The sequence below is a fragment of the Lissotriton vulgaris genome, chromosome 4_1 (assembly GCF_964263255.1).
Source record: "Lissotriton vulgaris chromosome 4_1, aLisVul1.2, whole genome shotgun sequence".
Taxonomy (NCBI): Eukaryota; Metazoa; Chordata; class Amphibia; order Caudata; family Salamandridae; genus Lissotriton; species Lissotriton vulgaris.
In genome coordinates, this window is record NC_141691.1 from 34470286 (window position 1) to 34614464 (window position 144179).

Consider the following 144179-nt stretch of genomic DNA (forward strand, 5'->3'; position numbering starts at 1 on the left):
AACACCGTTTTTTTAGCTCACTGCACCATCCCAGTTTCAGAACCTGGCTGTATGCAAATTAGTCTGTTCCTGTCCCAGTGCATGATGGGAACAGGGCAAACCAAACTACAAAAGCCAATTCTTACACTGGGAAGGAAACAAGCTCCCGGAGACCGGTTTCTGGCATTACAGCCGTCTTCGGCCCGGTTTGCTTGAATCCTGATGGTGCAATGAGCAAGGGTCTCACATCTGAGAATACCCTTCCACGCTTAGGGTGGACAAAAATATTTACAACAAGGGGTGGTGAGGGACAGAGTTTCTGAATTAAGCAGAAAGCTCTCACCCAGTCAAGAGATCAGGGCTAGATCCAACACCGTTTTTTAGCTCACTGCACCATCCCAGTTTCAGAACCTGGCTGTATGCAAATTAGTCTGTTCCTGTCCCAGTGCATGATGGGAACAGGGCAAACCAAACTACAAAAGCCAATTCTTACACTGGGAAGGAAACAAGCTCCCGGGGACCGGTTTCTGGCATTACAGCCGTCTTCGGCCCGGTTTGCTTGAATCCTGATGGTGCAATGAGCAAGGGTCTCACATCTGAGAATACCCTTCCACGCTTAGGGTGGACAAAAATATTTACAACAAGGGGTGGTGAGGGACAGAGTCTCTGAATTAAGCAGAAAGCTCTCACCCAGTCAAGAGATCAGGGCTAGATCCAACACCGTTTTTTACATGCGAGCAAAGTCTGAGCCAAAGAGGACAATAGCAGGCACAGGAACTTAGCGAATAATGTTCACAAGCGCTATCACTAATTATAAAGCTAAGCAGTCAGAGCTACAATACCCAAGCAGCAATATATGGAAAGGCAAGCAGTCAGACCCAGGTGCTGCGAAGTCCATGCAGAGAGCGTGGGGGAGCGACCTCTTCACACGGATGATCCTTCCAGCTCCAAATTCAAATAAAAAGTGAACAGGAGAATAATAAAGCACTGTGAGCAGCTTGCTGGACAGAAACAAGAAGTTGGAGACTCTGCGGCACTTCCTTCCTCTTAAAAAAAAAAGAAAACGGACTCCTTGCACAAAAAAGTACAGCCAAATATCAATCAGAGGAGTTTTTTAATCCAAATCATCCTTTTCAGAAGGTTTTGATGCTGCTCGAGATAGATTCTTCTCCAGATCACAAATTCTGCATGTTCAGGATCGCAATCTTCACAAAACTTCTGTATCTGATGGCGCGCCCAATGACATGTTTGCGATCGAACACACTTGCGGGTCCGAGCAGCCAGCTACCAAATCTTGTGGCACTCGCAAACCGATGGGAAGTATCATTGGCAAATGCAGGCATCCCAGTGAGTTTCTCCCACGTGCACAAAAACGCATTTTGAGCATGCAAACACAAACAAAACTCAACTCCATTGCAAAGCACTGAGCTTTCAAAAACTCCACATTCTACCTGAAACACAGAGTTCCTAAAAATCTGCAAACTACACATGAGCTCAGTTGTTGCTAACTCACCCGGCACTACATCTCCACCTTTGTTTGTTAAATAAAAAATTGTAGACAGGCAGTAGACGTGTCAATGACCTGCATTGGAGACATATGACCAATACCAGTCAGGGGGTCCTACATTAGCATCAATGTTTGATGAGCATTCAGCCACTTGTCACAAATGTGAGGAATCTCATGTAATGAAAGTCCAGGGCATCGAGCAGTCACCATCGGTCTTTCACTGGTCCCAACAATGAAGGTCTCAGCATTAAGTTTTAATTTCCTGATGAGCACTTACTTTCCTCTTCTTAAAATAATGTATTTGCATGTCAGTGCTTTCCTGAATAGGCCCTATTTTCCTTTTATGATCCAAGTCTTTTGCAGAAAAAGATGTGCTCTTCTGATCCTTCATATTAGGATGACTGAGAAGGTCTTTGTATTCTTGACTGTCGAAAGGTGTCCTGTTGTCAGATTTTAAGATCGCAGGATCACCCCAGGTCTTGAAGATAGCATTTAATCGCTCAATGACACCTTCTTCAGTGTTAGATTAGAGATCTTCTATCGATGGAAAGTGGGAGTATTCATCAACAATCACCATCAGGTGATATCTATTGACAAGAGGACCGAAGATGTCAATAGAAATTCTTTCCCTTATATACTTTGGCAATTCTGACAAGGTGTGAAGAGTGGTTTTTGATGAAAGACAGTTGTATAGATGGCCGGCCGGCCTTTAATTCTCTTTCATCTCTCTCAAGGAGATGTGGAAACCAGTTTTTATCTCGAAGAGGTAGTTGTGTGGCAGCAATACCACAATGTCCTTCATGGGCCACTTCAATTATCTTTTGACGCAGACTCTCAGAAGTAATAATTCTCAAACCTCTTAGGAAAAGGCCTTCCTGACATTTTTAAATTGTATTCACTGTCTCTGGTAAGAGTTCAAGGGTGATGTTTAATAATGTATTTTAGTTTAAAATGTAATTATCTTGAATTGTGGCAGTGACAATTTGTTCCAACAAAATGGCAGCTGGTTACAGTCTCCCAAGATGTTTGCACATGTACGGCTTTTGTCCATGGCAAACAAGGCTACTGTTGCATACTTCCCAGAACCATTAAAAATGTCATCAGAATCAACATCAGAAGATATAATTTTGCTAACCCCGACAAAAGAGATCCATTGTATAGTGATAGTCATGTACTAACTGGCTTCGTAACTGGTCCACATATCTGTTGTCAGGTGGATAGGGTGAACAGCACTCTGCTACAAAGACTATCCAACCAATTCAAGCACATTGTGATGGAACTCTGGAACAAATAGGTTCAGCTAAAAACCTTCAATTTTGGGCACACCTTCCACTAAAGAAAACGAGGGGAGGTCCAGATTCAGGGTGCAGAAACATGCTGTTGAGTGCTTGCGGTGTACTGCCCATCCTGCCTAAACATGGAAGAAATAGTAGCCAGGATTTTTTATTTTCGGGAGCCTCTAACATAGGTGGCATCTGGAGAGATTCAATGCTCATCTCAGTGCACTCACTGTATGCTGTTGCTGTGGTCTCCACAGCAACAGCATACGAGCTGGCTATTGACGGCTTTCTCGATGACTTTGGCCGTGAAGGGGAGGAGTGAGATGGGGCAGTAGTTCTTAAGTTCAGAGGGGTCCGCTGTGGGTTTCTTCAGAAGGGCGCTGAGTTTGGCGTGTTTCCAGCTTTCTGGGAAGGTCGGGGAGTTGAAGGAGCAGTTGATGACATCGAGAAGATGGGGTGCGATGATGGAGTCTGCTTTGTTGAAAATGTGGTGGGGACATGGGTCGGTTGGCGATCCGGAGTGGATGGAGTTCATCAGGCGGATGGTGTCTTCAGTCGAGATTGGGTTCCAGGTGCAAAGGTTGTGAGAGTGCTGTTTTGGTTCGGAGGTGGGTGGAGTAGGTTGTTCTTCGGACAGGTTTTCAAAGCTGTTATGTTTTGTGGAAGAAAGAGGATAGAGAGTCGCAGAGGTCTTGTGAAGGAGTGATGTCATTGGTGCCGGTGGTGGGGTTGGTAAATTCACTGACGATGTTGAATAATTCTTTGCTGTTGTGAGTGTTGTTGTCGAGTCGATCCTTGAATGCTGATTTCTTGGTGGATTGGATCAATTGGTGGTGTTTGCGGGTGGTGTCCTTGAAGGTGGTCAGGTTGTTAGTGGTTGGGTTTTTTCTCCAGGTTTTCTCGAGGGTACGACATAACTTCTTGGATTTCTTAAGGTCATCGTTGAACCAAGTGGCCTTTTTGCTACCTTGTTTGATCTGGTGGTTTTTCAAGGGCGCTAATTTGTCAGCGCTGTGGGTAATCCATTGTGTGAGTTTGGTGGCAGCTTGGTTTGGGTCCGATGATATGGCGAGGGGGTTTGGTTAAGCGATGTGAAGAGTTGGTCGGTGGTGATTTTGTTCCAGTTTCTTCGAGGAATTGGTTGTGGTGGGATGTGGGTCGTGTTTTCTTTGTAGCTGAAGTGAACGCAGCTGTGGTCCGTCCAATGGAGAGCTGTGGTGTGATCGAAGGAGATGTGTTTGCTGGAGGTGAAGATAAGGGCGAGCTTGTGTCCAGCTAAGTGGGTGGGGGTGTCAACAAGTTGTTTGAGTCCGAGATTGGCCAGGTTGTCCAGAAGGGTGGTGGTGTTGTTGTCATTATTCTTTTCCAGGTGGAAGTTGAGGACACCCAGTAGAATGTAGTTCTCGGAGGTGAGGGCATGTGGGCTGATGAAGTCAGTGATGTCTTCATTAAATTGTGTGCGGGTTCCTGGTGGTCTGTAGATGAGGTTGCCTCTAGGTCCTGGGGTCGGTGTGGATCTAGAAGTGAAGGTGTTCGGCCGTCGCGAGGTTATCTTCAGAACTGGTCGTGATTCGGATGGTGTTCTTATGAGCGATGGCGATGCCTCCTCCTGTTTGGTTGGTGCGGTCTTTTCGGTTGATCTTGTAAGCGTCCGGGATGGCTATGGCGATGTCGGGCACTGATGATGCTTTCATCCATGTTTCTCTAAGGAAGGCGACGTACGGTGATGTGGTGTCGTGTAGGTCCCAGAGTTCAGTGGCGTGTTTGTGGACCGAGCAGGTGTTCAGCAGGATGCACTTCAGGTGGTTAGGGTCGGAGCTGTGTTTGGAGGAGGAGGATTTGGTGTTGCTCCTGATGCAGGCGAACTTGCATGAGTGGCATGTGAATGGTCCATGGGTGTGTCCTGGGGTAGTTATGCAGCATTGTTGGTTGCGTCCGGGATTAAGGGCAAGGAGAGTAGCGACGTCGTACGTAAAGCGAGTGGGGTGAGTATTGCGAGGACCAGGGGGTCTAGCGCTCTCTGCGGTCCAGACGCGGACGGGCGTAGACTGGCTTACCTTTGGCGCACCTTCGGCGCGCATGGGGTGCGACTGCTGCACGTGGCCGCTGCGCGGATAAGCATCTGTCATATATGGATAGTGGAGGGGGCGGAGGCGAGGGAGGAGCTGCTGGGAGGCGGTAGCAGGGTGGGGAGGCTGGCTACGAGGCACAACAAACAAAATGGCAGCGAAAACAAACCTGAAGCAGGACGAGATTGGGGCACACAGATGAATGGCGCTATGGGCGGAGGTACCAGCACAATCAGTCAATAGTACTTATTTTTTATCTCTAGCAATGCGAGCGCCTGAATTTACATGCAAGCAAAGTCTGAGCCAAAGCAGACATTAGTAGGCACAGGAACTTAGCGAATAATGTTTACAAGCGCTATCACTAATTATAAAGCTAAGCAGTCAGAGCTACGATACCCAAGCAGCAATATATGGAAAGGCAAGCAGTCAGACCCAAGCGCTGCGAAGTCCAGGCAGAGAGCGTGGGGGAGCGACCTCTTCACACGGAGTCAGAGAGGTCACAGCGCTGCAACCAATGAACGAGCCTGATCAGTCCATGGGAGGGAGGAGCAGCTGGGAGGCGGTAGCGGGGTGGGGAGGCTGGCTACGAGGCACAACAAACAAAATGGCAGCGAAAACAAACCTGAAGCAGGACGAGATTGGGGCACACAGATAAATGGCGCTATGGGCGGAGGTACCAGCACAATCAGTCAATAGTATTTATTTTTTAACTCTAGCAATGCGAGCGCCTGAATTTACATGCGTATTTACAACAAGGGGTGGTGAGGGACAGAGTCTCTGAATTAAGCAGAAAGCTCTCACCCAGTCAAGAGATCAGGGCTAGATCCAACACCGTTTTTTAGCTCACTGCACCATCCCAGTTTCAGAACCTGGCTGTATGCAAATTAGTCTGTTCCTGTCCCAGTGCATGATGGGAACAGGGCAAACCAAACTACAAAAGCCAATTCTTACACTGGGAAGGAAACAAGCTCCCGGGGACCGGTTTCTGGCATTACAGCCGTCTTCGGCCCGGTTTGCTTGAATCCTGATGGTGCAATGAGCAAGGGTCTCACATCTGAGAATACCCTTCCACGCTTAGGGTGGACAAAAATATTTACAACAAGGGGTGGTGAGGGACAGAGTCTCTGAATTAAGCAGAAAGCTCTCACCCAGTCAAGAGATCAGGGCTAGATCCAACACCGTTTTTTAGCTCACTGCACCATCCCAGTTTCAGAACCTGGCTGTATGCAAATTAGTCTGTTCCTGTCCCAGTGCATGATGGGAACAGGGCAAACCAAACTACAAAAGCCAATTCTTACACTGGGAAGGAAACAAGCTCCCGGGGACCGGTTTCTGGCATTACAGCCGTCTTCGGCCCGGTTTGCTTGAATCCTGATGGTGCAATGAGCAAGGGTCTCACATCTGAGAATACCCTTCCACGCTTAGGGTGGACAAAAATATTTACAACAAGGGGTGGTGAGGGACAGAGTTTCTGAATTAAGCAGAAAGCTCTCACCCAGTCAAGAGATCAGGGCTAGATCCAACACCGTTTTTTAGCTCACTGCACCATCCCAGTTTCAGAACCTGGCTGTATGCAAATTAGTCTGTTCCTGTCCCAGTGCATGATGGGAACAGGGCAAACCAAACTACAAAAGCCAATTCTTACACTGGGAAGGAAACAAGCTCCCGGGGACCGGTTTCTGGCATTACAGCCGTCTTCGGCCCGGTTTGCTTGAATCCTGATGGTGCAATGAGCAAGGGTCTCACATCTGAGAATACCCTTCCACGCTTAGGGTGGACAAAAATATTTACAACAAGGGGTGGTGAGGGACAGAGTCTCTGAATTAAGCAGAAAGCTCTCACCCAGTCAAGAGATCAGGGCTAGATCCAACACCGTTTTTTAGCTCACTGCACCATCCCAGTTTCAGAACCTGGCTGTATGCAAATTAGTCTGTTCCTGTCCCAGTGCATGATGGGAACAGGGCAAACCAAACTACAAAAGCCAATTCTTACACTGGGAAGGAAACAAGCTCCCGGGGACCGGTTTCTGGCATTACAGCCGTCTTCGGCCCGGTTTGCTTGAATCCTGATGGTGCAATGAGCAAGGGTCTCACATCTGAGAATACCCTTCCACGCTTAGGGTGGACAAAAATATTTACAACAAGGGGTGGTGAGGGACAGAGTCTCTGAATTAAGCAGAAAGCTCTCACCCAGTCAAGAGATCAGGGCTAGATCCAACACCGTTTTTTACATGCGAGCAAAGTCTGAGCCAAAGAGGACAATAGCAGGCACAGGAACTTAGCGAATAATGTTCACAAGCGCTATCACTAATTATAAAGCTAAGCAGTCAGAGCTACAATACCCAAGCAGCAATATATGGAAAGGCAAGCAGTCAGACCCAGGTGCTGCGAAGTCCATGCAGAGAGCGTGGGGGAGCGACCTCTTCACACGGATGATCCTTCCAGCTCCAAATTCAAATAAAAAGTGAACAGGAGAATAATAAAGCACTGTGAGCAGCTTGCTGGACAGAAACAAGAAGTTGGAGACTCTGCGGCACTTCCTTCCTCTTAAAAAAAAAAGAAAACGGACTCCTTGCACAAAAAAGTACAGCCAAATATCAATCAGAGGAGTTTTTTAATCCAAATCATCCTTTTCAGAAGGTTTTGATGCTGCTCGAGATAGATTCTTCTCCAGATCACAAATTCTGCATGTTCAGGATCGCAATCTTCACAAAACTTCTGTATCTGATGGCGCGCCCAATGACATGTTTGCGATCGAACACACTTGCGGGTCCGAGCAGCCAGCTACCAAATCTTGTGGCACTCGCAAACCGATGGGAAGTATCATTGGCAAATGCAGGCATCCCAGTGAGTTTCTCCCACGTGCACAAAAACGCATTTTGAGCATGCAAACACAAACAAAACTCAACTCCATTGCAAAGCACTGAGCTTTCAAAAACTCCACATTCTACCTGAAACACAGAGTTCCTAAAAATCTGCAAACTACACATGAGCTCAGTTGTTGCTAACTCACCCGGCACTACATCTCCACCTTTGTTTGTTAAATAAAAAATTGTAGACAGGCAGTAGACGTGTCAATGACCTGCATTGGAGACATATGACCAATACCAGTCAGGGGGTCCTACATTAGCATCAATGTTTGATGAGCATTCAGCCACTTGTCACAAATGTGAGGAATCTCATGTAATGAAAGTCCAGGGCATCGAGCAGTCACCATCGGTCTTTCACTGGTCCCAACAATGAAGGTCTCAGCATTAAGTTTTAATTTCCTGATGAGCACTTACTTTCCTCTTCTTAAAATAATGTATTTGCATGTCAGTGCTTTCCTGAATAGGCCCTATTTTCCTTTTATGATCCAAGTCTTTTGCAGAAAAAGATGTGCTCTTCTGATCCTTCATATTAGGATGACTGAGAAGGTCTTTGTATTCTTGACTGTCGAAAGGTGTCCTGTTGTCAGATTTTAAGATCGCAGGATCACCCCAGGTCTTGAAGATAGCATTTAATCGCTCAATGACACCTTCTTCAGTGTTAGATTAGAGATCTTCTATCGATGGAAAGTGGGAGTATTCATCAACAATCACCATCAGGTGATATCTATTGACAAGAGGACCGAAGATGTCAATAGAAATTCTTTCCCTTATATACTTTGGCAATTCTGACAAGGTGTGAAGAGTGGTTTTTGATGAAAGACAGTTGTATAGATGGCCGGCCGGCCTTTAATTCTCTTTCATCTCTCTCAAGGAGATGTGGAAACCAGTTTTTATCTCGAAGAGGTAGTTGTGTGGCAGCAATACCACAATGTCCTTCATGGGCCACTTCAATTATCTTTTGACGCAGACTCTCAGAAGTAATAATTCTCAAACCTCTTAGGAAAAGGCCTTCCTGACATTTTTAAATTGTATTCACTGTCTCTGGTAAGAGTTCAAGGGTGATGTTTAATAATGTATTTTAGTTTAAAATGTAATTATCTTGAATTGTGGCAGTGACAATTTGTTCCAACAAAATGGCAGCTGGTTACAGTCTCCCAAGATGTTTGCACATGTACGGCTTTTGTCCATGGCAAACAAGGCTACTGTTGCATACTTCCCAGAATCATTAAAAATGTCATCAGCATCAACATCAGAAGATATAATTTTGCTAACCCCGACAAAAGAGATCCATTGTATAGTGATAGTCATGTACTAACTGGCTTCGTAACTGGTCCACATATCTGTTGTCAGGTGGATAGGGTGAACAGCACTCTGCTACAAAGACTATCCAACCAATTCAAGCACATTGTGATGGAACTCTGGAACAAATAGGTTCAGCTAAAAACCTTCAATTTTGGGCACACCTTCCACTAAAGAAAACGAGGGGAGGTCCAGATTCAGGGTGCAGAAACATGCTGTTGAGTGCTTGCGGTGTACTGCCCATCCTGCCTAAACATGGAAGAAATAGTAGCCAGGATTTTTTATTTTCGGGAGCCTCTAACATAGGTGGCATCTGGAGAGATTCAATGCTCATCTCAGTGCACTCACTGTATGCTGTTGCTGTGGTCTCCTTTTCTGACTGTGAGTTTTTTACATTGTGACATTACTGATGTGGAAAATACTTGTGTGCTGTTGGGGACAGGGCTTCTTTGTGTAAAGATGTCACCTTCTTCCTCCTCATCACCTTCACCTTCCACGGTGATCGAAACAAATGCCCTGCTCTCATCGCCGTCACCAACTCCACCTTCAGCAATTTTTCCAAGGAATACCTCCTAGAGGATTGTTTAATGTTTATTTATATGGGTCATTTGGCCTCCAGTCCAACATTGTGCAGCGGACTTAACTCACTGATCTCTTACATGATGTATGGAGCATATGGCAATGTTATCCTCCTAATTGCTAACCATTAAGAATTCTCAATATGGGGGGGACAGCTTTCTCATTGGGCCACAGCTGCCACTGTAAATTCCCAATACAATGGACGTAGGTGGGCATGTTGACGATTACCTCTCTGCAGTGTGCAATTCTACTGAGGCAGTTGTGGATTCTGGATGCATGAGCGTTGAAACTATGGAGCTGATGGTATCCGTGCCACATCCCTTGGAGTAATTTGAGGACGGGTAATGTTGGTCTCTATTGGCGCTAGTACAACCTTCATGGTGATGACCTGCCCATCATCCTCATCTTCTTCCTGTATAACACTAAGGATCCAGGAACTTTCCTTTTCCCTTGCCTTTAGAGGTAAGTCTCGGACTGAGATAGGTTCCAATCCATGTCTAGATCATTAGAAGGGGGCTTAGAGAAAACGGTTGAGTACCCTTCTTTTTCTTGCTGGAGATCTGGTAGCCAATGGATCTTCTGAAAGAGGGAGTTCTACCTTCTCAGCAGGAAGCTCAATCTTATGTTCTATTCCTACTTCATGAAGATTTACAATTCCTGGCTCTGGCTGTTGTTCTTCACTAAGCTAAGTTTGCGGCAAGGGTTGGGTACTACTTTGCAAAAGAGACAAATCCAAATAAACAATACTGCTCATTGGCGTTGCCTTGTTTGAAGTAGATGACTCTATACCAGACATGGACTTGGGCCTAGGTTGGGGTGGGGCCATTTATGCAGGAGTGCGAATCCCAATTTGAACCCCAAAGACCGGTGTGGCAGGCACACAAAGTTGCCCAAAAAAGGTGTGGGCTGACTCGCAAGTGGTGGGAAGCTGTTTCTTCTCACTGGCCACTCTCTTTGCTCCACCCTTCTTTGGGGTCATCTTAGAGCTGTCAGTTGGCAATGGCACACAACCTGAAGAGATCGGAGGACAAACGTCAAATGTTGTTCTGTGGTCACGCATTACGAGTACAGGCCTTCTTTTTGACAGTACTGTTGGTGATGTATCTTCTCATGTGCACCTAAAAGTATAAAAGAAAGAAAAACTTTATTGAAACGTGACATAGTTAGATTGAATTAATAAAGATATAGCAATATAATTTACAGTGGTTTCCTAAGTTATACATAAAAAATTAAAACAATACAGTGTATCCATTCCAAGGTCAAAACAGATCAACATTACATCATATTTCATTTACAACCAGGAAGGATAACAATTTGCAGATACAACTGTTTGATTTATGTAAATCATCTAGGGAGACACATGTGGCACTTAGGGAGGGGGGGGTGAAAATGGAAAAATCCTTGGAAAATGAATGTTTTTTTTCTTCTTTTTAATTAATTGGTAAAAGAGAATAAAAATCAAGAAAATTATTTGCTAGTGTGCTAGGGGATTATGAGAAATCCATTCGGACTTAGGAGCCAAGGAGGTGCAGGTGAACAATACGAAAAAGAATACAATATAAAACACTGTCCCTCATTAAAATATACAATGAGGAACTAGGCCTCAAGCATATTATTAAACTGATATCAGGAACAAATAAACAATTGAACAAAGAGGCTTAGGCTTAGGCCTCTCCTATCAATCTCCATAGAAACTAGCTTTGAAAACTGGAATACAGGCTAGCTACACAAAATGGTTACCAGCCACATAGTCAACAAACAAAGAACGGATGCAGGCCTATGGCAAAAAGCACACTGGCTGGCTACTCAAAATGGGCACCGGTCACATGGTAATACAACAATGTCAAACAAGGAAGCATGACCCCAGCAAAGAACACTTGCAGGCCTATGGCAAAAGCACACAGGGTGGCTACACAAAATAGTCACCAGCCGCATGGTCAAACAAGCAAACAAGTAAGATTGTCCACCACAAAGAATGTATGCAGGCCTATGGCAAAAAGCACACGTGCAGGCTACACAAATTGTCCACCAGCCACATGGTCAAATAACAACTGCAGGCAGGGAGTCAAGGCTGTAACAAAGAATGCATGAAGGCCTATGGCAAAAGCATGCTGGCTGGCTACATAAAATGGCCACAGACCACATGGACAAGTAGCAAGCAAGAAGCAAACAAATCAACACATGCATGCCTATGCCAAAGGTCCACTGGCTGGCTACATAAAATGGCCACTAACCACATGATCATACAAAAACAGCAAGTAAGGAGCCATGGTCACATCAATGAACACATGTCGGCCAATGCCAGAAGCACACTATCTGGTTACACAAAACAGGCACCGACCACAGGGTCAAGCAGCAAGCAAGGATCAAACAAAGGTAGAAAGCAACCCCTGCAGGCATAGGGCAAAATCACACTGGCTGGCTTCATAAAATGCATGTGTGTGTTCAAGTACCCGTGTACCTGATTGTCTGTGTGCCCAGCTATATATGTCAAATTTTACTCTAAACCTTTACACTTTTATAACATAAATCACAAACAAGTATTTGTTTTCACTTTGTTTTCTTACTTTTTACATTTGTTTCAAATTACGTTGTAAATGCATGAAAAATCAGAAATGACAATAGGTTCAATTGAGTCAGAGATAAGATTTTGAAAGAAGATTTGGGATAGAAAGATATTGTCTAATCGAGATAAAGAGTTATGAGGTGGGGAAAAAAATTAAAAGTCAATAGCATCTGGGTTAGATAACCTCCATGCATCAACAAAAGGAGATTGAGAGATGGAATTGAGAAATTGTATATGGGATTTGTGAGGAATGAAGTGAACCTGGGATTGGCAGTCAATAAAGGGATCAACAATCTGATTACAATTGCCTCCTAAAATGAAAATGTAATCTCGAAATTGAGTATATGTTTGTATAACATTATGCCAAAATGAATGGTCCAGCTGGGTTGGACCATAAACATTAAATACTGTGAAAAAAACATTATTAATGAGCAATTTAGCTAACAAACATCTCCCCTCTGTGTCAGTTTCTTGGGATAAAATTATAATATTCAATGTTCTATGACACAAAATAAGTACTCCTTTTCTTTTGGTGGGAGGGGGAGAGACGACAACAGAACTAACCCAACCCTTTTCAATGTTAAAGCTTCTGCTTCTATGAGATGAGTTTCTTGTAAGAAAATGAAACCTGGGTATAAGAAGCAAGATAAGATCACCTTCTCTGTCTTTTGATTGGGTAATACAACCTTTCACATTGCGAGAAATAACTGAGGATTAACGAGAGTATATGAAGAACAACATACAACAATTGGGTAATGAAAAGAGTAAATAGGAAATGGATAAAAAAGAGAACGATAAATACTGCAATGGTGTCTTTGGAAGGAATGACAAACTGAAAGATACCAAGAATACATGTGGAGCAAAAAGAAACACTATGAAGAAGGAAGAGGCATATATAGGGATATATAGAGAAGAGACAAGTAGAATAAGAAAGAATTGAGTAGCGTCAAGAAAAGAAGAGGAAAAACATAATTGAAAGGGAAGAAGGATAAGGGGAGGATGAGAAAGAAAAATAAGAGACAGTACTTGTCAGAAGCCTGATGACTGTAATACATACCTTCACAGGGGAACGTAAGGTAAATTGAGGATTTGCAATAGATACCAGGACACCGTTTTTAAGATTCATGGGAGCAGGAACATGTGACAGGTATTCATTGAATTATACAGAACATGTAATAACAATAATTTGAAGTAAGAAGTTGACTAGTAAAAGAAACATGCTTCAATATAAGTAAAAAAGATCAAACATAACGGAAGAACTATTAAAGTCAAGTATGGGAGGAAGGGCCAGAAGTCGCCATAGAGAATGTAAAATGGGAATGAATGAATTTACTGAGATCTGCAGGGTCCTCAAATGAAGAATTCATGTTCAAGCAGGGGACCTTAAACAAGCAAGGGTGGAATAAGCCATAGTGAGCACCAAGAGAATGAAGAACAGGGCGAAGGTCCAGGAATTACTTTCTTTAATTAGCAGTGGGAGATAAAACATCCTGAGAAGCGCGCGCGATGTAGGCCACTAGTCCCACGCGCATGCGTAATGTAACTGAAAGCCGACAGATAGCGGCTTCATAATAGTCAACATATCGCGTTCGCTCATGAAGGTTTACACAAGCATGCCACGCTGCTGGAATTACTACTAAGGGAGCTGGACTTCCTTAGTAGTAATCTCCTTAGTAGCGGGCCTTCTCGATATTTTCCAGCAACGTGGCATGCTTGTGTAAACCTTCACGAGCGAACGTGATATGTTGACTATTATGAAGCCGCTATCTGTCGGCTTTCAGTTACATTACGCATGCGCGTGGGACTAGTGGCCTACATCGCGTGCGCTTGCCCCTCCTATGACTCATGTTTCTATCAGCGGCAGATATTTAAAGGCTGAAAGGCTACACAACCAGTTCCTCCCCTTCCGCTCGGCTGAATATCGGGGACACCAACGGATAGGTGAGCCTTTTGTCAGCTTCTTCTGCTTTTCGCCCTAAGGTCTTCTCTAGGGGGCATGTCAAGTAACAACCTAGAGTGTTCTTGTCAAGTTTTTGATGGGGTAGAAATATTAGTAGTCTAGAGTGCTCATGTCATGTATCTAGGAACCCGATGATTCATGTTCATTGCATCCAAGGTACTATTTGAATATTGTATGAGATATGTTCTCTAAGTGTCTTAGGTGGACTTAGCTGTAGGAGAGTCTGTAATTGCGGCGGATGGGTCTCTAGCACAAGTGGGTTGGGTTATATGTGTAGAGCAATTTGTTTGGGCACACTAGATCTATGTGTTGACTGTGTCCCTTTTCTACACTATAGAGTGGGGCCTCATACTCCCGAGCTGTTGCCGGGTGAGGTGAGGTCTTCACCCACAAAAAGCTGGGTGAGTATCACTGTGAGGAAATGCCTCTGTGTGATCAAGCTAATATGCTTCTTTTGAAATGCAGAATGTAAATTGTTCATGCAGGTGTTTTTCTGTGTGGTCTCTGTGTAATCATGCAGCTGTATGTGTGCAACCCTCAGTACCTGATAATAATCTCTTGTTTTTTGATAGGAAGAAGACTTATGTGTCTCCCTCCAGTGGACATACAACCCTTTAAGTTCCTGGTAGATATGTATATTTTTGATATTTTTCACTTCACATATTTTGTTGTTGCAGTAGCTATTCCATGATTAAGGGTCCTTAAGAAAGCTGGGGAATTTCCCCATGAGGCTGAAACATGTCGACCGTCCTGCAAAGCGCCGAAGGATAGTCTTACTACTTGGCGTGTTTTTAACTCCTGACACTCACACTTCTATTCGAACTTTCTGTTGAATCTGTGTAGTTAATTTTATTCATCACAACCACTTGAGCACTGCACTCTATTTACATCACTCCACGATGAGTCATATCGCTAGAGTATTGACATTCCTTCCCGCACCGGCACTATATGGCTGGATGTGGTGATGAATGACCAGTAAACCCCCACATGACGTAAACTCCGACATAAAGGTTGGGCTGATGGGTCTGGCTCTAGCATATGTTTCTCAATCGTTTTTTGCACACATCCATCCAATTGTCTTGCAGTGATTAGCATAGTCACACACCATTCCCAGACCTGGTCTGCTCTTTTATGTGTTCTGATATTTGGCCTTAGGGGAGTGAGCAGACAGGTCGTAAAACATTCCCCTGGACCCTCCACACACGTGTTTGTTTTTGACTATAATTTTCATACCGCCTGCTATAAAGAGGCAATTTTGTTTTACCTCCATAAACCTTATCAGGCTCGCTGGTGTTATAAAATGAAGGCTAATATTTGGTTTGGGCTCTTTGGAAATCCAGTGGTAAAATAACAATATTTTGATGACTTCTGGTATAAAACATATCAGGAAGGAGACCATATCAATCCCTTCCAATTTCTCAGGGATGTCCCAGAATCCCAGGCCATTCCTCCATTTTCTATCCTCAACCAGCCTCCTCTACATGAACTGATGATCTTGTTCACAATCAATTGAAGGCCCCAGTTTTTCTTCCACTTTCTGAAGGTGGTCTGCCATTTTATGCATGTGTTTGGTAAAAGAGGCAATTCCAGAGCAGACCAACATGATTTCTCTAGTGGTTTTAGTGGTATTTTTATGATGTAGAAACAGACAGCTGCAGTGTGGTGAGTACTTTAGAAATGAGGTCCATCATCCTTTCCTGGCATCTCTTGTTACTTAGTTTTTTTAGAATGATTTTCCGTTCACAGCTTCAGTGAACAACAATTTTCTATTTGTCTCTGACCCAGCATTTTTCCTGACAGCAAGTCGAAAGAAATGGCTGGGCCCGTCCAGGTACCGATTTGAAGAGTAGTAAGCAGTTGACTCCTTCTGGTGTCTGTGTCTACCACTCATTCCATTCAGTGCCATCTACAGGTCAGTGTGTTTTCATGCCAAGAGGTTTGCAGGATCCAGGCCAGGCCCAGCCACTTGTGTATGGGAGTGTCATACCTCCATCAAGCCCCCGATGGAGGCCACTTATAGAATGGTCAGGCATTACAGCCATTAGGTCAGGCTAAGAAGCACAAGAGGAGACCAGTCTCTTTTATGCATATTTGTGCAGGGATGCAGAAAAGGTGCACCTATGACAACAGTGTATCCTGATCGGAGGGGAATCAATCAGAAATATGTGAAAGTAACTTTGGTGGTCCATACTCTGCAATCTCTGGTATGATGGCTCTATCTAGGTCAGGTCAAAGGTTTTTGTAGAGCGCAGCTTATCACTGCAAGGTCTGAAGGCTTTTGGCAGAGAAGAACAAGTGGAGCAGTACCGAGGGGATGATTCAGACGGTGGCAGACCTTATTTCGGGTTTTAAGACTAGCCTGGAAGAGCTTGTGTGCAGAGATGGATAAGAGGTGGGAGGGCAGTTTGTTCCAGAGCTGAGGGGCGAGATAGGAAAAAGAGTGTTGGCCATTTCGGGAGATACGAACGTGAGGCTGGATCAGGAGTGGTTTGTGGCTAGGTCTGAGTGATCTTACTAGTGCATACCAATTGAGCTTCTTTCGGAGGTAGTTTTTTTTTGTTGAAAAATGTGTTTTATTAGCAATTAGGTAAGAACAGTTACATCAGTTCCAAGGACAGTATTCAGCATAAGTCTCATGGTTCTTACGTTGTTAGTACCAGATTTATATAAGATGGCATGCGTCAGATTCAGGATCTTAAAGTCCGTTCTTTGGCAGATGGGAAGCCAATGAAGTTTTTTCAACGTGGGACAGGAAGGGGTTCTGGGTGGGGGGTCAAGGGTCAGTCTGGCCGCTGCATTCTGCAGGGACTGCAGTTTGGAAATCAGATTTTCATTGAGTCTGAAAAACAGGGCATTCCCGTAATCAAGCCGGCTGATGACCAAGCCCTGCAATAGAGGCTTCCTGGTTTCAATGAGAAGCCATTTCAAAATCTTTCGAAGATTATGCATAATCCCGTAGCAGGTTCCGATAACCTGGCTGACATGGTTCTTCATGGACAGGGAGTGATCAATTATTATTCCTAGGTTGCGGATGGCAGGTTTAATGGGAGGACAGGAGCCCAGTTCTGGCGGCCACCACTTGTGTGACCAGAATTCCTCGGCTTTGCCAAACAGAATAATGTCAGTTTTACTACTGTTCAGTTGAACTTTTTTGCTGCTCATCCAGTTGCTTATATCGATCATACCGTTTTTAAAGTGGCGGTGAGTATCAAAGTAGTCTGGGCCACAAGTGAAAAGCAACTGGGTGTTGTCACCATACGATACAGTTTGAAAGCCGTGTGATTTGATAATATTGGCCAACGGGATCAGATATAGGTTGAATACCATGGGGCTTAGGATGGATCCCTAGGGTACCCCCACGGTAACAGGGTGGCTGCTGGATGTCAGAGAGTCAGCTTAAACTGTTGTAAAGCGGTCCGTTATATAGTTACCCAGCCAATCCATGGCTTTTCCTCTGATACCCATCTCCCACAATCGATGTTTCAAAATCTTGTGGGAGATGGTATAAAAAGCTTCCGATAGGTCCAGTAGGACCAGAATTTCTGACTCCCCTTTGTCCAACTTAAGGCTGATATTATCCACAATCTCTAGGACTGCGGTCTCTGTACCGTGGGCGGCACGGAATCCCGATTGGGACAGATTTTAGATCCTGTGTGCCTCCACGAAAGAAGTGAGCTGTTTATTCCCTAAATATTCCAAAACTTTCCCAAAGTAAGGTAACGGGGAGATGGGCCGGTAGTTAACCAGTTGGGTAGGATCATTAGAAGGTTTCTTTAAAAATTGGCCTGACTAGTGCATGTTTCCACGTTTCCGGTACCCTAGCTTGATCTAATGAGGAGTTAAAAATATACAGGAGTGGATCTGCCCGTTGTGGTATGATTTTGGCGCAGAAAAGAGAATATCAGCAATAGAAATGCTGAACCGGAACCTCTGCAGCGCTAGTCTTGGCGGTTCGACAGTAATGCTTACAGGCTGCTTTGGGACATTGTAATCACCCACACCTTTGAACTCACTGCGCCTTTGTATCTCTCTCTATCTTCCCCTTTCCCCTTCCACTCGGGGCCGAGATTTTAACAGTGTGACCTAGCCTGTTGCTGGTGACAGTTTCGGGGATTTGAGGACTATTCAAACAATACCTCGGAGCTCAGAGGGAATACGGAAAGGGTCGCCCTCCACTCAAAATCTACAATACAAATAAAGACCCAATCCAATGGCGTACAAATATATCAGTGACTCAAAAGGAAGGGGGTCCAAATGTCCTGCTCCCCACTACTCTCTTATACATATTATAAGGAGGTAATGCACTGTCCTCCACCCACGTTAAAAGACCTGTTCTCCCGGACAACACCACAGAGCACCAAGAGATAGTGAACCAAAAACGAAGTTGGTCACACAAGTCCACACCAAATATTGGACTATACTCTTAATAGAGGAAAAAATGTGCGAGAAGCAAATGACCCCTCACGGAAACACCACCATCGGGGTAACTGGTATGCAATTTCCAGACGGCTGAGGAAAGGCGTCTTCCTGGGTTCGTCACGACAAAAAACTTTTTATTAAGGAACAAGGGACATACTTACATTTGAAGTACCCGGTGACCTTGTTGACACCGGAGCGGCGGGTATGACTAACTTGGCTGTCTCCTGTGCGTTACAGAACTAGTGTCCAAAAAGTGAAGTGGCAGCATTTGAGTGCAGCCCTGATGAAACTGCTTAACGCAATATAGCAGTGAAACATGTCAGCACTGGCAATAGGTAATGGTACGCATGATTAGCTACCAGCCTTTTTAATATAAACAGCACACTATTACTGCTCTATGAATACAATTGGTTAAGGGACTGGTGTGCTGTGTGTTTTTAGGCACTCATTTATATTTGTGTGTGTTTGTCACCAGCAGATTTTTCTGTGCTTCACCATTTGTCACATTGTATGTTGTTTGTTTTGGACACTTCTTTTCTTTCGTCTTATTTCCTTTGAGAAGCAAGTGACTACCGATGATGAGACAGGGGCCTGTCTGGAAAATGCATACCAGTTACCCCGATGGTGGTGTTTCCGTGAGGGGTCATTTGCTTCTCGCACATTTTTTCCTCTACTAAGAGTATAGTCCAATATTTGGTGTGGACTTGTGTGACCAACTTCGTTTTTGGTTTACTATCTGTTGGTGCTCTGTGGTGTTGTCCGGGAGAACAGGTCTTTTAATGTGGGCGGAGTACAGTGCATTACCTCCTTATAATATGTATAAGAGAGTAGTGGGGAGCAGGACATTTGGACCCCCTTCCTTTTGAGTCACTGATATATTTGTACGCCATTGAATTGGGTCTTTATTTGTATTGTAGGATTTGAGGACTAGCTTCCGAGGATATTGCAAACCAGAATCTGACAGATTGAGGTGCCGCCCTCTTCTTTGTTTAGAAGTATGATGGCTCAGCTACAGATCTCCTGTGACTCATCTGGACCATATCCTGGTTTCATCCATTGCACCGCTTTGGTGGATGAACGGGTACTTGCAGGAACTGGGGTTTTGATGTTCAGTGCCTGGTTCCTGATAAGAAAGCCTCGCTCACCAGTGTGCCACATCTCATGGTGTTCAATGTGTTTCTTGAAGGTCCTTACTACCTCCGGAGGGTGTTGTCTTTTGCTTAGGGGTTCCATCCTTCACGTTTGGCCTATCGGACAGGCTGGTTCATGCAGCCTGCTTCAGAGCTCTACATAAATGCTGTCATCTTCCAGGACATATAGATGTACCTCCTCCCCCCTAAATGCTGTTTCCTAATAGGTTCTTCATAAGCTTTGAGGCTTGAATGTGCTACTTAATATAATCATGTTTGTTCTTCCTTGTGTCTGTTTCTGTCCAGCAGTAGTGACCTCTTTGAAGATGTTTTAAATATTTTGCTGATGACTTCAGCAAATGTTTTCTTACGGTCAAATCTTTTTTTTCAGATTGTGCACCATCTCCTTTCTTTTTGTCAGCCTCATAGCTAAATCTGGTTCCTGGTAAACAGGACCCATACAGCAGAGACAGAACTCTAGAAGAATCAGGGAACCAGTCCCAGAGAAGATTCTACTCTCTGACACTCCCCTCCTCTTTTCTCTCACGTTTTAACATAGGAGCTATAAAACAACACATGAAAACTAGCTCAATATTTGCCAATTTAATCTTTAAAGGTGGCCTGCTATAAATTCATAACTTCATGATCTGCAGTAAACTTAGCAGCTGATTAAAAGATAGGTGGAGAGCAATGTGGTCTTAACGTGTGGGCACACTGGACAGCTGCCCAAGGGCTCCACGAGCATATTACCATACTAATCTTATTGCTGGAGGTATCAATACATATACATGTTTTTTGTTGATAATGTACATCTTGATTCCTGTGAGTGGTTGTGTGGGCAGGGCCCAGTGCCCTGCTTTGCTCAGGGGCCTATAATGCCGTTAAGACAGTCCTGGTGGAGAGGGTACCCAACAAGTATGTGGGTACCATTTCTGCCAAACAGTTGCTCCATCTGCCTCATTTTACTCTTCTGACATGGTCTGTAAGATTCCTATGTTATTTTGTATGCTTTTCAAGTATCATAAGCCATAACAGTCTTGTAACATGGCAGATGGGACGTTTGTCACATAAGTGATGAAGTAGCCCATCAAACAAGCTTCAAACCAAACATTTCATCAAGTGCTTCATGAGACTCAGTCCGTTGGTGCTCATACAAAGTGTTAGTGATGCTCAGTTCTCTGATAAATGTGATTATATGGCAATTTGCTAATAAAAATACTGGAGCCTATTCACAAACTGCATTTTGTATTATTACGATAGAGCAACAAGTGTTGTACGGAATGCTATCACAAACCTACTTACTGAGTGTCTGCCTCTCCTATATTTTTCTGTGTGAAGATCCCCACCCGAAGTGGGTAAGTCTTATTACTGTAGAGGAAGGGAATAGTGAGACATTCGGAGGGGTTAAGGAAGTTTTAGGAAGGTTTGAAAAGGGGGATGTGTACCCTACTAAAAATCAGTAAGACCATTGCTATTCACAAACTGAACTTCTAGATTCACACTCTAGGAACTGACTTTACTTACTCTCTGGACGTGATACACGCTCCCAGGTCTATATCAAGGCCTTTCTCGCTTCCTGGAGCTGTGTTTGACCTCTATACTGGGATGCACTATGTGCAGTAGCTTAGTTTCGATATGCAGCAATTTTTCCTCTTAGTGAAACCCTATCTTAGAGAAGTACCGCTCTCCTAGATTAGTTTATTATTCTCTTCTTGATTGGGATGCAACACAGACAATGCTCCCAAGACTGTTTCTCTTTGACAAGACATTTAGCCTTGAAAAAGTCCAAAGGACAAAACACATGTCTGTTGCTTCTGTCTTTCAAGACATTGGAAATAAATTATGTTAAATATTATTTTAAAATATTTGTATATATTTATTTTCAATGAAGAACTAAAGAAACATGAGGGTGACTCTGCTACTGAAAGGCTGTTTAACCTTTCCTCTGTACACCTGTCACCCATCGGCCAATGCCAGGGAGGCTTGAAGAGGGTCCTCTGGTGCTTGTAATAAATAGATTTATTTTCTACACTTTCAGCTCAGGCTGCTGTTTTTTTGAGTATTGACAATCAATCCGCAGAGCGCACTGATGTCACTACTATAGAAGCGAATGTCAAATGAGCTGATCGGCTTGTTTTTACTTTCACTTCATCACTGCTCAGGGGCATATATCAGTACCCAAGCACTGGTTGAGTTAGGGAAGGTATTCTTTGAAAAAGGAGATTCTACCCTTTCCAATTGTATCTCTATCTAATGAATCACTGCTTGGCGATTTGCAAAGAAGAACGATACCCAAGCAGTAATCCACCCACCAGACACAAGAGGTTTTGGCAGGTAGAGCAGCTTGTGCTCCTTCCAAACCCCCAAATAGTTTGCCTTCTGTACCTCATGGGAGGCGAATTGGGGTCATTACCCATAATCCTCCATCCTAGGGGTGGTAGACAGCCCACTAGGCCACAGACATAAAATAGTCACTAGACAGGTCCATAGCCCCACCCCAAAAAAGATCTGACCATCCTTCTGCCCACTGGAGGATTGTAGAAAGTCCACTAGTCACCAGGGATGAATAGCACGCACAAAAAACAAAGGGTTGGGGGCTGTCAGCCATGCCCATGCCCCTACCCCAAAAAAGGCAGTCAAGTTGTTCTGCTCCTCAGAGGTAGCAGATATGGGGATTTGCCTGAATCTTCCCCTGAGATGGGCTGAAACCCCACTACACCACTGTTTAAAGAAATAAACTGAGGAGTGGAGGCTGCCTACTATGGGCGTGGCAATGACCCAACTGCAAAATGGAGTAATAGTCCTAAAGGTAGAATGGTAAAGATGCTGAACCCCCAGTTTATTGACAAGTATCACAGCAGAGTGGGGTTTTTGCTTAAGGAAGGTATCACAGATCTAAGGTTTTATGTACCCTTACCCAGTGGAGATGTATTGCATGATTGTTGATCATGCATTTAGGGGCCTATTTATGAAAATGTCATGTGGCCACCTGCTGTGCCATACTGTGTGACAGAGAAAGGGAAACAATGCACAGTATTTAAGGCAATACAGCACACTCCTTCCTCTTCCCCTGCTTGGTCAACATTTTGGCAGCCTAGAACCAATGCAGACACCTTTGCACCATGCAGTGCAGTAGAAGCAAAGCGTGTGGCTGTCAGGGGTTCTGATATCAGGGGAACATGGCAAAATTAAGATGCAGGGTTCATCTGGTTGTGTTTTTTATGAGCAGACCGGCTGTAATGGCCCGATTTTTGCTAGTAATCAGGACATGTAAGCTCATTCCTCTTTTGACCTAAAAGATGCAATATCACACGCCACAATACTTACCCAAAAAAGAATATTAATAACACTACATCTACTGTCTATACCTTGCCGAGAGGGCTCATACACTCTAACAATCTTCCTAGCGGCAGGCGCTGTGTGTGAGGCAATTTACTGCTCTTCTCTGCTACAGAATACTCGCCTAGGAAGAACCACATACAGCAAACACAAAACCTCTCACAAAAAGGCTGGGGGGGGGAATTAGAATTTACACTCCGTGGTTAGGAGTAGAACAACTTCCCAATACACAATTATCTGCATAAATATTTGGCTAGGAAGAATCCACACCTCCCGTCCCAGGGAAAACAGACAAATAATTATATGTTATGGGATATTTAAATTTGTAATACAAAGTAGGCCAAATTGTACTATATGCAAGTATCCCTCCTCAAAACTAACACCTAGACAATTGCTAAACGCAATCAGTAAAGCATATACTGAACTTAATATGTATATAAATGTATGGAACCTGAAAACAGAAGAAGATAGGCAATATCAGTAGGAATATTAGAATTAGTGGAACACCTCACCAACTGTCTATACATCACGCTTCCACTTCGCCAGAGTGGGAGCCCATTTCTCCGGCCGAACCAGGAGACAGTGCATTACCAGTTTGTCCCACTGTCACAGTTGCACATCTGCCCTGTGGAAGACCTACAAAGATCGGGTCCCCGATACCTCCTTTATTACCAGTGGAAACGTAGGACGAAGCTCCTGTGAGCCTCGCCCCAATTGTTCTCATGAGAGCCAGCACCAGCCTGGTCCAAGGCCACAGCTTCTGCTGGCCAGGCATCTGTTATAACTTCAAAGAAGAGTAAGTACAGTCCTCTCTAGTTTAAGAAGGGTGAACAACAAGTGGAAAGAAAAACATGGCGTCTCACCTACTGAAGCTCAGAAAACGGTGACAGCTCAGAAAATGGAGTCGCTTAAGCATAGGCCACAATTCCCGCAAAAGAGCAAAATTAGTATGCACAATGGCATAAGATCATGCCAAAGCCAATAGGCAAGCACTGCCATTAAGCAAGATAAAGTCAGAAACAGAAAGGGACATAATCAAACCCTACTTTATAGCTTATTCTAACTAGGCAGACCTACACATCACAATGTAATGTGGTAATATAAATTGCAAACCAAGATGACATGATAGCATGTCAAAGGCAATAATCAGCACTGCCATAAAACAAGGTAAAGTCAAAAACAGGCCTATACATCACTATATTATGCTAAAATCTGCTAAATAAGACTGAGATGGTGATGGGCGACGATCATTACCAAGCTGTTTATAATAAAAATAGCACATTCATTACACCGGCTCGCTGTATTTTCTTTTCCACCAACACCAGAAATTTTACCAGTCTGCAGTTTGGCTGCGAGTCCACAGGCGTAAAGCAGGCCAGCAGTGCCTGTCTTCTGGTCAAAATCCCTATGTAGTTAAAATGAGCTTTGAGCAGCTCAGTGCTTTCCCCCATCAGCTCTCTGAAAAGGCATACCACATACGGCAGGTCCTCAGGTCCTTTGCCTCATAAGCAGCAGGAGTATGAGGTTGACTCCCTCTGTCAAGGTGGAAGATGCAGAGCAGTCAAGAGCATCCCCAGAAGGTGTTTCAGAAATGTTTCTTTCATGATTCTGCGGTAGCCTAAGCCAAGATACTTTTTGGCGACGAGTTTGCTGTAGCTATTTATTGTCATCCAGGCATGGCTTCTGCCTGTGGTCGGGTTCCGGGTGTCTGTACAGTAGATGAGGGTTCCTCTGAGGGTGGTGTTGGGGTCTGTGTGAATGTGCAGGTGTTTGACGGTGCTGAGGGTGTCATCGTTGTTGGTCGTGACTCTGAGAGTGTTCCTGTGGACGATGGCAATTCCTCCTCCTGCTCCCTTGGTGCGGTCAAAGTGGGTGATCTTGTAGCCTTCCGGGGTGGCTATGGCTATGTCTAGTGCAGAGGCAGGGTTCAGCCAGGTCTCCATCAGGAAGGCGATGTATGGGGAGGTTAAGTCAAGTAGGTCCCAGAGTTCAATGGCGTGTTTGCGGGTGGAGCAGGTATTGAGAAGGCTACATCTGAGGTGGTTGAGTTATTTCCTGGTCGGCAGCATGGTGGGACGGATGCTTGTGATGCTGTAGTTCAGGCAGGTGAAAGCTCCGTGGGTGCGCTTCGGGGTTGCCAGGAAGCAGGTGTGTGATCGTCTGGTGTTGAATGCGTGGAGGGTTCTGGCATCATAGCATTGTGGGGCTTTGTGGTGTTTGTGTGGTCTAGGGTTCCTAGCGCTGGGCACGGTCCAGGCACGGACGGGCGCAGATGGCTTGCCAGAGGCACGCCTTCGGTGCTCCAGTGGCACGCCTGCTGCATGGCCTCCAAATGAGGGTGAGGGGATGTGGTTGGGAAGAGCAGCTGGGAGGCAGGAGCAGGTGGCAAATGGGATTGCAGGGGTGGTCCGCAGGGATGCAGTGGCAGGAAAAATTGACGGGTCGCAGGAGAACTGGGCACTGGAAGGAAAAGCAAGTTTAGGCAAGGAAACAATTACAGGCACAGAGAAATAAAAACAAGTCTGGGCCAGAAAGCCACTCCAGGCACAGAGAAATAAAAACAAGCCTGGGCAAGAAAGCAAGTACAGACACAGAGGAATAAAAACAAGTCTGGGCAAGAAAACAAGTACAGGCATAGGGGAATAAAAACAAGTCTGGGCAAGAAAACAAGTTAGGTGCAGGCGAAAAATTCAAGATTGGAAAAAAAAGCAATGCAGGCAGAGCCATGGAGCAGTGTGGGGAGCGACCTGCCTGTGAGCAGGGTCAGAGGTTAGATAGCCTTTCGAAGAAGCTTGCGGCTACCCCAGAAATCCTATTTTGAGCAAGAAAGGGTCTAGTGCTGCTGCCCAATATTCTGCATTCTGTTTAAAGAGTCCCAGTGGAAGACCATTGGGGCTCAGGCCCCTTTTCTCCAACCTTTAGGAATTTGACACTTGATTAAGTTTGAATGGGAAAGCTTTATGTGAAGTCAGTTGATTGAGATGATAAAGATACATGGGTGCACTGCTTGAATGGTCTTTATTTGTGATGCCTTCTGACACTGTGCTAACGGATTGGTTCTTGGTAACTCTCATGCCTTCATGATTGAAATGAGCCCTCAGATAGTCTGACCAGGTCTCCTCTGAGATGTAGGATGCCATTCCCCCATGCAATGAGCACATTATCGTGTTAACTGTCCTCAGACGTGTAAACTGTTTTTAGATGTGATGTAGAAAAAATAGCTTTGCCCAGTCCTCATCTTATTGTGTCCTGTTGATCTCCTACTTAAGTTTTTTGACAAACTTGTTTGGTGGCAGAATAGAAGTCGGAGAGCAGTGTCTGCAGGTTTATGTCTCAATTATCTCAGCATTCTGTTTAGAGCCCTTTTAAGTTGCTTTGGTTGTTTCTGTTGTGTTGATGTGAAACCTCCTACTTCGTTACCAGATTGGTGAAGCTTTATTTTAGATATCATGACATAAAGAGTTGCCAGATTAGCAGTGAAACCTTCCCATTTGTCAACAATGCATCTTACTATATTTGTCTGTGCTTGTAGCAGATCCGTTGCTGACTGCAGCACCTCATCTGCTAGTGCAGTTCTGACTCGTTTGAAATTAATCATAAAGCTGGATTTGGGTACCTCCGCTGAGCGGGTTAATAAAATTGCAGTTGCATAACCCCTTCGTCGTGGGGCTAATTCCCCTGCGGTGCTGGGGGGAGGGGCCGTGCACGGCACCGCGGTGCTCGTGACGAGCTCGGCTCGTCACACAGCATAGTGCTGCTGTGCTCATGATGAGCTAAGCTCATCATGACCACTTCCATTTCAATGAAATGCCCAGCACAGCAGGGGATTTATCCCCGTGTGTGCATTCCGCTACGGTCACAATGAGCTCAGCTCGTTAGGGGGGCACAGCTCCACTGTGCCTCATGACGAGCTGAGCTCATCATGAGCATGCAAGAGGTTAAAGGAGTATCTCCTGTGGCTGATGGTCTCTGTCTCACCTGTCCCCAAACGGAAATGCAGAAACACAACAGAACATTGGAAAGGAGACCAGTGTGTAATGTAGAGTTGAGAAGGTAGAAACTGTGTAAAAGGAGGCCACCGGCAGAGTGTCCTCAGGGAATCTTCCATTGACGCCTGAAGTTGATATGCTCTACATTATCTGGTAGGGAAATTGTAGTTCTACTCATTTTTCTGTGAGGGTTGCTGTTTGTGTTGGTATGCTCCAGTATGAGGACTGTCCCTTTACAACATCATCCGCTGAAGATCCTAGGAGAATATTGTTCAGGTCCCCTGAAAGAATAGGGTTGGAGGTTTCTAGCATGCTCATCAGAAGCTGGTCCACTAAGTGTTCCGAGTCGTGTTTCTTTCAATTTGGGTTGATATAGGCATTATTACCTCCTCCTTTATATCTTCAAAGAAGAGCAGTGTATTGACTGTGATGGTGGTTGTTGATGCAAAGTCCACTTCTTCTGCTGCAATTGTGAAAGTGGTCAACACATAGGTGGCTAGTCAGCCTGATAAGAGGCTGTTTTCAGACCCCTTTACTGCTGGAATTGAGAAGCACATGAATATCTGCACGTGCTTCAGGCATAACTTTAGCTCTGGGGATTTGATGGGGGACATTCTGCTGGGGCAGATTATTTGGTGAGCTCTGGGATATCCGATGGCTGAGGGTCCTGTTCAGTGGAAATGTCCTCTCGGTGAGTTTGTTATGGTCTGAAATGGGGATACAAAGCTGATTGGTTTCTGACTGATGTTTTGTTACTTCCTCTCCTCCTTCGAGTCTGTCTCTGCCTGTCATTTAGTTTGTAAACTGGGGCTTCCTCAGGCAGCAAAGGTGCTTAAGCAGGGATTCCTTGTTGGACCGCAGTGAAAAGAGGGGCACCCTCCCCAAGTGGACTGTTGGAATTTGGTGTCTGATTATTAGTGAGAGAGAATGGCTTTGTTTTTTGATTGGTTCTAACTGGCTGTTCCAGTTCAAGTGCACCCCCTCAGGGGATGGGCTTTTTATTAAGATCATTAAATGCACTTTTGAGCATGCAGAGGGGAGTCGACAGTTTATCAACAATTGGGCCACAGCTGCAGCTTAGTTTTACTTTAGACTATGCACGTTTTATAAGTGAGTTGAGAACCCCTACTTATCATCGATACCTGCAACCTAGAGAGCCAAGGTGTGGAGAAAAGTCAGCTGTATATCTATCTTGTTGGATCAAAATGGAAGGACCTCCACAGACCGTTGCATAGTGTTCAGCGGGGATATCCAGGTACTCTCCACCTGTGGCATACCCCCCTGCCGGGTTTGACCCTGCTTCTAGGGTCCAGGTCAGACCCTGCACAATAGCCATGAACGCTTGTGGTAGGAGAGGGTACAAGGGGTGAGTGCAGCAAATAGGAAGACAGCATTTCTGACCATTCTCGGTTCCCTGATATTAGAGGACCCTTGCTCTTCCCCTTGGTGATCTTGATCCTCTTGGCAATCGTGATGCTCCTGGTGCTCCAAAGAGAAAGAGGTGGAGTGTGGCTGGTTAATGACCTTGAGCGTTTTTAGGACAGTTGAACAGATGTCTGGATTTCTCATGTCAGCATTGGGTGTGCTCTCATCCTGAGTTAGGATGAGGGGCTCTTCAAGTCGAGTTGTCTGACAGCTTGCCGGATTAGTTTCATTTACTGTGTAGGAAGCCTCTCCTTTGTTTTCTGAAACATGTTCAAGCTATTGGCCCAATGTGCTTGGCCATGTGAGTTCATGCTGGGACTGGGACTTGGCTCGCACTGCAGTGCTGACCCCCGTTGTGTTTTGTTTTCACTTTATTACTCTTTGTGTCATGTGTAAATAATTTACACATTGGCTCTAAATGAAGCCTGACTGTTTTTTGGGGCAGTCTATCCATGTTTAATGAGGATTCCTTTAATGCCTTTTTGTGACTCAAACTGTGAGGGATTGTGGATAATGCATGCCCAGGTCTCACAGCCCAGTCAACCAACAATGCAATTTCTAACATTGGTGTTCAGCGGTATGGATCAGGACAATACCCTACATGGATTTGTGTAACACAAAAACACAGGTAAATGTTAGATACCAACTCAAGCCTTTTTGCAATTTCCTTAGTCTTTATTGCGTGTTTTTCTTTTTTTAAATTTAAGTAACCCTACCCTCCTCTACTAACTTAGAGTTGGAGCTGATTAATGTTGAAAACCTCATTAGGCCTGAACTAAAAGGTCTCTGCAAGACGGGTGATGTTTGTGACTAGGAAAGCTTTTAAGGTAGCCCTATAAATAGCTCTCTTGGCCTGTGAGATTGGCAAGAGGCTGCAGGCAGAAATCGTGGTTGATGATCCTGCGTGGGGCCTGGATGTGAGTGAAAATGAGGACAAAGAACCAGAGGGAAAACCTGAACTGTAGAAAGTACCCCACTGCCCTCCAGAAAAGAATGAGGATGCCCATGATGGGGCATGTTGAAGTATGCTCCTCAGGGGCCTTTCACCAGAGGAGTTGGAGGACATGAGAGAGTACAGGAAACTCTAGCTAAATTAAAACTGGAGGCTGAAAACACAAAGGCTGAGTGGGCATTAAACCGAGAACAAGCCATGGTTAAGAAGGAAAAGGCTGAGGCTGGAAAAGGTTTAGCTGAGTAAAAAAACACTACTGTTGGAGCATGAAAACAGCATTTACAACCTGAAGGTAAGGCAAGGAAACCTCCAGGATGCAACTGTGATGGTGGTGGCACACCAACACTACTTGCTGGAAAGGTGAGAGTCCTAAAGAGCTGGTGCCTAAATGTGTGGTGGGATTTCATATATACAAGTGGATTGCTGCCTGTGAAGTTGCACTCAGGGTACACAACGTCCTGGTGGAATAAGGAGGGGGCCTTTGGTAACACATGCCCAGTGTGGGGAGGGATATACTTCTCACATTAGAGGCAGAAGATCAGACCAGGTAAGCATCTATAAAGTCAATATTAGTTGCTAATTTTTGCTGATTCCTTAGAATTACTGTCAGAGGTTCAGGTACAGCCACAAGCTCCCATATCAGTCCTGGGTGGATTGCCTAGATTATGCCAGCAAGGCACTTGAGGCAGCACATGCTCAATTTTCTTTAGAGATGTTATGCAAATGCCTAGTAGATAGCAGGCTTACTGAACCCAGGAAGCTTGCTGAGGAGGCAGAGGTCTGAGTCAGCACCAGAGTGGCTATGAAGGCATCTGGAGGAGATTCCTTAAGGAGTAGTCAGGTTTCCAACAGAAGAAAGAGATTGAGAACTACAAATAAGAATCTCAAAGCCCCTAAAACAGTTTACTAGGGAAAGGGCCACAATCCCAATCTGGCCACCAGAAGAAAGCCTTCCTAGATCAGAAAACTGGAAGGTCTGTCCCTTTCTGCTATAAGTGCTAATGATATGGTCAGGTGCAGCCCAAACGGTGAATGCACGGAGCCATTTCAAATTAAAACAGGAATTCATCAGGGGTTCACCCTTGACCCCTTTTTATTCATAATTTATATCAATCAACTGGAGGAGGTTTTAACCAACATTGAGGCAGACACCTTAGGGTGGGAAAAGGCTAATGCCAGCCCTATTTTATAAGATGATGCAGTTGTAATGGCCCATACTTCTATGAGCCTGCAAGGTCTTTTAGATTCTTTTAGTAAGTGTATGAACAATCTGGACCTGTCTACTTATTAAAAAAAATATGAATTTTATAGTAGCCAGCCAAAAAAGAACCTTCTAATGTTTGTGCACGGTCAAGCATTACACGGGATGCACAATTATACTTAACTAGGCCTAATCTTTAATTCTGGTCTTAGCTGATCCTTATTATTAATGAAAAATGGAACGCTTTGTAAAGAGCCATTTCTTGTGTACATAATTTCACCTAGCAAATGGGGCAAAATCCCCCTCAAACCTTTGCTAAAGGTCTATAGGGCCAAATGTATTCCAAAGGCCACTTTTGGGTGTGAAATCTGGGGCAACACTAACACTGACTTTATACAGTCAATTGAAAACAGAACACCCCAGCTGAGATCCTCCATGAGGAATTTGGTGTGGCCTTTATCTCAGATTTGATCCCCATTTGTCTGTTGCACCTTTGGTGCTCTGTCTGGCACAAAGAATCTCTTTATCTGAACTGACTTCTCCTCCAGGATTCTTTGACTTTGGGCAGGTCTGCTCGGATCCCATGAATCTCATATAATAACAGATATTTTTTTGAACTAGGCCACCCAGATCCGTTACTTCACCCTCAGAGTATTGTAAAAAATGGCCTTACCTTCGTTAAGCAGGCCTTCTGCAGAAAGTAGCGGCCGAAAGGGAACATTCTGCCTTAGCTAAATGAACGGGATGGAGCTCTTTCTTTCCCTGTTTCCCTTTCCCATTGTTGTGTCTTAATATTCCTGAGAATGAAAAACTTCTATCAGCTGCTATTTCCCAAGGGGATCTGGGTCTCTCTATCCACCCTACCTACTTCCACCTGTGACCAAACCTCTATCTTCACTTTTCTGCATACAGTTTTGCTGTATTCTAAGTTTTCTACCTTGCAGCACACATTTTTAGGACCCATTTAAGTAGCGCAGGGATTCTGGCAAATTTGACCAACATATTCATATCTGCAACTTTTAGCCTCTCCAATCTGTGTTTTTTATCTCCCATTCCTTATCTAGGGCAGTACCCAAATCCTGCTCGTTCTGTATTCTTTAGATTTATATTATATACAGGCTTTTAGTGTTTGGGTGTATTTATTACATCATAGTACCTTCTCTTGTATATTATTTAAGCGTCATGTTTTTATCATAAGATTGTTTAATAATTTGATTTATAATGCACACTTGTATGTTTCCCTTGAAATTTGAATACAATCAATTTGAATACAAGTTGATTGATTGATACTCTCAATGCCACCAAACAGTTCACAGGGGAAAAGGTCATAACCCGGACACCAGAAGAAAGTGTCTATAGATCAGAAAGCTGTAACTTGTATCCCTCAGTGTTATAAGAGCTACTGATTCAGGAATTTCAAGGGAGATACTAAGTGCTCCAAGATATCACTGCCCTAGTGGTGGGGAGGGACAGAAAATGGCCAGTGTAGCACTTGAGGAGGAGATGACCTCTTTTAGCATCGGGGAGAATAGTGACGTTACCCTAGTGTCTTAGGGAGTTACAGAGATGGTCCCAAATCCCACATACCTTCTAATATTTCAAAGTATAGGCAGTAAGACACTATCAATGGGCAGAAGTGGGAGGATCTCAGGGGCTAATGCAACTACTGTCACATGTCATCTGGTGTCCTCAAAGCAGGTGATACCCAATACATATCACCCGGTTATGGTAGCAGACAACTGGGAGAGCCACTACCCATTTGCTCTGGTTATCTTCATGTGGAGGCATCTCAGGTCTTCTGAAAGTTGCAGTGAGCCCTGCTATTCATGTGGATGGTCTGGAAGAAAGTAGAGCTCAGCTCACATCTGGACATGTTAGATTTGCCAGAGTATATCTGTGTGGCCACCAAGACCATGGCTGTTCAGGAGGAGACACTAGACCTAACACAGAACGGAGGCACGGCGTGAACAAAGGTAGCAGACATTTCTTGCCCGACTCTTGTGGGGCTCAAATAGGAGTTTTTTGAGCTATTTGGAGAGAATGTACTCTTAGCAGAAAACGCTATTAGCTTTACCACTGTAAATGAATGCAAGGGAATACACTTTCACCTGTTTTAACTTTTAAGGGGACAAAATTATGCCCACTTAATTAAGATGAAGGGATCCCACAGAAATCAGAAATAGAAGAATTTTTCTGTCTTGAAAGGTCCTGATGAAAGCTGACCCTCTATTGGCACAGAGAGGCTGAAACACAAAGACCACAGTATAGTCCTCTTGATACATCCAACTTCTCATTTTAATCTTACCCGTGTCTAAACTTTATTAAAAGTTTTCTTGAATAATCACCAAGAGGCAATTTTAGAGTACTTAATTTATTGATGATCTCAACGAAAAAAATGTTTAAGCATAAGACATTACTTCCTGGATGAAGGAAAGAATACCTAATGATGACACTATTGAATATAAATATGTCAGTAGCAAAGCATATACCACCAACCAAAAGTAGTTGTTGAGGGTCCTAAAGAAGTCCTCTTGAATATATCTAATAATCACACTTTGATTTCTTAATTGATCTGAAGCCTGGAAGAATGGTCCAGATATCTGACAGGAAAGGGAATGGCAAGGGCATGGGAAACCAGCCCCTGAATGTCCCAAAGGACAGGTGGATCGGGTGCCAGAGGAAGCCACATGGAGTCCTATGGGAGGACATTGCCTTCCTTGATGACCTAACTGAATTTGCTGGATTGGAAGTAGCAGTGGGACCCACCAGGGAGGAGTTCTGCAAGGCACAGAAGGAATGCCCCAACCTTGAGGGCCCAAATCACCAAGCTGACACCCAGGTGTCTGGTGACACCTCTGGAGATCACCTCATCTATTGGGAGAATTACCTCCACTATAGTGAGCCTAAGGCTCCTGAGCATGGGACAACTTGTATATTAGTAGATCCCCATTGTTACAGGGTCTTCCTACTGATAATGGCTTATGACAGGACGTCTGGGGCAGGACAAGATCTTTGCCAGGCTTGTCACCCACTTTTACAGGCCTCCGATGAGGACAGCTGCAGATGCATCTTGTAGGACGTTCCTTACCTGGCAGGCAAGTGAAAGACTTGGAAAAAGCTAAACGTTTTAAAGAACCCAAGACAGCCTACCGCAACATGGTTACCCTAGACTTGGTGGACAATGCCACTTGGCACCCTGTGGACATTCCTCTGACATCTGTCACTGCACCTGGTCATTTATGGGGATTTTCATCAGAGTGACTTTCCCCAAGGAATTGGTGTCATATAGGGACACCAACTTCATGTTTGCATCCATGAAGTCTATATGGAAGGAGTGTAATAAGTTCTCCAGGTCTCACCATTTACAAATACATAGGTTTGTTACAAGTTTCAACAAGACCCTTAAAGGTATGATTATGGGCCTACCTAAGTCCATGAAGCTGAGGTGGGTTGTCCTCTTACCGTGCCTGCTTTTTTCTTACAGAGGGGTGCCACAGGAGAGTGAGCCTTGGCCCATGTGAACTTCTTTATGGCCATATTGTAATGGGACCTCCCAGTCTCAGAGTGTTTTTTGACAAAGTTATTTTATTTGTCAACCATTAATTAACTGTATTATGTATGTAAATATGTTGCATTGATTGCAAACGTTATTGTGTGAAAATACTTGAGATTGTGCAGATACACAGCTAACTTATATATTCAATCTATGTTGTTTTGCAACATATGTATTTTTCTTAAAATGTTCAATCAAATTGTTTTATAAATTAGTGTAAAACCACTGAGTTCCTAGTACATAATTTGCAAGAGTGCACCATGTACGAATGCCCCATTATTAGACAAACACAACCATAAAAATTTCTTTGAGTTGTATTTATCCAAATTACTAAAATTGCCATCGATCCCCCATTGAAGCATATGGAAACGAGTGGCCCGATTCACACAAGTAATCTGAGATAAAATCCTAACTTTACCACTTTCGGTTTTCACAAAAGGCATTTAGGAGTAGTAAAGTGAAAAAGTAACACTTCTGATGGGCATTAATGCTAACTGCAGAGTGATAATATATATTCTTGACAAGCAATGGGCCACCTCCATACTAATGGATTACTTCTGGCAAAACGGCAAGTACGCCTACCCTCAACTTGCTCCTCGGTGGAAGGAATTGTGTTCCCCGCTCAGCATAAATACATACCCTGACCCTGGTCACTCCTGGAGAGTACCAATGATACTTCTACTAGCGTCTGTTAAGGAAAAAGACAACCTTGTTGCACTCAGCTCGTGAAAGGAGAACTATGGACTATTTTGGCTGGGCATATTTCAAAGACATTCTAGAAGAATTTAGACTGTTCACTGAAGCACACCTGGGGGCAGGGATGTTTATACCCTTCTTCCACATCCAATGCCTACTGGTTATAAATAACCCTGTAGGAGATGCTCAAATTGATGATCAGCACTGAGCTCGCCTCAATTGTATCAAAGAAGAAATGCAAGCAATCCACCTCATAGGAATGTAGCACCAATCAGACCTGTTACACTTTGTGATCACACACTCCCCATGCCGGACATCTGGACACATTATCAATTGTCAGCATGAGTCCACAAGAGGTCCCACCTGGGGTAACCACTAGACAATTCATTTATGACTCCAAAGACAGCAACCACCATTCCTTACCATATATGGTACGCCAGGAAAACTTTTTGACCATCATGTTTTATATAAAAGAAGGATACCTATTGACTGTAAAATGAGGCAGTCCTCAGACCTTGTGCCTGTAACTGTTCTCATGGCCGTAATGTTTAATTAAACAAACTGTTCCTATTTTTCTGAACACCATGTTTTAAAGGATTTCTTACTCAAGTAACACCAGTATTTGTATGAAGTCCATTGCTTAAACATTATTGAAATTGATTTTTGGGAAATACCATGAAGAAGTCAAACTCTAATTTGAGATCTTTTTACCTTTTAACAGAGTTTTATTGCTTTTGTCTTTTCTGGCATTGCAAACAGGGCTAGTATGTTCAGGTTCTTTTTGTGATAATATTGAAATTATTTTGTTAGAGTCTCGAATCATTACAGATTATGCATGGTGTTTGCTCTCCGATACCAGAGGACTGGAAATAACAATTGTCCCCTTGTAGGTTATTTATGGGTTGGCATCTGGTATGACAATAAACATCTGGACCTGAACTGGGATTGTGAGAGTTTCATAATAGAAGGTTGGAGGCTAGAATAAACCCATTCAGAAAAGAGATACATCTGACAACTCTGTTTCTGTTTCATCCCAAAATGTGTATTTTTGGCGTGCTGGCTAGACATCATTTTGCTGCTCTCTTATATCTATATCATTGAGAAATATTTGACAGCATTTGAAAATGTATAGAGATCACTGCAGTACCTTCTGTTTCTTCTGTTTTAAAAACAGAGGTTTGTGCTCTTTTCTGTGTGGGATGCATTGGTGCCTCATCTAAGAGAAGTGATTTCTGATGCAGCCATTATTAAATGTTGACCTCTATGAAAAGTTGAAAATAGGTTGTCATATCTTTTTTGTCTAACCCTTTTGTAACTTCACATATTCTGAAATTCCTCTACCATCTTCTGTTTCCGTGGTTTTATTTGTATCTTCAGATCGGGTGAGTCATTTTCCTCTGGTCTGAGACTATAATAAATGATTAAAAGTGCTGCATCTAAGTGGAATGTGATTCAAACTCTGGGATGCAATACCCTCTACTTTAGAGAGTCAGACTATTCTTTCAGAACAAGTCCTTATAAACGGTCACCTTGAAGCTCTCAAGTACTTTTCATCATGAAAACAATCATGTTGTTTAATCATTTCTCCAGAGAATTTAACAGACATTGTTGTGTGTATATCTGTGTGTTTGTGTGTGTGAACCTTGAGAGGAGTGCAATGCATCCTTCCAATGCATCCTTCCAATGCATCCTTCCAATGCATCCTTCCAATGCATCCTTCCAAATAAAATGAGTCTGCTAAATGAGGTATTGATTCACTGTGTCACCTACTGTACTGGAAAGCACCACAAATCTGTGCTTTCAAGTGTAACAACAGAATACATCCTTACACTTACTGAGATCTGTTTATTACAAGGTTAACTTGTGATTCCCTCAGCCTATCCTCCAATGGAACATGACACGCACCATTCATGAGGACATTGGAGGGCACAAGTGCAGGGCTAGAGCATTACAGAACAATACACACACGATTTAAATTCTTTGAGAAATTGGACAATCATTTTATTTTAAGAATGCATCATCATTTTTCGGCTGCAAAATGGAATAAAATCCCAGGTACATTCATTGCCCAACCCACCCCTTTATTCACTGAGCTACAATCCATGTGACCTTGTAGAAAAGGATATTGACTGAAACAGAACCTGGCACAGTGTAATCAGTAAACACAATGTCCAGCTGTCAGGCAGAGAGAGGAGATGCAGAAAGCAGAGCACCACAGGTGTCAGCAGCAATCAAATTAACAAAGGAAGATACAGACGAAATGTGAGTCAGGACAGAGACAGCCTATTCTTTTCCTCTGTGAAGCTGACATGTCTATCAATTATGATTTACAAGTAGATCGAACAGGTGTTTCTTTTCGAGCATGAACAAAGATAAAGCTATCGTAATCTGCTGTGTCATGCACTCGATGAACTGTCCTAGGAAGCACCTGCAACTTCTCAATGACAAAGGCAGCATCCCTTATTGCTTCCCTGACAAAAGTCTCATCGATACATAAATGGTGAAACTTAAGGCTACCAACCATGAAAAATGTCTGGTTGACACAACTTATAAATATTAAATGCCCTCCATGTTTTAACAGTGATGAGGCATTTTTAAAGACACTGCATGTGAGAAGTTGGCCTGGTATATAATGCTCACTAGTTCTAGTGATCACTTTGTACCATGCCAAGCAACCCTTATGATGATGGTTGTAATTCAACCTTGTAGACCAGTTATCCTAGTGGTAACGTGGACAAAGCAGTCTTAGGCTAAACTCTGAAAGGCATGTGAAGCCAGCTGTTATACCATACACAACCCCCTTGAATACCAAATGAAAGGGACACCACACAGATATATATTGAAAATATATATTGATTTATTAACTATAAAATCCCCTGGACTCTTTATGAGCACAGAAGCACAAGCGTTAAATCACAAGACAGTTTAAAATACACAAAAGTTGCACAATATGGATGAGCCCTAGGGGCCACCTAAACCATATACTAAATAAGTGGTATAAGAGATACCAGGAGGAAAGTGAAGAGGCCTAGGGCCTTGGGAATCGCTGGAGCTATTCGAGACTGGAGTTAGCTAAGTCGGGAAAGGCCCACGGGACTCGGGTGCAGTGTTCAAAGTGCACGCACTTCTCAATACAAAGTCTATGGTGCGTAAAAAGCACAAAGTTAGAAAGTTAGGAACCTTCCGAGTGACCTACGGAGCTGAAACTTAAAACACAGGCCCTTGGGATGTGTACCAGTGCAGGAGCACCGGCGGAGCTGAGTTACCTCACCCACAGGAAGCGGGTGCACAGGGTCGAAGATGTGTCGGGTTTCGTCACGCTGGTCGATGGTGCTTGGAGCTGAAGATGCTGCAGGCGGCTCGATGAGAAGAGTTCCGGTGGATCCAAGGGTGGATCTGAAGAGTTGAAGACCTGAAAGCAGAGGGGACAGTGTTCAAAGTCACTAGCCAGTGACTACCGTGGAACCAGATTGGAACCAGGCGATGTCGGGTGCAAACAGGCGTTGTCGGGTAGCTTCTTTCTGCAGCCACGTGGATACCCGGGGTCGAGGACGTCCAGGAGTTGGTCACGAGCTGTCCCACGTAGGCTTCTCGCTGTTGGCGGTGTCGGCGACCTGATCGGAGCAAACAGGCCTTGGCAAATGCAAGCCACGCAGAAGTCGAAAGATGCTGTTCACTCGGACCAGCAAGGTCAGAGCGGGTGCTCCTTTTCACAGGAGCTTGGGTAGGTCTGGAGCAACCAGACCTGCTGTTTAAATCTTCGGGTTCGTCGCCAAGATGGCCGCTGGCCGCGTGGCTAGTGGCCGGGATGGCGCGTCGAGTGGCACAGTGCAAAAGGGCCCCACGCAGATCGTGGAGATGCTGGGGGGCTGATCTTCGGTGCAAGGGCTGCTCGGTGGTGGGGGTTCTCAGTCCCCAAAGCACAACGTCGAGGATGCCTCAGAAGCTGCGCAGTCAGCTTTACGAGTGTCTTCCAAGAGGTCCGGTCCCACGTCACTCGGTGCCTCCACGGGTCCCTTCTTTGCAGGGACTGTGGATCGGGCTCTGAGAGGTCTGGGAATCTGGTTCTTGTCGGGCTCTGGGCTCGGGCTCCGGCGGGAGGCGGCGGCAAAGCAGACGTCGAGTTGCTGGTTGGTACCTGTGTTCACAGGGTGGTCACTCCTTGGCCACAAGGGAGATTCTTCTTCAGTCTTCTGTGCAGCAGAATGTCGAAGTCCAGTCTTCTTCTTAGTTTAAGTTGATTTCGGGATGATCTGCTGTGCAATGGCACTGCTCCCCCTCTTATTCCAATCTAGGGGGTGGATCACCTACTAGGTCCCTCCTCTGGGAGGAACCAGGAAGGGGGGCGGTTACACCCCCTTTCCTTTGTCCAGCTCCGCGCCAGGACTGGGGCTGGAAGGCCCCAGAACCGGTTTGGGCTGGCCTATGCACGGGGACACCTTGTGTGCCCCGGGCATGTCTGATTCTATTCAGCCCTGTCCTACCCAATACACAAAATCCTGTCTGGGGTGGTGCTCGCACCTCCCAAGGCAGGAAACCCTTTGTCCAGGCCACCATCTGCCGAGTTTCGGTCAGCAGCAGGAGGCCAGACTTGTGTCTGTGGTGGCAGCATCCATTTTGTGATGCTGAGGCTCTGTTTAACTTTAACCGGGGTTAAGGCTACACACATGTCGTGTCCCTCTAGAAGGGTGGAATGCTATCCCCGTCGCCAGAACTGGCGAGGGGATAGTATTCCAATTCGTATGACACCTTACTCGACATGTTTTGATAAAGCCAAACCAAAGATAGCATTTAACCGCGAGGATTATAATGCACTTAAGAGTATATGGTATGGCAATATCCCGGAACAGCTTAGGGAGTGGTTCCCGACAGCTGCAGACAGGCTCAGCTCATGCTAGAGCACCATCTCACATATTTCCAAGCACTCTGCCTCCAGGATTGATGAGGCCTTCCATAGGAGTGGCTGATAGGATCATATGTGTCCAGTTTAGGGTTAGGCACAGGCATACTGTACCTAAGTAAGAGGTGATTACACCAACTTACCCCAGCTGAGTGATCAGCCAGTTGTGTCAAATATGGAGGCCAGGCCAGGGGTGGCACAATACATGCTGCAGCCCCTGGTAGGCCTTGGCTACACCTATGCCCTGGGTACCTATGGTACACTGTTACAGGGGCCTATAAGGTGAACCAATTCCAATTGTGTTATGCACCTAAGGTACATGGAGTCCATTTTAAGGAGAGAGCAATCAGCCTGGGGCCCTGAATAGCAGGATCCCAGGCCAGCTAAGTCAAAAACCAGCTAAACACCAGGCAAAAAGTTTGGGGGTAACCATAGTCAGATATCCACCTTCCTACATAACCCCCCCCCAAACGAAAGGAGATAAGGCTATCCTTGACCAGGTAAGCCTATATTGCCTAAGTGGCCATATAAGGAAGTACCAGCTCTGGCTTGGTAACCCCCTGTCTCATGGTCCACTAAGCAATCCCTCACCCTAAGGGTATCTGAGGGTCTCCACCATAGGGAATCTCTACCTGTGGTGTGTCTTTGCAAAGTCAAAGGCTGGTGTTGAGATGGAGTACTGAAGTGAGTTTCCTCTGTAGGGCTCAGCTTCCTCCAATCACTCTCCACCATGTGTGCCTTTCTTTCACTGACTGAGTTGCACTGTGCTCTCAGGGTCAACCTCTGGCTACCTAAAGCTGGAGGCTGGGTCCCTCTGTTTGGCTTACTGGAGGGACAGGTCAGGTTTGGGCCCTTAGGGTCCCAGGTTTGGCTGTGCCCAACAATATCCATCTGGGGGAGGTCCCTAACTACTTTTAAGGGGGATCCCTCAGGAGTTTTTAAAGCTTGCACCTCACTAGGGCTACTAGTTTCGGTGCCCCTAATCTGCTGATGGGGGTGCTTTATTTGACAGGGGGCCCTTTGGGTCTCACTGTCCTTCTTGTCCTCTGCAGCCCTGGGCTGAGTAAGGCAAGGTAGAGAGGGGCAGGTTACCTGCTCCAGACTGGGTCCCACCTGAGAAGGGTCCACTGCCATCAGAGGCTCTGTTAGGCCAGGCCTAACAACCTCTGGGACAGTTCCTTCATCAGGGGTAAGATCAGTTCCCTGAGGAGGCTGATCCTTTCCTAAAGTCTGGTGGGAGGGAGATTTCTCTTCCTCCTCAATGCTCTCTGTTTGGGTGGAGTGATCCATCATTTCAGGCTTCACTACCCATGTATCAGTTTGAGTTTGGGCTGTGGCCATCACAGCCCCACCAACCTTTTCAGGAGGAGACTCAGTTTGGGTATGGGCTGTTACTAGTACAGCCCTGCTACTCTTTTCAGGAGGGAAGTTATCTAAAGATGGGGCTGAGGTTTGCTCAGCCCTCCCAACCTTTTCAGGAAGGACATCTTGAATTGGGGCTGTAGCCATTACAGCCCCACTAACCTTTCCATGGAGATTTACCATTCTAGAATGGGTTTGCTGTTCAACCTCAGCCCAGGCTGAGATTTCCAAATCATTACCCAGTAGGCAATCTACAGGCAAGTTTGCTGACACTGCCACTCTCTTTGGGCCAGTGACACCTCCCCAGCTAAGATTGACTACTGCCATGGGATGATTGGATTCTATGCCATCAATGTTTGTCACCTGATATTTGGCATCAGGTAAAAGTTGCCTTGAGGGGACTAGACATTCAGCCACCATGGTGATGCTAGCCCCTGTGTCTCTGAAGGCCTCAACTTTCAAGCCATTGATGAGGGGTTCCTGTCTATACTTGCTCAAAGTGTTTGGGCAAGCAGTGAAATTGGCAAACCCCATGCCAGTCTCATAGACAAGAGTATCTGAGTTAGGGGACCTGGATAGGCCTGAGTCCACCTGTCCTCCAAAAGTAAACCCACCCAAATTCTTGGGGGTGCTCCCACCACCTGGGGGACCACTGCTAACAGTGACAGGAGGTGTTGGAGCCTTACCTGGAGGTATATTCTCCTTATTGCCATTCTTGGGACAACAGCTATCTGTTTTGTAATGCCCCACCTGTTTACAGGTATGACAATAAGGCTTTTTCTGGGATGCAGAAGTGTCTTGGGACCCACCCCCATTCTTGGAGTTTTGGGGCCCTGGGGAAGTCTTTTCCTTACTTTTATCCCCACCCTTCTCTTGAGGCTTGGTAGTCTCTTTCTTTTGGTCACCACCCTGGTTCTTAGGCCTGATCCTGGTTCTGACCCATTTGTCTGCCCTCCTACCCAATTCTTGTGGGGAGGTCAGATCAGAGTCAACCAGATGCTGATGTAGAAGCTGATTTTGACAATTACTTAAGATTTGCTCTCTCATAATTAAATTATACAATCCTGTATAGTCAGTAACCTTACTTCCCAGCAACCAGCCCTCCAGAGCCTTAGTGGCACATTCAACAAATTCAGACCAGTCCTGAGTCTGTGTCTTCTGGGTATCTCTGAACATTAACCTGTACTGTTCAGTGGTTAAGCCTAACCCATCAATCAGAGCACTCTTCAGGACCATGTAGTTTCTAGAATCCTCATCACTAACTGTGAGGAGTCTGTCTCTGCCTCTACCTTCAAAGGAGAGCCACAGGATTGCTGCCCACTGCTCCTGAGGGATCTGCTGTACCATGCAGGCTCTCTCGAGTGCAGTCATCCATTTGTGGATGTCATCCCCAGCTTTGTAGGGGGGCACAATCTTACTCAGGTTTCTTGTATCAAAGGACCTGTCTTTATCCTTCTGGATAGTGCTGCCACCAGTGGATCCTAATCCACTCTCTCTAGGCTGTCTTGCTCTAGCAAGTTTCTCCTTAGCCAGGGCAACCTCTAACTCTTGCCTCTGGATCCTAAGCTCAGCCTCTCTCATTTTGGCCTCATGTTCCCTTCTCTGAGGGCTAGTCATCTCCTTTCTGGAGTGACCATGAGAGCCTCTAGAGACATGGGAGGTATTGGATTCACCTGAGTGATGCCTCCTCCTCCTATGGCCCTGGTTAAGTCCACCTGGGGGTCTGAATGGGTTGTTACCTGATTCATTCCCAAGTTGACTTAAGTTAGCCTGGTTCAGCCTACTGACCAGCACCTGACTATCTCTGTCATCATCTGACTCACTGCTTTCCACCTCCTCCTCCTCTTCTTCTTCCTCTTCCTCTACATCTACTTGAGGAGCTCCAGTGGTGGAGGCTTCCTCATCTACTAGGATGATAGGGGTAGGGGTGTCTACAGTGTCATCCTCTGAAGGATGGCCTCCTTCAGCATTCCCTGTGGGGTTTGCTTTAGAGGTCTTTAGAGCTTCAGACTGATCCAAAAGCTCTCTTAGGTGGTCTGCAGTAGGGGAAGGCCCTGTCTTCAGACCCCTTAAGACACAAAGCTGTCTTAATTCCTTAAAGGGAAAAATAGCAAACTGGGATGGTGCCCTTGGAGGGTCACTCTCAACAGGAGTAAGTCCACTGGACCCCTCTGTTCCAGACATTGCTCTAGTGTGGGTGGATGTGTTGCAATCTACCTACACTGGTGTTTACCTACTAAACCTATCTAGTAGTTGTAGCTAGGGTGTGCTACTCCCTTTGCTCTACAACAACTAAGTTCAGTAGAACTTAAGTATACTAGTCTTGTTTTATATGTACCTAGCAGGTACCTGTATGATCTTTCAAATGATAATCTCAAAGATTGTAATGGTAAAACAACAGCAAGCTCAGATCCCAATCCGCTGCTCACCAATGTGAGAAGTTGGCCTGGTATATAATGCTCACTAGTTCTAGTGATCACTTTGTACCATGCCAAGCAACCCTTATGATGATGGTTGTAATTCAACCTTGTAGACCAGTTATCCTAGTGGTAACGTGGACAAAGCAGTCTTAGGCTAAACTCTGAAAGGCATGTGAAGCCAGCTGTTATACCATACACAACCCCCTTGAATACCAAATGAAAGGGACACCACACAGATATATATTGAAAATATATATTGATTTATTAACTATAAAATCCCCTGGACTCTTTATGAGCACAGAAGCACAAGCGTTAAATCACAAGACAGTTTAAAATACACAAAAGTTGCACAATATGGATGAGCCCTAGGGGCCACCTAAACCATATACTAAATAAGTGGTATAAGAGATACCAGGAGGAAAGTGAAGAGGCCTAGGGCCTTGGGAATCGCTGGAGCTATTCGAGACTGGAGTTAGCTAAGTCGGGAAAGGCCCACGGGACTCGGGTGCAGTGTTCAAAGTGCACGCACTTCTCAATACAAAGTCTATGGTGCGTAAAAAGCACAAAGTTAGAAAGTTAGGAACCTTCCGAGTGACCTACGGAGCTGAAACTTAAAACACAGGCCCTTGGGATGTGTACCAGTGCAGGAGCACCGGCGGAGCTGAGTTACCTCACCCACAGGAAGCGGGTGCACAGGGTCGAAGATGTGTCGGGTTTCGTCACGCTGGTCGATGGTGCTTGGAGCTGAAGATGCTGCAGGCGGCTCGATGAGAAGAGTTCCGGTGGATCCAAGGGTGGATCTGAAGAGTTGAAGACCTGAAAGCAGAGGGGACAGTGTTCAAAGTCACTAGCCAGTGACTACCGTGGAACCAGATTGGAACCAGGCGATGTCGGGTGCAAACAGGCGTTGTCGGGTAGCTTCTTTCTGCAGCCACGTGGATACCCGGGGTCGAGGACGTCCAGGAGTTGGTCACGAGCTGTCCCACGTAGGCTTCTCGCTGTTGGCGGTGTCGGCGACCTGATCGGAGCAAACAGGCCTTGGCAAATGCAAGCCACGCAGAAGTCGAAAGATGCTGTTCACTCGGACCAGCAAGGTCAGAGCGGGTGCTCCTTTTCACAGGAGCTTGGGTAGGTCTGGAGCAACCAGACCTGCTGTTTAAATCTTCGGGTTCGTCGCCAAGATGGCCGCTGGCCGCGTGGCTAGTGGCCGGGATGGCGCGTCGAGTGGCACAGTGCAAAAGGGCCCCACGCAGATCGTGGAGATGCTGGGGGGCTGATCTTCGGTGCAAGGGCTGCTCGGTGGTGGGGGTTCTCAGTCCCCAAAGCACAACGTCGAGGATGCCTCAGAAGCTGCGCAGTCAGCTTTACGAGTGTCTTCCAAGAGGTCCGGTCCCACGTCACTCGGTGCCTCCACGGGTCCCTTCTTTGCAGGGACTGTGGATCGGGCTCTGAGAGGTCTGGGAATCTGGTTCTTGTCGGGCTCTGGGCTCGGGCTCCGGCGGGAGGCGGCGGCAAAGCAGACGTCGAGTTGCTGGTTGGTACCTGTGTTCACAGGGTGGTCACTCCTTGGCCACAAGGGAGATTCTTCTTCAGTCTTCTGTGCAGCAGAATGTCGAAGTCCAGTCTTCTTCTTAGTTTAAGTTGATTTCGGGATGATCTGCTGTGCAATGGCACTGCTCCCCCTCTTATTCCAATCTAGGGGGTGGATCACCTACTAGGTCCCTCCTCTGGGAGGAACCAGGAAGGGGGGCGGTTACACCCCCTTTCCTTTGTCCAGCTCCGCGCCAGGACTGGGGCTGGAAGGCCCCAGAACCGGTTTGGGCTGGCCTATGCACGGGGACACCTTGTGTGCCCCGGGCATGTCTGATTCTATTCAGCCCTGTCCTACCCAATACACAAAATCCTGTCTGGGGTGGTGCTCGCACCTCCCAAGGCAGGAAACCCTTTGTCCAGGCCACCATCTGCCGAGTTTCGGTCAGCAGCAGGAGGCCAGACTTGTGTCTGTGGTGGCAGCATCCATTTTGTGATGCTGAGGCTCTGTTTAACTTTAACCGGGGTTAAGGCTACACACATGTCGTGTCCCTCTAGAAGGGTGGAATGCTATCCCCGTCGCCAGAACTGGCGAGGGGATAGTATTCCAATTCGTATGACACCTTACTCGACATGTTTTGATAAAGCCAAACCAAAGATAGCATTTAACCGCGAGGATTATAATGCACTTAAGAGTATATGGTATGGCAATATCCCGGAACAGCTTAGGGAGTGGTTCCCGACAGCTGCAGACAGGCTCAGCTCATGCTAGAGCACCATCTCACATATTTCCAAGCACTCTGCCTCCAGGATTGATGAGGCCTTCCATAGGAGTGGCTGATAGGATCATATGTGTCCAGTTTAGGGTTAGGCACAGGCATACTGTACCTAAGTAAGAGGTGATTACACCAACTTACCCCAGCTGAGTGATCAGCCAGTTGTGTCAAATATGGAGGCCAGGCCAGGGGTGGCACAATACATGCTGCAGCCCCTGGTAGGCCTTGGCTACACCTATGCCCTGGGTACCTATGGTACACTGTTACAGGGGCCTATAAGGTGAACCAATTCCAATTGTGTTATGCACCTAAGGTACATGGAGTCCATTTTAAGGAGAGAGCAATCAGCCTGGGGCCCTGAATAGCAGGATCCCAGGCCAGCTAAGTCAAAAACCAGCTAAACACCAGGCAAAAAGTTTGGGGGTAACCATAGTCAGATATCCACCTTCCTACACTGCAGAACTCCTCTTTATCTGTCGCATGGATCTCCAGACAGTGAGGTAACAGCAGGCAGTCAGCCTGGGGCAGGACAGTGGGAGACAGCGGGTTATTTTTGCAGGCATCATATTTGAGAACAAGTTTGATTTTACTTCTGAACGTGTTTTGCTTCTCCAGCCATTCTTGCCTAAAATGAAAGAAATAAACACAATTAATATTGTTTTGCATTATTGGCTAAAACATGTTCTTTCATTCAGTGGAGAGTTTGTATGTTTACCTTAGTGATTCAGGAAGTGTATACGTAAGTGTACTATTTATAGGGTACCAATCTACTCACTTGAAGAGAGCAATTACTGTTCTTTTTTAACTCCACTGAAGTGTGTTGTACTGAGCACTAAAGCAAATGTTTATTTATGAAAGCATTAAAAAAAGCACACTTTAAAGTACTTTATAACTCAAGAGACTGTATGAGGTTTCATCCCTGTAAAACACTTGGTCTTCACCAGGATAGAGTTTGTCAAGTAAAGTATGTCATTGCAAACATCATGATGACAAGTATGGTATCCATAGTGTGTGCTCCGCATAGGCAAGCAGAATGACACCCTGCTGGAATGTGTATTATTAGGAGGTGTAGGTAGGTACAAAACACTAGTAATAAGGCCACAGTCACAATATAAGGCCCAGTCAAGGGCTCAATGGATTATTCCCTTACTCAAATCTTGGTAGCTGTCTGCGAGCATGCAGGCTTAACTTTGCATACTGGTGGGTAAAGTATTTAAAAACATCCATTGTAAGTAACCAAAGATATAGATTTTTACAGAATGAACACTTTCTTGTGCCTAAAAAGCCATCTGGTCGCACTTGACTGGGACAAAGTCAGAATTTCAGGTGACTGCGATGGGGCTCCGTTCAGATACACTTAGCGGTAGTGCCAGGTCAAATTTTTGCCTTCTGACTTACTCACGTTTTGGGATCTTTTTCTCTGAACAACAAGAAAGCCTCCTCCTCTGGCCAGCTTTGGGTTATAAAATGATAGTTTTGCTTAGTGTGATGCCTAGGTCAAATCCTGGAAGTCACCTCAATGTCGAAAATCTCATGCATTGTTCACAGTTTCACGTCACTGGCTCGACTTCCATCAAAGGGTCGGGTACCATGTGAAGCTTTTTACCAGAAATCCTTCAACTTCTTCAAACGTTTGGATATTCTTCCAGAATGTCCTTTTGGGGTTCCAAAGTATACACAACCCCAATACAAGGTTCCAGAAGATCCGAATTGCTCCTTCAGAAGTTGGGACTTAGTCTCCCACAATGCACCTTCCACATGTTTTAAGTCCAGCTGAAGGTGGTCAGCTAGTTTCTTCCTCCTCATGGAGTTGCTGCAGGTGGAGCTCTTTTAACCTGTTGCTTTCAGTGACTCCACTCCTTCAACTTTCAAAGCAAGGCAAAGTCCTTTTTGGGTTGAAGACCAAGGAGTGCAGCAGATCATCTACTTGTAGCTTCAAGGCAGGGATTTGAAATGCTGGGCAGCTCTCCCAAATGTTTTCAGTGTTTTGAGTGACAAGCAGGGGCTACCCCTGACCAATGGGGTACAGACTACCACCCTTAGGCATGACAGCTTCCTCCAAAGTGTGGCATATTCTTGTCCCAAAACTTGGTAACTCTCTCCTGGAGGTTATTATCTGGCTAAGCCAACCCCCTGGAGTGACTAACTTTCACTAACACTCTCCAACCAGCCCCTCTGCTAATTAAATGACCAGGGCTTCAGCCTGGCTGGGTGGTGCAGGATGTAAGGGTGAGCAGGGCCCCCATTGTGCCTTTTACTTAACAGCTGCAGATCTCCTCCCATCAGTTGTCCTTTTTCTTTATGCAGGCCACCTCACACCTCAACAGAACAGCTTGGCTCGACCTATCAAAGACTGGCTATTCAGGAGAGGCTGCTGCAAGGTTGTGTTTTAGCACATAAGCAAAACTAGTTCTATAACTTATTTTATGTGATAGTTACAATAAATCGAACCTTGACAAGTTGTTGGATTTATTCTAACTACAGTTTTAACACTTTGTGCTATATTTTTGGGTCACTCCTACCAATAGTGTACTTTGGTAAAGTATTCCCATGTTAGCATATGTGCTACAATGGGGAAGAATTAAATTGGACGTTTTTCCTTTATTTGGGCAATAACAACATTGTTTATAATGTCCCTGCTTATAATTACAGGGCACCCTACCCCTGGGGCACCTAGGGGAGGCTTTGGGGTTATTTATATATTACAATAAGGTAGAGTAAGACTTTGGAAGTACCTTTTATTTCAAAGTCAATTTGCATATAAAGTACTTTTGAAATCAGGCTGCAAAGCAAGGTTGCCTTCAAAATGACATCAGGCAACACAGCAATGCAGATTTAAGTGCATTCAAAGTGCTGGGCCTGTAATCCTACAGTCCCTACCATATACCATGGATTAAATATAGGTTGCCACACCATAATTATACTTTATTAGTATGTACTGTAATCAGAGTACAGGCCCTGAGTCTGGTTAGAAGAGCCAAAGTCACCATCAGAGTAATAAAAATGGTATCTAGTAGTAAAAAGTGGGGGGGGGGGAGTGGGGGCACACTAGAAAAATCAAGACGATGTATTCTCATATTGAAATGAGTTTGAGAATCTGTATCCAAATGTACAAACTTTCAGAATGATGTGTGTGTTTTTCTGATAAATCTGTTGCTTTCTGCATGTTACTGTGAACAGTATATAACTTCATTCTTGCACATCTACACCATGTATTTAAGATTGTATTTGTTCATTTATTATTATGTATATCTTTCATTCTATATAATTAACAGAGCAAATATTCATCACCATATCAGACAAAAAGGGGCCATGTGTTGTCTACAAAACATTGTCTTAATGTGATTAAGTAAAACAGTACAGTACAATATCCTGATAGCGATTGTGTAGTCAGAGTAATACACATTGGCATTAAACATCATTTATGAATAGGATTTCCTCTTTTCAGTTTCCATTTTTGGTAAATTCTGGTGGGGTTTTTTCAATACCTTAAAAAACAGTGGTTATCAGTGGTTTCACATTTAACAGCATTAAAAACGTCAGAGATATTGTTTTATCGGTGTTTATGGAACGTTTCGCTTTTATTATTGCTTGCTTTCTGCACTGATAGTGCATGGTATATAGACAGTGTATGTACAGTGTATATGAGGTCCAAAAAACATTTTTGCAAATCAAACTTATTGCAGTACACCATACAGTACTTTTTCAGTGAGTCTTTGGTCATGTGTGTTCGCTATTTCCTTTCCATGTACATTTTTTTCTGTGAAAAGTCCCTCTCAACATTGGCACTTGAGTCGGGCAACACCTAAACAGCCAGTATACAATTTGCTAACTCTGGCCACTGTCATAGATTTCTGTGCCAATGCTGGTGGACATGAAAATTGTGGTTCTTTAGGCAGGGTCTGCAACATTTGCGTTAAACTGGCTGCTTATGCTCTCAGAGTTATTGAAGCGGTCAAAAATGAAACAGCACTTTTGAAACTACGGATAATATTCACTTTACAAAAGGGATCTAGAACTTGTATAGAGTGGTGATAGCAATCTTTTCACATATACTTGTCACTATACCCTGCATGGAATGTTTAAAGCCTGGGGTGTTAGCAATTCACCTCTATCAATACTGACTCACGAGAAACTGCGGGCTGATGTATAAAGGGTGTTTACCCATTCTCTGTAGGAAAATGTGAAGGCACATATTGGGAAAGATTTTTATGAAACCAGCCATTTTACCCATCAGTGAAAAATATATCCTTATTCTATAAAGTTTATAAAATAATTAAACAAGACCTAAAACATGCTTCTAAACCCTGCAACTTTAGACCAAAGATCACAAAACTGAAAAATATAAATGAAGGAGAAACTATATTTTAGTGACATCCCAAAACAACAAAACTCATGCATAATATTGTTATCCCAGTCTTTCTTGCTGCTAGCTTGTATAACAAAGTTACATAGTGACTCTTTCACTCTCCTTTTCCTTTCTTTGAACAACATGTAGTTTTTGGTTGAGGAGGTGTTTTTTCAGTGTTTATATATGTACACTGGTAAGAGCTATTTCCCTTTCAGTGGGGTTTTATAATTTATTATAGGTTTAAATCTAAAACTTACAGCTGATTTATAGATAGACACTATCATCTACCTGGCATTAGATCAGAGAGGTGAGGGACTTTCTTGGGGGAATCCTCAGTGCCAGGGAGAAATCAAGACAGGGAGAGGTTGGGGTAAAGAATGCTGAGGACGTTATCGTACCTTTTATCTCAAATGTAGTGTGAGGAATGTCCTCTAGAGGAACTTGCGGTAACATCTAGGAAGGGGACCAAATGTTCCTGAACACTATTAGAAAGTCTTGTATTTTATAAATGAGCTGCTCATCGGAAGCCACATTGTACGTCTCAGTCTACTATTCATCATGGGTAGGTATCAGCTGTGTGTTCCAATGGCAAAGTATGGAAAATGTGGCCATGGCCATTGCCATTGTCAGTAGTGTGCTCTTATGTCCATGACATTGGATAGGTCACTGGTTTTGTGGAGCAAGACTGTTTGTTTTAATAAGGTGGGGGAGTGATCAAGGACTGAAATACATGTCAATTACATTCTGAACAATAGGCAATTAATGTCCAGGCACTTATAGTCAAGTCAAACAAGCTTTATTCGACTATTGTCATAAAAGCAACATACAAATAAATATAAAACATATAACAGGATTAAAATTTCTAGGTACTTTACATTTAAAATATATATCCATTTCATCATTGTACATTGATTTAGAATTTAAATTTAAATTTGGCACCATGGGTACATATTATTCATTTGACAATCTATTTCTAATGGTCCAGGCCCAGCCTAGAAATTTTGCCACAGCTATGTAGACTGGCATATCAGTGCAGGAGCGGATGATTATAATTGCCCCCGACTCTCTATCGGTGCCCATCAACCTGCACATTGGGCGAAGCCATATTTTCCGGGGACCTGCATACACTGGGCATTCAAAAAGCAGATGGCCTATGGATTCTATGGGCGCTGAACAAGACGGACATTCTGCCTTAGCTGTCTTATACCAACTGCTAGTAAATGCCCCAACCGGTAGGCTCCCAATTCTCAGTTGAAAATACAATTTTCGATCCAGGGGTTTTAGGATCACATCCCAAAAGGCTTCCAATTTGGGTAAGTTTTAAATATCCCAAAACAGTCCTGTCAAAGACCCTTGATCAATAGACCTAAAAGACCTGGAAGCCACAAACTGCCAGTACAAATTCTTAAGTGCCTTTTTGGGAGGAAACCTACTATTTGTAGGGTCATCCGACAAATACCGTAAACCCAAATCAAACAATAGGCTTAACCACTTTATTTTATGATAGGTGTCACTGTTGATTATATAAAGTAATCCCCTTGAGTAGGTTTCCAATTCCGGGGTGGACCAAATCCTCCTCCAATACAAGATTGGGCGTAAGGAGGCTGTAAGTGCTAATGGGAACATCCCTAAATCATAAAAGAGAGGGTTCAGGGGGGTACTCTTAGGCAATTTTATTAGATTCCTTAAAAAGGAATTTTCTGAGATTGACATTCCCTTAAGATTTTCAGTTCCCCACATTTCAACCCCGTATAAAGTGGAACTAACCACTTTGCCATTATAAACTTGCAATACTGGGGATATTGGTTTGGTAAGGGATTTAGTATATTCTACACTCAGTGCACCCGATAGCTGTCTATGTTTAAGGGTAGCCAGCTCAATTTGCTGATTCCAGCACAAATTGTGCTGGATACAAACTCCCAGATAGGTGAAGGATTGGACCCTTTCCAAAAGACGCTTATTCATAAGCACAGTTCTCTTGAAAGATTTAGACGCATTAAAAGTCATAAATTTTGAGTTTTGGACATTTACCACTAACCCACGTGCTGTACAAAAATCCTCAAAAAGACCTAGACCTTTTTGAATCCCACTTGGAGTTTTTGCAATTAAAAGACAATCGTCAGCAAACATTAGAATGGGCACTTTGGCTCCAGCAATGGTTGGTGCATCAATGTTGGAGTCAATTAACATTTTTGCCACATCATTAATGTATAAAGAAAATAAGGTTGGGGCCAGGACACAGCCCTGTCGTACTCCAGTTTCCACTGGGAACTGTGGGGTAACATTCCCGGGACTCCCCCACCTAATCTGTGCATAGTTCTGTTCGTGCAATCTTTTTACCAGGGATAAAAGAGTCCCTGGCATACCCATGTTATTAAGGACATTCCATAATGTTGAGCGAGGAACCAGGTCAAATGCCGCTCTTAAATCTATAAAAGCGGCATATAGGCTCCCATGACCAATTGTCACTACCTTCCAGTAGAGCATTGCAAAATGCAGCACCTGGTCGACAGTGCTAATTGAGTTTCTAAACCCTGCCTGCAAGTGTGATAAGATCTTGTTGTCACGTTCCCAATCAAGGATTTTGTTTAAAACCAGCCTGCCAAATATTTTTTGAGATGTATCAATCAGGCTGATTGGACGGTAATTTCCTGGCTGGGACCTATCCCCTTTTTTATAAACGGGTATGATCTCTGCTCCATTCCAAGAACTTGGTATTGGAGCTCCCCTAGCGATCATGTTTGACAGGAGAAATAAGTAGTTGCCCCAGGAGTTATTATCTTGCAAAAATAGGTCTGCAGGTATGCCATCAATGCCGGGCACTCTACCCGGAACCACTAAATCTAGAGCACACTGTACATCTTTCAGGGTGAAGAAGTCTTCCGTTAAGGTTTCCAGAGGTACTTCCACTACTGATTGGGAGTCTTTACCTTTGGCATACTGCGGCTGGAAATGTTCTAACCATTTTTCTTGGGGGACCAGTTCTGCGGCTTGTCTGGATTAACATCCACACCCCACTTGTAGACATTCCAGAATCTACGCGTGTCTTTAGAAGATCCTGCCTCCTTAAGGTCATTCATCCTTTTTTCATCCCAATCACGCTTGCCACTTGAGATAGTGTTTTTATAAATTAGTCTGGCTGCTCTAATTTTCTCAGTTATCTCTGATTTGATTGCTTCTCCCAGATTTTGGCGGGCCTTCCCGCATTCACTGGAGTACCACCGTGATGCCTCTGGAACTCAGGAGGCATTCCGCCGGCAGGGCTTAACAAAAAGGCTCTTTAATTCCCCAAAGAGAACCTCATGAATCCTGGTCCCTTCCCCCAATTTTAAAGAATTATTGACTGGTTTAGATAACATCAATAAATCCCGTTTTGCCTGTTCAAGCTTGCTGGTTATAAAATCCATATTCTCTTTAAGAAGTGAAACTTTGGACCAGCGGACGTGGCGCATGTCGTTAGATATTACAATATCATGGGAGGGAGTAGCAGCCATCATAGCCCCTAGATGATCAGGAGATTCCCAGTATGTAAGACTCATAGACAGGGGATTGTGGTCACTCTCTACCCTGTCTATAATTACCATATCTTTAAGATATTTCCATAGACCCAAGTTAATCAGAATGTAGTCTATTCTGCTCTTGCGATTACCACTTATGAATGTAAATGCACCAAACTTATCGCCTGTGGTCCTACCATTAGTTGATCTTAGACCTTTGTTTAAGCAGATAGAATTCATTTGGACCACTATGTCTGTCCATTTATTTACCGGGTCAAGATCCAATTTGGGAATCCCCCATTCCCTATCCTCCTCCTCCGACACATTCCAACTTCCTTTCAAAAGAGGTTCAAAATTTACATTAAAATCCCCCCCAACAATTACATTTGAGGGCACATATCGACTTTCCAACAGGTCTTCCAATAATAATAAAACCTCAGATTTTTTACCCCCCGTGCTTCTCGCATATATGTTACAAACATAGACTAATTTGTCATTTGGGAACTTCAGACTTAATATCTGCAGATCCCTGTGGTTAGTCGGTATGGTTTTTATTGTTACGCCCAGATCTTGCCTTATCCAAATCGTAAGCCTTCCAACTGGTCTCCCTCTCCCTTCCTTCACTGCAGGGATACTATAGTTCAAATAGTCTGACATATACAGTTCTTCTAATGCCCAGGTTTCCTGGAATAAGCATATTTCATGTTCTTTAATAAATAATGCCCACTCCGGTAACTCCAACTTAGACCTTAGGCCAGCTATGTTCCAAGAAAGAACAGACCCCGATCAACCACTATTGAACGCGGGACTAGGTTGTGCCAAAAGCTCCAAGTTATTGCCTGGGAAGATAACATCAACTGAGGAACAAGCTAATGAAATGTGTTCCTCTGGTGAGTTTACCACAATACCAATGGGTTCCTGTCCACATATTTCTACATCATTGGGAGATATTAATAGAGATTGCAATTGCAGTCAATCATTGCAATCCAGTCTTGAGCTTTCCCCAAGTACAGTACCCCCCTGTTTCTCCCTCACGGACTTCCAGGATTGGGGAGGAGTAGCTCTCATCTGAATCCTGGAATAATCCGGGGAGCAGGACCTAAATTCTAAGTTTAACAGTTCTCCGGCTAACCTTAGGTTTTTTAGGATAAGTTCAATGCAATCATAGGCATCGCCCTTGAGGGTAAGCCTACTTGCTCGGAGAATGTCTTCCCTGATCACCGACCTACAACCCCTTACGTGTCTAATCCAATGAATGGCTTTATTAGTTAGAGTGTCAGGTGATTCACGTTCTCTACCAGCAGGGAGCTTAGGTATATTGATCAGATATACTGGGGGTGACTTAGAAGTATTTCGGTCATGTTTAATGAGCCCAGAATTTTGTTGAATAGGGGCTATTTTCTGGCGGCTAGGTACAAAGTTGCTGCTAACTTGTTTTGGCCTTGGGGTTGCTTGGCTCCTGATGGACCTGGTGTGTTAACTGTTGGTATTATGGCAGTGGGGTGTGATAGCTGTTTTTCACCAGACACTTGGTTCCCTGCTTTGCTCGTCTCACTATTTTTGCAGTGTCTAAGTACAACTGCGTCTGTTTTAGGCTTTTCACCTGGCTTTGGGGGAATGATTCCTGTCTGGACTGATACACCACCTCGACTTATTCTGGGAGCTTTAGAAACTATAGGGGCTTCATTATGGGCCACATTTAAATTGCTAACAACAGCGGTTATATTATCAATTTTGACTTGCATCCCCTTTATTAGATCACATAAATGAGTTACAAGTTTAAACAGAGGGTTATCAGGTCGATCATCTACCTCCGGATCACCCTGTTGAATAGTTACTACCTGGATAGGACCAGAATTTATCATATCCGGCTCCTTATCTAGATGCAAATTTTCAATTTGGGCCAAGATAGCGAATTTATTAGTACAAGGTATATTTGGAACATTTTCAATGTTCCCAATCACACTCACTGTACTATCATCTGGTTGTTCCTGTTGTGGTGATTTATCCCCTGATTGTGACTTGGACATAAACATTTCAGGTATTACTACTGGTCCCCTTGTAGCAACCTTTCCATCCTTTTCAATCCCTATGCCAGTAACGACATGGTCCTCAACCCCTACATTAGAGGAATTTGTTAGCAAGTCTGTGGAATCTTCAAGTAGGTCATCAATTCTGTCCATTACACAGTTCCCTGCTGCATGAAGTTGGCGCTTTCTGGCAGGCTTGCACTTTTGTCTCTTTGGTTGTTTTCCTCCCTTAGTTACCCCGCAGCGTCAGTAAGTTCCTCAGGGTTTTTCCTTTTCCCCATTGTACAAGAGACAGTAAATCAATGGTAATTAACAGTACCTTCACTGGTAGGGGAAAGGGGGGTGGCCCAGCCCAGCCTCTTCCGGCCCCTGACAGCCACAGACGGTCCCGCCCATGTCCTAGGCTTCTCCCGGCGCGTCCCGCGATGCGGGAGGCGTTCCGCGTTCTTAAAGCGCCTCCGGCGCATCGGGAGCATCAGGGATGTGCGCCCATCACCCTGGGCAGCTGGGTAATGTAGTTCAGGTTGTCCATTGGACGGAACTACAGCTGTTACCCTCACAGCGAGTGGTGGATGGCCGTTCCCCTCACGGCGGTAAGATGAAAAACAGGGTGCCATTTCCCTCACGGCGTGGAATGAGCTCCGTCAATGCCAGGCACTCATAAAAAATGGGAACTATGTCATATGTTGGCTTTTTGCATCTCTAGCCATTCAAGTTGTGTAAAATGGCCGTGTTTTTGGCATCCAGAGAAGTCCTGGACCATTGTCTCTGATGCCCCAGTCCAAATCCTCCACCACTACCAGCCTTTGTCTGAATAGGTCATTTTGAAGTAATCTCTGCCATGTCATAGTGGAAGAGAGATAGTAGAGGTCAAGACGGCCTTGTATGAATCCCAAATTACTTGAGGTGAGGCTGAATTAAGATTAAAATCAAAATGTTTCTTTGTTTCCACCTTCAATGTATCTATTACTTTATTTTCTAGTAATAATACTCGATTACTAGGCAATCTCCGGGGGGGGGAGGAGCAACTCGATTAATGGTCCATCTCAGGGGGGAAGAGATCACTTCCATTGCCTGTTCTAAGATAACTGCTGAGTGGTCAGACATATGTTCCGGGACATGACTAACTGAAATGATATTCCTACTTGTGACAACAAAAGAGAAGTCAATTCTGGAGCGATGTCCACACTTTTTGTTATAAAAAGTGAACTTTCCACCAGATGTTTAAATGTATGGGCCTTCCCTCTCCAAATGCCATAAGCCTAATGTCAGACATTAATTGGCTCCGGGCACCTCTCTTTTTCTGATCATTTGCTCCTACTCTGGTTGAGGTAGAGTCTTGACTTGGGTCAAGAACCAAATTGAAAATGCCCCCTAATATAATGCGATTGTTTGTTTTAGATAGATGAAAGAGTAAAGTGTACAAAGTGGCAGGACTGTCTAGGTTTAGCCCATAATAACTTGCAAGAGTTATTCAGATGCCATTTATCTTAACTCTAGCAATTGACCACCGTCCAAGAGGGTCTACTGTGCATTCTCCTAGCATAGCATGGGCAGATTTTGTTTTAAAATGGCAACCCCTTTTACTGTACAGGATTGTGTTGTGAAAATACAGTGTTCAATCCACTTTTGATGTTTTAGAACCCCTTACCACTCCTCTTTAAGTAAGTGTGAAAAGTTCAGAGGGGAAAATGGCTGCTTTCGGTTAGTGGTGGTCGGAGGCTCTTTCTCTGCTAAGGCGCTCTAAAGCAGCGAAAACAATGGATAGGTTTTCTTTTGATGAAAAGGAGTCTAAAAAAAGATAATTTTACTGACCCACGTGAAGTTTCTCAATGTTGGTTTGACTTTTTGTGGATCAGTGATGAGGGAAGGTGGAATTCAGCAGCTGCCGGACGGCCAGTAGAATGTCTGCGGTTGGAGCATTCCGTGGCAGTTTCAGGTAGTTTCAGGCAGACTCAGGAGGGTGTGGAGCGGGACTGTTTTGGCGGTATTGCTGGAGGCATTCCAGTTTTCTGGTGTGGTGCCAAGGGTTCCTGGCTCAGCTGAGGCACTCTGAGACAGTTTCAGTATGGAGGGTGTGGAGCTGGTCTGTTTTTAGCGGCACACGTAAGTATTCCCAGAGCGGTTTTGGCTTCCGAGGAGCAATGACGGGGGAAGGCTGTGGATGTTGGATGGCTGCGCTCAGCGGTTTGAAGGCATTCTGAAGCATTCTGAGTTTGTTTTGGGTGGTTTCAGGCAACCTTAGGAGGGTGTGAAGCGGCCCTGTTTTTAGTTTCAGTTTTGGCGGCTTGTGGGTGGCATTCCAGTTGACTGGTGTGGTGTTGTGGGTCCCTGGCTCAGGGCCTGTACCGCGATCAGGAGTACATTGGTGGCGGTGGGGGGGAGGCAGCACCACAGGGATGCCACAGAGCATATCTAGTGCTGAAGACGCGCGGCTGCCAGAATTGGATTTCGGAGCGACGGGAGTCGGACGCCAGCCTCCACCTTTTTGCACTGGAAGCCCAAGATAGAGGTATTATTCCTAATGATTCAAAAACATAAGTACAGAGAGACAACTGACTAAGGGCAAGGGAAGAGATTTGCCTGATCTGAAGGGAGCAGTATCTGATGTATGGCCTTTACAGATGACCCCGATAGAGAGGAAGGGGCGAGATTGGGAGCCTAAACTGAAGGCTGAATGAGGGGGGTCCGTGGAGGAGAAACAAAAGGAGGGTACAGGCCTCAAAAGACTAAATAGATACACCCTCAGAAGTAGGGATCTTTGGGGGCAAAATCAATTCCCCTACGAGACAGATAGTAGAGACTTGGTGCCTGTAACACAAGCTAAGCCCTCTAAAACTTCTCAAAGCACAGACTCGACTCTGAACACAAAGCCTCCTCCAGGAAAGACCCCTCTCTGCAAAAGGCGAAAGAAACAACCCAAAGCTAACACAGGTAGTTAACGCATTAAACCCTCACTAAGGTTATATTTTAAATTACAGGGTACACTGGATATTTCCAACACACTAATGGAGCCTATGGGTCTAGAGGATAGATTTGAACTTCTAGCCCAACTGGCTGATGACGAAGGTGCTAGTGCTAGTATCTCCTAATTCCCTCGGTCTAAAAAAGGCAATATGATGATTCAGCCTAACAGTATAGAGAGTCAGGTCAATGGCAGTGGTATTGAGCTAATAAACCTCCCTCGAAGTGATAATCCAGTAGCAGAGGAGCCGGAACCAAAAAGGGGTCTAAAAACAACATGCTCTACTGGAGCTCACTCCGCCACAGAGGGGTTACTAACGATTCTACTCACAGAACTAACAGACAAATTTGCTGTCTCTGGTTTGTGAGACTCTAGAACCTAAATTGAATTATATATCTGAAAGAGTAGGGGTCGTGGAGCTAGCCGTGGAGGAACTTACACAGCAAGTAGACAATAATGCTCAGGAAAACCTAACATTAAAAAGGGGCGATGAAATCTTGCTAGAAATCCTGGAAATTTTGGAAAACAATGCAAGGAGGAATAATATCAGGCTCCTGAATATACCGGAAGATGCGGAGGGCGGAGATGTTAGAACCTTCATAATTAATCTCCTTGCAGAATTACACTCTGATATTCCAAAGAGTACATTGGGACCCATTCTCAAATAGACCTGGAAAAAAATCCAAAAAGGATTCTAGTGAATTTTAAAACATATATACTTAAGGAAAAAATCCTGGCAGGTGGGTTAAAAGTATGGATGTATAAGAAAGCAGGCTGGTCGTTCCGCATTAGGTCAGATATTTCCCAACTTACTCACGACAAACAATGGGGAAATCGATGCAGGAACTAAGAAATGTCGGTGCTACAGCAAATTTACGCTTCCCGGCCTCACTCAAAGTGATGTGGAATAATAAAATGTTTAATTTCAAGGATCTGGAAGATGCAGATGCCTTAATAAAGCAGAAAAAGAGCTCATCCACATGAAAAATATTGTATCTAAGCCTGACCAGAGAGATCCTAAAAATCAGAGGTATCCACATTTACCTCTAGTAGTAGTAAGTGAGTGTTCCCCAAGGGAGGGGGGGTCACACATAAAATGGAAAACTTAAAATGTTTTTTACACAGGGCGAGGGAGCAAGTGGGAAAAAAGCAAAATAATGTCCTCATTTATTAATTTAAGGCAAAGGGTAGTACATAGGTTCTGGTGTCCTCTCTCAAAAGATAAATGATGGTAGAGAATTCAATGTGCCCTCGGTCAGTTTTTATAAACAAAGGAAGTAAATAAAATGAGAATCATGTCATGGAATGTTAATGTGTTAAGGGTTCCATCTAGAAGAAAAGAATATTAGAGTATTTAAGATTGTCCAAGTGTAATGTGCGTTTCGTTCAAGAATCACACTTACTTAAAAAGGATTTCACTTTTGTCCCAACTGATTTTAGAACTCAATATCACTGGGCAGTCTGTGATGAAGCAGTGAAGTGTGTATTTTTCTCAGGAGAAATGGGATATTATCTGCTTAGAGCAGCAGTTTGACTTGTAATTTGAGGCGCCTGACAGATTAATGTAAATAGAGGCTCCCTTGTCAGCAAGAAAAGTAACGGTGCAAAGGACACCACTTGTGTGTGCCTCTGTGCACAAAGAGGGGGTCAGAGAGAAATTCCACAGTTATCCTGTATGGAGAGAATGGTGTACAGCCATTGTCCCTTCTTAATGACTTCTGACACTAAGCACATTTTTAACAAAGCACTGAACATGCATCAACACAAATAAATGCCATTTCAGAGTTGAGAGATATGGCTACAGCATTCTCCTGCATGTCTTTTGACAACCAGAAAAGATGACATAGGGCTCATAGACGGTTGTGTGAGGATCATTTGGGAGCTAATGAGGTATTAGGCTTCTGATTACTTTGTTAGGGTGAATGTCCAAGACACTTGCATGGATTTTTGTATCAGTATTTTAAAAGGAGATTGGATGATAGCTGCTGCAGAACAGTTGGACCCTGCTTGGCTTTTGGTAGACTTCTATAGTAGCCCTGTTGGAGACAGACAAAAGCGTGCCCAAGTATGTTGCCTCCTGGAAGGTCTCATATGGTTGTACCACTGCCTCCCCTTTAATCCATCTGTAAAACTCTCCCAGAAAAACATATTCTGCAGGGGCATTATTGTTTGGTAGACTGGAGGTGGCCTTGTAAAGTTCCCCTTAAGTGAGGTCACCTTCCTGTAAATGTCTCCCACCTACATCTCTTTGGCCTGTGTCTCCCCCTGTTCCAGAACTGTACAGTGTGCAATATTATGAACCAAAAGTGTTCACGTTGCTTTGTGGGTCTCTGTGTAGTTATCCCATTGCATGCATAATTTCCAGATCTGATGTCAATGCTTCCCCTTTTTTGCAACTGACTGGCCAGTAGTTCCTAATGGAGGGCTTTGAGATTGTAAAGCATATTGTCTGCCTTGGTAGTATATAAATCACTGAGGGTCATTTTGGCTAATCCATGGTGCATCTTTTGGATAACTTGGGGGGTCTCATGTACTATCTTGTATGCATTTTTAAAACCCCTCCCCCACCCAGCTGATACAACTTTGAAAAGCAAGGAAATTATACAATAAAAACATTCTAAAATCAAAAAAAGACTTTTTCAAATCAGAACTGGAGAATGCTAACAATATACCAAAAAAAACTCTTTGAAATTCTAAATCAAGAATCAAACAAATTGGCCAAATCTTCTCTCCTAACAGCATCCTCACAGTGAAGTAGTGACGAATTTTCCACATTCTTCACAGCAAAAACGAATTCGGTACAACTTGAACTCAATAAGGCAGCAACCAACTTAGCCATACCAAAGGTAAGTCAAGCCACTAACCTGGTACCACATAAGCGATCTCCACACAAAACTAACTCTCACTGGTCCAATTTAAAATGTTATGATATCAATGATATCACCAAAATCCTAGCAACTACTAAACTCAACAACCACTTCAATAACCATATTCCAGCAAAATGCCTGCCCCACATCTATCATATCATATCCCCTCTCTGGACCAATATCATTAATGCCTCGCTATCACTAGGTCTCATCCCGGACTGCCAAAAATCTGGTCAAGTTACTCCTATCCTAAAAAAACTGACAGCAAGCAATTCTGACCCCAACAACTACAGACCAATAACCAACATTCCCATGCTAGCAAAGGTCTTGGAAAAATGTGTTCAGCAAAAACTGGATTTACACATCACAAACTTCAATTTATTAAACATCCACCAATCGGGCTTCAGACCTGGCCATAGCACTGAAACAGCCATCCTACATATAGTTGATGATGCTCTCTTAGCTCTTGCCAGAAATGAAACATGCTTGCTAGTCTTGCTCGACCTATCATCTGCCTTTGATACGGTCAACCATGACAAACTTCTAAGAAGACTAGAAGACAGGATAAGCTTCTCTGGCACAGTCCTATGGTTCAAATACTTTCTGGAAAATAGAACACAATCATTCATGACCGACAAGTCTCCTTCTCCCCTAACCTTCTAGGTGTACCACAAGGTTCTATCTTGTCACCCACTCTTTTCAACTTATATGTCGAACCTCTCATGATCTACTACAGCAGGCGAGCATCTCCTACCACATGTACGCGGACGACACCCAACTTTACATTAAAATCACCTCCATAGAAGAGATAAAGTTAATGAATCTAGCCCTTGAAAAAAACTTACAATGGCTAACGACCAACTTCCTCAAGCTAAATTCACAAAAAACTGAATTTCTTTTAATCTCCCCCCAATAAATCACATGAAATAAAGAAATGGACCAAAATGATCAATGCTCTGAATTGCACACCAACGTTTGTGGACTCCACAATATATCTTGGGATCACATTGGATAAGAACCTTAACATGCACGCTCATATTAACTTGATGGCCAAAAATGCCCGCTTTCACATCAACTATCTCAGAAAAATGAAGCCATTTATCGAGATCCCTGAGCTCAAGACAGCAGTGCAGGCCTTAGTCATCTCAAGGCTAGAGTACGGTTTCTCCTCCCTCTCAGGTCTTCCCAAAATCTCTCGGCACCCCTAAAAGCCTGTCTTAACGCTGCAGCAGGACTCATTACAGGAGCAAAGAAATTTAACCAGATTTCACCACACCTGAAGGCACTCAACTGGCCACTCTATGAAGCTCGTATTCACCTAAAGATTGCTTGCATCACTCACAAGGTGCTACACCACAACGCCCCGCAGTTCCTAGCCCAAAAACGTACACTGTCTGGGAGAAACAGACATTCTAGGAGCACAGACAATCTTCTCCTGAATCCCGCAAAGTTCAACAAGAATAAAACTTCCGACAGAGCATTTCCGGGAGCGGCGCCAAGAATTTGGAACTCTCTTCCACCATCCATCAGAAAAATCGCCTTGACTCCCCTCTTCAAAAAGGAGGCACAATCATTCCTGATGAGCAAATTCCTAGGGTAATATCAGCAGAAACACCAGGCCAGCTTCAAATTCTAATTCACTTATCCTCCTCTGATATATCGAAGATATGACTTGCCTAAGCTTGAATTGACTCTCTATTGCGGAACTATTCCCTACCCTACCTTTATCCACTGAACTTTATTATGTTTTGGATATCATGTCTTTTTGCATTTGTTTTGTTTGTGTTGCTGTTACCAATTGTGCTTTTCTTCCCTTACGCACTATGTAAAGCGCTCTGTTAACCTATATTGGGTCTGGTTCGCGCTCTAAATATAATAAATAAATAAATAAATAAAACATATAAAACATTTGCGGGGTCTGTATATTGGCTATTGCACCTTCCCTCATCCAATTCTTTATGACACTGGTTTGTACTGAAGCTCATGACATTTTAACAGATCATACAGTTTGCTGTTTTTATTTTAAGTATGTAAGCTTCTTTGTTTTTAACTACTGTTTCTCAAGGGGAAATTTGTTCTTTGAAATATTTAGTTGCAAGGGTTTTCTTGTTGGTGGGCTGCCTTTCCAGTCCAGTGTTGTGCAGACGGGTGGGTTGTAAGTGAAAGAGACTTCTCGAATTGTACTGTCTGTGATGTTAAGTAACAGTAAAGTCATGAATGGGTATTGCCTACAGGAAGGAATATTCTTTGTCTGAAGATTGTAGAAAGCACCATGTATCTAATATGCCCAAGTCATCAAGTATGTTGGGCATTAGTGCCCTGGCAATGTTATTGCGGTCATATAGTGGAGCCCTACAAATTCCAGTCTCCCCTGATGATTATATGTGAGACACCCAATTCTGTGATGATTTTTTTAATGCAGAAAAGAAATGCAGACCTGTTACCATTAGAGACATTTGTTTGGTTCTCTTTCTTAAGTGTTAGGAGTTGTCCCACCCCCTCATTGGCATGTACCTCCACATACTCCCCCCATACTTCTCTGGGACCTTGTATACCCTCAAGAGCTGCCTCATATGTCAAGAACAATGCATTGATATGGAGCCCCCTCCTAACACTTTGGATACAATCTAAATATGTAAATATATATCTCCCCCTTCATCCGTCCAGGCTTTTAGGAACTTGCATGGTAGGGATTTATGTACGATTAATGCTACCTCACATATGTTGGAATAATGAGACTGCAGGGCGAGCTGAGTGGGATTTAGGCTGGAGTTTCAAGCTGTATAAATGATTTTTACCTCCCAGTCACTCCCAGGCTTCTCTGTTTCCTTGTTTAACAAATGTGTCACTAGTATAAGAGCTATGTCTGGCTTTTACAAACAAGGTATGTGAAAATATTTTTTTCTGTTTGATGTGGCTTATGGAGCCATTAATGTTTAGGGTGGTGATAGTGAGTGGTTCGACTATCATTTTGAGAACAAAGGACAATGACATAGTGTAGGTTATACTCAAGTCTTCACTGGACTATGTAGTGATAATAAAAATAATCACCCGTAAGGGTTTCCAGGAGCTGGGGGCCGTCAGGAATATTAAGCAAGCTATTGCCCAGAGTCACATGGTGCTGAGCTAATCTGCCACCGTCGCCTGTGATCGAACCGTGATTCCCAGATTCCAGCGTCAGTCGCCTTGGACGCAGCGCCAACCTCTACCTAGTGATAGAGGTATAGGTAAATTGATAAATGTTAATCAGGGAGGGGTGTGGAGAAGGAGGATGCTGTTGAGCAAGAGGGGATACATCTACTGTTATCCACTTAGTCTTGTTGTTGAATGATCAGTGGTTGTATGGGAGTGGAGGTGTAACTGTGAATCAATACAGTACAGGAACTACATATAAAACAGTCCTCAACAGGGCAAAGTTCAAATAAAATCCTAATTTACTGTGGGGGCGGGTCAATGGCACAAAAAGATAGCACAAGTAATGCTGTTAATCGAAGAGGGTCTGTTGTACAGTCAAGGGATGATGTATGTGATGGACAGATGAATGTAGTATTGTAGTCTGTAAAAATAGTGGATGGAGAGATTGGGCATGGGGTATAGAAGAGGTTGAGAGTGGCAGGTAAAGATGTGATACCATCATTTTGTGTAAATGTAGTGTAATGTAATGGGAATACATAATCTGTGGGACAACTCATGCCCCACTGATATGTTTGAGGGTAATGCACTTAACTTGTGTGTGGGAGGAGCTTGTGTCAGGGAGTACAAGAATAGTGAGACATAAATCAGGATGAAGTGAGATCATCTATGAGTTTGATAGCTGGTTCCTAGCTAATAGTTTGTTATGTCCTTCTCATTGAGGGCCACACATCAAGTAGGCCCATAATAATGTCCATCATGACTTGTTGAATATTTCATCAAGTCTATTTGTTTGAGGATGGTAGGGTGTGCACTTGTAGATAACTCCACCCTCCTTCCACACTGACTTCATGTATGCATACATGAAGATGGTGTTGCATCAGACACCACTTCTTTGGGGAAGCCACCACTGATGAAAATCCTCATTAGGGCTCTAGTTATGGCAGGTAGAATTTGAAGACTTTAAAGGTATGGCCTCTGGATATCTCATGCCATTGTCCACCAAGATCAAGATAAACCTGCAGCCTGAGGCTGTCTTGAATTCCAAAGTCCTTACAAGGTCGATGCCTACTGTTGCAAATTGGGTGCCGACAACAGGAAAGGGATTAAGGGGAGATTGCAGGTGTTTCCCTCTGTTCCTACTGGCCTGGCAGGTTATGCAAGTACTACAGAATGCATCTCAGAAAATCTTCAACCAGGACCACAACAAGTGGGGGACAATCATGTTAAAGTTCTTGACCTGCCACAAATTTCCTGACAGGGTAATCTCATGATCTGGCCCTAGAAGGAAGGCCCTGTAGCATGGGGAATTACCAACACCTGTGTTACTCCATACACAGCTGCCTTAGGCACGCTAAACATAACTTCATTCTCCCAATTTATGCAGTACACCACAGAGGTATTACCAGCTACCTGGGATTCAGCTTCCTGCTTCAGGCACTTGAAGGTTGGGCACAACCTCTGTGCCTCAAACAACTCCTTCCTGGTGGTTCATCTTCTGTTTGCCATCCAGGACGCTTAGGCAGTTTACCAGGAAGGCAAAGTCCTTTACAGTAGGCTCCAGAGTGGCCTCTTCTGGTGCCCCATCCACCTCTGCTGTGGGACGTTTAGGGGCTGGTCTCCCACACCACTTGCCATTCCCTCTCTTGGCAACTATCTGGGCCTTTTTTACAAGTGCCACACCTCCTTGACTCACCTTCCGGGCAGCTAAGCACCTTGTGGTCACACAATCCCACTCAGGTAACTCCAGAATTGCCAGGTGTGATTTGAGCTCCTGGTATGTTTTATATAGGCACCCCAATATAGGCTCTCGTAACAACCTAACCTCTCACCTTATTTCCCATGCAATTACACTACATAACAGTTCTTGGGACAGACCTTTTACCTAGTTACAGTCCTGCTAACAGAACCTATTCATGAGGATTCTTGGAACCTCAGCAGGACTACCGTCTCCCGCATAATAATTATGTATAAGGGTCATTCCTTCCATCATCCTAAGTCCGACATGACATGGCAAGGTAGATCCCCTGAAGATACCTCTTTGGGTACATACCCACCATATCTTTGCTGAGGCAGGATAAGAGAAAATGGTCTTTCATTTCATTTCAATCTTTATTCGGTTTAAAAAACCTTGTAAGATACAATACATTAAAATCATAACACATCATATTATAATACATAGTAAATATCAGCAGTGGGTAAAAATATCATCACATCTCATTTGTGCAAAATACGCAAAGACCATCTACATTGGGGTTGGCTAGATCCTGGTCAGTCCCTCTTCTTTAGAGAACACTGAATAAATATACATAATAGTAAAATAATAAATTAAACGTCTGTTTTTGTTAAAAAATGGTATACACCATAGCAGTAAAGCAGGCAGCACTATATTAACTAATAAATGAGTCAATAACATGGTAAGTAGCCCATTACATTTAGGTTTTTTGATTTTTCTTCCTCCTGATCAAGGCTACACATAGGAGAAAGCGACTTAGGCTAAACACAATCGGTTGTGCAGTATCTCCTTTGAATATTCTGAGTCCAACCTTAATTTGTCTAAGGCCTAATCTATCACAGATTGGCTTAAGCCATTTTTTCCTTGCTTTAAGGTATGCTGGGCATATGAATAAAACATGAGACTCATCCTCTTTCATCCCCATCTCACAGAACTCGCATATATCAGAGCCAGCGGCCCCGGTCAACCCCTTATTACAGTTCCAGCTAGTTGTTCTTTCTTTTAATAGCAAGATGCTATACCGGAACTTTAAGTATAGGCTTTTAGCCAATGGAGGGTGAATTTCATCCATGAGGGGCTCTAATTGCATATTCATTTTAATTTCAAAAAATTTCGAAGTTAGAGTCCCTGTTCTGGGATTTGAAAGCATTGAATCTCTAATATAGTCCCAGTACCTTTGCTTCAAGATCTTTTATGAGCTGTTTGTAAGAGAATCAGGGTCAAACCAAAAGTCACTTAACCCTAGTTTTTCAAACCATTTTTTGACGTACTCTAGCCATGGCAAGTGCGTGGTATACTTTATAGCCAATATCTCTTGTAATGCTTCTCTATAATCAGCCAGCTCTTCAGTGGACCATAAACGGACCCAATAGAGTAGCGGGCAAAGAGAAGCATAATCATCAGTACGCCTAAAATTAAGGTCCCATAATACGGGTGTCAGTGGTGTTGACCCAGGTATCCCTAGAAGTTGCCTAATGAAGGAATTTTCCCTCACTCGGAAGGTATCCTTTAAAGCATAGGCCCAAAGGTCCGCACCATAAAGTGAAGATGATTGCACTTTATATTTAAATAATTCAATGGCTGGTGAGACAGCTTTGAAGTGGCTATTCTTGTGCTTCTTTAAGATCGGTACCTGGTTTTGAGTTAGCCTTAGTTTTGAATTCTCCAATTGTGTTTTCCATGTTACATCACTGTCTAAAATAATGCCCAGGTATTTAAAATTAGGAACTTCTTCAATAGGTTCATTGTTTATCTTAAAAACCTTATTAAAACCTTTATGGGGGTTGATTGTCATAACTTTTGTTTTTGAGGAGTTAATTTCTAATTCCTTGTCATGGCAATACAAACTAAATGTATTTAAAAGATTTTGGAGCCCCCTAGGTGTCTGAGAGATTAAGATTGTGTCGTCTGCGAATAGTAATGCCGGAACGGCTTGCCCACTCAATTTGGGAGAGTCATGCTCGCAGCCCAAAAGAGTGTCGGGGATGTCATTGACGTATAAAGAGAATAGGGTAGGTGCCATTACGCACCCTTGCCTTACCCCTTTTGCTATTTTTATTTTCTCAGTGACTTCTCCATTCGGTCCCCATCTGACTCGTGCATAATTATTCTCGTGGAGTCTGGTTAAAATTTGAAGGATATTTCCAGGGACACCCATTCTGTTTAATGTCTTCCATAGGGCTGCCCTGGGAACCATATCAAAAGCTGCCTTCAAATCAACAAAGGCCACGTATATATGGGAACTCCTTATAATGGTATATTTCCAGACTAAACATAAAAATCTAAAAACCTGGTCTACAGTGCTTATCTTGCATCTAAAACCTGCCTGATATTTTGTGTAAATAGAGTGCTCTTCAATCCAAGAGGTGAGCCGACCAAGAACCTGTTGTGCAAAAATTTTTTGCAACACGTCAATTAGGCTGATAGGTCGGTAGTGCGAGGGATTTGATCTATCACCCTTCTTGAACAGAGTTACAATCTCTGCCCCCTTCCAGGTTTCCGGAATAGGAGCTCCTTGAGCAATTTCATTGGATAATAAATTGATATAAGGAGCCCAGATATAGTTTTCATGTTTCCAAAGATCACCTGGTATTCTGTCAGGGCCTGGTGCTTTCCCTGGCTTGACTGCCTTGATTGCTGAGATAGTTTCTGTTAGAGAAAAAACGAGGGGTGCATCATGCGCTGCCAAAGGGGCCTGCACACTATCCCAACCTCCACTCTCACCTGAACTTGTACAAGAATATAACAAGGTAAAGTGCTCGACCCATATGTTTTCCTCTAAAAATGTATCTTTGCATTCTGTCACCCCCCTGGTGCCTCTAGCAATGAGGCTCCAGAAGGAGGTCTGATCTTTGCCCTTACATGCGTCCAACAAATCAGACCAAACCCTTTCGTCCCACTCTTTCTTGGCCTTTAATAAGATTCTTTTGTACTGGGCTCTCTTAGTTCTCACAATATCCGTCGAACCCCCCCTGACCGCTGTAATTAGGTCTGACTTGGCTTTCCTGCAATCCTGGTTATACCAGGTGATCCCAGTTTGTTTACTCTTTTGGGCGTTATATGATCTTTTTACCGCCCTGGTCAGAATCCCGCCAAGTTGGTTAATTAAATGTTCATGGGATTCTATCAGACTAGGATTTTGGATGACAGTACTGTTACCTAGGAGAAAAGACATATGCCTCACAAATACATTATAGATTTGACTAATGATTTTAGAGTTGTCTAATACCACTGGCCATTTCAGGGATCTACGGTTGTTTGCCACTAGGGGATCCTGTGGCAAGGACATTGTGCTATTAGCACTTTTGTCAAGGGTTTTAAAAATCTGAGTTTGGACAGATAAGATCAGAGGATAATGGTTGCTTTCCGTGCGATCATCCACCATTAGGTCGATGGTCATAGGCCACAAGTTCAGGGAAACTAGTAGATAATCTAGGTGGCTGGAGTGTGCCCCTCTGGTAAACGTTGGTCTACTGGGGCAGTCTGATGGCAACCACCCATTACATGCGCGTAGGCTGGATTCTAATGTCAAATTCAGTAATTGTAGGGCGCTCACTGAGCAAGGTGCTTTGTAGTTCGTATCTACTAAGGGAATATTGTTGGCACTGTCCTCGTCCTTATAGATGTCTTCTAGACCTATAATGGGTTCAAAACATCGGTTGAAATCACCACCTATAATCATTTGTGCATTTTGATCAAAACCCGCCACAAGATTACTCAGGTGGGTTACAACTGTTGATTCTTTACATGATCGATGTGGTCTGCTATAGATATTGATCACCTAAATGCTACAACCCTTAGTGTTTTTTAACTCGAGTGATAAGATGTCGGGATTATTTATATCAATTTGCTTAAAGGACAAGCCTCCTGTGATTTTCGCCCAGATTGTTAGTCCGCCAGAGGGTCTCCCCCCGTTTGTATTTACTGCGGGTATGAAAAAAGATCTATAGTCAACCTTGAAGTAGTTTTCAAGCCCCCAGGTCTCCTGGAACATGATTAGATCCCCACTAGCCAGATAATCATGCCAAGACGGATCTGAAAGATTTTTCTTCAGACCCGCAATGTTCCAGCAGATAATTTTTGTACTTCCTAAAACACCTAGTGTTTCTACTACCTGACATGGTGCGGTTACCCTAGTTGTATCTAAATGCATTTGTTGTGCCATTGTGTCAACAGAATGTAATGGCTGTTGCGAGTTTTCAATAGGTGCAATCTGCTTTGGTTCGACTTCTAAATGCAACCTAGGATATGTGTGATTTGTACTACATGGCGATGTCAAGGCCCTTCCCTCAAGTCAGTCGCAGTCAGCTAAGCCACCTAAGGCTTCAAACCAATTTGAGGTGATAACTCCCCAGTTGTAGGATGGGGCCCCAAAGCCCCAACCATTTATAGGGGCATTCCATCTAGGTGCAGGGGTAATGGGAAAGGGTGGGTTCTGGTGAGACCCCAGCCATCCTCCATTAAAGTCAACATTGCCTATAGGTGCTGGGGTATTAGGATACAATACATTCTGCTGCATGCCTGGCCATCCTCCATTATATTTAACATTTCCTGTAGGCCCACAGTTATTGGCTAATATGCCAGGCCCTCGTCTGCCCATTTGGTTCCAGTTTTGCCCTGAGGTAGTGTTGTGAAAAGTATTGTGTTGGTTTAGTAGCCATGGACCTGCCCTGTTTTGGGGGGCGTAATTTGTGTCAAAAGTTGATAGTCCCCCTCCCCAACCATTATCTCTCATTAACCAAGCTGGCTTCCGGGGTTTTTGATTGTTGGCCTTTTGTGATTCATTATAGAAAAATTCTAATGTGAGAGGGATTATAGAACTACTTCTTTTTTTGTGGTGGAAGGATATTTGATAAAATATCAGGAAGAGCAGCTGGGGTTGAAAAGTTTAATATCACACAGTCGCCCTTCCATTTTTTTTGCTTATTTCCTATCCAACCAACCCTCCTTGCCATTTTAATTTCATCAGCCAGCCGCTGTTCGCCCCCCTGTGCTATCCGCATATTATTTGACAGCCAATATAGTGCCTTGCTTTTTAGTGATGAGGCTGACTCAGTTTGGTCCGGTGATAAGGTTGGTGTGTTGGCTAACACTAGCACCAGCGGTGCTGCTTCAACTACAAATTGTGTTTGATTTTCTTCAAAACTAGAGGGCACTGTAGCATGTGGTGGATCAGTTAATCGGACAGTTGGGGCTTCTATTGGCAAGTTGTTAGCAATATGTCCAGAAGTTTGTGGGCATTCTACAGGAATTACTCCTAGAGGGGTAGCATCTGATGTTATCCTGGGTTCATTATCTTGCTTTGGGGAATCACGGCCTTTATTGACATTACTTAAGGCATTGCCTATTGCATCTGCTAAGACATTTTGTGTGCTTCCAAGTTTCTTTATCTCTGCAGAAAGTTTATCAATCTTACTGATAAGTGGCTTAATAATTGTCTGAATTTTTATTTCTAACAGCTCCAATATGTCCCTCGGATTGTTTTCCTCGTTATTCTGGCAGGTACTTTTTAACTTTGGTGGTGATGTGACCTTATTTTTTCCTGAACGTGCCCCCCCACGTTTGCTTTGCAATCTGCGACAGGCTCTGACTGCCCTTGAGGTCTGTTTAGCCGGTGGATCATCCTCCACGCCTTCTTTTTCATCATTTCCTTCAACCTCAATGACAACCTGTGCATCTGAGTCATTATCCACATGTTGTTCAATGTCCCCCACATTCACTGTGCTGACATCGATGTTAACAGTTACTGGGGAAACTGGTGCATGGGGATCGTTGTTAGAGTCTAATAACAGAGACTCATTGGTTTGCGAGGAGGTGGGTGGGCTCATGGGAGGAAGGATAGGTGATTGGGACAGACCTAACGATTGTCTGCGTTCGCTGTTTATTTTACTAACCACTTGAACAAGGTAGTTTTCCATGGTGTTCTTTGGTGTTTCGGATGCCATGTGATGATTTATTTTACGCATAATTATGCAAAGGTGTGTGATAGTCTTACACCCACAACTCAATAAAATAACTAAGTATAATTCCCAAGGTTAAAACCAAAGTCTTACTTCAAAACTTGTGCAGATGTCCAGCTGATTCCTTTCCAGATTCGTCAGTGTGTTTGTCTTTTATTGGCGTTTCCACGTGGGCCCCCTTCTTATCCCGGGCTCCTGGGCGATTCGATAGAAGCTAAGCAGCCTGCTTACCGACCCCCGTCTGGATAACTAGGGATCAGGAGGCGGTCAACCAGCGTCAGAAACACCACCACTCACAATAGGCTGTCATGATAGTGAATCCCTGGTGCACAAGGAAGTAGTATTAGAGGGGTGGCCTAGCCTGGCCTACTCGTGCCGATGAGGGCCGTAGAGGGCCCGCCCTTTGCCCGGGCTTCGCCCCGGGCGTCCCGCTCGCGTCCCGGGACGCGGGGGTTCTGCTGCCTTTATCCTTCCCTTTCGCGCTCTCTGGCGCGTCTGCCGTCACTCAGGACGCGCCGCCGCGAGGCCTGCCGGGAGTTGTAGTCCTCCCGGAGCGGCGGCGCGGAGTCCGGTACCTTTTCGACTCTTGGCGGTGGCGGCAAGTGCTGGTAGGTGTCTTGTCCCCTTCGAGACTCTTGGCGGTGGCGGCGCTTTCGTCTGGTCTTTCATGTTGACACCCTGACACGAGACAGTGAGGTTCCTGTACACAGACCGCCCAGCTTGCAGTAGTCTGACATCCCTCGCAGGGTATCCATCTGGAGACTAAGATGGGGTCCCATAGTCTCTCACTTCAGGTAATGGGATTGACTTTATCCTAGATGGATTATTGGCTACAAACCCACATACATGCTAGGTACACTTAGGGACATCTAGTAAGGGTTGCATCGTGGGATTACACATTTTTTACTTTTATGTATTTTATATACATGACTGAATACATTGTTTTATCACTATAGCAGAAATCTACCATCCTTTTTACTCTGTTGGTGCTTATAATCATCTATATCTGTTTCTTTTTTATGGTTGTTTCAGCAGACCTATTTTATACTAGAATGCCGCTGGTTCAAGAGATGCTTATTGACAGTGTCCCCACCATGAACATGAGTAACTGAGCGAAAGGTAATGCACTGTTTCCACAATCCCTGATGGGACAGAGTTGTCATGTTCGATAGTTGCAAAGAACTATTCTCTCCTTGGTAAGAGGAGTTTCTAGTGGCACAATATTCTAAGAGCCACCACAGGATGCTTGAGCTCCTATTGGAATGAATGCCGGCTGCTCTATACGCCTTGGATGTCACACAGTCTTCCCCAGCATTGGCTGCAGACAGTACAGAAGATCATCTATGCTCTAATGACATGATCTATGAGGTGTTGCAGGGACAGTCATCTGTGATGGCAAACAACATTGATATTGCGTCTCCCAGCCAGGAAGGACACATAAACATTTGGCTCATCTTGTGCTGGGAAAAATGTGGCATTTTTCAAAACAACCACATTGGGAATTTTAAACAACAGGTACTTTTTGCTGAACTGCATGGATTTCAGACATAGTTGTTCAAACTAAATATACAACCATTTATTATTAAGACTTCTACTGCTTAAAATACAAGTTTGCATTTAAAAAAAAATGTTAATGCACTATTGTTTTGGACCAATTAGGTATTTGTGTACAAATACCTAGAAGTACATTAACATGTTATTATGTCATCCAGTCGGATTAGGAATGGGTGTAGCAACCTAATCTTTACCTATATTTCCCCTGCCATTACACTACATAACAGTTCTTGGGACTGAAATTTTACCTAACAGGACATGGGGTTTCCCTTGAAAACTAGGCTCATTCATTATGCATTAGGATTCTTGAAATCTCAGCAGGACTATCATCTCATGCATAATAACTATGTATACCAGTCATTCCTTCTGTCATCCTAAGTCTGACATGACACAGCAGGGTAGATCCCCTGAGGGTACCACTCTGGGCATCTCAACACCATATATTTGCAGAGGCAGGAGAGGAGAAAAAGGACATACATGCTGACACACTGACGAGAGACGCTGAGGTTCCTGCACACAGTCACTGCAGCTCACAGTGGTCTGACATCCCTTGCGGGGTGTCCATCTCGAGACCAAGACAGGGTCCCACAGTCTCTCACTCCAGGTAATGAATTCTTGGCTGCTCACCCACATACATGCTAGGTGCACTTAGGTACATCTAGTTAGGATTGCATCGTAGGAGCAAAGATTTTTTTCAATTATGTATTTTATATACACTATGGTGGAAATCTACCATAATTTTTACCTGTTGGTGCTTATAATCATTTATATCTCTTTATGTCTTATGGTTGTTTCAACACACCTATTTTATATTAGAATGCTGCTGGTTCAATAAATGCTTATTGAAAATGCCCCCACCGTTTATTCTGTGTATCTCTCTGAGACAAAGTGAGCATGAGTGTCTTAGCAAAAAGTAATACACTATTTCCATGATTTCTGATGGGATAGAGTTGTCATGTGCGATAGTTGCCAAGAACTATTCTCTCCTTGGTATTAGGGGTTTCTTCTGGCATTATGAGCTAGCTGGTACACAGGCAAACATACCCAGTGGATGTGTATAGAACTAGTCTTGACACCGATCCTACAGTCTATGTTATTTAAATTTGCAGATCCTATATAGGTGTATATAGTAACTACACAACACTCCACATCCTTCCAGGCAGTGTGCTCAAGATCATTCCCCAGCATACAGTCCCCAGGCATTTCAGGACTCACAGCAACTTTCAGAAGACCTGAGACCCTCTCTCATTCAAAAGGAACTAGTACCACAGGGTAGTAGCTGTCCTGGTTGTCTGCTGATTCATGTATAACACAAAAACACAGGGGGTCTATCAGCTTAATTATGTGGCTGCACTGTCAATCCGAGTTACCAGAATCTCGGAGTGTATAAATCACATGGAGACAGCATATTTCAATAAAAGGTGAACACCATATGTATTGGAAAACAAACACAGTCCAGATCATTTGCAAATGGTTGACAAATCCAAGACATATAGCAATGGGTTACCATCAAATTGACTTAATGATCAGTCCTATCATCTGGCCAAACCCAGGTGCAAGTTAGGCTAGTCCCCTGATCATTGGGACATCAAGCGAACCGTCAATGATGGCTGATCTTTGACCATCAAAGATCAGCCATCATTGACGGTTCGTTTGTGTTGGTGGACCAAATCCTTTACCAGCAACAAATGGTGTGGCGCTTGATGTCCCAATGATCAGGGGACTAGCCTAACTTGCATACTTGGTACCAATGGCATGGGTGTTAATGGGGTCACAAGGGCCTAAATAACTGTCTGTACCACCATGAGTGACCTAAATAAACTTCTGACAGTAGGTCTGTTATTACAGACTGCAGTAGCAGTACAACATTCCCCAATTCAACTATGTTCTCAGGTCAAAGCAGTTAGTTTATTTTATACCAGTCACCCTAAGGAAGGCCTTCTCAGCCGAGCAGGCAGGGTGCATTATATTAAGGCTGAGAACATAGCATTGCAAGCTTATTTCTCCCTGAAGTGGCCTTTCGCATTCTAAGATACTATAGGTATTCAGTGGTTCATAGGATAACATAGACTGCCACCCAGGAAACATTGTGGCCACTAGTTCCATTATGTTATATCTGAAATATGTTAAGTTTGGAATCAAATAACAGCCTCGCTCAACATGATTATTGTACCAGAGGCAATGTGGCATGCACCCCGGTGGCTGTCTTAAAGATCAGCATCTGGTTGCCTTAGCGTTTTTATGCTCTGCTTGTCATTTCTTGCTTGTTGCCTAGAAGACAGGATCCTGACCCCCTCCCAATAGTCAGGAAAAATGGCCTCAATTGAAAGAAAGTCAGACCTCCCTCCCTGACGGGATGGCTAGTGAAGTGGCAAATCAGGGCACTGAGCTTCAATGCTTTCATCGCCTCTAATATGCATCCAGGTTGCCTTCCAATTTAAGGAACAACCTTCTCCCTGCCCCTAGACACATCATCACCCGGGCAGGCAGGAAAATATGTAGTCAAGTGGTGTATACATCCAAAAGGCTAGCCACACCTCTTGGGTGGGCTACCTGGTAGATACAGCTACGAAAGGGATCTGCCATTGTGCTATAGTGGCATTAGTCCCCTGCAGCCATCAGGCCCTCTGAGGGATCACCCAGAAAAAAATGGTCTAATGCATTGTGGGAATCGTAGTCCTTCTAGCCACAAGGTTTCAGTTACTGTTTTGCCCCAGACCTCCCAATTATTATTCACCGTAGGAATATGTGCACCTTGCCACCACTAACCAGTGCTAATTTGCCTACACTCACTCCTCTAAACATGATCTGATTGGCATAGAACTAATGTCCATATTAATTTAACTAATTTACTTATATGTCTCTTGTAGATTGGCATACCATATACTGTGGACATGTAAATTAAATGAAATCTGTGGGCCTGCAGCACTTATTGAGCCACCCACTTAAGGAGTACCTTAACTGCCCAGGACTGCCCCCGCAGCCTGCATGCAGTTTTGAATTTTCATGTTGACTTGGCTTTGAAACTGCTTTGCCAAGCTTTACACTCCCCTTTCCATGACATATATGTAACAACTAAGATAGGCCCTTGATTGCCCATAGTGCTGGGTGCTATGCAATGAAATGATTCAATATATACTTTTAAATTTTACATGCCCTGGTACTGAAAAAAAATCCCAAATTAATGTGAGGCCTACAACTCCCATAGGATAACATTGTGGATTCCTTACTGGATTTCATAAGCAATTATTTTCAATTGGGAGTAGGGGACAGGTCACATTTTGTACCTATGAAATTCTAATAATAATTTAATGTTAGAGTAGGATTTCACATTACAATTTTGAAAATGCCACTTTTAGAAAGTCATAAATCACAAAAAAGTGCCTACACCCGACATTGTTAACCAACATTATTTATATGGATGGGACAAGCACAGTGTATGAGTTTGACCCTATTATTTATACCTATTTACTTTATCAAATTTTTCTATACCTTTTTCAAAATTTCACTAAAAAGGAAAATACATTCATAATATTTACCTTACAGTATATGACTATTTACAACCACATATTTACAAATGTCATACATTCCACAAACAAAACTTTTTACAAATACACATGAAAAATTTATAATTTCATTAAATCGAATCAATCACAATCAAAGGAAAAAGACAAAGTCAAAACAAAGGAGCAAAGCCAAAAGATGGAATGACTTATACATCAGTCTTGACTGATTCAAAAACTCTTAATGATAGAACGTCGGCATTTCCCTGTCATTAGCCCTTTGTGCATCCAGACTGTGTTAGAACACATGACTGGGTGTAGCTAATAATTAGTCATTGTGAATTTCCCCTAGACTGTCACACATTAGAGTTAATAGGAGTGTCTGAATGGGCCATCTGCTGTCAGGATGGGGAAGGCTGAGCAGAGCACAACCAAATTACACCTGAATCGCCTATGCTCTGCCTTCACACAACAGGACTAACAACCCTGTACAGTCCCTGCAGCCAGCTTTGAGCCAGGGCAGGGGAGTCAGGATATTCCAAGCACTTCAAGGAACCCTTCCAGAAGCTTCTCCTAACGTGACAGATGAAGGGCACAAGGGTATGGAGCTCCAATCTTCAGTACACTTTGGGACCTGTGGATACTGTGCCGCAAAGAAGGACTGCTGTGATTCTGAAGAAACTGTCATTCTGCTGAACTACTATTCTGAAGTGCTCAAACCACTGTCACCCAGCAACCCAATTTCTCACATTATGTGTGTTGCTTCCACTGGAGAAAAGAAACACATAGAAAAGTGGCTGCATACAGCAATTGGAACAGGTAGCTTACATCAATGAATGTCAAATGATGATTCATCTGAAAAATGTGATCAGCTTAGAATATGTCATGCTTGGGTGATCATTTATTTCAGGATGAATAATAGGATTGGTATTTTATTATCATTATAGTAGTTTACACACCAGTATCTTGTTGGTCTCCTCAATTATTGCAGTTTACCTAAACTAGATCAAGACTGTACTTATTTGTATTTTTTTGTTCAATTGGTATGTCAATCTTTGAAAGAAATACAAGTCTGAACAACAACAAGCAAAAGTAGGACTAATGCCCCTCCACTTCTGAAAGTAACAAGGACTGAAAATGGAAAGGGGTGAGTTATTCATACAATGCAGACAAGTGGCTTAAGTGGAAAATTCAAGTGCTTGTCAATTTGTGGTGGACATGATGATGGTCACAGTTACACATTTCTAATGTTTGGGTGATTGATCCTTCAGGGTGCATGTAGCTAGTTTTTGGAGATCAGTGGTTCTACATTGGTCCGCAATTGTTTGTGAGCTTATGCTCTGCACTCTGACTTTCAAATATTGTCATTTTCTTTCCTATTGAATAGAGTCTCACATCAGCATAAAAAGAGATCCTGCTCTGCAGTTCACCCAAGATCCTAAGAAGAATACATTTTTCCACATAATCATTTTTTTTAACTAGTAATATACATTCCTGGGAGGCTGTTGTCTACTAACTGTCACCTTCCTTCAAAAAGAAATGTGCTGGGCTCATGGATTTGATGAATGCTGTGTCTCTAACTGTGCATACCCTCCGTCCCCAAATTGTGAGATCTATTGTCCAGGTGGTGTAATCAACATTAAACTGTTAAAGAGTATGTTACAAAAATGTGCTAACTTGCCCATACCACCCCACTTATCTAGGCCAGAAATTGCATCAAAGTACAGGAAACAATTGCTAACAATCTTAACCCATGAAAGATAGTGTACATTTTCTTCTATAATCTATGTCACAGGAGAATTGTTCTACTTGCTTATTCTACCAAAGATAACATCCTTCTCTGATCTTATTACACTTACCATAGTATATAACACCTCCTTTGTACAGTGTTGATTCATTCTGGTCTTTGTCGTGTCTTCTCCTCTCACTCTGCGGCCTATTCACAAACTATATTTTGCGGTATGTTAGTAGTACTACAATAATACTACTAATATATACCACAATGCTATTGAGAAACCTCGGTGCAGAAATTCCATCTTCGCTTCTTAGACATAGATATAGATTTTAGTAGCAAATGTGTTGGATAAATAGGGTAGTAGTTAAAAAACAGGGAATGCTTACTACAATAGGGGATGAAATAGGGGAGGAGTAAAGAGGGGTTTAGGGAAGGATGTGTTCCAATCCACCAAAGACTAAGCCCATTCCTATTCACAAACAGTGCTTTTAAAGCCACTACAGGAGAGGTAGTGTGTTTTTTTCCCTACAATATATGTCTGAGGAGGATTATTCTACCTGATGATTCTACCAAAGCCAACCTCCTACTAGGACTTAAATGTTCATTACGCCTACCTTAGCATATTACTCCTTCTTTATATTATGATGATTTACGCTGGTCTTTGTCTTGGATTTTCCACTCCGTCTGAGGCCTATTCACGAAATACATTTGGAAGCACATTTGTAGTACAAAAGAAAACCACTAGTTTACTACAAAATGCTACTGACAAACCTATGTGCAGAGATTCTACCTCCACCTCTCATATTTATATGTGCGTAGATCTCTCCTCCCGTATCTTTATCTTTGTAGAGATCTCTGCCCCGACTGCAGAGTTCCTAAAATATAGACATATATTGTAGTAGTAATTGTGGCGGATAAATAGGGGAGTGACTGAAAGACATGGAATACTTACTTTAAAATGGGAGGTATTTAGGAAGTAGTAAAGAGGAGTTTATGGATATGTTCCGATCCGCAAAAGAATAAGCCCATTTTAATTCACAAACAATGCTATCAAAGTTACTACCGTCAAAAACGACCCAATACAATAATACATTTACTCTAACAGAGAGCTGGAGTGAGTTCAGTACCAAAGTGTTCAAACACTGCTACAGAAAGACCCTTAAAATGAAGGGGATTAAAATAAACCAAGGCCAACAGGGACAACAACAACAACAACAGCCGCCTTTTTTAGGCAGGGGCCAAAACCAATTCAGAGGAAGAAAGAAAAATATCGTTTGGCAAGATCAGCAGAGGAGTGTCCAAACGAGGAGCATGTCGTCTGCCCAACCGAGCACGAGCAAAACCAACACTCGTTAATAGTCAATATTGCTGATATTGAACTAACAGAAGACCAAAGGAATGTTCTGGAAAAAGGACTTGGATTTGTCCCGACTCCACCTATTGACAATTTCAAGCTAAAATGTGAACTGGCAGAGTTTTGTCGTACTTTAAAACTTAAAGCGTTCTTCTCAGACAAACCTTACCAACCTTCAGAAGGTGATACCAATCTAAGAAAAAGATCGACCTTCAACCCTCCAGCAGGAAGTATTCCATCTGAAGTCCATACCTTCGAACAGGCCATACTAAAAGGTATAGACAAAATGACTACAAAAAAGAAACCACACTTCCAAAATTTGACTACTAGGGAACGACAGGCTCTTAAAGCACTTGAATCCAACACAGATATTGTCCTGAAACCAGCAGACAAGGGGGGAGGTATCGTGATCCTCACCAAAGAGGGTTATGATCTACAATGTCTCTCCCTCCTATCAGACAGTAAATACTATGAGAAAATAGAGGCGGATCCCACAGAAAGACTACAGAACGTGATCAGCATAATGGTCAATGAAGCGGAAACCAAAAGATGGATTACAGGGAAGGAAGCAGATTACCTTTGTACCAAAGAACCTAAAATCCCCTTCTTTTATTCCTTACCCAAAATCCATAAAAACCGTTCACCTCCACCAGGACGCCCCATCGTGGCAGGAATAGGATCACTGCTCGAACCGCTATCAAAATTCGCAGATGAGTTTTTAAAACCGATAGTGCAAAAGACACCCACCTACCTAAAAGATACACGTGACCTATTGGTACAAATCAAAGACATACCGTTTGATCCAAACACGATGTACTTGGTAGGTCTTGACGTGGAGTCATTATACACCAGCCTACCCCAAGATGACACCCTACAAATGCTGGAGGACGTTCTCTACAGTGAAAACTGGGAATATCAGACCCCAAGACATTTTATCTTACAGTGCTGCCAACTTGCACTTAAAGACAATTTCTTTGAATACAACGGAACGTTGTATCTACAAAAACATGGTACATCAATGGGCAGTGCCTTTGCCCCTTCGGTGGCAGGGTTGTACGTCAGCAACTTCGAACAGCAATTCGTCCTTAACGAGGTAAATCCTTACTCTTCCAGTATTTTATACTGGAAGAGATATATTGATGATATTCTCCTCATTTGGGACATCAAATTGGATTTGGAAGCTTTCTTGAGTTGGTTGAACGAAAAAGATCCTTGGCTGAAATTCACACATATGGCCAATAATGTATCCATCGACTTCCTCGACCTCACAATCTTTGCAGAAGATAACAAACTCAAAACCAAAACATTTACTAAACCTACTGCCAAAAACAGTCTTCTTTCCTATAAGAGCTACCACCCTAAACAACTGCGGGACAATTTACCCTATAGTCAATTTCTCCGTTTAAAAAGAAATTGTACAGAGAACAATGACTACAAAACTCAAGCTAAAGATCTATGCACAAAATTAAAACAGAGAGACTACACACAGAGGACCATACAGAAATGTATGAAACGTGCTAACCACCAACCGAGGGAATGCCTTCTACAAACCTACCCTAAAGACCCTATTCCAGACCTCATGACATGTGTAACTACCTTTTGTCCATCTACTTACGAGGTCCAAAAACTGGTCAACAAGAACTGGAGAATCCTCAATAGTGGGAAATTTGACTGGCCAAAACCTCGTTTCGCTAATAGAAGATCTAAAAACTTACGAGACACGCTGGTCCATACCCGACCACGGATTACACACAGCCAAGAACCCATCAGGAACGCCGTGATGGCCCCGGTGAGTGGTCACTATCCATGTGGCAGTTGTACAGTCTGCCAATTCACTACCCATACAAAACAGTTACAACTATCAGAAACAATAAACTGGACCCAAAAACAACATACTAACTGCAACTCTTCGTGCGTCATTTACCTAGTTATGTGTCCATGTAAAAAACTTTACATAGGCATGACGTGCCGTAAAATCAAAATCAGAATAGGGGAACACCGCAGCAACATCCGCCTGAAGAAAAACACCACGAAACTGTGTGCCCACTTCCTAGAGAAAGGACATTCCTGTGACGATATAAGATGGACTGTCATCGAAATGATATCGGAAAAAACCCACAATACAGAAAGAATCCTGTATGAAAAAGAGCAACGGTGGGTGGACCGGTTGAAGACCAACATCACCGGGATGAATGATAATGTCCCATGGCACCACTTTGCAGTACACTAATAAGACCTTTTATTGAATAGTTGCTTTATCTCCCTCACTTAGAGGTCTGAAGACTACGTTAGTGTATACATGCCAGATCCCGTCATGCCGGCTCTCTAAACAACTACTCAATAAAGTTTGTTGAAGTAACACAGATCCTATCTTCCAGGCTGTCTATACTACTATCCAATAAAGTTTGTTAAAGTTTGTTGAAAAAAACGCCGTCTTATTCCCTCCCCCGGACGCTGTTCTGACGTCCGGGGGCAGAGTCAGCACAAGCGGCGTAGGGAAGCACACACGCGGGTAATGGCGCAGCGCGCACCTCGCTCGGAACTCCCAATTCCTTCTACTAGAAGGTAAGAGACATCTGATCAATTTTTACCTGTCCTCCACAGCTCTGTACCTCCCCGATGCAAGCTAGAATCTCCTAATCAGGGGGTAAGTGCCTCTTCATAAATGCATGCTCGAGCGCGCTACCTTACTGCATTAGAGCCAGCACACACCGCGTTCTTAAATTCAGGACGTCTCACATTAACAACGCTGACAGTCTCGCTGTATCTGCCCCCCCTTGAGTCTATAATACTTGAGTTTAAAGTAGTGATAGATTCTTAAACACGCATGATGTGTCATATTCCATTATACTTTTTGTGACTCTACTAAACACTGATTGGCGCTGTAACATACATCTTTACAGCACATGTGAACGCTCTCAACTTTTCCCTCTCTCCTCTACCCTACCAGGGAATGCTCCTAATGTTTAGAAATATAAATTTGCGTAGCTAAAATTAAGCTCTGTGTTGCTAGTTAAGACTATTGCTTACTAGTGTGCCTTTCTCATTCAAGCTACATGATACAAATGTTTCATTACTCTGCACAACATGTCTGTTTGTATTGTCTCTTACAGGCTCGCAAAAACTCGAGTGGTTTAATTTGACCCTCGCCATTTTCCTTTGAACTCCACATATTAAGTGTGAGTAGAATCTCTTTGTTTGTTTGTCATTTTTGTCCTGACGAAAGCCCCGTAGACTCCTTTGAGCCAGAGGGGGCTGAAACATGTCGACACTCCTGTAATTTGAATACTTCTGGATCTCATAATCTGATCCTAGTTAAGTACCCATTGTTTTTATTATAAGATCTACACTATCTTATTAAAATACTTAAAAGTGCTGATCTTATTTTTAACTTTTTTCCTTTTGCACAATATTTTTTCTCTCTGGCCACTGCAATCCAGACCAGAGGAGCCTCAGGTTGAGGCAGGCACCCACACTACCTATGGTACCCAATGATAACTGCCAACGAACCACAATGTAGGGGCGGAGGAACGATATATACCGCTACACCTATTCACATTGGGTCTTTTGAGGGTACCATAGTTTTTCCAACCAATGGTCTGGATCTGTTACAAGTGTCCATTTTTTCACTTGATCAACGCTGATATTGTTTGGGGATTTAAAATGGACACGTTTTCCTCGTCCCTCCTCTGATTATTCTACGATTAAAATAAAACCCCATAGGAAATAAGGTGAAATTAAATTAAAATGTCTAAACTAGTTTAAAAAACAAATGCTTAATTTAATTTGTGACAAATTGTTCATGATATTTATTCTCAGCTAACTTCATGAGTTTGTCCTACTGTCACAATACAGCAATCCACAATTAAAGTCAACAATAGTATGTTGCACCTCACAGAGATGGAGAATTTGCACCAACAGGAGAGTATTGGAGGTGCCCCATCCCCGATGATATTTTCCTCCGTCATCCAGATTTTTGGCCGCAACCTAAGCATACCTAGATCTGACATTGCCTGCTGAGCTGGCATCATAGGTGACCTTCACTAGCTCACTGGGGATTTTGTTGAACAGATTTTTCATAAATCCCAAGACCCAACACTATGACTTGATATCCAATCCATTCCCAGGCTTCCTTGCACTCCCTAACATCCCACACAAGTCTCATTGGACCAAAAATGCCCTCTTATTGCCTACAATTTCAGTTTAAAGAAATCGTAAAGTATAACTTGATATATCTTGGTGTGCTGTATATGTTAATTTATGTCAACATAAAGACACATGCATATGATTACTATTATTTAAATATTTACTTTAAATATAAAAGGTATATATTACAGGCACATTTTATGCTTCTGGAGTCTTTACTCTCTGAAATGCATCTGATTATGGGCTATGACTTGGCCAAGCAATTCAGTTCACTTAGGGATCTAAAGATAAGAAGCAAACAAAAGAAAAGAAAGAAGTTGTGAACCGGTTTAGTTTAACAATATTATGAGTAAGGGATAAGAAGTTAACCATGAGTATTGTCATAAAATGGTATACCTGCTACACTATGGGCTAATATTATTGAAAAATAAAGTATAGATAATCAGTTTTAATACACAGATTAGTGCGGGATACATACCCATTGCCCTCAATTTCACAAATCAGTTTTGCTGCATGACTCCAGTCCATAGCCTCAGGTGCATTTGTCCTCCATTTCTCTACCTCTGAGACGCACTTATCAGTTGAGCAGGATAAAATGATGTCTGTGAAATACTCACCGGCTGGAAGAGCCCATTGAAAAAAAGGAACAATGGACATTGCAATCAATGTCTCTCCCTTCACGACCCCTGGTAAGAAAAATATTAATTAGTTCAATTACTGTAGTTCTTTAAAATGAAACTCTAATTTATAAGGTGTGTTGGTCATTGTTCATGCAACATCTGCAGATTTTCAGAAGAAAAGGGATCGGAAAATAACGAGCATAGAAATATCGTAAACCCACATCAACGCTCATTGACTATCTCTCCGCTGGAGTTGCAGAGCTCCCCATGTGACACATTGTTGTATCATGGAAAGTGACCACTTAAGGGTACAAATCAGGCTTGATGTAGGTTTTGCATGTCCCCCCACCCATGACGCATGCAGTTCACAATATAGAGACAATCCCAATATAAAAAGACACTCCAGGCACATATTAGAGCATATTGAGAAGAGAACACGGCGTTAGTCCCATTAGCTCAGTCACTGCAGCCAGTGATGATTCTCAAAATGGCCTCATGATGGAGGATCGACCTGAACTGGAAAGCATGTTTGGGCAAAAGAAAGACATGAAACAGGGTGTAAATATCTCACCAGACAAAACTGTAATCAGATGACACCTGGACTACAGGGTCAGTGGATATCAGAGAAGGGTGCACTTATTTCAGTCCTCATCATGCAGGCAGATCATGTGTTGAGCAAGTAACAGCGGTGCCATTTTGACCGTGGGTAGATGGCTGGATAGCTGCTTACTTCTCAATTACGCCTGGTAAAATTATAGTCTGCAAGAGTAGCCACAGGTGTAGTGTAGTTCCTATTTTCCCACTAGGCCCTGCGCATTGGAATAACATAAACAGTAGTTTCGACGTGGAACTGCGGATATTCCAGGCCTCCACTGACTATGCTAAACTTAATTGGGTGTGTTACCAACTAGCTCAGAGGTCACTGGAAACTTTCTTATCTGCATGGGAAGTGATCAGCTTCCCTGGCACAGACAAGAAGGGATTCAGCTTTCCCACAACCGTGCAACATGACAACTTTGCTCCTCAGATCAAGAGTCAATCTCTAGGGTCGTGTGAAACAATAGACAGGTATTTCACTCAGTCAGTTTAGTGCAGCTTACTTTCACGATATGTAGAGAATAGAGAGACGGGCGTTTGTCAATAAAGGGTTAACATTTATTGAACAGTCTTTCTTCTCGTACAAGAGAAATGTATTGCCACAATTGCAAGACTTGTTATTATAAAAAAGTATGTACAGTAAGATAAGTATTGCGAAATAGAACTGTAAAAGCATTGATATGGTTTCTTAGCCATACAATGGTTTAAAAGTAATAAAACATATATACAGTCATATATACATTAGGCTAACATACTCAACTGGTGCTTCTAACTAAGCCTACCCCAGTGTGCCTGACCTAAGCCTAACACGTGGAAGGGGAGTAAGTAAGTAGCTTTAAGTTAAGTTGGTTTTGCCAAGGTTTGCTTCAAGAATTCTCGTCTAAGGGTTTAGTCAACACCATACCTCTGAATAGAATGATGGAAGTCTGGTATTTCCTTCAGGGGGCATTTAATATCCCAGTCACCCGTTAGGGCAGACCGGAAACGCTGGAGCTGGATTTCTCTGCAGGAGAAAGGCAGCGGCTCTCTTCTCAGCGCGTCGGGAGGAGGAGGGGGACAGCGTCCGCGGCAGCTGGAATCTGCTGGGCTCTTCGCAGAGGGACGGCTGTTCAGCTCCTAAGCATACCGCACCATCGTTCGCGCTTTAGCAGCGATAATGGTATCAGTAGCTTCACCACCACAGGGACAGCAGCAGCAGCGTACTGCCTGCAGCAGCAATGAGATGCACAACAGGGTGCACAACAGCATACAACAGCACGACAGCTTATTGCTTAAGGCAACGTTGGTAATATTTATACCTGACAGGTGCTGGGTTTGACGCAAGTTTGCTGGACATAAGACGTCAATTAAAGATGTCACTAGGAAGTGCTAGCTATCAGTTGCTCATTAGAGTTCCATTACTAATCAAAACACAGCAAGCGGGGATTTCCAGGTTTGCTGAGTTTTTATCTTGTTGAAGAACTCGGAGTGTTAATCTAGGAATATCAGATAGTGACTTCTGCTCTGTCATTGCACTAATTGGTTGCAAAGGAAGTGGCAGAGAACTATGCTGGAATGTGGCTCTGTTCGTGTGAGGCCAGAGATGACTTTCTGAAATCGCACTTGACCGGTTATGCCAATATAGGGAATAAATGGATTTATAGCCGAATAGGGGCATAAGGTCACAGTTATCGATCAGGAACCTAGATAAACACGCAACACCCACTCCACGTATTCATGTCCATCAAATTACTAAAACTAGAGCAATTAGATGCATGTGTAACATTGCCCACCCCAAAATACATAAATGCATTCGAAAATAGGCGTAATGAAATTTAGGTACTGTACGTTTTTTGAAGCATAGAAATCATTCAAAAATTATTGCATATGAAATCAATGAACGATTATGCAAAAGAATTACACATGAAGTATCTCTGACAGAAGAAGGGCGAGATAAATCATCACATATAAATGCATTGTAATAACATGTGCTAGAGGCTGATGTAATGTTGTTATGTCTCTAGATGTGTTTAGAAATAGAAGTGTGAAGCTTCTGTTCTCTAAGAATAGATTTTACGTTAAGCAAAGAATTGTTCGTGCCAAAAAAAAGGTCAATATTAGAAAAATGTCCAAATCAAAAGAATTAATGCTTGAACGGGGAAATAGAGTTCCAAAAGCTTTTTGCAGTTTTTGTGTATCAAAACTGAAGGCCGAATTCAGAGTTCATGGGAACGCTGTGAGTCGGAAAGCTTCTCCAAAGTTATTGTTTCTGTACGGGTGAGAACATCGTATCAGACAAGCTCTCAAAGAATTGGTCTACAAAATCAGGTGACAGTTCAACCAAATTCGATAGCGCTGTAACTTGGCAGGTGTGAGAATTATTGCTGTCATCATAGTCAGGGGCAGCAATGCTCACAGAAGGTCGTACCTGGGTGATGCTGCTTTTGTCGCTTGCTCCACTGTTACCACCTAGTCGTAGCACAGGAGTCTCAACGAATGCCGTCACCAGGATTGGTAGCCGCTGGGGACAACACAATGCGTGAGCCGTTATTGGACTGAGCAAAGTATCGACGTCCATTGATACTGCTGATGGAAGTGAAAGACAGATGTCCAACACGCACTCATCTCCGCATAGCATACATCGTAGTACCGGTAAGATACAGTTCTGCCATATAGGTCTGAATGAAAGGAACCAGGTCATGTTTAGATCTCTCAGCCTGGCCAATCCAAGGACGTTAGTTATCCTGTTCCGGTAGCGCATTGCTAGGATTGTCTCTTCCATTCCCATGGGAGCTATGTCTGAGTTTCGGCTTGCCATAACTAAGCAGGAGGGTCAAAAATAAAATCCCTGCTACAAGTCCAAAAATAATGGTATGCCGCCAAAAACAGAGTGTACAAAATTAGGAACGATTCCCAAATTGCCTGAAAAGGTGTTAGCAGTCCCTTAAAGACTGTCTTAAATATGCCTGGGATGCTTGTGGCACTAGACATGTTAAGGAGTTGGCTAAGCATTTGTACGTAATGCACGGGGCAATTTGTTGATAAAAGGTCATGAACTTCAGTAGCGGTCCTTGCAACTAGAAGATCATACGTCTCTTTTGATGACGTTATAGGCACTGTTGTCTGTAAAAGTACAGATTTCATTTTGCTTAATGTATCAATTCGTATAGAATAGAGATTCAGACGAGGCCAGATGGGAGTCACTGTGTCTGCAGGCCCACTTGGAAACAATGCTTGCATACAGCATTTGACCATGGATGTTACGCTTACTAGATAACTTTTCCCTGGCACAAGGCCACAACATCTGTGATCCGTTCTAAGAATGTAACTCCCGTTTGAAAGTTGCATAAAGAAGGGCTCTATCTGAGTTGCAGGTGTGACTAGCTGGTGGCATGAAAGGTTGTTAGAATTTCCATCACATGCTCCGTGTAAATTAATACCCTGACACAAAAGTATACCGCTTAGTGAATGTTTACAGTTGTCACCACTAAGAAATACATTTTTGTCGCTGTCACTATATCAAGAATGTGTGTATGGTAATTTCCATTCAGATTTTACATATCCTTTACCCAATTGTTCATACTGGCCAGCAGGTATGTATTCAAGGCACTTTTTAAATTGGAAAGTTGTTATCGGAATTGTGATAATTCTGTGTATTATCCATTCAATGACAGGACTCTCTGACATTGTCAATGGTAATCTCTCGAGTTTTTCGATGTTCAGGATTGTATAGTCTGCTCCTTTCTGTGCCAAACTGATCTGTTTCTCAGTAAGGTTAAAAATGGAAAATAATGACGTTGTGTTGATTAAACGCCAAGGCACATAGCCTGAACGAAGGTTTTGCAGCGTCCAGCCTAATTCTATAATAGAACGCAATTGCGACTGGCCATGTTGTAACATTAGCAAGTCTCTGTCTATCACATCAAAGGCAGATGATACAATATTGTCCAACGAATATATTCTGGAAGACAGAGTCATTAACCAATTGTCTACCACAGAAAGTGATTTCTCCAAATTAATACGATCAATTTCTCGTATTTTTTCAGCAGTTTCAATTTGTTTGACTTTCCAAGCCTCGTTGTAAGCAGCATAGATACTGGTCACTATGAAACGCTTTTGACGCTGTTTGCGTGGTCCAAGAATGAAATCGCGCAAATCTGCACCATCTTTTAGTAAAGACAATTGTTGCTTAATTTCAGCCAGTGTGGATGTTGTTAGCCATTCAAGGCAGAGTTTCCCTACACTGTATGTTGTTATTATCCCTGGATGTTGTCTCTGGGAGTATCTCGGGTCTAATCTGGTCATTGTTAACCCCTGTGTTTTATTCAGGAATCTATCTTGACAGCTGTTTGTGTCAGTAGGCCAGATTAACCACTTTTTCCAATCAGGATTTGTTCTGTTGAAATGTAAAATTTGTGGCACGTCTAACTCAATATCTGCAGTTATATTTTCAGGTATTGGCTTTGGAATAGACGGTGTTTTAAGGTCTTTGATCTTAGCTAGGCCAAGACAAGATGTTTGGTGTATTGTGTCATTTAAAAACAACATTTGTTCTGGTATCATGCAGGTTCTAAATAGTGCTTCAATGCCTTGCACCTGCCAATCTTTTGTACCCCAAATTGTTTTTGTTTCAATATTATTTTTCCAATAATCAAAACCAAATGTCATCATTTTATCATAAAATGCTTCTGAATATATCAATTTAGAATTTGTCAGCATTGTTTTCATTCCTGTTTTATCTAACAGTTTGTATAAAACGTTTCTGCATTACTGGTGTTAAAACCTGAGAAGTATTTGAATTTCTCAAAAAATGCTTTAGAACTGCTTTTAGGTGGTGTAGAACAATGTTCCCATTGATTATACATAAAAACATTTCTAGGCTGTGCAGATTTATGCAAGTAATGATCACCATAGTGTGTGTAACAGAATAACTGCTCATGACTAGATGAACCTTGTAAATAATCATGATCTGTGAATCTAGCTGACATTACTAAATCAGACATCATGTCATTAATACTGTTAAAGTCCCAATCATCAGAGTATGTACTAGGTGTTACAAAGTCACTTAAGGAAACCTTCAGTTGATGAGGATACTTCAGGATTTCGACCGGACCATATATCTCATAGTCTGTTTTCTCCCATACTACCCCACCAGGTATTGGAATTGCTGTGACGTTTACTGTTGACAGTTCTCTTTTCTTCACGTGGGATGATCTGTGTGGTTTCAGGACTAGGTTGATGTTCTGACTTGCTGTGTCCATTGTAATATACTTTCCCTCAATGAATTTTCCCAAACACAGTACCATGATGAGCCAAAGCAGGAGGAAAAATACACCTAGACCGAACCAGAACTCTAGCCAAGGGGAAATAAGGTAGATTTCCTTTAGTTGATGAAAGAGTTCCGTTGCTTTTTCTTTAAAAGTCTTCTTTGTTTCTGGCATCACTTCGGGGTCGTTTTGATCTTCAGAGAAGTTGTCGAAGTTGATGAAATAACCAGAGGCAGTTCTGTCAATTGATGGGATTGTTCTTTCAATCTGTCTTTCGGTAGCATTTTCTGATGCCACATTAGTGTAGACTGGTGATGTTTCTTGACGAACTGTTTCAATCTGTGTTTCAAGAGGCACAAGTTCCATGGCATTATTGCATAGTCCTTCATTGTGCACTGTAGGCTGATCGAATGTGATGAGTCTTTCAGTTTGAACCTCTTGGATTGTTGCAAGTTTGGGTATTCTGTTGTTTCTTGGGAGTCCACTGGGCCTACTGTTGATTATCGGCCACATGCTTGTGGTTTTACCAGGTCGATGGACACGACTCTGTTCTCCTTTTTACCAGCAAGGGGCGGTAGCACGACTGATCTTGTTCCGGTGACTGCCAAGACAGGTACTGCTTTTCTGTAAGAAGGCCCAAATTCCTTCTTTACCGCGATCTTTTCTCTGACTAGATCCCCAATCTTTGGAATCCAGACAGGCCTTGCTGGGGCTGTTGCTGGTGGTGCCTCATCAGTGGTACTTGGCTGTTGCTTTAACTTTATGTTGCTTAAGGATTTTCTTGTTTCATTCAGTTCCTGTAAAACAGCCAAACGATCTTTGATGTCAAAGTCTGTTGTTTTTTCTTGTACCACTGACATCTGACTATCAAGGTCCTGAATACGCATTCTAATTCCGAACAATAGTTCGTATGGGCTGAAACCTTTTAGAGAATTTCTTGGCATGTTGTTAAGACTAGTCTGGACACTTATTAAATGTTTCACCCACCCAGCGCCTGAACCTAATACCTTCGCTGTTATAGATTGCTTTATGTCCCGGTTTTTTCTTTCTACCACACTGTTCCCTTCGGGGTGCGACGGACAAGAATACCGCAACCCAATTCCCATGCTGGCCATGGCCTCCCTATAAACTCGAGAGCTGAAAGCAGGACCCTGGTCAGAATGGAACGTGGTAATTGCGTATGTGCCGATAAAGACTCGCAAATCTTTTATAACCGTTCTAGCGTCAGCCGAGCGCTGGAGGCCTCATTCTTTGAGTGTGTTTAGCCTTAACTGTTAATAGGACGCAGGATGGGGTGTAGGCAGCGTTACGCTCTTTCTGACTGGTAGCCGGTAGCAGGGTTCGCTACTGCGATCCCTATTGAAGTTTTCACAGTTGTTTGCATATATTTGGTGTTCTACACTCATTCCCGGCCACCAGAATACTGATTGTAATTCAGTCAGTGATTCCTTGATCTCTCTGTGCCTAGGACCCAAACCCATATGTGCGTCTGCTATTAAAAATATTCTCCTGTTCGTGTTTGGAATTACTCTGTCCCCCACTCCAGGGATTCGAGCAAAAGGAACGGAGTTTGCATCGATTATGTATGCATAATTGAGTGGATAGTTCACAGGTAGTGCTACACAGTCGCCTTTTACGGTCGTTTTTACTGCTAGCATGGTTTCCCCGTCTATGTATTTTTCTGTACGCTTTTTTGTGGCTACGGAAGCCGGTTTAGTTGCTTCCGCTGTGGCTGTATTAGCCAATGAATTCCCTGCAACGTGAACGCCATCACGTTGAAGACTCTGTGCGTGAATCACGTGAGTCTTTTGTAGTTCTTTGTGTAAAAGAGCTACCTGTTTCCAGAGCAATTTATGCTTTATTGTGGCACCTGTGTCATCTTTGTAGTCGTTTTCGATCCAACTCTGCAGTTTATTGTTGTAAGAGTTGATGCAAAAATGAGAATCGCACACGATAAGTGTCGGGAATTCACGTTCTGCATTTTCGAGCGCCATCTTTAAAGATCTGATTTCAGTTCTCTGAACCGAACAGTTTCTTACAGATTCAGTTTTTGTTACTTTCGGTCTGAATTTACCGCACAGCCAACGACCTTTAATGATCGCACATGCTGCATCGTAGGATTTTCTCTCTACGTTGAAATGTTGTACAAAACTATCTGTATAGATTATACAGGCGTATTGTGGGAGAGGTAGAATTTCGACTGGCAGAGGATATTCTTCTTCATATTCTAAATCATTCAGTTCTTCAAATTGCGGGGCGAAATAGTATTTCACATCTTCCGCTCCTAGAGAATCTATACACTGTATCCATTTTGGATCCAGTGACACTGTAGGCAGGTTTACTGGGCGGAATAGCGCTTCGAAGGCGGATTCCGCTGTAAGGATATTAATCTGTTTGCCGTGTGCTAGTTCTCGTTCATTTGCTAATGCGATTTGCACTGCTTTCACAGTTCTTTCTGTGTGACTGAATGTTTCCTCTGCTTGTGTGTACAAGTGAGATTTAATTGAAATAGGTACCTTTTCTCCCTCATTAGAGGTCAGGTACGTGAATCCGCATCTTCCTTGGATGACTCGGATTACAAGATCGATCGTGTTGTCACGTGTATCTAATTTTGTTTTTGCTAACATGTCTGTTTGCAGTGATCTCAAAATTTCTGTGTGTTTTTGAGTCCAATTGATTTGTTTAAAATCAGGTTTTATTAGTTCGTAGAGAGGTTTAACCCTCTCTGCGTAATTTAGGATGTAAGTTCTTCCGAAATTCAGAAAACCTAGAATGGATTGTAAATTCTTCAGCATTTTTGGAGCTTGGAGTAAAGCGCACTTCTCTAGGAAGTTGTCCGCTAGGCTTTTCCCTTCACTTGATAATTCGTACCCTAAAAATAGTACTGTCAGATGGGCAATTCAGGACTTTTTAAAGTTGAATTTGTAACCCTCTGCTGCGAACCCAAGTATTATGGTGTTCACTCTTTTCAAGTGAGTATCCAAGTCATCGTCTGTGAGATAAATATCATCTACGTAAGATAATGCCTCATCATCATAGATTTGTAGTAACTCTGTTACCCTAGCTGAGAATAGTCCTGGGCTGTTCTTGAACCCCTGCGGGAGTCGACAGAATTTTTTCTGTGACCCAAATGCAGAGAAAGCGGTCAAATATCTGCTTTTTGGTGCGATGTTTTGACAAAAGAAACCATTAGATATGTCTAATGTCGTTTTATATTTTTTCCTAACTATATTATTCATTAGGGCTGCACTATGCGAGTTTTGTACTGCAAAAGTTTTGCAACATGTATTAAGATGTCTGTAGTCCAAAACTAGACAATATGAATTGTCTGGCTTCGAGACAGGAAACAAAGGATTGTTCATTTGAGAGGTGCATGTTTCAATCACCCTCTGGTATTCAAGTTGATCTAAGATCTCCCTGACCTGTTTTTTAGCTTCTTGCTTTATGGGATACTGCCGTTGGGCAGTTGGTTCACTTTTTAATTGGATTTTGTGAGGAGGTGAATCCTCATCCCATCCTACATGATTTTTATATAATGCAGGTGCCTGGGCTACTCCCCATTTCCTTGCATAGGTATATTTTTTGTGAATCGGAATGTGATTCGAGAAGACAGGCATAATCACTTCTTCGCCACGAGGGCACTCCCTGACAAACTCTGGGGGCCAATCTTTTTCAGCTAACAGAATATCATAGCCTTTTGAGAGCTTATCCCAAAATAGACCCTTTATTTTACTAGTCTTATCACCCTCTATACGCAATGTTATTTCGTATATTTTATGGGGCTCGCTAAGTCTGGTGTCGGCAGTTTCAACCTGAATGTATTCATTCGTGTCCACTGTCTCTAGATGACTCATCAAGATCTTGCACGCTATACTGATTTCAGCTGCACTGTCCAACATTGTCAATGCCCACTCCCCGTTTTTCAACTGTGTCCTCAGTATTCTCGGCATGGTTGATTACTCTAATACTGGCTACCTTCTTTTTAGGAAATTGTGATTTCTTATTTTGAGCAGGTTCCTTGTCTTTGGACTTGGTGTGCTCTCCTGGGTCTGACCGTCCTCTTCTTTCCGAATTCTGTGGAAAAGATCGAGAGGGACGTGTATCAATACTTTGATATCTATCAGGTTTTTTCAGATTATCCCTATTTCTAAGGTTATATCTTTTCTCAGAGGGCTCCCTCTGGGGAGACTGGCGTTCTCGAGTCGGAGTTCTTTCCCTCCGTCGAGGAGACCTTCCTCTGGACTGGAAAACTTTTTCCTTGGGAGTGGATTGTTTATTTCCATCCCAGCTCTTTTTAGGAGTGTTTGAATTATTTTTAATAAATAATTTTTCAGGATTTTCGAGCAGTTGGGGCTTTACCGGTTTCCCACCCAAGCTGTCTCAACCTAATTCTTCATAGCATTTTTCTATGATTTTTGCAAGCTCAACAGGATCTTTTATATCTGTTTCCTTCAATTTCTGGCGGATCGCCACAGATGCTGCCTCTCCTTTTATGTTGGCTAATAATATAGCCGAGACCTGCTTGAAGTCTTTCAGTAATTTCATACCTAGATTTAAAGCGGGCTCTGGACCGTATTCATTTTGAATCTGTTTTAGCACTTCTGGTATTACCGCCATAGACGGAACACCGTGTGTTTTTGTGTAAATGGAAGCAAAGACTGTACCCCAAGTGTCGCAGTCCTCCACTTGTGGTGCGATTCCCATAGGAAGGCAGATGGTCAAGATTCTGTGTTTCTCTATAGGGGTGGTATCAGGAAATACTGCCTCTATTTGGGTGATTTTCTGTGCTAACCAGAAAGGAATTTGTTCCCGTTTTACGGGTGTTTTACCAAGACATGACTGTATGTTCTGTGGTGTAATTTTATTAGTGTTCCCCTGATGAGGGGTCAGCTGTGGTACATTAACAGCTGGCTGGACTGTTGCAGTCCGCATTACATATTGGACTAATTGCCTATGTATTTTAATTAATGTTTTTAGCTGTACTAACAGCTCTTCTTTAGACATTTTTACAATGTCCGGATGTGGTGTGTAGCTGGCTAGAACCGGCCACGTTGCTCCTGGTCTACCTAGTGGACCGAGCCTAGTTATGTGATCATTATGTTTTAGGGCGCCATTAAACCAGAGCAGATGCTCTTGAAATTTAAGTGGAATTTCAATCTCCTCGAAAGGAGCGTACTCTTCCGGAGGTTTCTCTATTTTGTAATAGTGAAACTCTTTTGTTGTAGCATTTACCGCTGGAAAGTTTATCCATGAATAGAATACCTCTGTCTGCCGATACTCGTGAGCCTCTATCACGAAAATTACTGTACCACCTTGAGGTGTCAGTCCGTTCTCTATAAGTTTTAATGTTATAGATCTTCTTAAGTGGACCGGGATGATTATTGCACCCGGTACCATATCGTCGGAATCCTGCTGAGTCGCATTTACTGCGGCCCCAGTGGTTCCGTTTTCTCCTGGCATTGTTAATATGCAAGGTTTGCAGAGTAGGTCTCCAAGGAGACAAAGATTAGGTGCACAATATTTTGGAACACTGTATCCTTCAACGTTGAATAAACCAGAGCTTTACATAGGAATCTCTTCCTACTAAGGTCGGGCGGATTTTAACCTTTCACCCACTCCAGACGTCTATTGGAGTATTTACGGGAGAAAGGGGTCTGTGTGAAATATGCACGACTGAGTTACTCTAACGTCTTGCGTTTGTTTATCGCCTTACCAAACGTTTGGGCGCCATGTAGTGTAGGTCCTAGTTTCCCACTAGGCCCTGCGTATTGGAATAACATAAACAGTAGTATCGACGTGGAACTGCGGATATTCCAGGCCTCCACTGATTATGCTAAACTTAATTGGGTGTGTTACCAACTAGCTCAGAGGTCACTGGAAACTTTCTTCTCTGCATGGGAAGTGATCAGCTTCCCTGGCACAGACAAGAAGGGATTCAGCTTTCCAACAACCGTGCAACATGACAACTTTGCTCCTCAGATCAAGAGTCAATCTCTAGGGTCGTGTGAAACAATAGACAGGTATTTCACTCAGTCAGTTTAGTGCAGTTTACTTTCACGATATGTAGAGAATGGAGAGACGGGCGTTTGTCAATAAAGGGTTAACATTTATTGAACAGTCTTTCTTCTCGTACAAGAGAAATGTATTGCCACAATTGCAAGACTTGTTATTATAAAAAGTACGTACAGTAAGATAAGTATTGCGAAATAGAACTGTAAAAGCATTGATATGGTTTCTTAGCCATACAATGGTTTAAAAGTAATAAAACATATATACAGTCATATATACATTAGGCTAACATACTCAACTGGTGCTTCTAACTAAGCCTACCCCAGTGTGCCTGACCTAAGCCTAACACGTGGAAGGGGAGTAAGTAAGTAGCTTTAAGTTAAGTTGGTTTTGCCAAGGTTTGCTTCAAGAATTCTCGTCTAAGGGTTTAGTCAACACCATACCACTGAACAGAATGATGGAAGTCTGGTATTTCCTTCAGGGGGCACTCAATATCCCAGTCACCCGCGAGGGCAGACCGGAAACGCTGGAGCTGGATTTCTCTGCAGGAGAAAGGCAGCGGCTCTCTCATCAGCGCGTCGGGAGGAGGAGGGGGGACAGCGTCCGCGGCAGCTGGAATCTGCTGGGCTCTTCGCAGAGGGACGGCTGTTTAGCTCCTAAGCATACCGCACCATCGTTCGCGCTTAAGCAGCGATAATGGTATCAGTAGCTTCACCACCAAGGGACAGCAGCAGCAGCGTACTGCCTGCAGCAGCAATGAGATGCACAACAGGGTGCACAACAGCATACAACAGCACGACAGCTTATTGCTTAAGGCAACGTTGGTAATATTTATACCTGACAGGTGCCGGGTTTGACGCAAGTTTGCTGGACATAAGACGTCAATTAAAGATGTCACTAGGAAGTGATAGCTATCAGTTGCTCATTAGAGTTCCATTACTAATCAAAACACAGCAAGCGGGGATTTCCAGGTTTGCGGAGTTTGCTGGCAGCACATCAGCTTGTATTTGAAGTCTCTACAGCTCAGAGGTGTAAAACAGAAGGATGAAGCTCTTTTGAAGCAGCCAAACCTCCCCTCTCTCTCCCACAAGCATTGGCCACTACTAGAAGGTGCACTCTTCTCATGTAAATCTATGGGGGAGGATGGCTTCCCAGGCCATAGGATTGGTTAGAAGCACTTGATGCTGATAATGAGGAATAATATATGTCCTTCCCTACATAACCTGTTTGGAAACTCTACAATTTCACACATTTGAAAATAGAAGAAAGATCATCTAGAATGTAGCAGTTATCACTGCAAATCATTAATTAACAATGCCCTCAAGATCCTAGACAAAATGTTTTCCACCCGGTACCATTGTTAGCCCAAGATTAATGGTGAGGTTTGTTGCCAAGACGGATGTCCGGAGTACCGACGGACAGGTAAGCAGGGCAGGGCAGGGCGGGTGCGTTACTGAGCTCTCCAAAACATATTTCGTTTTAAAACAATGGGGTCAGGATTCGAGTCCTGTCGTGATAATCAGAAGCAATAATAATAATAATAATAATAATAATAATAATAATAATAATAATAATAATAATAATAATAATAATAACAATAATAATAATAATAATAATCCTCTGTAATTTGAGGATAAATCCTTTGTACTATTTGTATAAAATTAAAAAACACATTTTACTGGGTATGTAACAACTCGGTAGGGTTAAAGGTGTGTCCTTATTTGATGAGTGTATTGAGTAAATGAACATCAGTACTCATGGGTACTACTTTCTTGTCAAAACAATGGCTATTTGGTCTTTATCTGCCGTGCTAAATACATAGATACAAAGTTTGAAGGTTATGTATCTTTCCTCCTCTACTTCCTTCCCTCCTTCTTCTCTACAGAGCGGTGCTCCGTTTTACCTGAGCTGTAGCCAGGTGGGGTGGAGCGAATATTCCCCATAACTTGGGTGAGTAAAAGATAAACTATTGTCTTTAAAATAAGGTCCTATAAGATGTAGAATGACCACATTGTATTATCTACTTATTGAGATCACTAGACCAATAAATCATTGGCTCCGATGTAAATCACATATTCATTATGTGCCTTAGTAAACTGTCATAATAAAGTGTTTTTGTTTTTTCTTTCATTTGATGATCCATCCCTCGTGACTGATCGAACAGGGGATTTTCAGGTGACATCTTTATCACTTTTTTCACGCATACGCAGTAGCATTTGACATAGGGTCCTGATGAAGCTGGAGGAGATCGTATGACTCCAAATACCGCAGAAACATGTTGACCTTTATAACATCATAGCATATATAAGTTTAATATACTTATGCACTGTTTTTAATGTTGGGTGTAGATAGGATACCATTAAAATACATTTTTCCACTTCTACAACCCAATCTTAACATTCACAAACTTTTCTTACACAGTTACTTTAAACACTGTTTGGTGCACTGCTATTTATTTTTACCCTCCTTATGCCACATACACAAACCCACCACATTTGAGTTCCTTCCACTTGATTAGGTTACAGTTCACCTAATTACAAGTGGTTTTCATCAAAATCCTTCTGGTGAAGGATCCCAAATGATGTAGGGCGGCACAGGACGGGTATCTGATGGGAATCATTTCGATGTTCACCACGTACCATCAAAATATAGACTTGGTGACTGCTCCCTAACCAACACTTTTGGTGACAGGTTTGCAATTGTTTGACCTATTGGTATTTTTGGTTATTAATGATTTCTGGGGGATGATACCATTATAGGTCATTAAATATTCCCCATTGACCCTCTTCTGATCTATTATGTATAAAAATAGCCTTTGTATTACACTAAACACATTAGATAAAAACACACACTTTACAATGTGCCAACCGGCATGGTCTGAATTTACAGGGGATATTTAAAGGACAGGGCCACTTGGACCAATGTCAGGAATATGCACTTTTAGGTTTAGAATAATAATCACTGTAGGACAAAAATTAAACATAGAGCACACAACCAGTAACTACTGGTAAGAGGTAAGTACCACCTACGCAACCCTAACCACCTTAGGAAAATATTACGCATGGAACCAGGATCTCACTAGCAACACCTGTACTAGGAGAAAACAATCACCATACATTTAGGGGTATAAGCATAGAAACATTACACATGATGCATCACAACATTCAGAGGCGTAGGGAAGGAAACACATGACGCATAAAACACATTCAGCGGTGTAGATAAAACAACTTTGTACATGATGCATAAAAACACATTCAGAGGCACCAGAACAAAGGGTGCGCAAAACATACAACACACAGTATATTTCCTAGCACCCTAAGAAGCACATAACTCACAACAAAGTCCAGGTTGCGCCTAAACGTAGCAGCTGCCCACTACTTGCTGGGCAGCTGAGGACAGGGGCAGGGCCTAAACGCTGCAGCTGGCACTAAGTGTTTCTCAGCTGGGGAAGGCCAAGGAAGGGATGAAGGAGTGCATCTCACTCCTAAGTCCACAGAACTAGTACCTAGAAAGCAAAACCTAACATGGTGCAGCTGCCTACTACTTGTTGGGCAGCTGAGGTTCAGCAAAACTGCGACAGGGCTCTCACTGGCCCTCTGGAGGAAAGACTGTGCCAGAGGTTTGGAGCCCTCTAGGCTCTAAAACAAATATAGGTGCATTTTGGAACCCTCTAGGCGCGAAAATCAACTGTGCCCAGGAGCCATCTAGGCTTTGAAAATAATATGGCCATGGGAGCAGCCTGGCTCCGTAACAAAAGAAATGCCCCCATCGTTGGAGCCTCGACCGGCTCGAGAGAAATGCGCCCGGAAGCCTCATGGGCTTTAACAAATGCCCCCTTTGAGCCTCTCGGGCTCTGAACAACTCATGGGGGGCGGGGGAGCTACCTAGCTCCTTGAATAAAAATGCCCCCATTGTTGGAGTCCCACTCAGGGGACTCTTACTAACTGAGGCCCTCAACACTGCCAAAACTGCATCCCACTCATCGGGACCTGGAGGCAGGGGCTCCTCTTCGGCACTGCTTTCTCCGCGGCAGTAGCGCTTGGCGGGGCTCTCTCACCAAATGAGAGCCCCGCTTTCACAATGCACCCCACCTGCTTCACCCGGTCCCCTATCTCGGGTTCGGGGCTTTTTCTAAAGGAGCCCCCAAGGCTTAGGGTCTGTCTGCAGCCACTCAGGGAGGCGGGGAGGGCTCCCGGCCTCCCCACGCAACGCCTGCATCCATTCCCGGCCGCGCGACCGGACAGGCGGGACACAGGTTTCTCCTCCGCGCTGGTGGCCCCGGGGCTCCCCACAGCTCACGGGAGCCCCGGGAAGCGGGGGAACTTGTCTTCTTCTCTCAGGCTTGAGGAGGCGGAGTGGGCTCCCGACCTCCTCCATTGAGGCATCAACTTCCGGCCACACTTCCTGGTGCCGGCGTCACTTCCATCTGGCGGCCCCGCCCACAACCAGGTGGGCCTTGGACGGCGGTGGCAATCAAGCAGCAAATGAGGGTTGGGCACCCTCGGTTGGCAAGATAATGTAGAAGCGAGGTGGGCACTCACTAAAGTACCCATAAACGGGGTGGGCACCCGTGTATAGGAACGACGAATAGAGGGGCAGAATGGAGGGTGGGCACCTGCGAGGGTCACACAAAGAGGAGGGGGATGCCCAGGCAGGGGCTGCAGCGCCGAACTGCTCAGCCCCCAGGCTCTACCTCCTCCAGAGAAATCAGACCACAGTTTGCCCATAGTAATAAAAAGTCCTGCACACCCCAAAGCGCTGTACATGGCAAGTAACACAAAGGGGGTCCCAGGAACAGTCTTCCAGCAATCAAGGATATCAGCAGTCCAGGGGCTGGGCAGGACCCAGGGAGGCAAGCATTCACTGGGCCCCAGCAGCCCCAGCAGCAGCATGCCCCTGGTAGATTCGAGTTGGAAACAAGAACATTTTGTAAGGGAACACAGCCCCTTTTTATACAGTGAAGGGTGTAGGGTGGGGGGAAAAACCAGTCGCAGCTGGTTTTGGAGCACTGTGATGTGCGCAACCACCCTTTCCTTTCACTGGCCAGGCTAGGGACATTAGACACACCACATTGCGTGGGGAAAGCTCAGTCCTAGTCAGGTCCCAGGTGCACCACTCCCTCACATCACACATGCTAATCTCAACACTCACCACCGGGGCAGACCCATCATGACTCATGGAGCCTGGCACACCAGGCAGTTCCAGCCAATCACAAGCCAGCACATTCACTGCAGAGACAGGCACACTTCTAGAAGTGGCACTTCCATATTAGACACAAACACGCTGCACACGCCATTGCGCAGCATTCAATCACACAAGTCCGCACATACCAGGCTCGAGCCTGCAAACCCCACGCATCAGGAACTACCAGGGACACAAACATTCCCCATGCATTCCTATGGGAGGGCAGGCCAATCTCACACACGCACTAAGGCAGCGCACACATTTTACACTGCGCCACAGTGTCAAAGTGGGCAAAGACCAGAAATCACTATAATTATTTAATAATACCAGGCGAAAAGTTCAGGGTTGAACCTGCCAGAAGGGCCAAGTCCAACAATGTAAAGCACAGATTAGTACCACCCCCATTTGTGAGAAGAGTGATGTGGGAATTGAGAAACAGATTAGGTCTGAATGGGTAATGATAAATATGATGAAATCACTGGCAACAGTGTGATTGGGATGGATTATCCTAAGCATCATGTGCTTGGAGGAAATCCTAAGAGACACCAGCTTTAAATATTATTTTTTTGCTCTCCCAATAATTCTTCCCTCCTGAAAATCCCCTGGTGCATGTCCCAATCAAATTAACAGCTGTAATGCCAGAAATCGGTCCGTGGAAGCTTGTTTCCGGTCCATGGAAGGCATGGCTTGGTAGTTTGGGCTGGACTGTTCCCATGAGGCACAGGGTCAGACTGATTTGCATATGGCCATGTCTGACCTGGGGTGGTGTGGAGTGCAAAAAACGATGGATTTGGGCCCAGATCTCTGTACTGGGGTGAATGTATGACATTGTTCTGCATTCTGTCCATCAACTGTGTTTTTTGCATTTGTCACCCCGAGTGGGATGGGTATGCTCAGACATGAGTCCAATGAACTCCACACCACTGGATTCAAGCAAGCCGGGCTGAAGACGGCTGCAATGCCAGAAACCGGTCCTCGGAAGCTTGTTTCCGGTCCAGGGAAGGCATGGCTTGGCAGTTTGGGCTGGACTGTTCCCATGAGGCACAGGGTCAGATTGGTTTGCATATGGCCATGTCTGAACTGGGGTGGTGTGGAGTGCAAAAAAACGATGGATTTAAGCCCAGATCTCTGTACTGGGGTGAATGTATGACATTGTTCTGCATTCTGTCCATCAACTGTGGTTTTTGCATTTGTCACCCCGAGTGGGATGGGTATGCTCAGACGTGAGTCCCATGCACTCCACACCACTGGATTCAAGCAAGCCAGGCTGAAGATGGCTTGAATGCCAGAAACTGGTCCTCGGAAGCTTGTTTCCAGTCCAAGGAAGGCATGGCTTGGCAGTTCGGGCTGGACTGTTCCCATGAGGCACAGGGTCAGACTGGTTTGCATATGGCCAAGTCTGAAATGGGGTGGTGTGGAGTGCAAAAAAACAATGGATTTGGGCCCAGATCTCTGTACTGGGTTGAATGTAATACATTGTTCTGCATTCTGTCCATCAACTGTGGTTTTTGCATTTGTCACCCCGAGTGGGATGGGCATGCTCAGACGTGAGTCCCATGCACTCCACACCACTGGATTCAAGCAAGCCAGGCTGAAGATGGCTGGAATGCCAGAAACCGGTCCTCGGAAGCTTGTTGCCGGTCCAGGGAAGGCATGGCTTGGCAGTTCGGGCTGGACTGTTCCCATGAGGCACAGGGTCAGACGGATTTGCATATGGCCATGTCTGAACTGGGGTGGTGTGGAGTGCAAAAAAACGATGGATTTGGTCCCAGATCTCTGTACTGGGTGAATGTATGACATTGTTCTGCATTCTGTCCATCAACTGTGGTTTTTGAATTTGTCACCCCGAGTGGGATGGGTATGCTCAGACGTAAGTCCCTTGCTCACTTTGCCACTGGATTCAAGCAAGCCGGGCTGAAGACGGCTGGAATGCCAGAAACCGGTCCTCGGAAGCTTGCTTCCGGTCCAGGGAAGGCATGGCTTGGTAGTTCGGGCTGGACTGTTCCCATGAGGCACAGGGTCAGACTGATTTGCATATGGCCATGTCTGAACTGGAGTGGTGTGGAGTGCAAAAAAACGATGGATTTGGGCCCAGATCTCTGTACTGGGGTGAATGTATGACATTGTTCTGCATTCTGTCCATCAACTGTGTTTTTTGCATTTGTCACCCCGAGTGGGATGGGTATGCTCAGACGTGAGTCCCATGCAGTCCACACCACTGGATTCAAGCAAGCCAGGCTGAAGACGGCTGGAATGCCAGAAACCGGTCCTCGGAAGCTTGTTTCCGGTCCAGGGAAGGCATGGCCTTGCAGTTCGGGATAGACTGTTCCCATGAGGCACAGGGTCAGACTGGTTTGCATATGGCCATGTCTGAACTGGGGTGGTGTGGAGTGCAAAAAAACGATGGATTTGGGCCCAGATCTCTGTACTGGGGTGAATGTATGACATTGTTCTGCATTCTGTCCATCAACTGTGGTTTTTGCATTGTCACCCCGAGTGGGATGGGTATGCTCAGACGTGAGTCCCATGCACTCCACACCACTGGATTCAAGCAAGCCAGGCTGAAGATGGCTGGAATGCCAGAAACCCGTCCTCGGAAGCTTGTTTCCGGTCCAAGGAAGGCATGGCTTGGCAGTTCGGGCAGGACTGGTCCCATGAGGCACAGGGTCAGACTGATTTGCATAGGCCAAGTCTGAACTGGGGTGGTGTGGAGTGCAAAAAAACGATGGATTTGGGCCCAGATCTCTGTACTGTGTGAATGTATGACATTGTTCTGCATTCTGTCCATCAACTGTGGTTTTTGCATTTGTCACCCGAGTGGGATGGGTATGCTCACACGTGAGTCCCATATACTCCACACCACTGGATTCAAGCAAGCCGGGCTGAAGACAGCTGGAATGCCAGAAACCGGTCCTCGGAAGCTTGTTTCCGGTCCAGGGAAGGCATGGCTTGGCAGTTCGGGCTGGACTGTTCCCATGAGGCACAGGGTCAGACTGGTTTGTATATAGCCATGTCTGAACTGGGGTGGTGTGGAGTGCAAACAAACGATGGTTTTGGGGCCAGATCTCTGTACTGGGGTGAATGTATGACATTGTTCTGCATTCTGTCCATCAACTGTGGTTTTTGTACCAATCAAAATAACAACACCAGTTTACCGACTTACTTGGGAATAATCAAATCTAAAGTCCTCAAGTCCAATGCTATATTATGAAGCAGACACAAAGATTGATCCTTCCAAGCTCAAAATCCAAATGCAAAGTGACCAGGAGACAGTCAAAGCACTGGGAGGTGCCTGCTGGAAAGGAAAAGGAAGTCGGAGACTTTGGGGCACTTTCTTACTATTAAAAAAAAGTGAAAAAAGAAAGAGGACACCTTGCACAAAAAAATACACCCAAATATTAATTTGAAGAGTTTTTTTACTCCAAATCATCATTTCGAGAAGGTGAGAACCTTCTCCAGATTGCAGTCTTAATAGATCCTGGGTGTACAGGATTGTGTTTGTCACAAAACCCCAATCCGGAAATCAGCTGGCGTTCATGAATGAGTGTTGGCGGCTGCCTTGCAAATCTCGTGTGGCTCGCGAGCAGCTTGAAAATCTCATCGCCAAATGTGGGCGCCTGGTAATTTGCTCCCACACATGCAAATATGCATCTCTGGTGCTCCAACACAAAAAAAACTCCGCTCTGTTGTGGAGTACAGAGTTTGTCAGCAACTTAGTGTTCTACAAGGGCACAGCAGAATTTTGCACCCAGGGTTACATTAGGAATGCTGTCGTAAACCCTCTACCACCATTTCTGAAATCTCCGACAAACCACAGATTCCATGGGAGCAGTGGTTCAATGCATTCAAAATGTCTCTCGGATGATTAGGGCATCATGCTTCAGGGCAAAAAGGATAAAAGCTCCTACTAATTCAATTTTTGGGTTTTGAAGAAACGGAAGTAGTTATCCATCTCCCTAAGTTGGCAGTAGTTAAGGGGGAGGAGTTAGATAAATACCTAAGTGTGTTGAACAAGTTGTGCTCTGAACATCAATTTGGGGACTACACAGACCAGTTGATTAGAAATAAATTCATTGGCATTTGCTCAGACAAACTCACTCAACAAAAATTACTCACTGTGGGTAAACAATAGTTGGAAGAGTTTATGAAGATTGCCAAAAGTGTAGAATATACACAAATACCTTACAAGGTACTGAGTGCACAAAAGCATTGAGTGGGAGATGTGGCAGTAGCCCACACAGTAGAGGAAGAAGTGGATGTCTGGCTAGAAAGGTTGTTAGCCACAAATGCTCAAAGTCGGGCACTTTGCTAATGTGTGCCAAAGTATCAGCCCAACTTGACCAAGTGAGCAATTTCTTGAGGAGGAGTTCTAAGTGTAGAGAAATAAGCATATCATAAAGGAATTCAGGATATAATATTGGTTATAACAAAAGATAATATGGTTAGTGGAGATTCCAATATTTGTGTTGATCCATATATAGATATTGTGGTAGGTGCCAGATGCTTACACCTCTTAGTAGTCGCAGGTGCAAGAATTAAGATGATTATATCCAGTTTGTTCCATAAAGCATGAGGTGACAGGAAATTATTTCCCTCAATTAGGTCTTCTGTGTCCTATGAAGGTCACAAGATTGATTTTGAAGTTCTTATTGCAAACATTTTGGAGTTCAAGGGGTGTAGAATCCAAGTAAGTGTATGTTGCTGCATAATGTATTACCATCAGGGAAAGTTTGGATTAGTGTTTAAACCGGGCACTAGTGAGCAAGTGCTTGTTGTTAAATAGCTAACACTATCTGAACAAGAGTTTCCCTCTCTCTTTTTATCAGACTTAGGAAAAATAGTACAATTCAAGCATAGGATAAAAGTGAAACATGTGCTATCCAAATCAAACACAAATCCAGATCATTACCGTTCAGTCTAACAAATGATATAGAATAAAGAGATCGCCATCTTGCAAGACAGAGGCATGATCAAATTTGTTAGGTTAAGTGTGTGGTTATCTCTATTGGCGGTGGCCGGCAATTGTAATGGGAATATGCAACTTTGTGTTATCAGAATAGTTAATAAGGAAATACCGGTTTATTCTCTCCCATTACCCAAACTAAATGATTTGTTAGAAGAACTGGGTTGGGTTGAATGCTTCTACAAAATTTATTTGGCCTCTCCCTATCATCAGGTGGTGTTTGGAGAATCCTCCAGACATTATATTACATTCAATTAACCTTTTGGCACATGCCAGTTCTGATGTATGCCTTTTGGATTGGCATCTGCTGCCTCAGTTTTTCAGTGCATCATGCATCAATTCTTTTGAACCATTCACGGGGTTCTTGTGCTTCAGGATGATGTACTGATCAATGCAAAACAGTTAGAGGAACACGACAAGATACTAAGGGTGTTCTTCCAGACTGTTGCTGAGAAAGTTGTGGTTGTGATATGTGCTGCGTGCCTGCCTTGCCGCTGCTCCTGGGACTACCCACTGACCGCTGATCTTGGATTTCCCGCTGCTGCCTCCCTGCGGCCCCGCCCCCCTTCGATTCCATTCGCCGCCCCACTTCCGCCACCCAGCTGCTCCTCCCTCCCGGCTCCTTACATATGACGCCCCCTAGAGCGGGCGCGCGCAGCGGGAGCACCGATTGAGCGCCGAAAGTGCCCCAAAGGTAAGCCCGTATGCACCCGTCCGCGCCTGGACAGCGCCCAGCGCCAGGACCCCTGGTCCCAACCGCCGATGCAAGACCACACGACGGACCTACGACGCCGCCACCCTCAACGCACTCAATGCCAGGCGGAACCCTGCCTGCTACCGAGCCACCCCGAGACGCACCCAAGGACCCTTCGCCTGCCAAGCCTGTCGTTTCTCCTGCTACCGGACCTGCACCGCCCCCGCCAAGCCCAGCACCAGCAGCAACCACCTGAAGTGCATCTTGCTCAACACCCGCTCCATCCACAGGCACGCCGTGGAACTCTGGGACCTGCTCGACACGACAGCACCGGACGTCGCCTTCCTCACTGAAACCTGGATGAACGCCTCCTCAGCGCCCAACATCGCCTTAGCCATCCTGGACGGATACAAGATCACCCAGAAGGACCGCGTCAACCAGACGGAGGAGGCATCGCCATTGTACACAAGAACACCATCCGCATCTCAACTAACTCCGACGAAACCTTCGCCACCGCCGAACACCTACACTTCCAGATATACACTGACCCCAAGACCACCTTCCGCGGCACCCTCATCTACAGACCACATGGGCCACACACACAATTCAGCAAAGACATTGCAGACTTCATCAGCCCGCACGCCCTTCCATCCGCCGACTACATCCTCCTAGGAGACCTCAACTTTCACCTGGAGAACAACAACGACAGAAACACCACCGCCCTGCTGGACAACCTCGCCAACCTCGGACTCAAGCAACTGGTAAACACCCCCACCCACTATGCTGGACACACGCTTGACCACGTCTTCTCATCCAGCAAGCACCTCTCCTTCAGCCATGCCACCGGAATCCACTGGACAGACCACAGCTGCGTCCACTTCAGCTTCAAAAGAACTACGACCCACCACCACCCGCAACAGGTCCCCCGCCGAAGCTGGAGCAAGATCACCGCCGAGTAGCTCACCGCCTCTCTCAGCCAGAACACTCCCACCAGCTCAACGGACCCCAACGAAGCAGCCAGCAACCTCACCAAGTGGCTGACCGCCTGCGCCGATGACCTCGCACCACTAAAGAACCCTCCCAGCAGACCCGGCAGCAAGAAAAACCCCTGGTTCACCGACGAACTCAAGGAATCCAAGAATAACTGCAGCACCCTTGAGAAAGCCTGGCGGCTCGACCACACCACAGACAACAGGACCGCCCTCAAGCCCACCATCCGCAAACACCATCAGCTGATCCGCGCCACCAAGAAGATGGCACTCAAAGAACGACTGGACAACAATACCCACGACAGCAAGGAACTCTTCAGCATCGTCAAAGAGTTCTCCAACCCCAGCGCCGGAACAACAACATCACTCCCTTGCAAGACCTCTGCAACTCACTCGCCTCATTCTTCCACCGCAATATCGCCGACATACACAACAGCTTCGACGCACAGACCACGCACCCTACCACCGAACCAACACCCGCCACCACCACTCTCTGCAACTGGACCCCGATCAGCACCGAAGACACCACCCGCACGATGAACTCCATCCACTCCGGATCACCAACCGACCCGTGCCCACACCACGTCCTCAACAAAGCCAACGCCACCATCGCACCCCATCTCCGAGACACCATCAACTCCTCCTTCCACACCGCCACCTTCCCGGAGAGCTGGAAGCATGCCGAGCTGACCGCCCTCCTGAAGAAACCAACGGCGGACCCCACCGACCTCAAGAACTACTGTCCCATCTGGCTCCTTCCTTTTCCGGCCAAAGTCATCGAGAAGACCGTCAACAAACAGCTTGCCGCCTTCCTCAAGACTAACGGATCCCTCGACCCCTCGCAGTCTGGGTTTCGGGCCAACCACAGCACCGAGACCACCCTGATCGTAGCCACCGACGACATCAGAACCCTGATCAACAACGGGGAAACAGCGGCCCTCATCCTCCTGGACCTCTCTGCGGCATTCGACACCGTCTGCCATCACACCCTAGTGAAGCGCCTCAGCATCATCGGAATCCGAGAGAAAGCGCTGGAGTGGATCATCTCGTTCCTCACCAGAAGAACCCAGAGAGTCCGCCTCCCTCCGTTCAGATCCGAGGCCACCAAAGACATCTGCGGCGTACCACAAGGATCTTCACTCAGCCCAACCCTCTTCAATGTCTACATGAGCCCCCTCGCAGCCATCGCACGCCAGAACAACCTCAACATCATCTCCTACGCCGACGACACCCAGCTCATCCTCTTCCTCACCAACCGTCAGAGCCAACCTACACGAAGGGATGAAAGACGTCCCCGACTGGATGAGGAACAGCCGCCTTAAACTGCACTCAGAGAAGACGGAAGTCCTCACCCTTCGATCTTCACCCTCCGCCTGGGACGACTCCTGGTGGCCCTTGGCCCTGGGCACCGCTCCCAAACCAACGGACCACGCACGCAACTTGGGCTTCATCCTGGACTCCTCCCTATCAATGACCAGACAAGTCATTGCCGTCTCATCCTCGTGCTTCAACACCCTGCGCATGCTCCGCAAGATCTTCAGATGGATCCCCACCGAAACCAGGACGACCGTCACCCAGGTACTCGTCACCAGCCGACTGGACTACGGGAACACCCTCTACGCCGGAACCACAGCCAAACTTCAAAAAAGACTCCAACGCATCCAGAACGCCTCCGCACGACTCATCCTCAACATCCCCCGACACAGCCACATCAGCGGATACCTGAGAGACCTACACTCAGCAAGAGAATCACGTTCAGACTCCTCACCCACGCACACAAGGCTCTCCACGACCTGGGCCCCAAGTACCTCAACGACCGCATGACCTTCTACACGCCCACCCGCCAGCTACGATCGACCAGCCACGCACTCGCCAGCGTACCACGCATCCGCCGGAGGAAGATCCTTCTCCTACCTGGCAGCCAAGACTTGGAACTCCCTCCCCACCCAACTTCGGCGAACCCAAGCCCATCTCTCCTTCAGGAAGCAGCTCAAGACCTGGCTGTTCGAGCAGTAACTTACCCCTCCTCCCTGCGCCTTGAGACCCTCCTGGGTAAGTAGTGCGCTATACAAATGCCGTGATTGATTGATTGATTGATTAAAATAAATTGCCACTTGTGTGGGATACACATTGTCAAGAGACTTTCGAAGTGGTAAAGTCAGAGATAACTAGTGCTAGAGATTTGCATTTGTACGATGCAGAGTTCCCTTGTGCAGAGTGAGTGAGTGCGTCAAATAATTTTAATATTACACATTACCCAGTTCACTAGAACAATTAAAAATGTCATAACATCACAAATAAATAGCACTTAAATCAGGTTGTATGTCAATACAACGCAGTGTTTACACCGCACTACCATTACAATGCTGGTTTTACAATGCAAGTAGTTACCACAACTTGCGCTGTAGGGTGCTGGACATTTACTATTCCAACACCAGCCTAGGTACAGTAGGGAGGGTGTTGGAACAGTAAATCCACTATTCCTTAGCCTAGAGCGCCCTCCAGCGCAAGTCGTGGTAATGACTTTCGTTGTAAAACCAGCATTGTAATGGTAGTGCGGTGTAAACACCACGTCGTAATGGATGTTCCCCACTTAAACTCAATGGGCAGTCTGAAGTCTACTTCTGCCATATGAGTCAAAATAGTTCATGTTGCATCAGTATAACTAACAACATGAAATACATATTTCATCCATTTGGCCAAACTGAAAATTATTCTGCAGACTATCATAGCATATAAATGGAAACTAGTCAATCCATATTAAAATCTCATTTGGTAGGGCTCACAGGATAATTAGCCCTGTTGGAGCATAGGCATCAAATCTCAGTTATTAGAATTTGAAATAAAGTTCTTTATGAAGGGAAATGATTAGAAAAATCCACAAGATCTCAGTCAGTCAGCGTGGCCTTGTTTACAGACCCAGTTACCCAGATTGAGGCCAATGTCATAACCAGAGCTTTTTCCAGATTTTATCTACATCTGCCTGATGGTTCAAGGAACACCCCTGCATCCCAAAACCAAATACCGATACCAGAGTAGGACAGCTAAGAGTATGCAATCCTGTCATATGATGATAATATTTTACACAAATATAGCCTGCCTGTAATAGCTACATCCTGGCTTCTTAAACCACATAACAGATTTAGACAATTTCTCTTGACTGTATCCCATTATTTTTTTAATACAGGTTGACACATCTTCTTTCATTCCCCTAGAAAATAAATACAATGAGAATTGCTTTGCTGCCTTGGTGTATAGGTCAGAAAAGGAGGCTTATTCAGAAGCAGAACGGAAGAGTGTGTGAAGAGGATGAGGTGGGACATGTGAAGGAGTTTATAGTAAATGGGTGGCCGAAAGAAAGTTGGTAGAGAGAATGAGCATGGTGGTAACTGATTGCATCAAAGGGATGAAGGAATAACGGCTAAAACTTTGAAGAGGCCATACAATACATGCTGGGGTTTTGCTGCACCACCCCACAATGTGTAACTCAGCTGACTTAGGGGACAACAACTAACTCATTGCTTTATCTGGTCTGGGTATCTAGATCCATTAGTGACGAGGTTGAAAAAGGAGATGATCATGAGGCCATGATTCATAGAGTAGGATAATTATAGGAAAGAAAAAGAAATATATGCTTTCAGAACAAGTTCCAGAGGCCAAAAGATTCAGGATCTGCTGTGAGTGAGAAAACCTAATTTTGCAATAAAAAAGGATGCTAGTTTTGGTGAACCATTTACTTTGGAAAAAGTGTGGGTAATGCTGTAAGGGGGGGTGGACATTGGTTGAATGTTGGAAAAATATTGAAGAGACATCGAGGACGGACATCAGGACCTGGTTTGGAGAGATTCGACCTTGAAGATGATGAAATAGAGGAGACTTGCAGTGTGAGGGGAAAAATGATTCTCTTTGTCTATTCCTGCATCTGTAATACTCACCATCAATAGGCCTCATAGAATGTTGTTTTGTTAGATGATGTCATCTCAGGATGTACATCATTCACTCAAATGTAGAGTTTGTTATACTCTGCACCCCCTTATGTTTCTTACCTTGTCCATGTGTGCATCATTTAAAAGGTTTGAGTTGTTATGGTCCCTGGATGCAGATCAGAGATAACCTTTAATCATGTATGTGGTTCCATCAGAAACATCAAGGAGGACGCACTGATCTGTCTCTATCATCAGTTTTCTCTTCCATCCACACACAGTGTTCTGATCATACAAGCTTCCAGTGTTTGATCGATGTACTTATTATAATGATTATACATCTGTTTTACTGATAAAGTTTGATAAAAGAAGGAACAGACCCAAATGAAAGAAGCCCGGCGTATGTTTTACAGGGCTCAATGCATAACCAAGGAACAAATGTGTGAACCCAGTAATAAATAATTCCCACCTCTGAGTAGGATGATTGCATCTTTACATCCCCAGACTCCAAGTATGAACTGCCAGCAGGATTCAGATATGTTATGTTAATGTAAATCAAGTGGGGTACAAATGCTGCATACCTGAAGAGAAGGTTTTGCACATCAGAGGAAATATTCTATTACTCGTATCATCAAAGAAAGTGGATTCCTCCCCATAGTATCTTTCCATTAACAATGATGGCTCCAAATATCGTTCGTGGAACTCTTTCAGCTCAGAAGAGGAAGCCATTGTCAGTGATCCGTTTCATCAAACCTTATGTCTTCTACATGCAAACCCGTTTTATATCAAAATGTCCTAAATTGTAAATTATGGGCAAACAAAGAGAAGTCAATATGCAGATAACTAAACCCTTTTAATCTATGCCAACCTGCATACATTGACAGTTTCTCTCTGAATTAAGTAGTTCATTTGTAGTCTTGCTTTTGATGATATTGATGCTTTGATTTCACAATTCAAACAGTAGAGTTAATATGATTTTAGTTGCAAAATGTGACCGTTATTTATTTTGCATTCACTCAATTTCAGGTCAGTACTTTTCGTTTGCAATCTCTTTTTGCTATTTTAGATAGCTTTACCTGTCTTTTAGCATGTTGTAATAAGGAAACATTGGCTGATGCAGTACAATTCCATTCGTAGAAAGTGGTTGCAAATTGAGCACCAACTTTTTGAACGGAATCAGATTTTTTCAAAACAACCTATATACTGTTAGATCGGGGGGTCTCTAGATAGCACAGGTAAGTTCCTTTGTCAAAATAGGGACCCTTGCTTCTAGTCAGGGCAAGGGTGAAACACACTCTACATAACCCCTGCTCACCCCCTTGGTAGCTTGACACGAGCAGACAGGCTTTACCCAAAGGAAATGTGTTAAAGTATTTATACCAACCCTCACAGTAACAAAGTGGAAATACCACATAACGATACCACACCAGTTTAGAAAAATAAAATATCTTTATCTAAACTAAACAGGACCAAAGCAACAAAAATCCAACATACAGATATTCAGAAAAAAATTACTTTCAAAATAATAATGCAAAAATCAGCTTGTATAAAATAATAATAATAATAAATCTTTATTCGGCTTATTCACAGTGGAAAAAACCATAAAAGTACACAAAATATCAAAGCACAGTAAAAGTAAACATATTACATATGATTCAGATAAAATTCATTTCACGGTTAAAAGAGAGAAGTTAATCAGAAAAAATGTGCAAAGTACGCTTATTCTCAGACTGGCAAGGTTTTTTAAAGATTCTTTCTATGCTTCATAATGCACTTTAAAAAGTTACTGACAAAATAACAGACATTCGGTGTTTCCAACATTTGCAGTCTTAAAAGAGCAGGTCTGCACTGTCTCAATCCCCAGGATTTCAGTATCGGTAAAAGCCAGATCTTTCTATGGGCTTGATGATATTTACAAAGGAGGATCACGTGCAGATTCGACTGCGTTGAAGTGCCGTCACAAGGACAAGGCGGGAGTATAGCATCCCAGCAATTTTGTGACGGAAAAGTGACCATTCTAAAAAACATATTTAGCCTGAATCTTGTAATGAGCATTCTCTCGTAAATTGGAATTTGGAGTTCCAGGTACGGGTGAATGACAGGGGCTATTTGGATCATATTTGAATGGATCACTGCCGCTTTTGTAGAGTTGGAAGTGAGTCTTAACGATTCCAGGTGTGATATTGCGTGGCGTTTCAAGTAATTTTTTGGGATGTCCGTTATAGTTGTTGGGTCTGAATAGTAACTTTCAAGGCCTAAGTCAGTAAGAAAGTTCCTAACATATAGGAGCCACTTTATTTTTGCTGCGTTGTCCATATGCATTGCATCTGTAATAATGGTTTGAGTCAAAACATTTTTAGTTGATTTCCAGATGCGTCTCCACAACATCAGAGGTTCAATTTTAATTAAATCCTCTAAGTGGGGTATGGCTAATTCTTGGTGCATTGCGTAGATTGAGGTGCCCTTGGGGGTTGATAGCAAGAATCTTAAAAAAGTGTTTTCCACTCTTTGAATAGGGCTGACATCAGCATACCCCCAGACTCCTGCACCATATATCGCTATAGCCTGGCATTTGGCTTTATAAATCTTAAGTAACTCTATTGGCGGTCTCTTGCCTAATTTCTGAGAAAAGGTTTTTAGTGCTGCAATGGATCTCCTAAATAAAAGCGCCCTTGTGTTCACTGCTTGCTTCCAAGAGAGTTGATCGTCTATCACTACTCCCAGGTAGGGATATTGTGGCGTGGATTCAAGCTTTTGGTTGTTAAGGACTATGGGGTAGGTTTTTTTCCGGTGTCTGCCAACTGTCATAATGAACGTTTTTTTTACGTTCACCTTGAGATCTAAATTGCCCATAAAGGACGTATATCTATTCACTGCTTTTTGAAGCTCGTTGGGTGTTCGTGCTAGGATGACGGCGTCATCCGCGTAGAGCAGGGCTGGGATCAGGCGGCGGTTTATGCGTGGGAGGTCCTGGGCCCCCCCCAACATCTCCTCCTCCAAACCATTGGTGTAGAGTGAGAAGAGGAAGGGGGCCAGGACACATCCCTGCCTGACCCCACGCCCTACGCTAAACGGAGACGTCAACTCACCATTGAGGCCAAATCGAACTCTAGCTGTGGCCCCGGAGTAGAGTTCTTTAAGGAAATCTAAAAGGGGTGGGTCTATTCCCATTTGGGCTAGGACCCTCCACAGCTTCTTGTGCGACACGCAGTCGAAAGCTGCGGAAAGGTCTACAAAGGCCAAGTATATCTTGGTAGGAATGGCCTGTGTGTACTTCCCTATTATTAATGTAAGATTAAGGACCTGCTCTAGGGTACCAAATCCTTCTCGGAATCCAAATTGGATATCCGAGATTATACCCCGATCCTCAGTCCACTGCTGGAGACGCTCTAGAATCACTCTCCCCACTACTTTCCCGAGCGAGTCCAGCAGTGAAATGGGCCGGTAGCACTTTACATCTTGTCGGTCCCCCTTTTTGAAAATGGGGACCATTATTGATTTTGTCCAAGATGTTAGGATTCCCTCTGTTGCTGCTGCTATACAAACTCTGGTTAAAATGGGGGCCCAGAGGTCTTGATTGCTTTTAAAAAGGTCCACCGGGACCCCGTCGGGTCCTGGTGCCTTGCCTGTTTTGCTGTTCTGCAAAGCAACTATAAGATCTGGGATATCAAACGGGACCATAATGGGGTATTTTACCTTGGGAAGAGGGGATTCTGTTGGAAAAGTATTCCTAAAGATTTCCTCGAAGTGAGAAACCCAGGTGTTCTCATCGATAGCGACTTCTATTTTTGGAGTATCTCTTTCTATGAGATATGGGGTTCTGACCGTACGCCAGAAGAGCTCGCTATTTCGTGAGACTGCGCCATGGTGAAGATCATCCCATAGCTTCTGCTTTAATTGGGCAATTCTCAACTTTCTTTCCCCTGTATATTTTCGCCTAAGCGACTGTATCTGAGCCGCATCACGTGGATTATTTTTAAGTGCTGATTTCAGCTCAGATAGTGCCGCTGTACAGTTGTGATTAAACCACTTTGGTTTTGTGGGGCGATTTATTTTAGGTTTTGTAGTGAGCAGGTCTTTTATGACATCTAAAATTAAGTTAAAATTTCTCAAGACTTCTTTGTGGCTAGTTGTAAGGTCAAGACATTTCATTATGTTTGAGTAGGACCGCATTATTAATTTTTTCATAATATCAGAGGGGTTGATTTTAGCCCATCTGATAGTTAGTCCATTACGTTTACTAATCTCGATCTTATTTTGCCTGAGGGTGGTCGCCATCTCTGTTTTATAGGAAGAGTTGGCAGGCATTGGCATTGTTAGTGTTAGGGCTGCATGATCGCTGTAAGGAGTGGGTATGACTTCAAAGTCTTTAAATTTTGACGTTAGGGTTTGGGACAGGAATATGAAATCTACGGTTGTCTTGTGTCCTCTACCCACGTAAGTTGGTATAAAATCATTTGAATCAGCTTTTCCATGGTTAGCAATCTGGAGATCCAGATCTGATAGGGCGATGTTAATTAGATTTCCTAGTTTGGTGTGTGCAAGGTGTGCTAATGGGACATTAAGTTCGTCTACAATCCCACAGCACGTTGGATTAGGGGCTGTGCAGGGATGGAGATTAAAGTCACCTCCCCAGATTAAATGGGTTGCTTTGTCTGCCGGGCTCTGATAGAGTAGTTGTTTTAATTTGTCGGTTATAGTGGCAAGGAGGGTTATAAAATTGTCTTCCAATAAGTTATTGTATATGTTGGTCAGAATAATGGTATCTTTGTTTGGAAAAGTAAGTGATAATATTTGATGATTATCATCCTGGGAAAGTGTGGCCACTTTCTTAAGAGGTAAGGAATTTGAGATATAAATTGTTAGCCCGCCTTTTGGTCTGCCCATTGTACTGGGTAGGGCTGGAACATTATAAGTTTTATAGCCTTGTAGATGAAATTCTTCTACGGACCATGTCTCCTGGAGACAGATTATTTGATATGGGGCTAGAAACTTCTGCGCGGCGCCATCCTCAATTTTAGTTCGGAGGCCCGCGATGTTCCAATAACAAACTGTGAGGGATGGGGAGTCATCGGTCAGTTCTACGTCCGAGATTGTCGTAACTTTGTTACTGGTAGGTGAGGGAAGGGTTTTGGGCTGCAGAGGGGAAGGTAGTTGGATATCGGTGGGAGGAGCTACTATTGATGGTCAGTCGACCATTTCTAGGCCGCTGAATCTGTTATTTAGCGGGATGTTTTGCCATGGATCCCATCGTGGTTGCTCTCTATATGGGGGCCAGTGAGTATAAGGTCTTCTCTCATCCCACCTTCCTCCGTGGCGGCGTTGCCTCACTGGGTGCCACGAATAATCTGGCTCGTATTGATTATAGGGGCCATTATAACTGGTGTTTGGAAAATCATCCTGCCTGGGGAATGGAACAGACCAGGGGGGCTCTTGTTCCTGTGGATAGCTGTCTGCTTGTCTAAAGGGGTAAAAAAAGGGGAGGGACTTAATCTTGATTCCTCCATTTGGGGTGATGTCTTCCCAGGCACAGACGTAATCCGCTATTCGAGGATCCTCGAAAGTGATTGCGATACAGTCCCCGGGAATAGTTTTACGGGTATTACCCACCCATGGGACTCTGGCTACAGATCTGATTCTTCCGCGCCAAGAAGATGGAATTGGGCGGTTGGTCTGTAGCCAGTGCTGAACTTTATTTTTTAGGGACCAAACTGGTTCTGGGGTAGAGTCTGTTAGTTCTGGCACTCCGGCCATGACTGCCACATAGGATGAAGCTTCTGGAGGGAAATCTGCTGGGCGTCTTGGGGGACCGGGATTTCCCGCAGTATTTCTTTTGGGCCTGCCCGCAGGTGTTTTTGGGGGTACAGGGGGAATGGGTAAGGTTTTTGTATTTGCGTTGTGAGTGGTTTTCCCTGAGGTTTTATTAGCTGTACTGCTCGGTGCCGTCGGAATTGCGGGAGTTATGACAGGTACCGCGGTGGCAGACACAGCTGGAGAAGTCGGAGCAGTGGTCTGTTGTAAATTACTGGTAGAGCTTTGGGCTACTGCGCTTTTTGTTGTTTTAGTTAGATTTAGACTATTTTTGTTGGTCAAAGGGTTTGGAGTAGTTATCCGAAGAGACTTTTGTTGTGGGTTAAGTGCGGGTGGGTTAACCATTGGTACATTATTGTTTGCTGTTTTTTTGCTATTAATTTGTGATGGTTTTTGAGGGCATGGTGGCAAAAAGTGATGGTGGTTTTTTAGAAGCTTAGATATTTGCAGTTCTATGGTTGCTAGCCGAAGTTCTAAAGGTTGTAAGGCATGTTTGACTACTGTGACTATATTAGAGAGTGTTAAATCGTGTGCCTCAGTTGCGTTCAACTCCACCTGGGTTACTTCTGTGGGATTAGGGTCCAAAACTATCAGAGGAGAAGACTCCGTTACCGCCTGGTGAACTGACGCTAAGACCTCAACGTGGGTCACCCTTTCGTCTTGGATTTGTGGGATAGTTGATGTTAATGGCGGGTTTACTTGGGTGGTTGGGTTTTTTGATGCCCTATTCTTACTGATTGCTCCTTCCCTCCTCCCCCTTTCTAGTCTTTTTTCTGCCGAAGAAATTTCTACGGGCGTTATTGGGAGTAGTTCGGGGGTTTTTTCTAGGTCAAAGCTGAGTTGAGAGTCCGCTAGCTGGGATACCGACAGGTCCACTGTATTTGGTAGGCTGCGTCTCTCTCTAGTTAGAATCGGCTCTACATGTGGGGATCTAGCTTCTGCCAGGATACCTAATGAGGATCTTTTTGCAAATGCTAGATCTAATGATACCCTTTCCTCTATAAGTGTGATACTTTCATCTATAAGAGTGTTTGCCTTTGCTAGGAAATCGTCCATGGGGCCTAGCAATTTACCTGCTGCGCTGGGGGTTTTAGTTTTAGTTTTATTCCCTCGCGTAAGGACCATTGCAAATCTTATCAGATTGTTGGGGTGTGGTGGGTCATAAAAGTATTGCTAAAAAGGGGAAATCAGATAAATATTTTAAAATCAAGAAGGGTGGCCCAGTCCAGTCTCTACCAGCCTCTAACGGCCTAGAACGGCCCAGTCTTTGCCCGGGTCTTCGCCCCGGGCTGCGACCCGCGGCGCGACCCGCGGCGCGTTAGAGACTGCGTGGATATAGAGGGAGGCGGTGGGGCGTGGCCGCCGGGGGAAGAGGCGCCGGCTACGAGGAGCGATGTTTTCTGGGCCTCGCAGTCCCCCGGTAGGCTTTTCCTGGCCTCAGACAACGCACTGCTACCTGGGCGGGTCGCGCTGAGAGCAAGATGAATGACTGCCGATTGCAGTCGTGCTCCCACCAGCCGACCTCAGCCTCAGGGAATGCGGTTTGGAAAATGAAGGGAAGAAATCCTTTGCTGGTCACACAAGAGCAGGTCAATGAGCGGCACCCGCGCAGCGGGTGTCGCGAAAGGTTTTAAGGCAGCGTTCGATGCAATGGGCGTGGCCGCCGGGGGAAGAGGCGCCGGCTACGAGGAGCGGTGTTTTCTGGGCCTCGCAGTCCCCCGGTAGGCTTTTCCTGGCCTCAGACAACGCACTGCTACCTGGGCGGGTCGCGCTGAGAGCAAGATGAATGACTGCCGATTGCAGTCGTGCTCCCACCAGCCGACCTCAGCCTCAGGGAATGCGGTTTGGAAAATGAAGGGAAGAAATCCTTTGCTGGTCACACAAGAGCAGGTCAATGAGCGGCACCCGCGCAGCGGGTGTCGCGAAAGGTTTTAAGGCAGCGTTCGATGCAATGGGCGTGGCCGCCGGGGGAAGAGGCGCCGGCTACGAGGAGCGGTGTTTTCTGGGCCTCGCAGTCCCCCGGTAGGCTTTTCCTGGCCTCAGACAACGCACTGCTACCTGGGCGGGTCGCGCTGAGAGCAAGATGAATGACTGCCGATTGCAGTCGTGCTCCCACCAGCCGACCTCAGCCTCAGGGAATGCGGTTTGGAAAATGAAGGGAAGAAATCCTTTGCTGGTCACACAAGAGCAGGTCAGTGAGCGGCACCCGCGCAGCGGGTGTCGCGAAAGGTTTTAAGGCAGCGTTCGATGCAATGGGCGTGGCCGCCGGGGGAAGAGGCGCCGGCTACGAGGAGCGGTGTTTTCTGGGCCTCGCAGTCCCCCGGTAGGCTTTTCCTGGCCTCAGACAACGCACTGCTACCTGGGCGGGTCGCGCTGAGAGCAAGATGAATGACTGCCGATTGCAGTCGTGCTCCCACCAGCCGACCTCAGCCTCAGGGAATGCGGTTTGGAAAATGAAGGGAAGAAATCCTTTGCTGGTCACACAAGAGCAGGTCAATGAGCGGCACCCGCGCAGCGGGTGTCGCGAAAGGTTTTAAGGCAGCGTTCGATGCAATGGGCGTGGCCGCCGGGGGAAGAGGCGCCGGCTACGAGGAGCGGTGTTTTCTGGGCCTCGCAGTCCCCCGGTAGGCTTTTCCTGGCCTCAGACAACGCACTGCTACCTGGGCGGGTCGCGCTGAGAGCAAGATGAATGACTGCCGATTGCAGTCGTGCTCCCACCAGCCGACCTCAGCCTCAGGGAATGCGGTTTGGAAAATGAAGGGAAGAAATCCTTTGCTGGTCACACAAGAGCAGGTCAATGAGCTTGTAAAAATCAAATAGCACCAACTGTTGCTATTGTGACCTCATGATAGCAAGAAATCCAAAGTACAGCACCCACAGCAAGGATCGGGGCATCGGGCGCGGAGTTATACATACCCCCGAACAAACAGTACCTTGGAAACGAAGTCTGTGACGATTCATGGTGTCCAAGATGGCTGATGTTGGCTCTGTTGTCAATGCAAAGTTGACACGCTCGTAGAGTCGCCCTCGGCAGTCATCTGTGCCACGATAACAGGATGTAGGTGCTGGCAAAGACGGAGTCGATGTGAGCATTGGCATCGGACATGGCTGATCACTGTCAGTGTCGTAGGGCGTCGGGCTGCAGAGCAGGCCGGGCAATGCATTGTTCAGTTCACGAGCAGCTCCCCAGGCCTCGGTGCAGGTTGTGGCATCACAGCGATGTCGTTGACAGCATCAGAAAGAGGTTTTCTTGCTTCTCTTGGGTCTATTCCAGCTCTCAACAGCAGAAACAACCTCCAGAGGCCCGAAACTGGAACAGGCACCTCAAGGCAGGTAAGAACTCACAACAGCAGAGTTTTGGGGAGCTGGGGGTGAAGTCTTTGTGTCCCTGAGACTTCTAAAGAGGAGGCTACCTCACTTCAGGCCCTTGAATATCTCCTTCAAGCAGGGAACACAACACACAACAAAGTCCTTCTACTTTCCTTGGCAGAAACAGCTAACCCCAGACAAACAGCAAGGGCAGTAAATCTCCTACGTTTCTCTAGCTCTTCTCCTTGGCAAAGGTTCCTCTTGAATTCCAGGAATGATCTAAATTTCAGGGGGTTTAGGTCTAATACATTTACCCTATAATGTCTTTGTTCCTTTTGTGCAGGGGGTCTGATCCCAGTTCAAACCAGTTCTGCCTTCCCTGGTGCAACGTGACCACAGTAGTTGGAGATAGCATTGTGCAAGGGAGACAGGCCCCATTCATGTGCAGGGTAAATCTCCTCCCACCACTCTATATGCAGTCAGGGTCTATTCACCTCAGGGATGGGTCATCCAGGAAGGGCTAGGCACACCTCACCCCTCAGTGGCTGTATATAGAGAAGTCACATCCTCTGTCTTTGTCACACAAAATACAGACAGTCAATCATCAAACAGGCAGAGGCACACAAAAAAGTCAACAAGAAAATAGCCACTCTAAAAGTGCTATTTTCAAACACATCATTTAAAAACCACCTTTACTAAAATTCTGAGCTCATGGATACCAGACTCCAATTTTCTATCACACTCCTATGGGACGATATGCTTGTAAAATGTCACAAAGCATTCCCCATTCTGTCCTATGGGCAATATAGCCTTTCAATAGTGAAAAATGAAATTGGCAGTATTTCACTATCAGAACATGTTACAGACACAACTACATGTCCTACCTTTCACATACACTGCACCCTGTCATCAACTTAGTCCCTCCCAAGTCAACTCATCCAGATGGCAAAGTCTTACCGCGGTCTACCTAATTCTCTTGAGCGTCATGCCTGTCAGAGTGGACACTTATTGCGTTTGTCTGGGCCCTCATGGTCCGTCCCTTTCACCTCTGTAGAGCCGTCCACTGGTGTACTCGATTCGCAATGGGATCCAGGTAGGCCATGACTACTTCTTCGGCTGCCTCTTTCTTATTTCCCCATTGCCGTGAGTAGAAGTGGTCCAACCAATTCCAGCAATTTCCAGTTCAGTCCAAGCTGTTGCCGCGCTGTCTGTACTCAGAGTCCGTAGTCCATTTCAGTCACGAGGAGCCCAGTACGAGCCGAGAAGATTACATCAACTTGTTGTCATGAGGAAGCGTGACGGTGGAATGAGGCGGCATACAATTATGAGACGGTGATTGCTGGGATTGTCTCCTGTGCCTCCTGAGACCAACGCTACTGTTCGCCAGACCCGCTCCGTGGGTCCCGCTTCACCTGGACCTTTGAGAGGGTTTGTGGCAGCACACAGGGCTGCGAGCGTGACGGCAGGGACTACAACTACCAGGAGTCCCTGCGAGGCCAATGGTTGTCACCTGGCCCGCTCTCCCTGTAGCCACGCCCACACTGCACCGGTGGTAAAAGCAGCCGCCTTATACCGCATCGGTGGGTTCTCCTTCCCCTTTGCCTGCAGACCGTGATTGCTGGGATTTACTCCTCTGCCTCCTGAGACCAACGCTACTGTTCGCCGGACCCGCTCCGCGTATAACACCAATCTCATAACCGCGTACGCGGAACGGCGCCGGGCGAAACCCGGGCCAAGGGCGGGCCCGTTTGTGCCCGTTCGTGACCATCAGTGACCGGACCGGGCCACTCCTCTTACTCTTGTTGTAATTCTCGCATTATTGGTCCACATGGCTGCTCGGGAAACACGGAGTAAGTCCTCGCTTGCTGGGGGCTCCATAACTGGAGGTATGGACACATTTCTTATCAGGGCAAATACTATCATTGACACTGAAATTAACCTCCTTGAAAAACGTTTATCCAAAGAATTGTCGTCTATTAAGAGATCCTCCCTGGGGATACTTGCTTATGCTAAATCACCTGTAATATCACCTGATCTCGCTACCAGCACAGTGGTAGATCATCCCCCTCCTCTTGAAGCTGACAATCAGACCCCCGTGGAACTTGATATTATTGTGCACGATGTTCTACCCGAAATCAATCTAGTATTAGAAACTAACAATGTTTCCATTGCCTTTGTATCCGAAGTCATCTTTAATAATTCTTTTTCACAGGGGGAGAAACTAGGGGCTACCGCTAAAACTTTACGCTTCTAGGAGACATAAACATTCACTTGGATAACACTAATGACCCCAATGCACTGTGCCTTAAAGAAACCTTACGCATTTTGGGATTGACTATTTTAACAGTAGAGCCAACCCATACAGCCGGTCACACCTTGGACTGTATCTGCTCTAACATAAACACAATCAAAGTGGATTCTCCGCTAACCCAAACATGGTCAGACCATAAGTTTATTGGCTTTAACCTTAAAATCGACAACAAAAAGGAAATTAAACTAACATCAGGCAACATAAAATCAATTCCATGCTGGAGAAAAATAATAGAACATCCAGATCTGGAAAGTTGGGTGGTAGCAGGAAAACCAACTATGTCAGGGAATGTGACCACTGACAATGAACACTATGAGAGATGGATGAGAACTATTGGGTAAAGAATAAAAACACGTGGAACAAAATCTAAAACTTTCCAAAGAAAGAAATAGGCTCCATGGTACACAAGTTCTCTTAAAGGAACAATGGGAGAAGTGAGAGTATTAGAGCGAAAATGGCGTCGCCATTATAAGAGCGATGACTGAGAAAGATATAAAAAGGCTAGGAGGAATTACCATATCTCAATCAAACTTGAAAAAACCTGCTACTATACAAACCTGATTGAGTCCTCGAATAATAAGCAAAAAGAGATATTCCAAATTGTCAACAGCTTCAGGAAACCTAAAATACTATCTCAGGAAATCCCCCCATCCCAGTCTCTCTGTGATGAAATTGCAGTATATTTTGAACAAAAAATCACTAACTTCACAAAAGACTTTCCACAGGTCAATCAGGAAGAGCTAGACGAAGATTTCAAAGCTGTAAAGGAAAGGTTGGGCACCACAACTTTGGAAAGCTTTGCCATAATTAGCTTAGCTGAATCTTCCGAATCTTCCCAAGCTATCTCCAGACTAAACTCAGGTTCGCTACTAAAGGTCATAAAAGATGAAGTGAATCCAACGATCAACTCCATACTCAATTCTTCACTCCAACCAGGAGATATCCCAACATCCTGGAAGGTCGCATCTGTTAGACTCCTCCATAAGAAAGCCATTCCAGACCCCACAGTATTATCAAACCTACGGCCCATTTCACTTCTTCCAGCGGTATGCAAACTCGCAGAGACCTGTATTAATTAACAGCTTACAGCATACCTGGAGGGTAATAATCTTCTCCATCCAAATCAGGCTGGCTTTAGGTCCCATCATTCAACTGAATCTGTCCTCTTATTTTCCACCGAAACAATTAGAGCGGCTTTGGATCAGGGCAAAAGAGCAGTACTGATCCTACTAGATTTATCTGCAGCCTTCGACACAGTGTCCCACAATATTCTGATACATCGCCTAAGGAGTGTGGGCATAGTGGGCACCATGTCGAAGTAGTTTAACAACTTTCTGAGACAAAGAAAGCAGATTACTATGCTAGGGCAACACTGCTCGGAAGAAAGGGAAGTCCAGACTGGGGTACCTCAGGGCTCTAGTTTGAGCCTTTTTTATTTAATCTTTATGTGGTCCCACTGATGGAGCTTATCTCTTCCTTTGCCATCAGCTCAATAGCATATGCCGACGACACCCAACTAGTCCTAATCCTAGATGAGGACGCGGCAATTTCTGAATGTGCTCTTAGAGACTGTCTGAAGGCCACTTTTGAGTGGATGAACAAGAATCATCTGAGATGTAACACCGCGAAGACAGAAATTTTACCCTTTGGTTAAAATAATCTGTTCTCCCCCGAAACATGCTGGCCAACAGAAGCTGAGGCGCCGCTTAGTACTATCATGGCGGCTTGAAATCTAGGAATCAAATTCGACGAGACATTATCCTTCAAACAATAGGCTAGTGAAGTAGCAGGTTCGTGCTTCAATGTAATATAGGGTCTCAAAAAATTCTTTACTTTCCTTCCCTTATCAGCTAGACGAACGGTAGCAGTGGCACTAATTATATCCAGGTTGGATTATTGTAACAAATTATATTCGGGGGCAAACAAAGCAGCCCTACATAAACTACAAATGGTCCAACATGCTGCGGCAAGGCTAGTGTTGAAAATGCCTAGAAAAACTTCAGCCTCCGCAGCACTTAATATGCTTCATTGGCTCCCCATCCAAAAGCGGATTTTGTTTAAGGTCTTAATGATTACTTTTAGGGCCTTTCATAAACGAGGCCCACAATATCTGTCAAAAAACTTCATTCGCTATCACCCCCGCCGTGAACTAAGATCGACAACAGCCAATCTAATGGTTTTTCCCAAATTCCGGCTCGTCACGAGAGGAGGAAAATCCTTAGCGGTTAGAGGAGCCAAAGCCTGGAATAAACTCCCCCACCACATCCGGGAAATTACCTGCGAAAGCAAATTTAGGAAAGCTCTTAAAACCTGGATCTACAGCATGGCAGACACAACCTGCAATACCCTGGTCTAGAATTTGATTGTCAATGTGAGTATTACATCTCTCACTATCTGGAATACACAAGTCAAAAGCGCCAAGATGCTCTTCGGAGTGATAGAGCGCTATAAAAATTCCACATCACAACACATCACATCACAAAGGAAAAGATCATATCATAAGAAAGCTGGTAGAAAATTGAAAACAGCCAAGACCCAACACGATTCTACCCCACCACTTACGATTCCTTCGACAGTCCCCTCTGCTAACGGGATATCTATTGAAAGCCTGGCTACTTTATTTAAATCGATCCTATTTCCCCTAGAGGCTAAAATGGAAAAGATTGAACTTAGGATGTCCAACATCGAGAAAACCACTGCCTCTATCCTAGCCAATGTTAATAAACCCAGTAGCTCCAACATCCTACAGATTACTCCTACCCTCCCTGTTCCCCAACAAGCTAATGTAGCACAATATCCCACTGGTCCCCCTAAGGGACCCCCCCATTACCCCAGGATCCATTCCAGTGTAATAAAGTCCCCTCACAGTTACCTCCCGTACTCCAACCTAGTAATATCTGTCCACCTGGACCAATGATTGACGGAACAGAAGGTTACCCATTTAAAGCATCTAGAGCTCGTAGACCTCGTCTGCCTGACCTCCCCCCGGAAGCAAACCGTTATATGGTGGTTTTGGCTGGCGCCCCTGCCCTATAATCTGGAGAAACCGAAACCTTTAACTCCCTGAAAAGTAAAGTCGTAAAATGGCTTAACTGGAACAGACCCCTCCCGGCTCATCTCCATAACGAGATTATTATGGTAAGGAGGTTACCTTGGGTAGGCAAGACGGCTAAGTCTATTAACGGGGATTGTATCACGGTTAGCTTTAGAGACCCTAGAACGGTATCTCATATTTGTGCCGCATTTAACAGATCCTTTGATTCGACCATACAGACCCTTCCAGTGTCCTTCTTAGTTCCACCTACTCGTATAACTCATGGCAGAGGAGGGCCTGACTGGTTAAGGGTTGAACGAAGGGGAAGACCAAGAAATTACGATATGAGAACAGCTATCCCGCCCCAGTACACCCCCCAGTATAACTCTTTTTGCTACTTTAACCGATATAGTTGTCTAGATGGCTTGGAGGGAATAGACTGACTACACCCAACCTGTGATTTAATGTCTCCCCTATCTGAGTTGGGCAATGGTTCAGTGGACAAGGTAGATGTGGTCAATGAAATGTGTTTAGTTGAATGCTTGCTGCCCACTGAACCATCTAAAATGCTGTCTATTGAATCCCCCCCTCATGTGGCGAGAACGGAGGTAATTGGGTCTGATGTTGTTGAGGGATTTGTAGGCATGGGTGAGGAGTTTGAAGGTGACCCTCTTCTCGACAGGGAGACAGTGGAGGCCTCGTAGGTGTTGGGTCATGTGCTCATGGCACGGTGTCCCAAGGACGAATCTCGCTGCAGCGTTCTGGAAGGTGTGGAGTTTATGTAGAAGAGTTTTGTTGATTCTGGCATACAGGGTGTTTCTGTAGTCCAATCTGCTGGTGATGATTGCGTGGGTGATGGTCCTTCTGCAGTCGGGGGGATCCATTTGAAGGTCTTATGGAGGATGCGAAAGCAGATGGAACTACTGGAGGCAACGGCTTTGATCTGGCGGTTCTTGGAGAGGGAGGATTCTAGGTTGATGGTAAGGTTCCAAGCGTGTCTTTGGGGATGGGTGGGCTCCCGAGGGCAGGGGGCCACCAGGTGTTATCCTAGGGAGAGGTCCAGGGTCAGAGGATGAGGTGAAATTCCCTGGCTGCGGAGTTGGTGTCAGTCATGGCGATTTGGGGGTTTTGACGGTGGTCATTTAGATCCCATTTACAATCCAAAGGACGTCCAGGTAACAATGATCTGAACAAAGTTTAATGAACAGCAATTGATCAATAAAATGAGAAAAACGTATATGGTCAGCATGGCAACAATATTTTTTGACATTTGATTATAAGCCATCATTTCTACATTGGATCCAGTCTTTAGGGCTTAGCACTGACTATGTTAAAATATATTGTTGTTTTGACTATGCTAATGTTAAGTAGCCCATTGGATCCTACTTGTGATTTTCTTTAACACCTCTAAATTAAGGGGCAGATTTATGAGGCCCTTGCACCTCTTTGCGCCGGAGATGCGTCACGTTGTAAAGCCCTGCACCATAAGGAGGAATTCCTGCTCAGGGAGGGGGGGGGCGTTCCTGCGCAGGAACGCCTCGTAAAAGTGGCTGAGTGAAATCTATAAGATTTCACTCAGTCACTTTCAGGCCAATGCTGCATCAAAACCCTTTACGGCACAGATGCGTCACACATCTGTGCCGTTTTTGCCCCATGGTGCGCCGCATTGTAAATGCCGCGCACCATGGGTGGCAGAGCTGTGGAGCACTGTGGTGCACATTAACTGGTGCATCCCTGGGGAAGCGCCAGTTAACATAAATCTGCCCCTAAGTATTTAAATGGCATTGCTAGACCCTAAACTTAAATTCAAATAATACAATGAAGAGACATAAAAAGAAGAGAGGCTGATAATATAACCTGCTGCAGAATTTTAGTGCAAAATCATGCCTGTAGCTCCAGTGACTCAACCATTGTGGTGTGCCATCTCATCCTGCAACTGTGAGGCCTCCAAGAACCCTGGAGTACCTCTAGACCTTTGCCAATCACCATTCAACTGCCTTGGGGTGGACGAACTATTCCCCTTCAGGCCACAGGCAGCAAACATGTATAGTCTTGTTCACCTGCTTGCTGCTCCCCAGTGACTCCGATGCAGCATCCAAGCAAGAAGAGCTACATAAACTATGGAGGGAAAGATGTCCCTCCCCATAGAGTGTGATGACACCAGGACTTTTAAAATACCTGTGTCACTTGAACACCCAGGGTACCGTAACCCTTGCAACCTACACTTAGACGAAGCATCCAATCCGGACTGCAACTGCTCAATAAGCAAGCATCTGATGAGGACATCAATACTCCTGAGATCCACTTTGTGAGTGGTGCAGCTGTCCCAGAATCATCCCTGAAACCTGCCTGCTCCCTATCTCAAAGGCATCTTGATGCACACTACCTGGCTGACCTATCTGCTCAGCATACACCCCACTCGGCCTGAGTACCTCTAAACCAGCTGTGCTCCTGTGGACATGAGGCGACATGCTCCCCTTGTGCAGAGCATTTTCTGGTGGCCCCCTTCTCCTCGGTGTCTATGCTACAAACAACCTCAGCACCGTCCTCCCAGTGAAATCTGTGAAGCCCCCAAAAATCTGCAGGTGAAACCTTGCATTTCACTTTGCTGCATCCATAACACAGGACTCTCATATTGCTTCTAGGTTTCATCAGTGCCTTTCAGATTTGTAAATTAGAGTCCACCCATGTTTTGTCTCTTAGAGCCATCAAACATATGCTCTCTGCACACCCTCTGACTTGTTAGAAAACCATCTTTCAGATCCAGGTACTCACTACATTAAGTTGGGGTCATACTTCTCTTGTCCTCACTGCGGGACTCCAGAATAAGAACTCCATCTCTAACATCTCAATTCTTCATACTCGCTTCATCTTCACAAGTCATTTTATTTGAACTTTTGTGTACATATCATTGTGATCTGCAGAATATTAGTGACAGCTTTCCAGGCTTGCTTCATCATTTATATTCTTTGGAATTAGGCATTTCAGTCATGGTGGCTATTTCTGGTCCAGTTTCACAGTTAAGTAATTTAATGAATCTCCAGGGCCACCTGGGTGGTCTGCACTCCTTTATTCACAAAGTTTCAAACATTAAACTCTTTGAGACACTGTTCTAGATTGATAGTGTCACAGCTTAGAGATGGGCCCCCGTCCCAGCAACTTTGTGCGTGCTCAAGAGACGACCTCAGCGGAAAGGCGGTAAGGGGCGTGAGGCACCAGCGGGGCTGCGAGTGTGCAGGGACTTCAATTCCCAGAAGTCCCTGCGAGACCACGGAAGAGCTTCCGGTCCGCTCTCCCTGCTGGCCCGTCCTCCGCCCACCTAAAGACTTTAAAAGTGTACCGGCAACTCCTGTCCAGTGGGACACTTACCTATTTGTGAAGAGGCTATCAACCGCACAGCGCACTTGAGGCATCGGCGTGTGAGGCTCCCAGCAAACGACTCGCCGCACCCGCTTCGCGGGTGCCGCTTCGCGGGTGCCGCTTCGCTGGTGGGCCCCCGTCCCAGCAACTTTGTGCGTGCTCAAGAGACAACCTCAGCGGAAAGGCGGTAAGGGGCGTGAGGCACCAGCGGGGCTGCGAGCGTGCAGGGACTTCAATTCCCAGAAGTCCCTGCAAGACTACGGAAGAGCTTCCGGTCCGCTCTCCCTGCTGGCCCGTCCCCCGCCCACCTAAAGACTTTAAAAGTGTACCGGCAACTCCTGTCCAGTGGGACACTTACCTATTTGTGAAGAGGCTATCGACCGCACAACGCACTTGAGGCATCGGCGTGTGAGGCTCCCAGCAAACGACTCGCCGCACCCGCTTCGCGGGTGCCGCTTCGCTGGTGGGCCCCCGTCCCAGCAACTTTGTGCGTGCTCAAGAGACGACCTCAGCGGAAAGGCGGTAAGGGGCGTGAGGCACCAGCGGGGCTGCGAGTGTGCAGGGACTTCAATTCCCAGAAGTCCCTGCGAGACCACGGAAGAGCTTCCGGTCCACTCTCCCTGCTGGCCCGTCCCCCGCCCAAACAGTCACCTACTTAACACCAACTCACTCCCGCAGCGCGGGACGCAGCCCGGGCTAAGACTGGGCAAAGACAGGGCCGTTTGAGGCCGTTAGAGTACGGGAGAGTCCGGTCCGGCCCACCACCCTAACATATACTTCTCGGCCCCTTCAATACAGGTATCTACAAACAAACAACCTGATTCCCTCAACATTTGGTCAAGCTACCACCGTCCCCAGGTGCACAACTTTTGTAAAATGAACACGAGATCCACTAGGCAGAAAAAGAAATCTAAAAAGAATGGCATAGGTGATCAATTACTAGGTCCAATGGATGACTTCCTGGCCAAAGCGAATACTTTTATAGATCAGAGCATAAGCTTAATCGAGGGCAGAGTTTCTACAGAACTGGCAATTGCGCGTCGCTCATCAATGGGATTACTTGCAACAGCAAAAACCCCGGAAGTAAACTCAGCCACAATGCAAACGTCGGCGACGACAAACAGACTTAGTCTACCCAACAACGTCGATTTGTCAGCATCACAAATATCTGTATCCCTCTCAGAAACAGATCTTGAGAACACCCCCGATATTTTTCCCGACCCCACACCCGAAGAAACCAGACAAATGAGAGGCAAGCGGGAGGGGGCTGTAAAAAAACGGAACACTAAAAACACATCGGACCATACTACAAAAACCATAACACCCAAGCATCCAATATTGCCTACTGACACAAATGTCCTAGTTGCAACCAATTACTCTGTTCCCTCAACTAATAACGTGGTAACAATTCATCATGTTCCGCGGGATCCCTCTGATTTTTTAATGCCAGATTCACTAACTTCAGAAAATATAGGAAGACAACGAGAAACAGCAAAATTAATTACAGAGATAGCGTTTCTTTTAAACTCCCACATACGCCCTCTAGAAACTAGACTTAGTAATATAGAGAGGCAGCTAATAAAAATCAGTGGCTCCTTAAAATTCACATCCCCACAACCTCAAACCAAGCCCACTGTAAACCCAGAACACACACATACTGTTCCTAAGAAAACTGCTACTGTACCTCCCCCACAGTCTAAAAAACAAACCACATTGATCCTTCCGACAAACCCTACCATTCCCAAGAACTCGACCTCCATGCCTCTCGTCATCCCTTCTCAAGTTAGTTCACAACCATCATCCACTGCAAACCCTACTTCCACAAAAACTCCTGCTCCCAAAACACCTGCACTTAAAACACCCGTACCAACAAACTCTAAACCACCTCAAACAAAAAATGCCCCGAGATCGACAAGCGAACAAGTGCCCACTTTTAATTTCCCACCTGAGGCCACCCCATATGTGGTAGTTATGACGGGGGTCCCCGAACTTATAGGTGAAGGGACTGAACCAAACTGGTCACTAAAGAACAAGGTCCAGTTCTGGTTGAATACTAATCGTCCCGTCCCGCCACCTTGGAAAAGTAAAATCGCCTCAGTATCCAGGACCTCGTGGGTAGGTTACAGGAAAAAAACAATCCGAGGAGACTGTATAGTCATCACGTTTGAGGATCCCAACATAGCCGACTATATTTGCTCTTGGGAACGTAACAACTGCTCCGGGGGGATTGTCACAAGACCCCTGTCTTACTTCTACCCGAAAAGGCTCAATAACAACAACTACCAACGTAATTTTGACAACATGTGGAGGAAGCCAATCCCGCAACCATGGGAGCTTGAACCCGCCCCCAATCCTGTAATGAGACTTACCGAACCTATTAACTCTCGGTACCCATCTAACCCGAACTATCAGCAGAGAGAAGTCCCATGGCAGATCGTGGGCCCTCAAAATAGATTTGGAAACTGGGAGCAATGGGAGAGACCACCTTACCAACCTTTCGGTTCCAACTATGAAGGCACCAGTAATGGGCAACACTGGCTAGGCTTCCCGACCGCGAACAGGTTCAGTGGCCTGGAAATGGTCGATTGACAAACACCCAATTCACCGGAGCTCCCATCAACCACAATAGCACTTTCACACCCGATCCTAGTGCCTACCCAATCTACACCACACAATCACAACGTCGCCCAGCAGCTTGAACCCACCCAGCTTTCCATGATTTTCTGGAACGTTGCTGGACTACGTAACAAGATTGAGGATGGTTCGGCAGCAGCTTTCTTGAACGATTATCAAATCATTTCCATTCAAGAAACATGGGCAATAGCTGCCCTCCATCTAGTGGGATACATAACTTTTACTTCTCCTGCCCTTCCCAGCATCTCAGGTAGACCTAAGGGGGGTCTGGTAATCTACATGGCCAACACAATTGTAGATATAAAGATCATCAAGACAGACCTCTTCCCGAACTTTCAGATCCTCACGCTTTCAGTAGGGAAAAAAACTCGCTTTTCAATAGTAAACACATATAACAACTTGGACCCCGATAAATTTCTGATCATTCTTGACCAAATTCAAGACAAGCTAAGAGAACATACCGACTATAAACGGAAAGCGGACACTTCCTATGTAATCTGGGGTGGTGACTTCAATCTGCATCCCTGCCCAAACATCGATGTCTGTGGAATAATGGACGAGTCAGATATCCCTTTAACTCACTTCACCCACGCAGGAGTGGGGTCTGCTATGAACAAAATACTATTAGACTTGGATCTCCTTATTTTGAACCCTGTTCAACAAACTACCAATAAACTTGAGCCAACATATAGAGGAAGGGGCCATGAGACCACCGTGGATTATATATTAATTACAGAAGCCCTAAAACCGCTAATCGGAACATTTAAAATCTTGGAAAACTGCCTCAGTGACCACTCCGCCCTTAGTCTCAGTCTCCAATTACATCACTCGAATCCTCTGATGGTAACTATAGCCACCACTTTATCACAGAATAGGCTCGAGTTGCACAAGACCAATGGCTTCACCATTAAATGGAGTAAAGTGGACCCTAATACTCTTACGAAGAGACTTGTCACTCTCGCCTATAAAAACATTCTGATCTGTCTTGATCCCCAAGCGGAGGCGAATCAAATCTTGGAAAATTTTAATACCATCATAGAATATGTCAAAAACCTGTTAACCAGATCCCATAACCAAAATAAGTTAAAGACCACAGGCTGGTTTAACCGAGATTGCACGAAAGCACAAACCAACTTGAGGAAAGCCCTCGGAGAAACTAATAGAGATCCAACAAAGATCCAAGGCCTCAGAAGAGAATATACTATTGCCAGAAGGACGAGGAAAAAAGAACTAAAAACATGCCTTTGGAAAGCACTACACGAGAGTGCACTCGCGAAGGACTCCCAGGCCTTCTGGAAAATAGTTAAATCCCCCTCATTATCTGATCCCAGTGGACCAAAAATAGACGTGGCCATTGACGAGACCACATGGACGAGTCATTTTTCGAAAATCTTTCAATCCACATCTAACTGTGATTCGTATCAGTCTGCATACAATCCAGTCACCTTCCCTATCTCTCTGGAAGTCGACTTACAAGATTTCGAAAAAGCTTTATCCCTAAGTAGGCCTGGAAAAGCTCCCGGTCCCAATGGGGTCCCCGTCGATTTATTCAAATTCCTTCCCGACCTCTGGACCCCAATAATTACGAGAGTTTGCATGGCAACTATGGAACTCGGATTGTTGGACTCATGGTCTTCATCAATAATGGTCCCCATTTTCAAGAAGGGGGACAGGCAAGACGTCAAGTGCTATCGCCCAATCTCCCTTCTTGACTCTCTAGGTAAAGTGGTTGGCAGAGTCCTCCTTGGCAAATTGCAACAGTGGGTAGTGGACGAAAATATTCTCTCTGACCTACAGTTCGGCTTCAGTCGAGGGATTTGGAACTATTGACCAAGTATTGAATCTCTCCTTGCTTACATCTAAGTATACCCTCGCAAAAACAGGGACAATTTTCATGACATACGTGGATCTGTCATCCGCATTCGACTGTGTCTCACATTCCAAGCTTTGGTCGCTGTTGAGCAAGATGGGGGTAGACCCCCCTCTTTTGGACTACCTAAGGGAACTCTATAGCGGGGCCACAGCGAGAGTGAGGTTTGGGACAAGAGGAGAACTGACGGCACCGTTCGGGGTAGAGCGGGGAGTGAGGCAGGGCTGCGTCCTCGCCCCCTTTCTATTTTCATTATACACCAACGGTCTCGAAGAGTGTATGCTGAAGGGGGGAAGAGACCTTCCAAAAGCAAAAGATCGCCTGATCCCCGCCCTGCTCTACGCGGATGACGCCGTCATCTTAGCCCAAACCCCAATTGAACTACAGAAACTACTAACCAAATATGCAGATTTCATGGCTGCCCTGGACCTGCACATAAATGTAAAAAAAACCTTTGTTATGGTGGCAGGTGGCGCAAAAAAACATGCAAAGACCATTTTTCTGAAAGAACAAAGAATCGAAAGAACCTCACAATACCCCTATTTGGGCATCATGATAGATGACGCTCTAAGTTGGAAACCGGCAGTAGAGGCCAGGAGACATCTTTTTAAAAGAGCGATCATGGCACTAGTGAAATTTTCAAACAGACTAGGGAAAAAACCCCAAGTCGAACTGCTTCAAATATACGCTGCAAAGTGCCAATCCATTGCATTATACGGTGCTGGGATCTGGGGGCATATTAACACCAGCCCTATTCAAAAAGAGGAAAACATCTTTACGCGATTCCTCCTATCAACACCACGAGGCACCTCCATCTATGCCTCGCACATTGAATTGGGAATCCCCTTCATCGAAGACCTGATTAAAATCCAACCTCTAATGCTATGGAGAAGAGTCTGGTTATCCGAAGAAAACAACCTGACAAAAAATATTCTTCGAGATATCATGGAGTTGGACAATGCAAAAAAAATACCCTGGCTCACATATATTAGAAAATTCCTCTATGATCTAGGGATCGAGAAATACTACAACAACCCAGAACTAATGAGGGAAATCTCTAAAAAAGATCTAAAACAAACAGCACTGAGCCACCTGTACTCCCTGAGACTAGTAACGATGGCCACAAAAAAATCCGCCATGCATGCAATTATGATTCAGCAGACCTTGAAAATCCAGCCATATCTCACACTGGAGATTTCCACTTATGAAAAGATGCTCCTAACAAGGTTCTGATTGAACCTATTTTTCAGACTGGTGACCTTCCCTGATAAGAACAACTGGAGCACCCAAATGGTCCTGTGCCCCTGTGACGATCATTCTCACCAGTCCACCATCCATACAGTATTTTTCTGTAAGTTCTATCACCCACATCGAAAGACATGGCTTATCCCTTTATTAAAAAAATGGGGCCATAGGCAGTGTCGCCCAGCGATGTTATCACTTCAACTTTTGGACTCTGAATGTACGGTATACCATGTACTAAACTTTTTAAAATGTATCATGAGACATAGAAACAATTTGTAAAACCGTAATTCACTACCTTTTTCACTCTTCGTAACATTTTAAAATTTAAATGTAATTGCTTTTTAAGTGAATGTTTTTAATATCATGTTATCTTTTATGGCTTTTTCAACCTGTAAAAACCGAATAAAGATCATTATTATTATTATTACTCATGTACATGCTCACTTAGACAAATATATACTTTAGAGCTCAATCATTCCATAGAATTCTCAACTTCCTGTCAGGGTCCTTATTGGGCAACTCACATTGAGTTCCCCGCTCATTTTTAAGCCTAAGGTGTTTCCAAGAGGCTATCTGCTCTTAAAGGCCACAAACTGTTTTGTTCTCCTATCTCTGTCCAGGTGACTGTACCTATGGCAAATATTCAATTATTTACATAGTAGTCATGGTTCTCGTGCTTTCTCTGAACCATAATTCCAAATTTTCAAGCATCTAATCTAAGGCTCTCTTATTTGAGTGCCCCCCTATATTTATGACCCAGATACAGTTGTGTTTCTGTGCTTCATATTTGCTGTTACCCAGATTCTAATTTGAAACAACTACAATTGCAGCGAAAAAGAAGCCCAAATCAAGAGAAAATGATAATATTGGATGCTTAAATTAGACTAGACTTCTCACATCCTGAAAAAGAGTTAAGTTGGGAGGGCTCTAAACATAAATAAAAATGGGTTCCTATTGCACAGGAAATATTTTTTTAACATGTATTAAAAACACACTTCTTATTATTTGATAATCTTAACTGGAAACATGAAGACAACCAAACATGAAAACTGCAGGATGAAACATGTGTGTGTGCTAAACTGTAATGCTGAGGCAACCGTTTGCAGTCACTGATTTTTAGATTTCCACTGAAGCAGCAGTTTTTACTCCCTAGCCACTGTTCCGTTATTTTTTATTTCAATGTTATACCAGACTAAATGCTTTTTTTTCTGAGTAATGCTTCTATGTTTAATCTGTGAACAACTTGCTTTGATTAATACCGTGTCAGCATACTATCATGCATGCACTTACATTCAAGTGTTTGACAAGCATTCCTGCACGCCTGGCCTAATATGGACACCACTGAGACATTGCAAGGTACCTTTTCAGCTTTTTTGATGTTCTGCGAAAGCCCATCAAGAATAACAACAACGTCCTTCACACGATCCATCTGGTCGCCATTTTAACAATAAATAATCTGTTTGACTAGGATTTGAACTATTTGTCCAACATCAAGATAGAGGGGAACATCCAGATTTTAAGATCTTTTGATGCCAAAGGATAGCTGTGTTTGTGTAGGTTGCTAACCAGTGTTTTAAAGTGAAGCAAGACCAGCAGAATGTTGCTCTGGAAAGTAATCATGCATTTACATTAGTCTGAGAAACCCTGAGCAGGAACGAATGGCAGGCAGCTGGGATGTCTCAAGCAGCATAGATTGAGCCATGGAAGCATCCGTGCTCCTGTTGCCCATGAGATAATCTAGCAGTAGGTTATCCACCTTCATCTCTGAGCATCATCCTGTGTTTTAGGGACATGGCAGGTGTTCGACCATGGAGAGTAGGGCCGTCTCCGTGCTGTGACCCGCACGGAACCCATTCTGGGTAGGGTCAAGAATGTTAGCCCTTGCTAGATGGTCTACCAGTATGGTGTTCACATGGGCCTCCGCGACTTTCGTGGTCCAAGGAAGCAACGAGATAGGACGGTAGTTCTCAGGCTTGAGAGGGTCCAAAGTTGGCTTTTTCAGAATAGGCGTGACTACAGCCTGCTTCCATCTGGCAGGGACTCTCCCAGAGGTGAGCGATAGGTTGATCAAAGAACGCACCAGAGTGTGGCATGACGGTGATAGCTTCATCAGCTGGGCCGGTTTCAATGGGTCTGCCGGAGATCCTGATTTGATTCTAAGGCTAAGAGAATCAAAGGCCTCCATAGACAGGGGAGGCAGAGTCATGAGACAATCACTGTCTCTCAAAGTACAGCTAACTCGCTCTGGTGTTGGAGATCCTGTAGTGAAAAAACGATAGATGGCCTGTACTTTCTCACAAAAAAAAGAGGCTAGGCCTTCACAGTGGGAGTCCGAACAGATTCCCGCCCCCACTGTCCTCTTCGTCATCAGATCTTTTAACACCTTAAAAATCAGTTTTGAGGAATTCGTGTTGTTCTGGAACTCGCGGGCATAGAAGGCTGCTCGTGGTCTACACACCACCCTCTGGTATGCTTTAATTTTGGCCAAATAGCAGACCTTCAAATCAGGGTCATATGCTTTCCTCCATGATCTCTCAGCCTGTGTACAAGCTCTTTTGAGTAATGCCAAGGCGCTATCATACCAAGGACTAGGCTCATTTCTACGACACTTAGCCCACATCATGGGGATCAAAGAATCAAGGGCATCCAAGATCCACTCACAAAAGGAGTCATACCCATGATCCACCTCCGTGAAAGGGCCTAGCGGTGCCGCCTCGAGCACACAATAGAAGTCCTCTAGACTAAGTTTGTTCCACTGTCGTTTGAGAATAAGTCTGTCATGGGGTATGAAAGGAGATTCCGACATGGGACATGTCAATTTCACTAACATATGGTCTATCCAAATCAGTTGGGTAGGACAGTGAGCCCTAACTCCCTCAAGGTTTGTAAAGAAAGGGTCAAGTATATGGCCATCTCTGTGCGTAGGAGAATCAATCAGCTGAGAGAGCTGCAAGGCCTCTAAGTCGGCCAGAAAGCTCTTAATAGCGGGCAAAGACGGGCAGTCCAAGTGAAGATTAAGATCCCCTATCACGTTAAAATTTGCACATCCCAGTGCCTCTATGCTAATAAGGTCCGGGAGAGCAGCCCTAAAGGTCGAATCGCAGCCCGGAGGTCGGTGGATTAACAAGCCCGATAAAGTAAAATGGTGGCTGAACGAGATTTTAAAACGAGCACTTTCACACCCTGGAAGTTTGACAGCCTTCCACTCACATCTTGATGACCATGGCAATTCCTCCTCCCCTAGTAACCCTTGTGAGAAGTTGGCCTGATATATAATGTTCACTATTCTAGTGAGTACTTTGTATCAGTCCAAACAACCCTTATGGTGATTGGTTGTAAGTCAACCTTATAGACCAGCTATCCTAGTAGCGTGGATACGAGCAGTCTTCGGGCTAAACTCTAGAGGGCGTGTTAAGCCAGCTGTTATACCATCACATATACCCCTTGAACACCAAGTGAAAGGACACCACACAATTGTTATGAAAATAAACAGTGTATTTATTTAGATCACAACAGCCCTGTACTCTTTATGAGGACAGGGTACTAAGCACACAACAAAACTCTTACGAAAATACTTTAAGTTGCACATTTTGCACAAATGCCCGAGGGGCACGGAAAACCATATACTATGGAAGTGGAATGCGAAATTACTAGCAGGTAAGTACTGGACTAATAGGCTTTGGAATTGCTAGGACTACGTTACTGAACCTTCAGATTACTAGTAGGAGGCCTAGGGGACTCGGGTGCAGAGTGTGCACTCTCACGCGGGATGCGGGACAAAGTCTATGGGAACTAGTAAGGACAAAGTTAGTGTTCTCGGGCGAACCCGATAAGGTAGGTCGAAAACGACAGTGGATCTGGACCCTTAGATAGTGAGGCTATGCTGGGGCACCAAAATGCCGAAGTTACCTAGCCCAGGGGCTGCAGCTGCATAGGTCTGAAAAGACGTCGGGAATCCTCTTTGACGAAACAGGAGCCTGAAGAAAGAAGTTGCTGGCTGGCGACCAGTGAAGATAGTTCGAGTGATCCAAGCCTGGATCGAAGATGGATGACACCTGAAAGCAGAGGGGACCAAGTTTGTGACTGCTAGCCAGTAGTCAGGTGGCACCAGGAGGGCACCAGATGGTAGTCACCTCGACTAGGTGAGTGGGCGACGCTGGGCTCTGCAGTCTCACGGACCAGGAGGCGTTGTCGGCGACCAGGATGGAGGTGCGAGCTGTCCCACGATGGATGATGCTGTTGACGTCGCTGGACCCAGGATTGGGGCAACAAGTCTTGGCAAATTCAAGCCCACGTGGTGGACCTAAAATGGCGTCTGGAGTGGACCTGGAGTGTCCGGGGTGCTCCTCTTTTGGAAGGGAGCAAGGGCCAGTCTGGAGCAACCAGACCAGCAGCAGTGATGTTGTCGGGCGTCGTTAAGAAGGCCACAAGCCAGCGGGCTAATAGCCAAACAACGCGGCAAAAAGCAGAAGGGCCCCACGCAGATCGTGGAGATGCTGGGAGGCTGAACTTCGGTGCTGGAGCTGCTCAGAGTTGGGGCTTCTCAGACCCCAAAGCACTCACCAGAGGATCCCTCGGCGGTCGTGCTGGATCGAAGTCGTGCAGTTCTGATGATGGCCGGTCCCTCGAGGTCTCGTCGCACCTACGGTTCTCAGCTTAGCTGTAGAGGTAGGTAGAGGTCAGAGGTGCCAGGGAAGCCGGGTCTCGTCGTGCTGGTCTGTCGGATTCCTGAGGAAGGACGTGCAGCAAACCGCAGAGTTCTTAGATGGTGCCTGCGGATGCAGGGTAACTACTTCTTAGCCACAAGGGAGAAATCTTGATAAGAAGTCGAGAGTTCCTTTCGTAGAAAGTAGTTTCTTGGTTCAAAGATGATCTAATCTGGAAGGGTCCCCGCTCCTGCCTTTATCCTAAAGAAAGGGGTGAATTCGCGACTAGGTCCTGCCCTAGGGGTGGGACCAGGAAGGGGGGTGGCTACACCCCTCTCCCATGCCGGAATTTCCCCAGGCCAGGGGCTGGGGTGCCCCTGGAACTGGTTCTAGCCGGCGGATGCGTAGTGAGCACCGGGGTGCCACTTGCAGTCACCTTCCTGTAAAGCCCTGCATACCCAGGATACACAAAACCCTGTCTGGGATGGTGCTAGCACCGCCCCTGACAGGAAACCCTTTGTCCAAGCTCTCCTCGCTGGAAGGACTCCCAGCAGCAGGAGGTCAGACTCGTGTCTGTGGTGGCAGCATCCATTTTGTGGAGCTGAGGCTTCAGTTAACTTTAACCGGGGTTCACAGTTACACACATGTCGTGACCCTCTAGAAGGGTGGAATGCTAACCCCGTCGCCAGAATTGGTGAGGGGTTAGTATTCCAATACGTATGACACCTTACTCGACATGTTTTGATAAAGCAATACCAAAGATAGCATTTAACCGCGAGGATTATAATGCACTTAAGAGTATACGGTATGCGTTATCATGGAACAGCTATTAGGACTTGGTTCCGCAAGCTGCAACGGGCTCAGCTCATGCCAGAGCACCATCTCACACGATTCCAAGCACTCTGCCTTCAGGATTGTCAAGGCCTGCCATAGGAGTGACTGATAGGAATCTGTCTGTCCATTTTTAGGGTTAGATATAGGTATACTATATCTATAGCAAAGGGTGATTACACCACCTTGCCACAGCTGTCGTGCAGCCAGTTGTATCAGATGTAGATGGCCATCCAGGGGTGGCATAATACATGCTTCAGCCCCTGGTAGGCCCTGGGTACACCTATGCCCTGAGTTACAGGGTCTGATAAAGTGGCCCAGTACCAATTGGAAATGTTCCTAAGGTACATGGAATCCATTTTAGAGAGAGAGCAGTAGGCCTGGGGTCCTGATTGGCAGGGTCCCAGGCCAACTAAGTCGGAAAACCAGCAAAACACCAGGCAAAAAAGTTGGGGGTAACCATAGTCAGGTATCTACCTTCCTACACAACCCCCCCCCCCAAACGAAAGGAGATAAGGCTATCCTTGACCAGGTAAGCCTATATTGCCTGAGTGGCCATATGCGGTGGTACATGCACTGGCATGGTTACCCCCTGTATCATGGTCCACTTAGCAACCCCTCACCCTAAGGGTATCTGAGGGTCTCCACCATAGGGAATCACTACCTGTGGTGTGCTTTGGCAAAGTAAAAGGCTGGTGTGGGAATGGAGTACTGAAGTGAGACTCCACTACTTTTGGGCTCAACTTCCTCCAATCACTATCCACCATAGGTGCCTTTCTTTCCAGTACTGAGTTGCTATGAGCTCTCAGGGTCAACCTCTGGCTACCTAAAGCTGGAGGCTGAGTCCCTCTGTTTGGCTTACTGGAGGGACAGGTCAGGTTTGGGGTTTTTAGGCCCCAGGTTTGGCTGTGCTCAGCAGTGTCCAGCTGTGGGAGTTCCCTAACTAAGTTTAAGGGGGATCCCTCAGGAGTTTGTTTTATTTTCACTTGGCTAGGACTACTAGCTTCAGTGATCCAAATCTGCTGATTGGGGAGTTTTGGACAGGGGGCCCTTTGGGGTCCACCACTGGCCTCCCTGACCTCTACAGCCCTGGGCTGATGGAGGCAGGGTTGAGAGGGGCAGGTTACCTGCTCCAGACTGGGTCCCACCTGGAAGGTTCCACTGCCATCAGGGGCTCTTCCAGGCTAGGCCTGACTACCTCTGGGGCAGTTCCTTCACCAGGGGTAGAGTCAGTTCGCTGAGGAGGCTGGCTCTCACCTAGTGTCTGGGAGGGGGAAGACTTTTCTTCCTCCTCAATGCCCTCAGTTTGAGTGGAGTGATCCATTGTTTCAGGCTACACAACACTATTATCTGTCTGAGTTTGAGCTGTGGCCATCACAACTCCACCAACCTTTTCAGGAAGGGACTCAGTTTGGATTTGGGCTGTGACCATCACAGCCTTGCCAACCTGTTCAGGAAAGGCATCTTTCTGGGATAGGGCTGTGACTGGCACAGCCCTCCTGACCTGTTCAGGGAGGACATCTTGGACTGGGGCTGTGGCTATCACTGCCCCACTACCCTTACCATGGAGGTTTACCATTTTTAAATGGGTTTCTTGCTCTACCTCAGCCCAGGCTGAGGTATCTAAATCATTACCCAGTAGGCAATCTACTGGCAAGTTTGGTGATACTGCCACTCTCTTGTGACCAGTGACACCTCCCCAGCTGAGATTTACCACTGCTATGGGATGATCTCTCTGCACTCCATCAATGTTCACTACCTGGTATGTGGCACCAGGCATAAGTTGCCTTGAGGGGTCTAGGCTCTCAGCCACCATGGTGATGCTAGCCCCTGTGCCTCTGTAGGCCTCAACTTTTGAACCATTGATGAGGGGCTCCTGTCTGTACCGGCCCAAAGTGTTGGGACAGGTTGTGAAGTTGGCAAACCCCATGCCAGTCTCACAGACAAGAGTATCTAAGTCAGGGGACCTGGTTAGGCCAGAGTCCCCAGGCACTCCCAAAGAAAATGCACCCAGGTTCTTGGGGGCATTCCCACCACCTGGGGGATTACTACTAGTAGTAACAGGAGGCTGGGAAGCTTTATTTGGGGGTGTGTTCTCCTTATTGTTGTTGGCCTTGGGACAACTGTTGTCACTTTTGTAATGGCCTACCTGTTTGCAGGTATGACAATAAGGTTTCTTTTGGGTTTTGGGAGAAGTTTGGGACCCACCCTTTCCAGAGGAATTTTGGGGCCCTGTGGTTTGATCAGAAGATTTATTCCCACCCTTCTCTTAAG

The 144179-nt window shown here is 44.7% G+C and overlaps 1 protein-coding gene across 1 annotated transcript; it reads right to left on the reverse strand.

Moving 5' to 3' along the window:
• Window positions 1–36897: 36897 nt before the first annotated feature.
• LOC147718289 (indolethylamine N-methyltransferase-like) lies at window positions 36898–113583 on the reverse strand. The gene is made up of 4 exons (XM_086967181.1): window positions 113436–113583; window positions 85108–85315; window positions 46254–46425; window positions 36898–36987 (listed from the first exon to the last, which is right to left on the reverse strand). The coding sequence occupies exons 1-4, from the start codon at window positions 113581–113583 to the stop codon at window positions 36898–36900; spliced, it is 618 nt and encodes a 205-aa protein (XP_086823307.1).
• Between the last annotated feature and the right edge of the window lie 30596 nt (window positions 113584–144179).

What these genes read in the sequence shown, in the direction of transcription:
- LOC147718289 (XM_086967181.1), bottom strand. Translation starts at nt 113,583, where the DNA reads ATGGCTTCCTCTTCTGAGCTGAAAGAGTTCCACGAACGATATTTGGAG. An exon ending in GTGCAAAACCTTCTCTTCAG is followed by an intron (nt 85,316 to 113,435) that starts GTATGCAGCATT and finishes TTTTCTTACCAG; the next exon opens with GGGTCGTGAAGGGAGAGACA. An exon ending in ATAAAGAGGAGTTCTGCAGT is followed by an intron (nt 36,988 to 46,253) that starts GTAGGAAGGTGG and finishes TCTGCCTGACAG; the next exon opens with CTGGACATTGTGTTTACTGA.